At 46.0% G+C, this 144,179-nt stretch overlaps 1 protein-coding gene, 2 long non-coding RNA genes, 1 other non-coding gene and 1 pseudogene across 5 annotated transcripts in view; 3 read left to right on the forward strand and 2 right to left on the reverse strand.

The window, feature by feature from the left end:
* Window positions 1–4,006: 4,006 nt before the first annotated feature.
* On the reverse strand, window positions 4,007–4,137 carry LOC118010153. The gene has a single exon (XR_004679145.1). It is a non-coding gene; the product is annotated as a small nucleolar RNA SNORA63 (small nucleolar RNA).
* A 20,482-nt stretch (window positions 4,138–24,619) lies between these two features.
* Window positions 24,620–32,743, forward strand: LOC118009795 (annotated as a pseudogene).
* Window positions 32,744–56,838: 24,095 nt separating this feature from the next.
* On the reverse strand, window positions 56,839–59,196 carry LOC118009854. The gene is made up of 3 exons (XR_004679042.1): window positions 58,995–59,196; window positions 58,279–58,397; window positions 56,839–58,059 (listed from the first exon to the last, which is right to left on the reverse strand). It is a non-coding gene; the product is annotated as an uncharacterized LOC118009854 (long non-coding RNA).
* Window positions 59,197–59,423: 227 nt separating this feature from the next.
* PRAG1 (PEAK1 related, kinase-activating pseudokinase 1) lies at window positions 59,424–108,930 on the forward strand. Its single transcript, XM_035004116.1, is given in 7 exon segments — window positions 59,424–59,620; window positions 63,814–64,286; window positions 66,311–67,627; window positions 67,629–68,143; window positions 87,936–88,093; window positions 99,968–100,725; window positions 107,591–108,930. Coding segments are annotated over 6 exon segments (4,227 nt in total). The 5' UTR covers window positions 59,424–59,620; window positions 63,814–63,977; the 3' UTR covers window positions 108,761–108,930.
* A 28,881-nt stretch (window positions 108,931–137,811) lies between these two features.
* LOC118009855 overlaps window positions 137,812–144,179 on the forward strand; it is a 13,204-nt gene continuing 6,836 nt past the window's right edge. For both annotated transcript variants that reach the window (XR_004679043.1, XR_004679044.1), the window contains exons 1-2: window positions 137,812–137,950; window positions 140,902–140,984. This is a non-coding gene — a long non-coding RNA (uncharacterized LOC118009855). The remainder of the gene's footprint in view (window positions 137,951–140,901; window positions 140,985–144,179) is intronic.

The raw sequence follows: 144,179 nt of genomic DNA on the forward strand, positions 1-144,179 counted from the left end.
AGAGGGAACGCAAGCAGGGGGAGTGGGAGAGGGAGAGAAGCAGGCTTCCCGCTGAGCAAGGAGCCTGATGTGGGGCTCAACCCCAGGACCCTGGGATCAGGACCTGAGCCGAAGGCAGACACTTAACGACTGGGCCACCCAGGCGCCCCTGTCCCTTGGGTTTTAGGTGACCAGCTTTCAATCCTGTACCGTCCCAGATAACTGAATACCAGGTGTCACCAGAAAATGGACATTTTACACCTGGGTTATAAACCGTCATCAAGGGGCTTTCAGAGAGGTTGGCATAACCTCCAGCTACCTTGGCTGAGTGACGCCACGGTAACTCCACCTGGACCTTTGGGAAGCTCTCCCTGGAAACGGGTCTGCTGCACACATGATGTGATCCCCAGGCAGGGCAGAGTCCCGAGAGAGGGTGTAACACGGCTGCACTAGCGGCAGAGAGACTTTCAGAAGTACGAGTGGGAAGAGACCTTAGCAATCTGCTCCAACCCCCTCATTTCATAGATAAGGAGCTGCGGACCGCGGCAGGCAGGGTGCAGCCAGCAAGCTGTCCCAGGCTGCCGGCCAGTCGGCTGCGGCTCGGACTTCCCAGCCAGGCATTGAGCAGCCCGGGGCCAGCGCTCCTCCCGCCACACTCCTCCCCCCGGGGTGAGGGAGCCAGAAAGGTATGCTGGGGAGGCCTGGGCTTTGGAGCCAGGCGGGCCACACATGTCCCCTCCCCTCTCCCCCTCAACCGTTAAGGTTCGGGCGAGCCACCCCGCTTGAGCCCCAGTTTCCTCTATAAAATGGGCATGCGTAATAGTTCTCGTCTTTCAAGAAGGACCTAAGTGTTAAAATTAAATGATGTGAGTGAAGTGCCGCCATAGGTTCCGACAGAGTAAATGCCCCACAGTGTAGCTAGGATTTATTCCGTGGCAGTCATCCCCCGACCCACGGGGGATACGTCCCAAGACCCCCAGTGGATGCCTGAAACCAGGCATAATAAAAAAAACCCCTCTAGATACGATTTTTCCCCATACATACCCACCCAGGCAAAAGTTCAATTTATAAACTAGACACAGTAAGAAATTAGCAACAACAAATAAAATTGTACGACAAATTCTTGTACTGTACTCACCCCTCTTCTTGAGATGCCGGGAGGCGAAGATGCCGAGGTGAAGAGAGGAAGCGAAGGTGACGGACGTAGGCGTCGTGACGTAGGCGTCGTGACGTAACCTCCTGGCGTTATGACGCTGCAGCGTCAGAAGGAGGGGAATGTGCTTCTAGCCAGCCGTTGACTGCGGGTGGCTGAGACCGACCTGGAAAGCGAGGCCGGAGACCGCGGGCTGCAGGACTTGGGCCACCCGGCTTTCTGAGCATCATGGGCCTTATCCAGGGCAGGATTCCAAATGCACTGCGAGCCCAGCTTGTTGGATTGGGGCGCCTGACCCCCGCGATGGTAATTAGATGATTTCCGAAAAATCGACGAGAGCAGCGAAGAATAAAGCCCTCACACTACCAGGTTGGAAAAAGAGGGGCTAGGCCCCATCAGCTGGCTTGAGGGACCCGGGCATATTAGTGTGGTATGTGCCCTCCCCAAGCACGTGTCGAGGAAGATCCACAGAACTCCATTTCTTGGCTCTGGGGGGCACGCAAGGAATGCTGAATGGTTTAGCTGTCTCAGGACATAGTAACATAGGATCCACCCAGGCCAGTGGTCCTCCAACTAGCAGTACCTGGGAGCTTGTTAGATGCAGATTCTCCAGCCCCATCTTGAATCCAGTGAATCAGACAAGTCTGAGGATGGGCTCCTGCAAACTATTTACCAAACCTTCTAGGTGATTCTTAGACATACACAGTTTGAAGACCTCTGACCTCGGCCATTTATCCTGATTTCCTGATTAATAGCACTGTGGCTATCCATCTTAGCTGTACAGAAGTAGTCAGGTGCCAAGTCTGCAACTCAGATCAATTAAATCAGAATCTCTGGGATTGGACCCAGGCGCCAGCTTTTTAGAGACTCCTCCGGTAATTTCAGTGTGCAGCCAAGCTTGAGACCCACTGATTTGGAGCAAGAATTTTGAATGAAGCAGTAAGTCATTCATACCATTTGTGTGAATGTGATAGTGTGTGAGAGAATCAATTCAGAGTGCTAGGAGTCACCACCATTTCCTTTGCTCAGAGTTTTCGTGTTTGTTTTTCCCACCACTACTTCCTCAGTTGTTCACTGAGGGTTCCGTATCCCCAAGAGAAGTTCTGAGTACGCTTGATCCTCCTACCCATTCACCCACCTCTACTACCATCGAATTGTTCATGTTCCTGAATTCACTGACTAGTGTTAAGGAAGTGTTAAGGAAGATCCAGGAGGAGGCTCTATTTATTCTCTTGGAATCCGCTGTGAATTTCTAAATTAAAGACAATTAGGTTTCCATCATATATGTGTCTCTTCTCTGTCAGATTTCATCTACAGCCCTTGTTATGTTGATACATTTTATTCAGCTTTTGGTTCAGATCAGCACCAAAGTAGGCTAATAAAGCCCTATCTGGTTTATGTTTTGTTTGGCCTTATGAAACACCCAAGTGTTTCATCTGGTAGAAGACTTAACATTCGAGACAATAGTTGGTCCTCAGCACGGTTTCCTTAGCTGGGGGAGGGTGGACAGGAAAAGAGAATCAGTTATTTCCCCCAGTATTCTGTAGACTGGACTGCAAGAAAGTTGGTGAATAGACTCAGGGCCAACACCTTCAGGTTCTAATAGAAATACTGTTTAAAGATGGGGCAATAGGGGGCGCCTGGGTGGCTCAGTCGGTTAGGCGGCTGCCTTCGGCTCGGGTCATGGTCCCAGGGTCCTGGGATTGAGCCCTTCATCAGGCTCCCTGCTCAGTGGGAAGCCTGCTTCTCCCTCTCCCTCTGCCCCTCCCCACCCCTGCTTATGCTCTATCTCTCTCAAATAAATAAATAAAATCTTTTTTAAAAAAAATAAAAGAATAAAGATGGGACAATAGAATAGCATATCTAAGATGTCATCATAAATGCTAGCCTTACAGTTTTAGCTTCAGATCAATTATTTGGAAGTTTTGGAAATCTTCCAAGAAGCTCAATTTAGAAAGGTATATACTTTGTAGAGTTAACAATTTTTAATCTGCCGATAAAAATCAAATATTCCTTCTCAGAAGATTTCCTAGGGTACCAACTTCCACAAAGTCTCCAGGAGTTCTGAAACTCCCTAAATTCTATTTAGGGAGAAATGGATATTAAATATACTTGTCCATGTTTCTCTGCACAGGTTAGAATAACCAATCGCCCTGATGTCTCTGGAACTTTCCCATCTGAGCACTGAAAGTCCCATGTCCACTGTCCATCCTGAGCAAACTGGGACAGTTGGTCACACTACAGAGTACCCAGAGATGCTTGTTTACCATCTATCTCTTTAAAAATCCTCCCTTCTGTTTGACTCATGCACTGCTTCATTTCAAACCATCAACACTGTGCCTAGAACACACACACACACGCACGTACACACACGCGTGCCAAACGCCCCCAGTTCCTTCTTCATAATGCTACTGCAAATACATTCTTCTCTTTTTCTTGAATTTCTACTTCACATTTTTCCCACTGCCGTCACCACCCTATCTCTCCACAGGGATGATTCCAAAAACATCTTGTTCTTTTTAATCAAACTGCCAGAACAAATGTAGGGAAGAAAAGAAAGTGATTCCTGTGTTTCAGAGCTGAAACTAGATGAAAGGATACATCATTAAAGTTAAAGAGTGCCTTTTTATTCAATGAGATAAATCTTTTTTTTTTTTTTTAAGATTTTATTTATTTATTTGACAGAGAGAGACACAGCGAGAGAGGGAATACAAGCAGGGGGAGTGGGAGAGGGAGAAGCAGGCTTCCCGCTGAGCAGGGAGCCCGATGTGGGGCTCGATCCCAGGACCCTGGGATCACGACCCGAGCTGAAGGCAGACGCTCAACGACTGAGCCACCCAGGCGCCCCTCAAGTCAGTGTTTTACTTGGTAAACATGTCTGAGACCATGCATCCCTGGCTGCTAAGCACCATGGCGGACAGGGCTAGAAAGGTAACAGCTTTATTTTGAGCAGGGGGCAAAGACAAGGCAGCACTTTACAGCTACATTGTAACTAGATCCTGCATTCAATGAGATAAATCTTTACTGCTTATCCCTAAAGTGCCAGATACTGTGTTACACTGTCTTCCCAGTAAGACAAGCCCCTGATATCAAGCTAATACATGAGACAAATGTGTCCCCTTAGTTCAATAAGACTCACTGGCATCCTTGATGTCCTTCCTCGTTCCTTGATTTTCCACTAGAGTGGACACACACGGCTTTGGTTTTTGCCACCCTTTATCTCGGGCTGCTCATAGCAATGGACTGAATCCACTGCCAATTTGTTCTTTCTAATCTCAGTGCTGTTCCAGAATTATTATAATAAATCCAATTAATTTCTCAGAATGATTCCAAATTCTGTCCACACTGACACTCTTTCACACATCCATCATGTAGTGCAGGCCTTTGTCCTCTGTCTTGCTGAGATCAACAGCATTTGGTGGACTTGCAGCTAGTGTTCACTTTCCTACATTAAACTTTCCCAGTCTCATCAGGGTCATTTTCCCTCACCCTGTGGCCTTATGTAAGGAAACATATTTTCTCCTCTCTGAGGCTCCTCCTTTATCCTCTATCACTTCTTTAGCTTCTTTCCTCAATCATTATCCATCTCATATATTTTTTTCTGCCCTTTGCCTTCTCTTCAACATGCAAATATGCTTATATCACAATTACTCTTAAGAAGATTAAAAAAAGAGAGGGGATCTGATTCCACTGAAACTATGGAATTACCACACCTTTCCTGCTTTTCATTAACCCCCACCCTCCTCCCGCCCTCACCTTTCTCACCCATTGCTCCTGTCCATGTCAACCCCGTGCGGCCTGGGATTGGCTCAGACTACACTGAAATTTTCTCCAGGTGTCCCAACAAACAACTGGGAAAATGCGATGCCTCTTCTAGGCTCTCATCCAGCCCAGCCTCTTGGCCTCATTTGAGAGTTGTTAATGTTGACATCTCTCAAGTTCTAGATCCTGACTCTCCTTGTCCTTCTCTCCCTGGGCAAATCACTCCTGTTGCCTGTTTCTCCTCCATGCCTCCTGCCTCCTCCCAGTCTCAGTCTTGACCTCAATGGGTGCTATGGGCTGTAGCTCCAGCTCTGTTCTCTTGACTCCCATCTGCATCCCCCTCTCTAAACTCTCCCCTTCACTTTCTGTGCATGTTTCCAAACACGTAAAAGGCAGTTCCACGTGGAAAAAATCCCAAGATCCCAAGATCCTCAAACTCAATGTGCCAAAAATTAAGTTTGTTACTATCATGTCTAAAACCTGTCTCCTAGGCTTTTCTGTCTTGGTCCCGGCATCCACTCTACTAACTCAGACTCCTACCTTATTCTCTACTTTTTCTATTCCTAACTTCTAGGCATATTGCAAATAACATCATGTTACTTTTATTGTTGGAATTTCTCATTGCAAATGGCAGAATGTCAACTCAGATTAACCAAGAACAGGGGATGTACCCCAGGCCATAGAAAGGAGAGTTTCACGTGAATGCTACCAGACTTCTTTCTTCACCTCTCATCTGAGCTTTTGTTTGCTTTTCCCCCTTTATTCAGGCTCCTTCATGGGAGGGGGCCATGGTCACCGGCAGCTCTGAAGGCACATCCTGTTAACAAGAATAGGAAGAGGCACTTTATACATGCCAGGCACCATTTCTAGGCACTTCAGAGCCCGCAAGGCAAGAAGAAAGAGAAAAACTATTCTCCACTTCAAATTTAGAAAATCCATACACAAAGCCTAAAGTGGGCCAATGTAGGTTATGTCCCCACCACTGGAGTAATCACCAGGTCAAGGATCATGAAGTAGAGTAACTGGCCAGACGTGGACATCCGCCTACCTGTCAGCTTGGTGTTTCATGTGGGAAGGGTCTAATTAATGAGAGCAGGTAGAAAACATGCAGGGTTAGATTTGCGGGTAAGAAACTGAAATGCAGAAACTTGACCGTGCTTATGAAGGTCCACAGGGCTTTGCAAGATCTTACGAAAATTAAGGGACAACAAGGAACTGTATCTGAATAGGTGCCCCATCCACCAAGAAAAAAAAAAAATCCATACAGAAGAGAACCAAGACTTTCCTCAGAACACAGTTTTGGGAATACACTAAAACACAAATAAATGGGTCACCGAAGCTCCAAATTTTATGCCAATAGTTCCTAGCCTCTCGAGTATAGAATACCTTTTTAAAATTAAAAAACTTTCAAATGTATAAATAATAGTGATTATAATGATAAAATGCACAGTGATGTGACAAGATGGCACACCTTTGTACAACATTATTGTTCGGCCTGTAGGTGACAGGTCATCTTCTGCAGAGTCCAAGGGCCTGCGGAGTCTACAGTCATGAGCTCTCCTTTCTTGTAGAATTTTGGAAGGATTTCTGCCTGGAAAACTTTGGGAGAAGGTATTGAAATTGCCCACTGAAGCCATAAAAATCTCAGTAATGCACCTATGGGATGTCTGTTTTTAAGCAATTTAAATTCCAGTGTCCGTTTTCAAGGTAAATTCCGGTGTGCCTTTTCAAGGTAAATAGTTGCCAATTTCACCCACAGGTTAACTTGATGCTGGTCATTATCTGAGACTCCATAATGCCGCATACATGGGCTGGTATTTATTGTCATGCATCGTGTCCTCTATTTTTCATCTGTTTTTGCATCTATAGTTCTTCTGATTATTGACTTCTCATTCGTTAGAAGATTTGTAAACATAATGAAGCCTAAATGGAGCGCACATGAATATGAATTCATGGTATGTAAATTAAGCCTCTGGCTGTAACATTTGGGGGAGGTATTTCTCCTAGGAGTGAACACTGCCACCTGACAGGTGTGTTATGAGAGGCTGTTTTCATCTTCCATGGTCTAAGGTTTAAGATGTACCTGGAAAGGGGCGCCTGGGTGGCTCAGTCGTTAAGCGTCTGCCTTCGGCTCAGGTCATGATCCCAGGGTCCTGGGATCGAGCCCCACATCGGGCTCCCTGCTCAGTGGGAAGCCTGCTTCTCCCTCTCCCACTCCCCCTGCTTGTATTTCCTCTCTCGCTGTGTCTCTCTCTGTCAAATAAATAAATAAAATCTTTAAAAAAAAAAAAAAGATGTACCTGGAAACATTCTGGGGGGGGGTTACCCCACATCACTGTTGTGAAAAGCATTATTCCACACCTTGCTCAGTTGGATTTAAACATGAATGAAACAAATGTTTCCATGCTAAGCTATTTCATCTGTTATCTTTTCCTTTTGCCCTCAAAGGTGACCGAAAGAGCTTCCAGAATGGAATGCAGCCTTGTATGAAATCAAATTAATCTCTTATTTATAATTTATCACAGGATAATTGTCCTGAGTCTTATTAGGCTGCAAAGCTATTCTATTTATTTTGTAAAAAATATTTTTAAAGGAAAAGGAAAAGCCATTTGAAGTTTGACATTAAAAAGAGAAAGCTATACAGTGTGTTCTACATTTGAGATTCCACACACTGTCAATAATCTGGGTTTTTCCTATAAAGAAAGATGTGCATCCCTTTGCCTGATTTCTCCACTTTAGAGTTCACTTTTACCATCCCCAGGTCCCCTTGTTCAGTCAAATGTGTATGAAGTCTGAAGCTTTCTAAGAAATGCCCTGCCCCAGCCAGGATCAAAGGGAATGCTTCTGGAATGGGCTATCAGCAGTACGGCTCTCTTGGTTCACTTTTTTCACTCCGCATTTTTTTATCATCAGCCACGAATACCTTTCAGAAACAAAGCCACCTGCTCTCAGATACAAGGGAAACAATGCTGACTCTCTGTGTACCGGGGTGTATGGTTGTGTGGTGGGCTGGGGGACACTCAGTGTGTGTGGTGCTCTGAAGGGGGGATTTACACGTCTGACCTCTCTTCGGGCTATTGCAAAATGTTCAGCAAGCTGGAGTTAACCTCCCTGGAGGGCGTGAAGTTCCAAATGGCCACGTTAGGGCGTGACCACTCAGTCCGCTCTTCATGGGAAGGGTCAGAAGTCCTGCCTGAAGGCACTCATACTGAGAGGCATCTAGTTTAGCAGAGTGAGCCCTGGCCTGGGGGATCAGGAGACCCTTGCCTTTCTTAGCTGTCAAAATAGGGGCATGCAACAGTATCTCTGGGAGCCTCAGTTTTCTTCTGGGTAAAATGAAAAGTTTGGACTAAATCTGGGGTCTCCACATTGGGGGCACGGTAAACTCACTTCATTTTCTTTTTCTAATAGTGATGCAAGGATCTGACCCCACACCAGTTAAATTAAACCTCGGCGGGGGGTAGAACCTGGATGTGGGCATTTCCCCCCCCTGCCGCCCCCACCAAGCTCCCAGGTGAGTCTGGCTCGGGTGCAGCCAGGGTGCAGGACTGCTGGGCTTGCTGCTGTGACCTCAGGGCCCCTCCTTGGTCAGCTGAGTCTCCTCAGCGGTGCACCCTGCCCAGCCCACCCTTCCATGTGCAGAAGTCAGTAGGGCCACAGTTCCAACAGGATCTGCTGAAACTGTCAATGTAATTAACTGGAATACACAATCTAAGGAGTGAGGAGTTTGATGGAGGGGAGCGGAGGATCTGTTTTAAAGAGAATCATCATGGCTCCTAAGAAAACTGCAGGCCAGCAGCAAAGCCCCCTCTTGCCTCTCTCAGAAGCCTGCACGGCGAGCTCATTTGCCTGTTCCTACCCAGCTCTGACTTCTGTTTTGCCGCACAGTGCTGTGCTGCTGAGATAAACGAATTTAATCGAGAGCAAGCACTGCAGTTTGATCTTGCAATCATGTCACATAATTCCCTTTTCCAGGGCAGCGCCACACTTCTCTCTGCCCTGTTCTCTTGTCTCTCGGAGCCTTTTTTCCTCCTCTTACTCCTTCTTAACCTATCTATCCCCGCATCCCATCGTCCACAGATAGGCCCCACTGCCGTGTGCCCCCAAGCCCCTTGGCCAGGTCTTCCTCCGTAATGTCCCATTTCCCCCACTTCTTCCCACTCCCTTCTTTCCAGCCAATATTGCTGGGCCACCGGTGGCTGTGAGGATGTGAAAATCTGAGACACTGGCATGAATAATGAATTGGGAGAGCCAGACTGAAGTCAGTCAGAACTGAGAACAATATTTCAGAAACGCAGCCAAATGACTTAGCGAGAGGTCGTATCAAGTTACTGCAACCCCCAGAAGCCCCAGACACACTGTTAATTATGAGAATGCAGTTCTGAGTAAGTAAGGATCTGCAATCGTCCAAAAGCAGGCTACAGCTTCATACTCTGCTTTGGGGCTACAGCTGGGAGTTCTAGAAGGTGCCGAGATGCTTGCCCCACCTACTGCACTGGCCGGCCAGTGCAATGACTGGCTAGATGGCCAGCTTGCTCATTCCAAGAATATCACTGCCCCACCGGGCCGGACACAGCGGGACAGGGATGGTTAGAGCGGATGGAACTCCACATAGCAGCCAGGCCAGGAAGCTGGGGAGTGGGGGGAATCTAGATCTTGTTGCCAGAGGGGAGACCCCTTGGAGAGTTGTCTGCTGCTCTTCTCAGTCATTAGACGCCAGCCTAAGTCCCTGCCCTCAGCTCAGATGTGCTTGATCCCTTTCAGTTGGAATAGGATTCCCATTTAGTCGGAAACCTCCTCTGGGCCTCCTTTTACAAGCAAGACTTGGTGGATGGGTCTGCGAAGCCCATGGTCCAACCTGGGGACTTGCTCCAGCTGGCTGGTGAGCAAGAGGCCTGCAGGGCAATCCTAAGTGGCATTCTTGCTGTCCCTCACATCCCCTCCCGTCTGTCCCGCAAATGCAGCCAGACGTGTCACTGTAAAATATAAACCTGGCTATCCCACTCAGTTGCCAGAAACCCGTCAGTAGCCTGTCAGCTCCAGAATAGAAGCTAAATTCCTAATCATAGTGTTCAAGGCGTCTATGACTCGGCCCAAGCTCCCATCTCTAACTCCACCTTTCCAATCAGTGACTTGCCCCGGCAGCTCAGAGACTCTGGCTGCTTTGTTCTCTGTGTGCTCTTTGCTGCCCCTCTCCTGCATGCCTTGGCCCAGGCTGTGTCGTCTGCAGAAACTTCTCTGTCTGCTCTATGAACACCCATTTATCCTCCAAGACCCAGCTTAGGAGCCCCCTTTTCTTTCCAGAGCCCCCAAATTGGATGAACTCTCCTCCGCTTGGACTCCCATTGCACCTACTGTCCACTTGACATTGAAGGGTCTCTTTGTGAAACTAGAGTGGACCCTTTGGGGCAGGGACCTTGTCCTATTCACCCAGGAATGTTCCTAGCATCCAACACAATGCCTGGAATACAGCAGAAATTAATATTTGTCTAGAGAATCCTGACTAGAAAAGAGTTGGAATGTAGGTAACCTCCATGTTACCATGTTCCAGTCTGACAGGCATGGATATTCCCTAGGTCCTGCCTTGCACAGAGGTCCAGAGGTCTGTGCCGCGCTCCTCTTCCTCACCCCTCATGATGGCGAGCTCCCCAGCACATGCTTACAATCCCCTCTTCCCCAGCCTCATGAGCTGCAGCTGTGATCTCATGCTATCAGCTGCTCCCAAGTTCCCAGGCTCTTCTCATCTTTGTGGGGCCTTCACAGGCAGTGGAGACATGCCCTGGTGACTCACCTTGCCAGTGGTGAATTAAATCTTCCCAGCCAAAACTTACTTCATTTTCCCAATGTCTGAGTCATGGAGGAAACAGGTAGAGCAGGTAGGAATCTCTGTCTGCAAATCTGAATGGGAAAAAAAAAAAAAGTGTCTTGATTTTTTTCATAATTCAATTTAATTTCTATTTCAAGTCTCATTTTTTTTTCCGTTAGGGTGGCAGAGTCTGTTTTCTGTCCTTTCCCTTTTCCCTAGTGCAGCATCATAAGCACCTGGGGCTTATGCAGTGTCTGAGTGAGGGCGTACCTGGTCTTTATCCTCAGTGTCATCTGTTCATTCTGGTTCCCACTGGGAAGCCCCATCTCATCTAACATTACCACACGCCCGTGTGGTTGCTGAGGTGGCCTCATTGACATCCTCTGTGCTGCTCTTGGGGGCCAAAAAACCGTGTTGGGGCCAGGATGGGGCCCGGGGACTCTAGGCTGGCTGAGGCCACATCTGCCAAATTACACTCCATAGTCATTGCCAATTCCCTGGAACCTGAAAGAGATAGGACATGGGTCCGCTCTATTCTCAGATTCTATAACTTACGTGTGAAGGTTTTTTTGTTGGTTGGTTGGTTTTTGTTTTTGTTTGGTTTTAGGTTCCAGCATCCCTAGCATTTGACATGGGGACCAGGGCTCATGGCCTCCTTCCTCAGAGACCTACCAGCTCTGTGCTTTCATGACTCCCCTGGTCCAGCTGGTTCTCCTCTCAGTTTCCGACACCCTTTCACAACCAGTGTGTATGTGGGGGTAAACGGGGGCGCCTTCCTACTTCTCATCTGATATCTGTCTATTTACCTCTGTCTTGTTTCTGTTTCCTCAGAATTTCCTGAGGAAATTCATAGGCCACAGAGACTTTTTGTCCTCTGATCTTTCCTGTCACATCCCTTCCCTTGGTCAGTGATCACCCGCTGCAGTCTAATTACTGAATGAAGAGAAAGGGTAAGCTATTAGAGGGAACTGGTGGGGAAAGTATGTTAAGAATGTTAGCAAACACAAAAGTAGGGGTGCCGTGTGGCTCAGTCTGTTAAGGGTCCGACTCTTGATTTTGGCTCAGGTCATGAACTCAGGGTTGTGGGAACGAGCCCCGTGATGGGTATTTCACTCAGTGGGGAGTCTGCTGGAGATTCTCTCTCTCTCTCTCTCTGCCCCTCCCCCTGCCTGTGTTCTCTCTCTCTCTCAAATAAATAAACACATCTTAAAAAAAAAAAAAAGAATATTAGCAAACACGAATGTAACATTTTGCAATGAACCAGGCACTGCTCTAAGGACTGTACATACATTAGCTCATTAAATCACAGCAACCCAATGAGGCGGACACAATTTCGATTCCCATTTTACAGATGAGGAAACTGAGGTGAAGTAGTGTCAGATCGTAGGAGCCGGGGCTTGAACCCGGGCCGTCGGGCTCCAGAGTCTGTGCCCTTAACCGCTACAATGACAGGCTCTCACAGATCGGTGCCCTGCCACACATGTTATCCTTAGCGTGGAGTTGTCTTCCTTGAAGATGTGTAGAAGAAGAAAAGTTTTAAAATATTATGATAGAGGCTTCTCTCTCGATTGGAAGTGCTTACGCTGGGATTTAACAAATTTAGATTTTCATGAGAAATCTATCAGTCATCCAAGTGAATGTCAAAAAGAAAACGCTTAAAAGTCTTTAAAAGTAGAATCTCCCAATACCATTGATGCCATTCCCCTCATCTGCCTGGAGCTTTTGAGCAGTGGGGTAAGAGGGCTTGGCCTCTAAAAAGGTGTGCCAATTCCTTCTATTTCGCTCTGCATGCCTTTGACCATTCTATGTAAGAACTAACACCCTTTTTGAATGAAAAGGTACCCAAGAAAAAGCACGTGTGGGCTTCTAATTCCTCTAGGACAAACATCCTTAACATTTTGGGGGATCACAGGCCTTTTGGCAAGTAAGAAATACCTCCCCAGGAAAACCAAGTGCATATATCCAAATGCATATATAATTTAGGGTCCTGGGATCGGATCGAACCCCGCATTGGGTTCCCTGCTCAGTGGGGAGTCTGCTTCTTCCTCCCCCTCTGCCACTCCCCCTACTTGTTCTCTCTCTCTCTCAAATAAATAAATTTAAAAGAAAGAAAGAAAGAAAGAAAACTGTAGGGAAATTACTGAGTCTTTTACTGTGTGTGAATTTTTCCTAGAAGTGACGTTGCTTTACTCATTTCTGTACCTTCAACACCTACCAGAGAATAAAATAATTGATTTAGGCTCATCCTGCTCCCATCCAGCCCCCGTATCCATGATGTCTCTCTATGGTACCATAAGAGACAGAAAATCTTCCCCTCCCTTCAATACACCCCAGGTTCTCTGCAAATGTTGGTGCTAACAAGGACTTTGTTCCTTGTGCATTTGCCTCTGAGACACAAACCCTGACCACTTGCAGGGACAGATTAGAAGTGGCCATTTTGATTTTTGGACAATTTGGAGGCTACACATAAAACTCTACATGCCTCATGGGGGCCAGTTAGGGAAGGACTGAGGCTCTTGGCCTCTTTATCAGCCCATAGAGGACTCCTTCCCAGCCCATTACTGCAGGGTAGCCAATCCCCTGACTGGTTTTTCCCTCTTCAGAAGGGAATTCAACACATTAAGTTTTAAAATGCCTTCTCAAAAAAATAGTTAATGGGTTTTCCAGGGCCTCAAGAGTATCATGGAGGTGCAGTTAACTCTGCTTCTCAATCCCCTAATCAAGCAACAGAAAGAATGTTTGAGTCAAGGCCAAACATTATTTTTTCATTGAACGAAACACATAGATGACTCAAGATAAGCTCTGTGAGCAACTTAGAGCCCTCTGCAAAAAATTATTGTACCCTACAAGTGCAAACACTTACAGGATTATCATTTGTGATTAGTTGGAGTCATGCCACCAGGGTGATTATTAAGAATATGTTGGGCACACAAAGCAGACAGCTAAAAGATAGTGGGACATAAAAATAACAGTATTTTCTTCATTCTCATTTCCCATTTCCTTTCCTCTAGTGCTGGGGTGGCACAGTGTACCCTTTTCATTCCTTCCTATCAAACTTCCCTATTTCTTTGATGATTCTTTTTTCTTGTGACCTATTCTCAAGTTTTAATATCTTCACTGTGCCCATGGGTGCTTACACCATGAAAAAAGCTATCTTGTTTCTCTGAGCCTTTGTGATGAGTACCACCCGTAGCTCTTCTAGACATGTTCCTTGTCTTAAGTATGCTTATGATTATGTCAATTGCATGCAAGTAAAACGGTACCAATATATTCCATGTATTATGAAACACCACAAAATAAATTATAAAAGGATGAGATGAAATAATTATAAATAGAGCGCTAACATTTTATTCTCTCTCCTGATAGATTATCCATGTCCATATCCACACACAGATGTAGGGTATCAAAACAATTACACATAGAGCGAAGCCCTCCAAAAGATCTTAAATTGGCTGTCACTGCCTCAAATTATAACCTGTAATACTCCCTTAAACCTCTCCATTCATACAAGTGAATTCAGAAGAGACTCTGTGTTGTAAATTGAATGTTTGTGTCCCCCCAAATTCGTATGTTATAACTCTAACCCCCAGTGTGGCTATATTTGGAGATGGGGCCTCTAAGGAAGAGGTTAAGGTTGAGTTAAGGTGGTGGCTCTGATCCAACTGGATTAGATAGGTTTAGTGTCCTTACAAGAGGGAACACAAGAGAGATCATGATCTCTCTTTCTGTGTGTATGTGTGGTGTGTGTGCGTGTGTGTGTGTGTGCTCACACTGAAGAAAGACCATATGAGCACAAGCAAGATGGTAGCCACCTGCAAGCCCAAGAGAGCCCTCACCGGAAACCAACCCTGTCAGGCCTTGATCTGGGACTTTCAGCCTCCAGAGCTGTGAGAAAATAAATTTGTATTGTTTAAGCCACCCAGTCTGTGGTATTGTGTTATGGCAGCCCCAGCTGACTAAGACACTCTCGGAACACTCACCAGATTATTCCTGAACCCTGAACTCTATAAACACACACACACACACACACACACACAGAGTCATTCAACATAAAGTTAATACTTTCTTCAAAGCTGGTCATAAAGTTAGTATTAGGTAACAAATTTCAGTAGTGTCAGAAATATTTGGTGGTAGGAGAAACTCACACAACATCCCCCTAACTTGGGCAAGCGGGAAAAGCAGGGCCAGTGAAGGCCGCCTGCTGCAGCAGGAATATAGACCCTTCCTTTCCCCTCAGATAGGCACCGGCTTCCCCAGCATACTGAAGTGTAACTGCCCCCACGATCGTGCTTTTAGGATGTGCTGCAGAGAGGCAAGAATTGAAGTGTCTGTGAGAAGTAATTAGAAACTGAAGCTCAGCTCTTGAGAATTTTATAGCCTGCCGTTCCTTGACATAATTTTGAAGAGACAGCATAATCTTCTTTTCCACTGAACACAACAAAGATAGATGCTATTTTTGTTTATTTTTTAGAGATAAACCTCTTTCTAAATGCATTCAAGAGCAAGTTAGAAAGGAAAAAAAAAATCAATGGCGGGTGAAAGTTAATTAACAGGAGAAATACATAGAGGTAACTAAACACTGAATCTGGCTTTTGCTCTGGGGTAATGTATTAAACCCTGATTACTTTGAACTCCTGTTTTTAACAAATATGCAATGTGTAAGACATGAGACAAATCCTTGAGCCCAGCTGAAGGCAAGAATCTGAAAGGAAAACTTACAAGCAATCTAGGAACATCAGACAAATCAGAAACCACAGAGAGGACTGCTAAAATGTACTTGTTTCTTTCAGCCTTGAAGCTGGGCTGAAGGAAAAAAATATTTCTCCTGAGAATTCATAACGATAATCTAGTTTTCACGAGAATTTTCAGCCCAAAATCACAGTACTTCAAATCTACAGTTAATTTTATTTTTTTTTAAAGATTTTATTTATTTATTTGAGAGAGAGAATGAGATAGAGAGAGCATGAGAGGGGGGAGGGTCAGAGGGAGAAGCAGACTCCCCGCTGAGCAGGGAGCCCGATGCGGGACTCGATCCCGGGACTCCAGGATCATGACCTGAGCCAAAGGCAGTCGCTTAACCAACTGAGCCACCCAGGCGCCCTACAGTTAATTTTAAAGTAGGCTTTAGTTGGGAATGCCCAGGTAGAAGTAAATGCATATTCTTTTTGAAGGAACTTACCTTCAACCAAGGCCTCAAAAATTACTACAGGTAAAATTCTAGCGAACATAAGTCCATAGTTAATATAACAAGAAACACATAAATGAAAAGATCATGAATGACAGATTGTAAAATCAATCAAGAAGATTCAAAGACTCCAAAAGAATGTCTAAAAAAAAAAAAATAGAGCAATTTAAAGTCAAACCCAATATTCATAGTAGACACAGTTTAAGACTAATTTAGTGAAATGGAAAATAGTTTAGCAGAAATTACCCAGAATGCAGCACAGAAAGAAAGGAGGTGGAAAAAATTAAAAAGTCATTTAAGAACCTCATATTATAGAATGAGTTGTAGAATCATAAAATCACAGTTGGAATTTTGGAGGGACATAATAAAGAAAATGGAGATGAGGAATATTCAAATTGAAAATGGCTCGTAATTTTCTGTTACTGTTGAAAGATTCCAATACTCATACTAAAAAGATGAATACATGTGTATATACAATGGGATATTACTCAGCCATAAAAAAGAATGAGATCTTGCCATTTGCAACAACATGGATTAACCTAGAGGGTATTATGCTAAGTGAAATAAGTTGGTCCGAGAAAGACAACTACCATATGATATCACTCATCTGTGGAATTTAAGAAACAAAACAACAAAACAACAAAACAAAGGGGAAAAAAGAGAAACAAACAAAAAACAGTTTCTTAAATACAGAGAACAAACTGGTCATTGCCAGAGGTGAGGTTGGGGGAGGTGGTGAATAGATAAAGGGGATCAAGAGTACACTTACCTTGATGAGTAATGTATAGAATTGTCGAATCATTATATTGTACACCTGAAACTAATATAACACTGGATGTAAATTATACTTCAATAAAAAAAGAAAAGAAAAATTTAAAAAGAAAGACATTTTCAAAGAAAGTTAAGGTTTTAAAAATCTACAACTATAGCCATCATACTCAAACTGCAGAAGTGAAGTAATGAGATAATCTTAAAGCAGCCAGAAAGAAAAGCTGAGCAAAGAAGTATTCTCCAACAGCTACGTTGGCGAATGACTTCTCAACAGCAACAATGAAAATCAGAAGATGGTGGAATAATATTTTCAATATTCCCAAAAAAAGTTAACTCAAAAACTAAAATTTTATATCTACATACTATCAGTCAAATATGAGGATGGAATAAAGCTGTTTTGAGACAAATAAAACCTAATAGAGTTTCCAAGAAACAGACCTTTGCTACAACTTATAAATAAGCATTTTGTATAGAAAGAAACTAATCCCAGATAAGAGGTCTAGGATGAAAGAAAAAATGGTAAAGAAATTAGTAAAAATGTCCATATATGCAAACTTATAATGTGGGAAACAATCATAATAATATATTCTTTCAGAGTTAAAAAAAAAGACAGAACTAAAATACAACAATGGTATAGAAGTAAGGAGGAGTTGAAGTGCTTATAGATTGGATAGTTTGTGAGGATGGTAAAGATGCTGACTGATTTTAGACTTTAAGTTTACATTCATTTAAAAAATTCGCAAGGTAACCATTAAAGGAATACAATGCATATACTCAATTCTACTTCTAGGAATTTACAAGAATAGCAACAAATTGGAAACATTATAAATGGCTATCAATAGAGAATTGGTTAAAACAATTATGGAGAGTAAAATACTATGAATAAAATTCAGATAATTGAATGCTATGCAGCCATTTAAAAATGCAGTAGCTATGTATGTATTTCTTTGAAATAATCTCCAAGGTAAAAGCAAAAATGGTGTGTATCATGTGTACTATTTATTGTTTTTTTTAAAAAAAGAAGGGACAAGGGCGCCTGGGTGGCTCAGTTGGTTAAGCGACTGCCTTCGGCTCAGGTCATGATCCTGGAGTCCCGGGATCGAGTCCCGCATCGGGCTCCCTGCTCAGCAGGGAGTCTGCTTCTCCCTCTGACCCTCCCCCCTCTCATGCTCTCTATCTCATTCTCTCTCTCAAATAAATAAATAAATAAATAAAATCTTAAAAAAAAGAAAAGAAGGGACAAAAAAACATGTGCATACATTATGCTTGTATTTTCGTAGGCTAGCTCTGAAAGATGCCCCAGAAATTCACAACAGTAATTGCTTCTGGGTTAGCTTTAAAATTTTCTAGTGCATATACATTCAAAAGCAAGATTTCTTTTAAAGACTATAAAAGCAGGAGAAAAACTATATACAGAACCAAATACCCAGAGAAAGATGCATGTGCACGTGCGTGCAAAAGCGCACACACACACACACACAAATACAGCAAGGGACCCATGGCAAAATGTACCATCTTTAAACTGTGTACTTCACCTTTGTGGGAGTAAAACATCTAAAAAAGCACTCAGACTTTCCCTTTTCTCATATATAATAACGGAGCTCTCTAATCCTTGCATTTGCTGCAGAGTGTAGTATGAGCATTTCCTCCTTTACTCTTACATCCTGTTTGATTATACACTTCTTAAAGGCCTGATGGAAGTATGTTATTTCCTTTATAGTCCTTGAAATACTTTTGGTATAAGCTTTGTCTATAGTAGGTGCTTAATAAATCAATATGTGATATACTATGTATCATAGTTTATGGGTTTGAAGTTTTTATGCTACCCAATTGACCTGAATCACATTAATGAGTTTTTATAACCTACGAAACTCATTGGAATGTTAGATCAGTTTTGGATGATTTTAAAATTTGAAAGTCCCCTAGTTCCTTCCGCCATCTAGATTGCTTGCTAAATGTGACACAGTAGGAAAGACTTACTTCAGGCATTTAGGAAAGCAAAAACCACAATGCAAAATTGTCTTGCAAGCAGCCGTATTAACATGTTCTTAATGTCTTCATTCTGTGTGACCTAAAAACCAGCATGTGGAAGGCATTCCAAAATCACGTTTGCATATGGCACATTCTGAGACTTTGTCTGAATTGAGGAACTCTTGAGCTGGAGGTCAGATTTGAGGACTGGAAGGGGGTGGGTATAGTCCTGGGCGTGCAACTCAGGGTAAAGCATTAATCTCAGCTACCCAAGCTAACATTCACGGGGGTCTTCAGGAACTCCTGAGTTGTACAAATCCGTTGCTAGAGGTACACAGCTGTGTCCTTGCAGTAGACGAAGTTAAGTGGCTTTCTCTGTCCTGAAGTTATCTGGACAAAATCACTTTCTTACGCATTCATTTGCATTTTCACCAGAAAGAAATCATCGGCGAAGATAAGCACAAGAAGGTGTCTTTCGGGTATTTATCTATGCCGGAGTAATCATTTCTAAAGATTTTTAGGGTTTTGTTTTTGTTTTGGTTTTGGTCATGGGAGTGCTTCTTCAAATGAAAGCATAGAGGAGATTCCAGTGCGTAAAATAGATGAATTCAAAATGGGGGTGGGGACAGCCCAGAACCCAATTTCCAACTCCTAGATCTATGGACCCGAGTCAGCAGTGTTCCTCAAGCTGTATTTAGTATGTGTGAGAATCACCTGGGAGTGGATAAAACATGGGCTGATCAGAACATCTGGGAGTCGAAGGCTTAATGAGCACCCCAGGGAATTGTGTAGGCTGTGCCCCATCCCCCTGCCCCCCACAGTCATGCCTCGCAGTGCAGCTCAGCCGAGCCCAGCGTGAAAACCACCCTGCAAGAGGATCCAAAGTGACGCTCACTCTCTGACTCACTCCTAAAGCGATAGCCGTACAAGATTCTCCAGCACTTTGGTTGATTTTCCCATGATTTCCTAAGGCCCCCCCAAACCGGAGGCAGCAACTGCATTTTATCATGCCGGTAGAAAGAAGTCTAAGAACTTGTTTATTTTAAAGCAGCTATAGTGCTCTAAAAAAAGACTAAAATTCCATCGAATACCCGTTGCCCAAATTATCTCAATAGAAGGAAGGAGAGCAACGTCTAGATCCTATGGAACTGGTTAGGACAGCAGCTGAGACCCTAAAAAGAGCTGAATCAAGTTCCGAGCCCCATCGGGGAATTCCTTCGCAACATTTGACTTCAATGGATCGCCATGAATGCACAGCTGCCTGGCGACACAAATGTGCCACTCAGTGCTGAAACAAAGGGTCTTAGATTTAGAGACAGTGGTCTGTGGAGACCCTGCACTGGACTGGCTACTTTCTTGTCTAAGAAAATGGACATTGGGAAAACCTGTATGTCCAGAACAGGGGACTTGTGCGGGGCAGGAAATACCTTTCTGTCTCCATTTTGGAGGTAGTAAGGCATCACGTTTGATGCCCACCCTGCCTCTCTGATTAGACAGAGCAGAAGCAGCTTAACACAGTGTTGTTGTTGTTGTTTTTTAATGGTGCTTGATAATTCCAGGTGATTCTGTCTGGGCAGGAAAAAGCCTGGGGGTGCTAGTTAGGATTTGCAAGAGCCATTTTCCTTCAGAAGAAAGCATGAGTGCACTTAGGTAGGTCAACCGAAGTTGCAGGAGCTCAGTTTTACAAACATAACACCTGGGACTAAGTTTGGCCCCAAACACCACCAACCAAAAAAAAACCCCCCAAAAAACCACCCAAACTATGGTAAATTACAATTGGTATTTCTCTAGGACATGAAATTTTCAGAGAACCTGAGAACCCTTATGAAGAGATACTACATGACTTGCTCTTTTCTCACAAAGAATGTGGAAATTTTATTTTAAAGTCTGCAAAGCCTTAATAAAAAATAAATAAATAAAAATAAAGTCTGCAAAGCCCTTCAATTCTTGGAGGAAGCATCTGGATAAGCAAGATGATTATCAAGTATTAATCTAATTTTTAAGCGAGAATACTAGAACTTTAATATTAAAATGAGGGGAGCATGGGTGGCTCAGTCGGTTAAGTGTCTGACTCCTACTCAGGTCATGATCTCAGGGTCCTGGGATTGAGCCCGAGTCTGGAAGTCTGGGTCCACATTCATCAGGGAGTCTCCTCGCTCTCCTTTTCCCTCTGTGCCCCACCCCCCACTCCTGCTCTGTTTCTCTCTCCAATAAATAAATAAAAAATCTTTAAAAAAATATTAAGGGGCGCCTGGGTGGCTCAGTTGGTTAAGCGACTGCCTTCGGCTCAGGTCATGATCCTGGAGTCCCAGGATCGAGTCCCGCATCGGGTTCCCTGCTCAGCGGGGAGTCTGCTTCTCCCTCTGACCCTCCTCCCTCTCATGCTCTCTGTCTCTCATTCTCTCTTTCTCAAATAAATAAATAAAATCTTTAAAAAAATAATAATAAAATAAAAAAATATTAAAATGAGCATTAACCTTCAAAACAGTTACTCCAGAAGACTATAGCTGTATTTCAATGAAGTTGCCATTTCTCAAAATATTTCTGGACTCCTATTTTGTGAATTGTCTTTAAAGTCAGGATAGGGGCCACACAAGAAACACAATCTTATTACAATATTTTTTTAACCTTTTTAAATGTATACATCTTTGGAAATGTGAAAAAAAGACCATCAACTATTCTCTATCCTAAAGCCCATATCATTGATATATCACCCAAGAAAGTTTAAATTTGAACTTGAAATTTATTTTTTGTTGTTTATTTAATGCAATCAGGATTTTCTTTTCCTATTTTCCAACTGTGAATGCGTTTTCAAAATACATCACCAACACAGCATCCCCAGAATTTTTATTTCCCACTGAGAATCACTGCATTATATTTTAGAGAAAGCTTATTTCTAACCAAAGCTCAGCTTGATTATTCCCTTTACTCAACAGCTTGCCTCTGAATGAGGCTTTTTTCAAAAATCAAATCCATTTTGAAAGGAGAGAGTTTGCCACCCTAAAATTTCAGTTTGGATTCTTAGTTTCAGATGGATTCTTAGAGACCTTTCATATTGATATTCAGAAAAGGACAATATCTGTTTGGGTGCTCAAAATCTAATAGGTTAAGGAATTAATCTTAATAGTCATTATTGATTAGCTATGGTTTTTAAGCGTAGGGATAGTTTTATATTACAGGTCATTATAGGTGAAAAGCTACTATGAAGAGAGCCAGGCTGATCACTGGTTTATTAGGCATACAGTATATTAATCGTGAACCTTGAAAACCAGGCATTGAGAGACATTCGTGTGTGTGTAACATAAATCCATAAGCAAGAGCTAAATGTTACTATAGAAACAAGTGTGTGTGTATATGCTTTGAGCAGTGCGAAGGGGATGAGTCGGGAAAAAGATTCAAACTTACTTCAAAGACATTTTTTAAGCTGACCACTTCCAAATAAACAATGAGAAGAATGTGATCAAAGAGGGAAATTTTTAAACTACCTCTGCCATTAATGTGGCTTGGATATTTGCTTTTATTTACTAAAAGTCTGTGCCCTGTCTAAGTCATGTTTAAAATATCTGAAGTTTGAAAGGCACGGGTAATTATGGGATACAACTTTTTAGTGAAAGGAAAATCATAGATGTGATATTCACTTACAGAGGAGAAAGCGACCACATCCGTCTTCGTCTAAGAGAACCGGATGGGGGTGGTGACGTCACCGATGATGCTGGGGGTGGTTGTGGTGGTGGAAGTTTTGTTAGTGGGAGTGACCCTTCAACTCTTTCTCTTACCTTTCTCCCAACCGGTCCCACTGGAGCAAACAATGTGATCTCCAGAAGCTTCCTGTTATCTCAGAAGCAAACACACAGATAATGAGTTGCTTATGTTTTGAGAGGGTAGAAGAAAATGAGCCAAAGTGAGAGACCATGTATGTTGTGAGAAGTAATACTGTTAGTCCGTAGGGAACTCGGGATCAGGCCTTAACTTCCAGATACAGCGCTCCAGTCATATAAACTCAATGTGACATCAGGGGTGTCTTTAGGCTGGTTTTGCTCTGGTAAAGGTTACAAAAATGTTCATTTTGAGGTGCTACTCTGGGGGTTTCTTGCAAAATACGTGTTTGGGCAGCGCTAGCGTTAATATGAATGCTCCAGTAGTTAAACAGATAAAACAGGGGACATCGTGGCATTTGGTTCAAATCCCAGCTCTCTCACTCTCAGGTTGTGTGCAGTTAAATAAGCTAACCCCTCTGAGCCTCTATAAGCCATTTTTACTCATAACACGTATGACGCTAAATGTGGGTTTTCCGCACCAAGCAATTCTCCAACTTCCCAGACACCAAGTGAGCGTCCTACAATTCCATTCATTTCTGACACTAGCTACCCAGAGGCAGTGGCAAACCCCACAGATTAAGGGTTCAGTCCCACAGAGCTGCCCCCTGCTTTAGATGCAAGTACAGGTCCTGGGGGCCTCCCATACTTCTAACTGACTAGCTATAAATTGGGGATTTCCACACCCCCCTCCTTGGGTTCTGTAATTTGCTAGAGTGGCTCACAGAACTTCAGAAGTCACATTACTTGCCACTACTGTTTTGCTATGAAGAATACGACTCGGGAACAGCCAAATTGAAGAGATGCAGAGGGCAGGATATGTGAGTAAGAGGCCTGGAGCTTCTATGCCCTTTCCGGGTTCACCACCCTCCCAGCACTTTGAGGTGTTTGCCAACCAGGAGGCTCTCTGACTATCCCCCATCCCCCAAAACATAGTTTCAGGAATTTTTTTTTTTAAATTTTATTTATTTATTTAAGACACAGAGAGAGCATGAACAGGGGAAGAAGCAGGCTCCCCCGCTGAGCAAGGAGCCCAAGGAGTCCGATGCAGGACTCGATTCCCGCACCCTGGGATCATGACCCGAACCAAAGGCAGATGCTTAACTGACTGAGCCACCCAGGCACCGCCTAGCTTCAGGGTCTTTATGGAGGCTTCTTTACTTAGGCATGATTGATTAAAGCATAGCCCCTGGGGATTACCTCCATCTCCAGCTCCTCCCCTCCCCCGGAAGTCAAGGAGTATGGATGAAAGTTCCAACCCTCTGATCCTGTCTTGGTCTTTCTGGTGACCCACTCCCCTCCTGGAGCTATCTAGGGATCCCCTACCACCAGGCATCTCATTAGCATACAAAACACATTTCCTATCACTCCAGAGATCCCAACAGCTTAAAACTCTTGTGTCAGGAGTCAAGGACTAAGACCAAATGTTGTAACAAAAGATGCCCTTATCACCCCTCTGACTCAGGAAATTGCAAGAGTTTTAGAGTTCTGTGCCAGGAACTGAGGACAAAGACCAAATGTGTATTTCTCAGTATATCACAGCCTCAGTTTCTCCAGGTGTGAGTAGGGTGATGATTAATACCTCGCCTAGTAGTTAAGAGGATTCAATCTGTCACTTGTTAGCAAACACCTGGGACTGACAGGGTTCCCCTTTGGCGACAATTACCTTATTTTTCCCTGTTCAGCAAAGACACAGTAACCACTCCCTTTGTGCCGATCTCTGAGCTGGGCACCCTGAGGGACACCGAAAAAGGAGGAGACAGGTTGCAGGCCGCCAAACACCTCGACAGAGCTGTGTGGGCCCCTTAAAGGGATGATTCTTCGCCACAGGAGAAACTCAAGTTTGTAGAGTGGCTGGACATTTACTGTGAAAGTGTGTCAAGTAGCAGAGTGTCTCGAATGTCAGTGATTAGCTTACTTCCACTCAGAGTTTAGAGACCCACTTCATGTATTTGTTTAGAGATCAAGTCCTGTGATACCAAAAAAGGAAATTGAACATAGTTCTCCTTGTGTGCTAAATCCAGAATGCTGGTCAGAGCTAACATCTGCCTCGTCTTTTTAAATGAGCTGTTATACATACCTTAGGTTAAAAACAAAATAAAAAAGAGAGAAACCTCTCCCGGTACAGTGGCAGAAAAGTATTATTCAAATGAGATCAAATATTTTTAAAGCGCTTGATGAACGGTACGGTATTCTGTAAATGTTTGGTAAGCTTCCACCTACACATTTTACTACCTTTGTTACTGTAGCGTGAGTTATCATTGAACGTTTTAAGACTGTAAGAACATAAATCTTCCACCTGCACGGGGGATGTTTGAGAGAGAACAGGGACTGTGTGTGCCCATGAATACAGATACGCGAGGGGCTCTGTGGAGACTGCCATCATCTTAAAATATTTAATATATTGGTCTATTTTTTTAAAGATTTTATTTATTTATTTGACAGAGAGAGAGTGAGCACAAGCAGGAGGAGTGGAAGAGGGAGAAGCAGACTTCTTGCTGAGCAGGGAGCCCAACGCGGGACTTGATCCCAGGACCCTGGGATCATGACCTGAGCCGAAGGCAGATGCTTTACCGACAGAGCCACCCAGGCGCCCCTATATTGTTCTATTTTTAAATGCTTGTGTTTTCAAATTAAGTATGGAAGTTGTTTCTGATGAGCAATAGCATACCTTCCACGGCAGAAATTTTATAGGAAAGTGTTAAGAAGCTGATGAAAATGGAGTGTGACCTCTATGTCCCTGGCATCCCAAACTATGACCTTGAACTGAACTATGACCTTGAACTGAAAACAGATTACTCTTTGCACTCCCAAGATGTTAATGCATGAGCCCCTCCAGGTTTAGTTACCTGAATGCTGTCCCCACTCCCTGGCACCCACATACATCCTCGTCCCATGCCTCCCAGCTAGTGTGAGGCTTCTCAAGGTGCCAAAATGTACTTTCTCAGGAACAAGTTTTGGGTTTTGCTGATTTCTTGTTTCTTGGCCTGCAGTCCTTACTGCTGCTGCCCCTTGTAAGAGTGCAGCTCTGAGGGCGCCTGGGTGGCTCAGTCGGTTAAGCGACTGCCTTCGGCTCAGGTCATGATCCCGGGGTCCTGGGATCGAGCCCCACGTTGGGCTCCCTGCTCGGCGGGAAGCCTGCCTCTCCCTCTCCCACTCCCCCTGCTTGTGTTCCCTCTCTCGCTGTCAAATAAAAAAATAAAATCTTAAAAAAAAAAAAAAAAAGACTCACAGGTAAAAAAAAAAAGGGTTATTTTGCCCTCTTTATATTCTACAACCAAAATAATATCACATAAACCCTGTTGCAGTCTTATGATATTTCTCATTCTTCTATTTTTTCCCAAGTGTCTGGGGAGATCTGGATCCACCCTATTTTTTTTTTATTTGTCATGGAGTGGGCATCAACTAAGAGATTTACCCTCGCTTAGAATCTGCTTCAAAGGGGTGAACTATTTGGACCCTTTTTATAGCCTTGCCTGGGACAAAAACAATTGGTTTAATAATGACATTTATAATTTTATCATTTCATTTGAAATGGCTTCATATGCGGGCGCCTGGGTGGCTCAGTTGGTTAAGCGACTGCCTTCGGCTCAGGTCATGATCCTGGAGTCCCTGGATCGAGTCCCGCATCTGGCTCCCTGCTTAGCAGGGAGTCTGCTTCTCCCTCTGACCCTCCTCCCTCTCATGCTCTCTGTCTCTCATTCTCTCTTTCTCAAATAAATAAAATCTTAAAAAAAAAAAAAAAAAGACTGCAGCTCTGATAGAGCCTTCATGAAGCGCGCCATGGAAAAGGGGAGGAGCTACCCCGTGAAGATTGAATCCTTCTCTCAGTGACCTATGAGGATGTGGTGGGGGGCCAGAGCGCTGCCTGCAGGGGCCTTGCTCAGAAAAGCAATGAGGAGGGCTACAAAGAGAAGGGCCCGGAGACGGAAGAGTTCTGCTGGACAGCACCTCATCGAGGACAGCAGTGACGCTAAAAGTTGGGTCTTCCACCTGAAATTGAAGGGTGACTACACCACTTACCTGGCTGAGGTGGTCACGAGTGAGGACCAAAACCATATCATCAACCTTGCCCAGTCGGCCTACCAGGAAGCCATAGACATCAGCAAGGAAGTGGCTGCCCACCAACCCCACCTGCCTGGGCCTGGCCCTGAGGAGCTTTTTGGTCTTCTTCTGTGAGATCACCAACAGCCCAGAGGAGGCTGTCTCACTGGCCAACACCACCTTCGACGAGGCCATGGTTGACCTGCACACCCTCACCAAGGACTCCTACAAAGACTGCACCTTCATCATGCAGTGACTGCAAGACAGCCTGTTGCTGGGGATGGCCAACAACACCGGGGAATAGGGGGTGTGGCTCCTGAGGAACCCCAGAACAGAGCATCTCCTGCCACCTGCCCTGCCCTGCCCCCACCCCCGCAGAGAAGACTAGTATGGGGTGGGAGTTCCCACCACTGCTCTCTGCACCCTGTTCCCCTGAGACCCCCTCCTGTGAACCAGGTCACTGCTCACCCCCTTGACCCTCTCCTGCCCCTACTGCCTCTGGGTCTTAGGAATTGAGGAGAGTCCCACCCTTATGGCTGAGAACTGGACTATGAGTGTGTGTGTGTGTGCGCGTGTGTGTGTAAGACCAAGAATGAGAGGGAAAGTGTGCCTGCCATGTGTGACCATGTTTTCTCCCGATAAAATTCCCCTGTGACCAAAAAAAAAAAAAAAAAAAAAATGTAGAGCTCTTCTAGGCCAGTCATCTCTGTCATCTTAAGCATCTCTTTCTGCAGGCTACAGGAAGGCCATGGTTCTCCCTAATTCCCTATAGTACACCTACCCATGGTACATGGTACACTGGAGATCAGAAGACTTGGTCACAAGCTAAGTGAAATTCACAACTGCTTCTAGAACTGTATACTGTTGGCATTTTAGGCTCAGACCCAAAGTCTGCACCCTGGCTTAGGTTCCATAAGCCTTCCCACACCTCAGAGTCCAAGCCCAACCAGTTTCCAGAAAAAAAAGAACCTTACCTTGCCAGTCCAAAACTCACCCTTCCCCTCTGCCGGGAGGAGTGATCGTGGTTTCTTCTCTTTGGGGGAAATCCCACCCTTCTTCTAAGCAGGCATCTCCCGCCCCTCAGAGTGTGGGCACAGCAATCCCTGGAGCCATGGGACCTCTCCCAGTGGCTGGCACAGGTCACCTCAAATCATGGCTCTTACGGGTGATGACACAGACCAGGCTGCAAGATCCCTGCCCAGTCATCCCTTGTCTCACTCCTTCCTTCCAGCCCCAAGTGGACAGAAGTTCAAGTGAACTCGATTTTACTGACAAAGCTGGTTCTCGCTCCTAATTTTTTAAAAGCAAATGTGTGGACAACAAAGTCAACGACAGTAATACTCTGGAAAGTTTGGGGGGAAGCCATTTTCTATCTCTCCATAATAGAGTTCCGTTGTTACATCTCCTTGGCATTGCTAAGCACCTGGTAGCATCCCAAGCTGAAGCATCTACTCCGGGACTCCTTCCTTCTCTGGGTTCCAGTTTCCCTTTGCACAGAGGCAGTCATCTGGTCTGTCACTAATGTGCTGAAAGATCCTGCCAAAGAGTCCTCCTGCTACAGCGGAGGCTCCACCCCCAAAGAGGGGCAGAGTTTTGCACATCCAAAGAGCTAGCCCAGCGTCTTAGTAGGTAAATGTTAAGCTTGTCATCGTTCCTACTTTTTCACTCAATCACACAACGCCACCGGGGCGTTGCTCCTACCAAGTCCTCAAGCCGTTGTGGCAGTGGTAGAAAGAAGCCTTCCCCACTGGGGACAAGCCATGAGGTGGAGGGTCACCCTAGGAGTTAGGCAAGGTGACGTTGGAAAGCTTCACAAAACATTAATGTTCTCAAGAAAGCTAATCCATCGGTGAATTTGCTAATGCGAGCAAGTCCTCTTCCCCATCCCCAAAGATAAGAGCCACAAACAATGATTGCCTTTCCTTCCTTTACTGGCATAATTTTATACTCGCCATTTCATTAGCTGTTTAGATAATGTGGCCGGTGCAACAAATAAAGCCCATAAAACAATATAGTAGATCACTTGCAAGTGTAGAGCAACTTAATTGTTGTTTTCAGCACATCCAGAATGACAAAGGGGATTATCACTGAAGTTGTGTGGCTGGTATTTGTGTTAGACAAAAGCCAGTGGTTGACTTCGGTAGTTATTATTCTCCCCTGCCGTTTAAATTACTTTCTTACTAAGAGCGAAGGAGCAGTAAGAAAAACAACAAAAAACAAAAAACAAAGCAAAACAAAACAAAACAATTCTAACCTTATGTAAATGCAATTCTCCAAATAGATTATTTTTGCAGATTCTGGAACCACTGAGGGAGATAGGGTTCCACGAATCTAAAGAATCCTAGAATTTTAGAGACGTGGCCATAAATAGTACAATCCAGTTTCCTTGGTCTGTGCTTCTGCCTACGCCCTGGTTACGCAGGGATACACCAGGGGTCCTCCAAGGGAACCACAAGGTAAAGCCCCGCAGAGAGACACTGTTACAAGGCCTAACATAAGGGAGGCACTTGGAAAATATCTGTTGGATTAATACATCTCTGTGGTTTGTCAGTTTCACTGGTTGTTACATAATTTAAAACATTTTTATTTTATTTTATTCTTATTTCTTATTTTATTTTATCTTTTTAAGTAGGCTCCACACTTACTGTGGAGCCCAGTGAGGGGCTTGAACTCACAACCCTGAGGTCAAGACCTGAGCTAAGATTAAGAGTCGGCTGTTTAATAAAGATAAATCTCCCTTTTTTAAAAGATTTTGTTTATTTATTTGACAGAGAGACAGAGAGAGAGGACACGCGAGCACGGGGAGTGGGAGAGGGAGAGGCGGGCTTCCCGCCGAGCAGGGAGCCCGATGCGGGGCTCAATCCTAGGACCCCGGGATCATGACCCGAGCCGAAGGCAGACGCTTAACGGCTGAGCCAGCCAGGTGCCCCAAAGATAAATCTCCTAAAGAAAAATGTAAGTTTATAAAAATTCCAATAAAAATAACAGGATTCTTTTTTTGTAACTACACAAGTTGATTGTAACATTCATATGGAAGAATAAGAATAACCATAATGTGAAAAAGTAGAATCATACAGGATAACTAGACCTAGCAGATATTAAAATGTCACAAAAAGTAAAATATTGATACTGGCACCTGACTAGCTTACTCAATGAATAGAACAGATAAAAGGAAGTCCAGAAATAGACTCTGAATTAAATTTAGAAAGTACAATAAGAAAGCATGGTTTTTCCTTTAATCGTGTAGTATCCCTTGGGATGCCTGGGTGGCTCAGTCGTTAAGTGTCTGCCTTCGGCTCAGGTCATGATCCCAGGGTCCTGGGATCGAGCCCTGCATCGGGCTCTCTGCTCCGCGGGGAGCCTGCTTCTCCCTCTCCCACTCCCCCTGCTTGTGTTCCCTCTCTCGCTGTGTCTCTCTCTGTCAAATAAATAAATAAAATCTTTAAAAAAAAAAAAATATCGCGTAGTAACCCTTTGCCTTCTGAGTTAAAAAAACAAAACGAAGAGTACTTAAAAGGAATGAATTATGTGACTAGATTTTTTAAATTCTGTATGGAGAGGCACTTGGCTGGCTCCATCAGTAGAGCATGCAACTCGATTTCAGGCTCATGAGTTCAGGCCCCATACTGGGCATAGAGATTACTATTAAAGTATTAAAAAAAGTAAAAAGGGCGCCTGGGTGGCTCAATCATTAAGCATCTGCCTTCGGCTCAGGTCATGATCCCAAGGTTCTCCCTTTCTCCCTCTGCTTGTGTTCCCTCTCTCGCTGTGTTTCTCTCTGTCAAATAAATAAAATCTTTAAAAAAAATAAATAAATAAAAAGTAAATAAATCTCCATTTAGTGCATCATGACATAACAAACCACCTTAAAACTTAATGGTTCAAACAAGTATTAAAATTCTTCAGGTTGATAGGGCTCAGCTGGGTGGTTGTGTTCTACATGGACTTGGCTGGAGCTCTAGCCATTTGGAGGCTTCATTCAGCTGGAGCTGTAGACCTGAAGTGCTTTGGTTCTTTTGTTGTGGCCTCTTCACAGTGGTTGGGATTTCACATGGCAACTGGGTTCCAAGTGGATGAAAAAAGATCTTAAAATTTTGTCTCGGGTGCCTGGGTGGCTCAGTTGGTTAAGCGACTGCCTTCGGCTCAGGTCATGATCCTGGAGTCCCGCATCAGGCTCCCTGCTCAGCAGGGAGTCTGCTTCTCCTTCTGACCCTCCCCCCTCTCGTGTGCTCTCTCTCATTCTCTCTCTCAAATAAATAAATAAAATCTTTAAAAAAAAAAAAAAAGTCGGCTGTTTAACCGACTGAGCCACCCAGGCGCCCCAAACATTATTTTAATATTAAAATAAATCTGTGCTAAGCATGAACCTGAATGTATGCAAATTAAAAAAAAAAAAAGTCATCTGGGAGATCAGGGATCCCAGGGATGGGATGCAGAATGTAAATGCATGAAACGACTTCATCGAGGGGATGTGTGCTGGGGGGGGGGGGGGGTGGGGGGGGGTCCTGAGCTTAGTAACTTCCAAAATGAGCGGAGTCTCTAAGACCAAAGGCAAAAGAAACTGTGCATAAGCTTTGTGCTTAGTTGTTCACGTTGTTTTCCCCAGCGGTACAGATTAACAATAGTTCCTGCTGCACGTGTACACCAGGAATGAACAGATCAGTAAAAGGATAACGAGTGATGGGAATCAGCTTTCTCACTGTTGGAATGAGAGTTGACAGATAAGCAAAGGGAGAAGGCTAGAATGATCCATGTGTTAATGGATTCACATTGGATAACACTGTATGAGCTTACATTTAGCTGAATATGGGTATAGATGTATCTGTATGTACTTCGGATACAGATAGATGTGCAGATATTTATAGACGTGTATGTAGGAGTTAGTACACACACATCTCTTTCCTTGCTCTGTCAGCTGAGAGGAGGTTGACACAGAAGCCAGCACACCTAGAATCTTGGTCTCTTAGAGCATTCTCCAGTGAAAGGGACCAGGCAGGACTCCTTGGAGAAATGGCTGATTCTAGGAGCAGGGCAGGAAACACACATGGTGAGCCTGGAGTATCTTCAAGCGCCAGAAAGGTAAAAAAAAAAAAAGCTAGAGGAAAAAGAAACCCCAAAACAAAACCCCACAATGATAGGGGTAGGAACCACCTGAAAGAGCTCCTAATGAGAGCCAAAATGGGAACAATTTGAGCACCAAAATTAAGTAGACTTGGATTATAATCTAAAGGAAAAAATAAATAATCATAAGCCTATTGCTACTATAAATACATGACTAAATAAATAAATTGCAAAAAAGAGACAAATCTCAATAGTTCCAAGTAATTTCTGTACTCTGCCTTCCAGGAGGTGGAGCTTGACAGTCCACTTCTTAAATACGGGTTGTGCTTAGTAACTTCCTAACTTCCTTGCAGAGAGGACAGTATGCAAGGGAGGGGAGAAAAATAACTTTGAAGTGGAGAAAACTGATAAACACCACCTCAGCTAGGAGATCAAGGTCAACAGCAACAGTGATGTCATATTGATTAGTATGTTCTCTTGATATGATGTGATGGGAGGTGCCCTTTATCTGTGATCTTCTGCTAAAAACCCATAACCCCTGTCTAACCAAGAGGAAAACATCAGACAGACCCCGATTGAGGGAAGATCTGAGTCAAAATCATCCAAAGAAGATCTGAGGAACTGTTATAGCCAATGCGAGTCTAAGAAAATTTGACAACGGAATGTCATGTGATATCCTGGACAGATGCTGAAACAGAAAAGAATATTAGATAAAACTTAAGGAAATCTGAGTAAGCTAGGACTTTAGTTAATCATAATGTATCCATATTGGTTCATTAATTATAACAGATGAACTTCCTAATATAATGTAAGGTGCTCATAATAGGGGAAACTGGGTACAGAGTATATGGAAATTCTCTGTACCATAGCTTTAAGTGTTCTAATCTAAACTGTTCTGAAATAAAAAATACATATATATTTAAAAAATCTAGATAGGTCATGGGGTAAAGGGCCAAGATGACGAATCTTTAAAGAAATAGGTTGAAGGCAGGCTGAGTAAAGAATATTCCAGAATGTCAAGGTGTCCTTTGACTCCTTGCCGTTAGGGGTACTTTGGTAGCATGGTTTATGGTGTAAAACACTACCTTAAACTTTGGACTTTACCTAAGATAATGCCAAGGAAACTTCAAGGATTTACAATCTCCTTGTTTAAGGAGTGGAACAAAGATGAAGACTGGAGCGTCTCTAATGATTAACTAACATATTTACATTATCCATGTTGAAAAAAAAAGACTTCATTGACAAAGAATTGAATCAACCACTCATCGGTAAGACTTACTAAAATAGTTTGTTTTCATAATACATAAGGATGATAAAAAAAAGTTGATTTATTTTAGAAATATTTCTTTGTTCACTTTTAAAATCCTTTGGAAGTTTGTAGTGACTAATATTTATGCAAATAGTCCACTTGGCCTCATTTCAGCAATCTCCCTCTTTTTACCTTTTGCTCTTTGAAAAGCTCATATCCCGGGTAATTCTTAAGGATGAAAAATCTCATCAGTTTAGTTTATATTTAGTACTCGAAAGCCTTTCAAAATGTATTGCGTTTATTTCTCATTACGTAAGGCCCATAGTACCTGTTAAATTATAACTTGTGTTTTAATTTTGAGCAAATCATAACTGGTTCTTAATAAAATGGCTCCTCAAACTAAACACATGTTCTACTTTGTCCAATACCTTTTTAGACATTATAAGTGAACTTTTTTCCCTTTCTTCCTCCCTCCCTTCATTCCCTCCCTCATTTCCCTCCTTTCCTTCCTTCCTTCCTTCCTTCCCTCCTCCAAAATGTTTACTGAGCATCTACTCTGGCCAGGATTTGGGAAAACATTTTATTTTATTTACTTAATTTTTTAAAGATTTTATTTATTTCTTTGAGAGAGAGGGAGAGAGCACAAGCAGGGGGAGGGGTAGAGGGAGAGGGAGAAGCAGACTCCCCACTGAGCAGGGAGTCTGACATGGGGAACAAGGGGCTCGATCCCAGGATGCTGAGATCATGACATGAGTCGAAGTCAGACGCTTAACTGACTGAGCTGCCTAGGTGCCCTGGGGAAAACATTTTATTTTATTTATTTTTATTATTTTTTAGAGATTTTATTTATTTCTTTGAGAGAGAGAGCACGAGTGGTGGGGAGAGGAAGAGGGAGAGGGAGAAGCAGACTCCTCACTGAGTAGGGAGCCCGAAGTGGGGCTCGATCCCAGGACCCCAGGATCATGACTGAGCCGAAGGCAGGTGCTTAACTGACTGAGCCACCCAGACGCCCCTGGGGAAAACATTTTAAATAACATATGGTTGGTATCAAGGAGCTCACAGTCCAGTAAGAGAAGCAGATGATGGGTAGACAGACAATTAATCCTCATTAAATGAGTATTAGGCTAGAGGTGTGCAAAGGATGCTTATGAGGGCAACACAGGACAGAAGCCTATTCCTCAGGGTGGGGGAAGTCCTGTTACTGTTAACTCAGTTACTGTTGCTCAGGATCGGGAATGGGGGGGAAGCCATCCCTTCCCTCACCTGACACTTGGCTAAATCACTTTCAGGGGATTGCGTCCTTTGCCCTGAGGTACATCTGAAATCCGATCATTTCAATCAATTGACAAATGCATCAGATGTAATGGAATCAGCCAAACCTTCCCTCTTATCCTGTCCCGACTTTTCTTTGTAAAACCTCCTAGAAGTAAAAAACAACAACACAACAATAACAACAACAAGGTGTTTGTGATAAATCCTGGAAGGAACAGTGACATTCTTTCTGTCCTCTGGCCCTCCCCAAATTAAATACATAAAACATAAGGCATTTAGAAAAGTGATCACATTTTAAAGAAGATGTGGTATATATATGCAATGGAATATATGCAGCCATCAAAAGGAATGAGATCTTGCCATTGCAACGACGTGGATGGAACTGGAGGGTACTTTGTTGAGTGAAATAAGTCAAAAAGAGAAAGACATGTATCATGATCTCACTGATATGAGGAATTCTTAATCGCAGGAATCAAACAGGGTTGTTGGAGTGGGGGGTGGGGTGGGAGGGATGGGGTGGCTGGGTGATAGACATTGGGGAGGGTATGTGCTTTGGTGAGCGCTGTGAATTGTGTAAGACTGTTGAATCACAGACCTGTACCTCTGAAACAAATAATACATTATATGCTTAAAAGAAGAAGAAGGAGAAGAAGAAGAAGAAGAAGAAGAAGAAGAAGAAGAAGAAGAAGAAGAAGAAGAAGAAGAAGAAGGAGAAGGAGGAGGAGAAGAAAAAGAAGAAGAAGAAGGTAGCAGGAAGGGAAAAGTGAAGGGGGGGAATCGGAGGGGGAGATGAACCATGAGAGACTATGGACTCTGAGAAACAAACTGAGGGTTCAAGGTGGGAGAGTGGTGGGGGGACGGGTTAGCCCGGTGATGGGTATTAAAGAGGGCACGTACTGCATGGAGCACTGGGTGTTATACGCAAACAATGAATCATGGAACACTCCATCAAAAACTAATGATGTAATGTATGCTGATTAACATAACACAATAAAATAAAAAGTGGCAATGGAAAAAAAAAGTGATCACATTTAACTGCTTCGTGTATTAGTTAGCCAAATATTTGAGAGGGAAGCCAGATTTCTTTAAGGGTTTAAAAAGTTTGTGAAATAATTTTTTCAATATTCCTTTTAAAACGTTCTTCTCTGATAGCGTTGTGGCCTTTCTAAGCTGTGAGTGATTAGAAATGCCTGGTTTTTACATCAACCCAAAGTGATAAATAGTTATCAAGCCATAATCTGATAGTGCTGGTCTCATGACTGTCTTGGAGAAACAATGCCCCCATTGTAATGCCACAAGGGGCAAAATGGGAGACTGTCAGAAGGGTCTTAGTGTCATGGTTCTGCTCCAAAATGTGCTGAATATCATGCATCCGTGTCACACTGCCGTGTAAGGCCGTGCCCATGTTGCCACACAAAACCATATTATGTAGGCTTGACAAGAGCCACCAGCAAATCTGAACACGGACATGTGAGCTCTGAGACTCTGAATCAGCCCCCTCTTCCAAAGATCAAAGTTCAAAGTCGACTCTCTGAAGGTTTTCTTCAGGAGGCGTTTTATTAAAATTCTTGTCTGTTATTTAATTCAGCAAAGGGAAATCTCGAAGCGTGCGAACGCAAGAGGGAAAAAGTATTCACGCGTGAATCATACATGCCCCACTGGGCGCTGTCTCACGCCTAGATCAGATGCCACAGAAACTCTGCCCGCATGAATCTTGCTCCAAGATGTTTATGAAACAACCGGGCCGACATCTGAACTCTCTCTTCCGGAGCCAACGATTTCTGGAAAGAAAGACGCTGTTACTTACACAACGTGCTTAGTATATTCCCCGGCTTGGATAAACGGTGGTGTCGAGTCCGCGCGCAGTGTCGGTTTGTCAACAGTGGTTTCGCTAAGTAGGGAAGTCCCGAGGGCAGTTGGTTGATTCAGGGCTGATCTTGCCCCTCGTCTGGCCCAGAAAAAGGGAATTCGGCATCACGCAGGGTGAGCGCACCCCGCACGTGGCGGGAGACGCTGACCGCAGGTCGCCCACCATAAGGCACCGCCAGCGGAAGAAGACGCAGAGAGCAGGGCGAACTGAACAGAGGTCAGAAGGCCCTGGCTTCCAAAGTCAGAAGGCCCTCTCTCAGTCTCGGGGATGGCTTCCTTGATCTCGCCGAGCCAGCGTCCGCACCTGTAGCCGGGGGCTGCGGGGCGAGCCAGGCGCTCAATCGGAGGTAGGGCTCTCGGCAACACGTGACGCCGCGCATCCCTCTGTCCGGACTCTTCCCTGCCCTTCGGTATGGTTCCTCTTCACTTCCCTGGGAACAGCTGTTACTCATTCTTGAAGATCCTAATCAGATACCATGACTGCCAGGAAATATCCCTTGTGCCAGGATAACTAGCTCTTCCCATCCCCACCCCTCCTCCCCCAGTTCCTGTCAGGTCTTTACAGCAGGCACCACCCTCGGGGCGGATGGGCACCTCCTGAAGCTGCCTTATGGTGTCATTACTCGAGCGGTGCGTGACTGTCCTCCTAGTCACTGCCTGGACGTTTGTCCAGGAAACCAATCTAAAGAGCCGTGAGAATGGGGATGAGGAGGGGTGATGGGAAATTGCTGGGGAGGAGAATGAGTTGCAAGACTGAATGCAACACGCTCTGAGATCATCAGTGTGGATTCAGCACAAGAGGAAAAGGCCAAGGCAAATATAGTCAGTCTCGGAGTGGAACAGAAAAACCATAGAATGAAGACGGGGCTAACTCTGGTCTCTTGGAAGCAATGGAGGAATGAAAAAAAACAAAAAACAAAAAACAAAAAAACTCAACTGGTGTGCCTGAAATGTGTGTGTGTGTGTGTGTGTTTACATATGTGTGGAGACGTATCTCTGCATATGGCATAAACACTGTTTTGTAAAAGAGGGTAACAGACACCCTAGACACGTTTCCTTTGCTTTTGAGAGTAATTTTCTTGGCACACCATGACTTGTGCAAATTCAAAAGAGATGATCCCAGTAGAATCACTCACTTTGTTGCTCCCCAACCCAGATAATGTTCCAAGTTTTAAAGTAATTATTTTTGTCCTTCTCTCAAAGGTGGTTGGGCCATATTACTAATTCCCAAACTAATAAAAAATGAGATCCTTGAGAAGTCTGTCACTCATGATTTTGGCACTCATAATAGATCCAGAAGGATACTACACAGGAAGACTAACTTGTGCTCAAATATGGTAAGCTGGGTTACAGAGACCTAGCAAGATCGTCTGATGGCCCTCAAATCCTTTAAATCTAGTACAAGGAGACCAACTTCAAGATAAATGTGGAAGATAGGGCTTCCTGATCAAAGAGAACATGACCTGGTCAAATTACATGGGATATTACTGTCAGATTTCTCTGTATCATAGGTCAGCAAACGTTTTCTAGAATGAGCCAGATGGTAAATATTTTCAGGACCAAAGGCTGTCCTGACTCTTGCACAACTACTCAACTCTGCCACGGTAGCATGAAAGTAGCCATAGGACATGTGTAAACAAATGGGCACACGTTCATGCTCATGGCTGTATTTCAATAAAACTTTATTTACAAAAACAGGTGCAGGGTTTGCTGATTCCTATTAGAGCTGATGACACGGCTGAAATATAAAAAATATTTTTAACTCTTTGGCTTTTAAAATGCCTGTTATGCATTTTTTTAAGGTGCCGTAATATATAGTAGGTTAATGATTTTGTTCTGGATCAGACCCGGATTTGACTTTTTGCCCTGCCCCTAATTACCTGTGTGACACTAGGCATGTTACTTTACCTTCTAAGCCTTTATTTCCTTATCAATAATACCAGTTATGATATTATGATACTTATTTCATTGTTTGCTGTGAGGATTAAATCAAATAATATGTGTCAAGCCCCGAGTACCACTGCTCGATGATGGTACCTATCTCCTGCATTTACATTGTCCTGGAAAAGGCCACAGTCATCAGCAAGAAAACCCAGCGCTACCTTGCCTGCCTGCCTATGAACTATGAGGAGAGTTACACCCCACAGGGTGATTCTGACCATTATAAAGTTCAGCTCCTTAGAATTTCTACCCCTGACTGACTTTTTCAGGGTCTCACAAGCTTCAAGAGATAGATTCAGTAGCACCTTGGTTACCTAATAGTCACTTCGAAGGATAAAAATGCAGGTAATTGCTTTAAGCAGGTCTGCAGAGGAAGGGAAACAGACCTTCTTACATGTTTTTAAACCAATGTAATATTGTCATTCAGTTGTGCTTGCTCACGGTTTAGTTTTCCTCCTGGTAACAAGGGCTCCCTTGTCTTTGATTTTCCAATGATTAGCACATTGGCTAGCATGCACCAAGCACTTACTAAATGCTTTTTGAAGGAATATTGGCAACTGGAAAGAATGAGTTGAGGAACCAATAGAAGATAAAAGTACATGCCTGGGACTCTCGGGGTATTTCCTTGGGACCATGATTTCCCACCCTTATATCCAGACCCTTCCAGGGATAGGACTAGTCTCAAAACAAAGAATCATTTTCTCTAGTTTCTTTTCAGGGCTGGATAAAAGCCGATGTAGATCTCATTCTATACACTCAGTTGAGCAAGGAATGTAACAAGATTTTTCTATAACCCAACTAAAATTTTGTTTCATACCTTTACCAGTGGTAGGAGCTTTAACCCAGTCAACAGCAGTTGCCCTTTTGTGCCCAATCATCGTGTCTAGGGCATGGTGGAGTCTGGGATTCATCTGGCCCATCTGGGGAGGCATCCCGGAGAGGCCCGTCATTGTCCTGCCTGGCCCTGGTCATCAGGAACGCCGGTGTCCCATTCCTCCTTGCTACAGGGGCCGTTCTTCTAACACAGTGCTCTTTCTGCCGTGTTCCAGAATTGACTCTGTCCTCGGTGTTCTGTTGTTTTCCTTCCTCAAGGCAGTAGGGGCAGGAATGTCCTAGGTGATTTATGAAGGAAGGACAAGGGCAGGTATATAGAAATGTGCTGGAAGCAAACACACTAACAAAACTAGTTAATATTGCAAAAGTGCTCTGCCACATAGATCGTTCAAATTAAGATGAACTGGACAAGGGAAATACATGCCTGTGTGCAAATAGCTTGCCTGGCTCCCAGCTACAGGATTGGACCAAAGGGGAGAAGACATTGGTAAATAGATTGGGCTTGTATAGGAAACAAACAAAGCAACGGAACATGATGCATTTAGAACTGTCCATAAATATAAAGAGTTGTCTCAGTAGCCATTGGGTTCCTGGGCAGAAAATATTCAGCAGAGGCTCAGTGCTTGTTTAAGTGGATGCTAGATAAGAGATTTACGGCTTGGGGGAGGGTTGGAATAAATTGTCTTTAATATTTTCCCAGCTGTGCAAGTTTTGTGATTCTTTAGGAGTTTATGTGTATGTGCATGCATGTGTGTGTGTGCGTGTGTGTGTGTGTGTCTGCTTTTGGTTTGATGTTGTGGCTACAAGTCCCCTAAGAGCTGCGCTATTATCTTGTTGTGTGACCTCAGATAAGGTTCTTCACCAACCTGCTTGTTTCCTCACCAATAAAATTGGGATAACAATGCTTATTGTGTATTTGGACGATTACATTAGGTAAAACTCTTTGCAGGGTGATTGATGCATTTTGAATACTCGATAACAAGTAGATAAATCTTGATAGCAATGCTTAACTAGATGTAACTGTTCGGTCCCCCCAAAACTTTTGAACACTGTTATTTTCAGGGTTTCTAGAAGCAATACACTTCTTTGATAATGTGGGCCAATTTTGAGAGAAGTGCCACTTGGACTCAGATATTAATTATAATGATAATTGCAGCTAGGTTCCCAGAGCCCTTGCTCCTTCACGTTTCCATAAGGTAGGTAGAATTGTCACCCAGATAAGGAGACTGAGCCCACAGCTGATGATTGGCAGAGTTTTCATTTGAAGACAGATAATTGGCTTTGTCATCAGCCACTGCACTCCATCTGCTACTGACTTGCGGTGTATATTAGTCAAGGTTCTCCAGAGAACCAAGAGGATACATATATGTGTGTGTATATGTGTGTGACGGGTCAGGGGGAGAGAGAGATTTTAAGGAATTGGCTCATGTAATTGTGGAGGGGTGATAAATTCAGCATCTGCAGGGCCAGCTGGAAACCCAGGGGAAAGTTGCAGTTCAAGTCCAAAGGCAGTTGGCTGGCAGAATTTCTTCTTGTTCCTGAGGTCAAGGTTTTGCTCTCTTCAGGCCTTCAACTGACTGGACAAGGCCCACCCACGTTATGGAAGTAACCCACTTTATTTGAAGTTCACAGATTTAAATGTTAATCTCATCCCAAAAATATTTTCACAGAAACATCCAGAATAATGTTTGACCAAATATCTGGGCAACCCATGGCCCAGCCAAGTTGACACATAAAATTAACCACCATGTTGTGGTTCTCCACAAAAATCCACTCTAGTTCCTCCCTAGCTCTCCATGTCCAGGCAATCAGGTAACACAGCAAGTGAGTTCATTCTGAAAAGAATTTTTGAGATTCTAAGATAAAAAGTGATATATAATTACTCAAGTTTCCTACTTCCTTCTCCAACCCCTACCCCCTTTTCTCTGCTTCCCTGCCCCACTTCTTCTGGAAAAAAAAAGGAGGTTGGAGAGAGAGAGAAGTTTCAACAGGGATAGTTTTGCAACCCGATACCACAGCATGTTGCAACACTATGATGCTTGAGGCAAATGTATCTAAAAGACAAATTCCATTTTAAGTGCATACACTCCATAATAATTCAGCACTTAACATATCTTGGTACTTTGATGTCTTTATGGGTGCTTTTCTCCTTGCTTCTCAGGTTTGCACTTTCTAATATGTAGCAGAGTTTGAAGAATTAAAGTTGAGTCCCTAGTTTTCTCTGGGTGAAGTTGCAAACCTGTTCACATATGATTATTCACATCATAGCTTTGTTGTGACAGGGACTAGGGGATCTGCAGCCACCACCTTCTCAGTCCCTTTGGCCAGCAGTATGTTTGCCTGTTCAGATATAGAGAAGAAGCCATGTTCTGCTCTCCCCGTGGAGTCGTGGGCCTGGAGTGACAAGTCCAGAAAGAGGGCTCCCTATTGGAACGTCTGGGACAGGTTCCCATGGCCAGCCTGCCATGGTTCTGATCATATTTCAGAATGCATGCTTCTGCTGAAAAGGCAAAAGATGATTTCTTAATATCACATCAGACTAAAAGGACAGTTGCTAATTGCTATATGAGTAAGTTATGGTAAGTTACTAATAAACAATATTGACTTAACTTGCAAAAAAAAAAAACCCTTTTGAAATCAATTTTTATTCAAAACCATGAAAACGTGCAAATAAATCAAATATCCATCCACTAGCGAATGGATAAACAAATTGCAGTATATCCATGTAATGGAATACTGCTGAGAAGTGAAAAAAGAACAAATCGCTACTACGTGGGGCAACATGGATAAATCTCAAAAGCCTTATACTAAGTGAAAGGAGCCAGGTACAAAATACTACACAAGGTATGATTCTCCTAATATGATATTCTGGAAAAGGCAAAACTCTAGGGACAGAAATCAGAAGAGCGACTGCCAGGGGCCAGAAATGGTAGGAAGGGGCTGACCCCAAAGGGGCATGAATGACCTTTTTGGGGTGATGAAACCATTCTATATCTTGATTGTAGCGGTGGTCACAGGACTGTGTATGTCAACATTCGTGGAATTGCAACGCCTCAAAAGCATGAATTTACTATATATAAATTATGCCTCAATAAATGTGACGTCGAAGAAAAAGATGTAGGATGATGCAAACATCTGGAGAGAGCCAAAGACAAGGATTCCCAGCAAATACAGAGTGGCAATTGTGAAAGAATGGCAATTGCTAAGCTCTCATGCTCTCCCAGAACTCGGGGCGGCGGTGGGGGGCACTGAAGGAAGAAGGAGGAGGAAGGGAGCAGCGAGGGCCAACCCTATTCTCCACCCAGTTCTAAATGCTTCTGCCAAGATTTGCCAGTGCATTGGTTTATTTATCAAACACTCTCACTATCTCTTTGAAGGTGGAAAACATCAAGTCGGTGTTAACCTTCTCAGTGCACGAAGAGACTGTAGGCATGATCCCCCCAGGAAGATGAGCCTCCTTCCCGCTCTGGCTTCATAAGGGCACTAAAAGGACACTTAGCCCAGTGAGTTTGGTTTCCCCCTTTCTGTGTCTGGACTGCAGCTCAGGAAGGTATAGCAGGGAGGCAAAAAAAAAAAAAAAAAAAAAAGACCTGTTTTTCATTTGCCTTGAAGGGCTACAAAAGCGGGGTGGGTGGGGTGCCAGCTAAGTTAGCAAAGGGGCTTCAGGGACAGGGATGTGTCACTTTAAGTGCCAGCCAAAGTTGCAATTGGATGAAAAAGCAGGCACTGTTAGCAGAAACAGTATGATTAAATCCCAGTCGCTGTCAGACAGTGAGGGGAAGTAAAATCAGAGGCTTGATAGCGGTGGGAAGAGGGTGTTGGAGGAAAGATAGGAGCGGCTAGGTCTTTAGAGGTGGAAGGGAACGCCTCCCACTGATTGAGCAGTGGCTCCAGCCACTGAGCAACCTCTGAAATATAAAGATTTCCTTTCCTGGTGCCAAGCATAGCCCTCATTTGCTGGGGTTTTGTTTCTGTTTTCTTCTCCGCAAAATGGGGTCTTCCCACAGGGGGAATGTGTCTAAATCCTTTGTTCCTGCTGCGGTGCATTGGGATTGCAGTCTGCACCTTGCTCTGAGGTCCTCGGAACAATACAAGATCACCAAGACTCCTGGTGACTCAGATCGCTGCCTTTCTAAGCTGTGTGCTCTTTTCTTCCCCCAGATGAGACCATTCACCTGGGCAAGTCAGGCGGTGATGCACGTGAGAGCACGGTGGCCGGCACTGAGGGAGAGTTGGGAAGACTCTCTCAGAACCATCGACAGAAGATTACTTTTTACAAAGGGAATCCATTAGAGCCAATAAGAGCGCTACGGTTATCAGTAAGTCTAACTTCTAAGGAACAATCTGCCTGTCCTGTCTCTCTCTCCTCTGGTGTTTCCCTATAACTTAGTTCTTCACTGATGTCTTTTGACCCCTGCCCGTTCCCTTCCAAGTAGAGAGATATAAGGTGAAAAGAATATATATTCTTCACAATGTCTGGAACTTACTTTCTGTATTCACACTGTGCTCGGTGCTTTCCGTGTATTATTTCATTGATTATTAAAAACAGCCCTGTGAGCACTCCCATTTTTCAAACAAGGATATAGAGACCTAGAGAAATTAATGAACTTGCGGAAGGGCACTCAGCTATTTAGAGGGTAGAGCTGAGAGTCAAGTCCACACCAGTGCCAAAGCCAGAGATCCCCCCCTCCCCACCTCCAAGCAAAGGCTGCTGTATCCTTGTAAAGCCAAGCCATTCCTTTCAGAAGGAATGGACATCTCTAAACATTGCCTTCTATCTTTCAAAAATATGCAGGATATATGACTGGGGCTGGCTGAGATTCAAATACTAGCTCCACAACTTAATGGCTGTGTGAACCTGTGTAAATTGCTTGCTTTCCCCAATGCTGTCAACTGTAAAATTGGAATGATGATGCTTATCTTATAGAATTATTTTAGAGAATGAATGTGATAGTATGTATGAAAATAACTCAACAAATGATACTTTTTCTCCAAAGAATAATCCCCCCAAAGTTTAATTATTTGCTACTCTTACCCATGGCAAATTGACATGGAAAGAAGGCGGGACACATTTAAAGCAACTGATCTGTGTTTTTCAAACTTTTAGAGGTTTTAGGATGCCTAAAATCTGGTGAATGTATTGAGTGGTATATTGGATGTGAAGGAGGGAACAGAATTAGTATTGCCTACTGCATAACCACCATGTTCTCAAGAAAGACCTACTCCAAGGAAGATATCACGGCTGATATTGGACAAACCTTCCCATACACCCCCCTTTCCAAATCCAGCCCTTGCATGAAATCTTGATTCATCTATACATCTGAAGTTGCAATCTTGTTTGTTTATAGGTGCTATATCCCATGAAAGACATAAGTGAACTGAAAACCATAATAGACTCAAAGAAACTTGGAGTTAGAGTAATTTGTATATAGCATTAGGGAACACCTACTTTTTAGTTCCATACAATGCAGGAATCTCTTCCATAATATCTTGATTAATTATCTGAACTCAAGTCCTTACATCCTACCCATGTGGGGAGCTTGCTGTCGGTGTCTGTAAACTTACTGAGCCTCCCTATGGTTTACCCTCACTAGTCCTAGCTTTCAAATAAACAAAGGCCCACTTCCATATTACCTTCTGTCATGTACAGATGAAATGTAATCCTGATGCTCCCTCTTTGCATCAAATTCTCTTTTCTGGGGGTTACAGCTTCCAGACTTTTACTGTTTCTTATCAACAGTGTCCAGACTCTTGGTTCTGCTAGGCCTTAGCTCTGCCCAGTACCCCATCGCCCACCGTTGCAATGGGGCTAAGATTGTCTTGACTTTTTGGCAGCCCACCACTTTGTGGCTGGCTTAACACCGAGCCTGTAATATGAGAGACTGCACAAGGAAAAGGTGGGGCCCCCGGCTCAGAAAAGTGATGAGAACCAGGTGTCGTGGACTTGACCAAGGCAGAGAACCAGGCTCTTCTCAGCACCCTGAATGTCGGCCCTGCTGTATGTGGCAGGACAAGCCTATGAAACTGATACACTGTATAAAATCCAGAAGACCAGTGGATTAACTTAGAATGAGTGATAACTGCTTCCGGATCCAGAAATGACTTGGATTCAACACAATTTGTTTTTCCCTCTTTCACACAAAGATATCATGGAATTCTTTGTCAAATGCCTCAGTGAAGTCTGTAGATGCTCTATAGACTGCATGGTCTTCACCTACCAGCACGATAATCCACTGAATTCCTTTTCTGTTTCTTTATATAGAAATAATGAGCTTCTGCCTTTCTCTCAGGTATCCTGTTTGCATAGACAGCAAGAGAACGATCCTGGTGGAGAACAAACTTGGAAAGAGGACAGACTTGGACTAAATATTTTCTTGACAAAGATTGGCAAGGAAACCATCAAAGACTCTTAGACACATATATGGCTCTTCTTCTTTGCCAAGCTCACTCTTACAGGTGAAGAGGGATGTGAAATGAGTGTAAATCAAGGTTTCTGACCTTTGGGCTGTGACTGCCAAGGCAAGGGCAAGAAAGAAACTTGTAAAATGGTTAAGAACAAAGGAAGGAGGCATTGGAAGTGATGAAAGGGGACCAACGTAAATGGTACCGGAGGTCACAGTAGATTGTGCTAAGAGCCAAAGGACATGGTGGAGGTGTGGGGGGCAATGACCCCAAGATGAACTTTGCAAGATGAATGGAATTTAGATGGGCTGGCAGGGTGAGAAAAGAGCTTTATAGATAGAACTGATTAAAATAAAAAATACAGAATGAAAAACTCATCAGTAGGGTGAATGCATCTATCACTGAGGACAGATTTAAGGAGGCACGTTGACGGTGAACTAGGGTACGGAAGCTGAGGGGAAGACCCAGAGAGATTTGAGGGAATCAGTGGGGTGAGAGAGTATGAACTGCTTCCCTGGAGCCCAAAGGGGGAGTCGAATTACCCTTTGGAGGTAGAAACTGACAACATTTGGAGGAAGTACAATAAGTATTACTTTGCAAAGTAGTTGGAAACCTTATAGAACTTGTTAAAATTAAAAGGTACAGACTAAATATATATATTATATATATATATATATATTTCAAACGTGTAAATACGACCTCGCAGTTTATACACAGTCAATAGGTTGTTAAGAGAAACTAGGGATGTGTCAGTATCCTGATCTGGTGTTAGCATCACAAAGGGCAACAGTATCTTTTCTTTTCTGAAGTCCATGAGATTACTCTCTAATGATAAAACCCAACGCAGCCAGTCTTGACTTAGGTCTTAGACTGGGGAATCCCATGACACACAGATGACATTTCTGAATACAAATGTTTTCTAACGGCCTCATCCCCTAGATAGGGTCATTTGCTGCTTACAAAGGGTCTGGTTTTCTTTGAAATAACAAGAACTGGCCTTATATTCTCTCTTCATGGTCTTGGGAAGCCATTGCACTTTCTGGTCTGTACATTTCTAGATACTCCTCTTGAAAGGTCTTGGATGATGGAATTTGGGATAAGTGTTGAGAAGATCTTTCTGCTTTACTGTAACATTGGTTAAAAATAAGTGTACTATTAATATGCTGTTTTCATAGATGATTTATTTTTGTATGGAGTGTCACCTTAGAGTATCTCAATTTTAGTTACTTTCTCCTTCTACACCACAGAGAGCCCAGGAGCTGTTGCTACATAATACTAATAAGAAGTTCCAAAGTCACTCCTGAGTCCCTATTCCACAAAAAAAAAAAAAAGCAAATTCTGCTTTTTAATTTTTTTAAAGTTTATTTATTTATATATTTATTTATTTAATCTCTACACCCAATGTGAGACTCGAACTCACAACTCTGAGATCAAGAGTCCTATCCGCTACCGACCAAGCCAGCGAGCGCCCCAGATTCTTCTTTTTTAAACATTCGTTTTATCAAATTAAGGTGTTTTGGGTTTTTTTGTGTGTGTGTGTGAGCAGGAGATACACGTTTCTTACTAATATCTTATTTTTGAAATATTTAAATGCCATGAGAACCACAAAGCACAATTTTTATCACGCTTCCTTTCTTCTAATAGAGAAACAAAATAAACACCTTGGAGGCTTTGATGTTATGCTTAAAGGACAACACATTTACATTTTTCACAAAAGTGTAAACAGGAAAACAGTGTGCCTGGCAGGGGAGGGTGGCTGTAGTAGACACGGGCACGAAGAACAGCATCTTCAGTCACTGTGGCTAAGGGAATAAGGAAATGCCAAAAAGGCCTTTGGGAGAAGTGTATTTGCCCTACGCCTGGAGCAGCCAAAAGAAGGTTTGTTGCAAGCAATGGAAGGGCGAGGAATTGCCTAGCCTCCAGAAGCTAATGTCAACTTGGTGATTGAACTTGCTGTCTACCCTGGGGGTAGACATGTGTGCTGTCTTCAATTTCTTTTTTTTTTTTAAGATTTTTTATTTATTTATTTGACAGAGAGAGACACAGCAAGAGAGGGAACACAAGCAGGGGGAATGGGGGAGGGAGAAGCAGGCTCCCCGCAGAGCAGGGAGCCCGATGAGGGACTCGATCCCGGGACTCCAGGATCATGACCTGAGCCGAAGGCAGTCGCTTAACCAACTGAGCCACCCAGGCACCCTGCTTTCTTCAATTTCTTAACCTCTAGGCTCAGAATAAGAGCAGGGAAGAGGTTAAGGGAATGAGGTTCAGCAGAGACCTCCAGCTTGGCTGCTTTGGGAGCTGCAAGTTTATTGGAGCTAATGACTCAGAATGGTTTTGAACTCTCTGCGGGGTTCATGTCTCCACGGCTTGCCCTGCATTTGGCACAGATACCCAAGCATTGGCTGGAATAACCATGATGATAATACGGTGGAGGAGTCCGTTTCTTTCCTAGTGATTGCCCTTAGGATGAGATGGAGACAAAACCCTCAATTGGTGATCACTCTCATGTGGATTTTAATGGTTCTATAAATGATTAAATTGGACATATTCCAAAGTGGAAAAGTCATAAATAAAATTTAAGATTTTTTTCCTTTCTTTTCTTTTATCCTTTCTTTCTCTCTGCCTCTCTTTTTTTCCCTCTTGCCTCTCCTTGCTTACCTTACCTTACCCTTCCTCCTCCTCCTTCTTCTTCTTTTTTGTTACACTGTTAAGGAAATACCATGGGGATCTCTCATAATATTGAGCTTTATTAAGGAAAGACCTGGAATAAAAAGGCTTGGATTGTAGTCTAAGTGTTCCACCACCTACTAGGTGTATATTCTGGGTGACTACATAGTCTTTTTGAATCCCAGTTTTCTCATCTGTAAACTAGAATTCCTAGGCAGGAACAGGATTCAGCTCTCCTGACTCTCAGCCCAGTGCTCTGTGAGTTTACCCCAGGATCCTACTGGTGCTTTCCTACTTGCCTCCATAATCCTCCTCCAGGTGTCTTTCCTGCAGACCCCTTAACCTCCGTCCTTTGCTTTGTCTGCATTCCCTGTGATGCCAGAGGGAACAGCTCACACGCCACAAAAAGGCCTGGAACTTAGTTCTTCCAAATCCATACCGATAAATATCCTGATCCTGCAAGAGTATGACATTAAACCACAACAGAACAGATACCCTTACCCACATCCTGCTTCCGCGTCCCGCTTCACCCTTGCGACCTCAGCCACAATATCAATCATAGGGAAGACCTCGTTAACTCCCTGGGCAGTGGAGTTCCCCTGCTCTGTGACCTTACAGAGTATTGTTCCTTCCAACACCTGTCACAATCGGCCACCAAAAATGCACGCTCTTTACACCTGAAACTAATATAATTATTATATGGTAATGATACTGCAATAAGAAAAATTGTAAAGAAGGGAATATAATTAAAAAGAACGCAGAGTCCTGTTTGGCTGTGTCATTGCCCAAACCCCTATGCCCCCCACTCCCCACTATACTCTCCAGTTCAGAAAGTCCAGAAACCTATCTGTTTAGCTCATCACTGTGTCATCAGGGCCTTGCTTAGAGCCTGGCACAGGGGATGACCTCAGTAAGAATGTTCTGAATGAGTGAGTGAATGGATTTAACTTTCTGATGCATGCTCTAACAACACCCACCACTTATGGAGTGTAGTACATTCCAGGTCCTGTAGATTAATTGTTCAGTTCCCCCCCAAATTCATATATTGAAACCTAACCCGCAAGGGGATGGTATTAGGCGGTGGGGTCTTTGGGAGGTGATTAGGTCATGAGAGTGGAACCCTCCTGAATGGGATTATTGTCCTTATAAAGTAGACCCCAGAGGATTTCTTCACTCCTTCCACCATATGAGAACACAGCAAAAAGACAGCCTTCTGTGAATCAGGAAGGGGGCTCTCACCAGACGTTGAAGCTGTCTTGATCTTAGACTTCCCAGCCTCCAGAACTGTGAGAAATAAATGTTTGTTGTTTATGGCACTTTGTTATACTAGACCAAGTGTACTCAGACATCAGGTTCTGAGCTAGGCATTTGACATAGCTTGCTTAATTCTCCAAACAACCTCTTGAGGAAGGTACCACTTACTGTGTTTACAGACAAGGAAATTGAGGCTAGGGAAAGCACCGAGAGGAAACACCCAATCCTGCTTCCAGAGTCAGCAAAGGCTTTCCAAAGGTGGCAACGATAATGCTTATGATAATTTAATTCCTTCCAAGTCTGGCTGAAACCAAATTTAAGTGGCTACCTTCTCTGGCAAGATAGCATCTCAATAGGGAGAGATAGATAGATAGATAGACAATAGATAGATAGATAGGTATCTCATGTATATGATCACACAATTGATATTTATCAAGGAAGCCTCTATTAACTGTAGGAAATATCAGTTAATATGAGACATAACCATTTGGTATAGATCTGGGCTAAGCTGGTTAACTATGGAAGGTATGGGGTTTTTTTCCTTTTGCTCCCCCACCCCCACCTGCCACCACACTCAGGATAACCCCTTGGAGATCAGGAACTGTCCCCTTCTGGCTTTCTCAAGATACTGATGCCAATCAGTATCAGTCAAGCAGAGGTCTGGCTGTATTACAGCCCAAAAGATGTGGATCTCTGTATTATCTCCTCTGTCATACAATAACATTGTAATGCCTGTTCTTTCATTGAATTACAAACAAAGCAACACTATGGCCAGTTTTGAAAAGTCACATTTATTTTCTTTCTGGACACTGGCTCTGTGGGATCATGCAAGGGAATGCTGCGGTCATCCCCACTAGGACTCAGTCAGCTGAGTTGGAAGAGATTGTGTGTTTGTGGTTTTCTTTTTCTTTTCTTTTCTTTCAAGAAAAGAGATTAGTGAATGCATGTCTGTTTGAAAGCAAATTCCTTTTGGAGCAAAACACCAGAAACGTGCCCTGGTGATGAGTCCTCATCTTGTGAGCCTTGACCTACGGATGAGAATATTAGATAATAAAAGGTTTCTTTTGAGAAGAATCAGAGGTAAAAACTCTACAATTCCCTCATCTCACAAATGCACATTTTTCTTTTTCCCTTTTATGCTCTCGTGCTACATCTTTTTGGAAGCTGTTTTCTCATTCAAACAACTCCTACTGGGCCAGCAAGTCTGGAAGAGCTGCAGGTGTCCCCTGGCCACTGCTTAAAAAGCCTACTTGTTAATCAGCCCCATCACGTGTCTTTTGACCCCTTTCCTGCCCCTCTCTCCACATGTCTCTCCCTGCCAGCCACCACTGCCACTTCTAAAAGGGGAAAAAATACTGAACAGTCAGTCAAAAGAGCTATTATCCTAAAGCCTCCTTAACAAAGCGTGGGGCTTTCCAGTAAATTAGTTGAAGGTTTTGCTCCCCTCCCCCTTTCTAGATATGGTGGTCCCCTCCCCCCATTCATTGGTCACTGACAAAGCTTGGTGACTCTGCTACCTTCTGTGACCACTGGACTTTCCACCAAGCATCCCTGCCGGAGCCTCTCTAGCACCCTCTCGATAGGTCAGAACCAGTTAGGGATGTAAATCCACAAGCAGATCAGCCTGACTCCACACAAAGTACAGCAAGGGCAATATTGTGGGCAATGTTGTCTGGGAGTTTAAACAAATAAATAAACCACTTTTCCCCCCCTCCAGTCTTCTATACTTGATTATTGACTGTCTGACCATGCAAGTCCTCCCCACATGAGAATGCTAATTCTAGGACATTCTGACTTGGGGAGAAGTAATTTGCTAGTAAGGGCCAATGTTTGGAGAAGGCTCTGGGGGTGGACAGATAGGTTCTAGACAATCTATGTCAATTACATAGTGTGGGCCTGAAATTGAAGGAAGCTGGCATGAATCTACAGGTCCTAGAAAGGAAGGTTTATTTGCTTCCCCCATGTCACCCTACCCCACCCAGCACAGAAACCAGGTACCATCTGTCCCTTCACTCAGGTCATGCTCTCAGAAACATGAAAGGAGGAAGCGGGTAAAAGTATTTTTGGTTTCACCATGTGGTGGACCAGGGAGAGAAGTAAGATGTCCCCAGAGTCACTTGTGCTGTATCAAAATGGGGGATTTTACTCCTAGAAAGGGCCAAAGCTGGTTATTAGCAAAATGCTCTAAGTGTCCAAAAGATTGTCTTTCAATCCTTTTGTGGTATATTTCCTATGGGAACCATAAGGAAAAAAGAAGGGAAAGAGAAAAGACCACCTCACTTTAAGGGTGAATAAGCAAACAGTTTGCTTTTCAACAGGCTTATAAAACTTTACGACAGATGGCAAAAGATGTGTTCTTTTTTAGATAAAAAAAATAGGAAGGTGTCTTTTCTTCTACCATTGAACATTCCTCGGGAAAACTTGATTCAGAACATTGGCTTACCTTTGTAAGTAAAAACCCCTTAGATACAGTCCATATAATGACATTCACATGGCTGGGTTTTGGCAAATGATGACTAGGTCTCGGAGGTAATGTTACACAGAAGCCTTCCGGTAGAAGTCAACAAAAACAACGCAGGGGTCAAGACAGTCAGAAGCCTACTGACCTAGCAAAATGCAAAACCGAAGCTGCCTTGGGGGAGACAAGGGGAGAAGGATGTTCAGCGGTGGGATGGTTGAACGGTAAAGCATGTGATGTTTTCTCATCCATGATTTATCAGGCGGCAAATAGGCCTGGAGTTTCTGTGACTTTATAGAATTATGGATCGATGTGTTTCCTACAGGAGTTTAAAAACTGATGGTCTTTTGAATGACTAAGGCTCATTGACTTGGAGATAACATGAGATTTGGGGCACCTGGGTGACTCAGTCAGTTGGGTATCTGACCCTTGATCTCAGTTCAGGTCTTGATCTCGGGCTTGTAAATTCGAGCCCCGTGTTGGGCTCCATGCTGGGTGTGGGAGCCTACTTAAAAAAAAAAAAGAAAGAAAAAGAAAACATGAGACTTCTCAGACCTGTTTCATCTTTCAGACATAGGCAGTTCACTTACAGAAATAGAGGTGTTTCTCTCAATCTCTCTCTCAATTATATGAAATATGCACAACATAAAATATGCCATTTTTACTTTTTAAAATGTACAGTTCTATGGCATTAAGTACATTGACATTGCTATCTAACTATCATCACCATCTGTCTCCAGAACTTTCTCGTCTTCCCAAAAGAAACTGCACCCATTAAGCAGTGATTCCCCACTCACGCTCCTCCCACCCCCAGCAACCACCATTCTGTTTGCTCTCTCCATGAACTTGACTACTCTAGGGACCTCACATAAAATGGTATCATACAGCAATTTTCCTTTTGTGACTGGCTTATCCCACTTGGCGTAACGTCCTCAAGGTTCATCCATGGTGTAGCAGGTGTCCATTCCCATCGTTTTTAAGGTTGAATCATATTCCATTCTTTCTCTTTTCATAAACAACTTCATTGAGGTATAATTTACATCCCATAAAGTTTGACCCTTTTAAGTGTACAGTTCAACAATTTTAGTCAATTTTTCAAGTTGTGCAATCATGATTCACAATCCAGTTGTAGAACACTTTCATCATCGGAGTAAGATCCCCCATGCCACTGACACTTAGTTTCCGCTCCCAGACCCCCTTCCCACTCCCTGCCCCAGGCAGCCGCACATCAACTTTCTGTCTCTATCAAGTTATTTCTCCTGGATATTTCCTATAAATGGAGTCACACGTGGGCGCCTGGGTGGCTCAGTTGGTTAAGCAACTGCCTTTGGCTCAGGTCATGATCCCAGGGTCCTGGGACCGAGCCCCGCATCGGGCTCCCTGCTCGGCGGGAAGGCTGCTTCTCTCTCTCCTACTCCCTCTGCTTGTGTTCCCTCTCTCGCTGTGTCCCTCTCTCTGTCAATTAAATAAATAAATAAAATCTTGAAAAATAAAATAAATAAATAAATAAATGGAATCACACATTAGGTAATCTTCTGTGCCTGGCTTCTCTCGGTTAGCATAACCTTCTTGAGGTTCATCCGTGTTGTCACGGGTATCAGGGTTTTATTGTTTTATAACTGAATAGTATTTCACTGTATGGACAGACCATGTGCTTATTCATTCACCAGTTGATGGGCATTTGGGTTGTTTGGACTCTTTAGCTCTTACGAATAATGCTGTGTGAACATTTGTGTGCCAGTTTTTGTGTGTACCTAGTTTCATTTCTCTTAGGTAGATGTCTAGGAGGGGAATTGCTGGGCCATAAGACAAAGTTCTGGTTAACTTTTTAGGAAACTGTTAAACTGTTTTCCGAAGTGGCTGTACCATTAAGAGGTTTTCTTTAGGGTAACGAAGCAGATCTTTCAAATGGGTTTGTTTTTTCTTTGTGACTCTTCCTAAAGTCAAATATTCTGCTTCTTTCCAACCCTGGCTCCAGCTCAGTCAGAAAGCCAAGCAGTGGGAGTCATGAATTAATTCCTCAAATAGTTCTTATCTTCACACCCTTAACTCACAGTGAGTCCACATTAAAATGAAACAACCTTGAAAGCTCAGAAGAACAAGGTTATGAAATGGCTCAGAAGACCCTGGGCAAGTCATGTCAGTCATTGAGGACCTCAACGTCTCCATTTGTCCCTGAAGGATTAGACCTGGATGATCTGTCCTGTCCATTAACGACATCTCTGAAATGTATGTGCGCCCAGAACAATCCTTTGGTGGGCTTTGAGGTACATCTTAATTCATACTGTCTGGGTGCGGAGGTAAGGAGTTTCTCAACTATGCAAATGCTAGCACAGGTAAGGAACCAGGAATTCTAACCATGAGGCCTGAAACCAGAGAAAGAGGGAGCTAACAATGAAAGAATGACCATTGTCTTCCTAGGGCAGGTTGAACAAAGGGACATGCTGACCTTATTACAGAAAACTGGCCTTATATTCTTAGCGGACATTAATTAACATGTCTCCTGTATGTCATGCTCTTTGGAGCTGATTTCTGAAAAATCTTTATCTTCCATCTAGAAGCAATAGTGTATATCACTCATTGGCACATTTTCATTTTAGTAACCGTATTATTTTCCTAGGGCTGCTGTAACAAAGTACCAAAAACTGGGTGGCTTAAGACAACAGAAATGTATTGTCTCAAGGTTCTGGAAGCTAGAAGTCTGAGATCAAGGTGGAGGCAAGAGCCAGGCTCTCTCTGATAGCTCTGGTGTAAAACCTTCTCTTGTCTCTTCTAGCTTCTGGTGTATGCTGGCAATTCTTGGCCTTGTTGGGCTTCTAGAAGCATCAATTTAGTCACATGGCCTCTTCTCCCATTGTGTTTTCAAACAGCCTTCCTTTTTTGGGTGTCTGTCTCTTTCCTCCTTTTTATAAGGACACCAGTCACATTGGGTTAGGGACCACCCTAATGACCTTATTTTAACTTGATTACCTCTTTATAGACCCTACTTCCAAATAAGGTCACATTCTGAGAAACTGGGGTTAGGACGTCCATCTATTTTTCGGGGGGAGTGGGAGAACACAATTCAACCTATAACAGTAACATTTTTTTAAAAAAATGAGGTTTGCAATAAGGTATCTATCACCAAATGCATATCTAACTGTGTTTATGCTATAAAAGGAAAAGAAGAAAGTGTTTTCCTTCTTTAATGCTTGACATCTGAGCTCTGTGGCACTTGGGCACAAAGGAAGATCATAACAGTCTTGAACCCTTGGCTCTCAGTCCCATGTGGTTTGAGATTCTGACATCCAGCAGTTATTTAAATAATAGCTTTCAGTTTGGGGGAAAAATCTATTCAGTGCTTGGAATATGATACTGTAAATTATTAAGAATGTCTTATCCATGGAGAATTGCCTAGGATTAAAGTCGGGGGGAGGATGGGACATTGGAAAAGGTTTTTTTAAGAAGCTTGGACACAAGGATGTGATGCCATAATCACAGGACAGGGGTTAACCGATAAGATTACTTGAATTTCCACAGCTCAGAGAAGAAAGAGATAAGTTGGGTTGGCAACCAAAAGAGCTGATTATCACTTAGGGAGAAAGAAGGAGGGGAGTGGGGCTGTGTATGCTTGCCAGACCAACCTTTGGCTGGCTCGCTGAGAAGACCAGCCTCCAGCAGCAGAGAGAACTCAGATGAGCTCCTCACAGCAAATTTTCAGAAGACCTTTTTCCTTCCCTTCTTCCCTGTCCAATCCCCTCTGGGGTGGTTTTGGGCACCTGCCCATGGCTTCCAGAGATTCCATCCTATCTCATCTGTGGCCCGCCCTCCTCCCCCTGTTAAATGCCCTTTTCTGGACTGACAGCCCTACAGAGGAGCCCACCTTTCCCGTCCCATTTTCCTCCCCCCTGATTTCCTTCTTCCATGGGGTCCATTGGAACTTCCTGCCATTGTACACAGAGTAACTAAGAGTTTAAGCTGGTCTCAGACACTCTCCACCTCACACAATGCACTGCAGCCTGAATTCCCTTCACGTCACCTGCTCCCTAGCTCTTCTCCCTCGTCACACGGCTCTGGGTTTCAGAAAGTCTCACAGAGAGGGGCCACGCTCCTTTTCTCCATGGCCTCTTCTAGATGACCGTGTTTGCCAATGCTTCACCTCTTCATATCATCTCTTCTCCAACGTCCTTCATTTTTTCTCTGGCTCCACATGCCACGGCTGGCAGGGTACCTTCCTTCCCCGGTTGGCTGCCACGCACAGCAGACTCAAGAGACCACAGAGTGAAGGGCGCTGACTTCCTTAGTTGTACTAGCGAAACCATTAGTTTACAAGTCTCTGGAGGCTGAAATTCTGCTGGTTATCTTTGATTCCTTCCCCTCCCCCATAGCAGCACCTACCTGGGAATTTCTGTGAGCCTCATATGAGAAAAGGCATGCAAACCCTTTAGCACACGGGGCCTGATACAGAGCGAGGGCTCCGCAATGTAAGCTATTATTGGTAAATATCTTATTGCCCTCAGTGAATTCCTAAGTAGCCAGTCCCCAGATCTCCCTCTTCATGTCTTTCCAAACCATCCATCCCACATCCCTGTTTTCCATTCCCACTGCCGCCTCCTTTATCACAGCCCCCTTACCTCCCATCTGGACCATAGATAGAAACTCCACGCCAGTCTCCTTGTCTCCGACCTCCTCTCCCACTTCCTAATCTATCTGGGATAGAAGATCCAGGTAGGGCTGATGAAAAACTAACTTCGATGACGTCATTCAGTTGCTCAGAAAAGTCAATGCTCCCCTGTGGGTAGGTTCCCTCCTTCCTGCCAGTCCCACACTGCAGTTTCAGCCTTGTCTCCTATAGCCACGCTCCAGCCAGACCAGATGGGAAATCTCTGCAAAGTCTCCCGCCTCTCCCACGACCATTCCTTTGTGGATACCATTCTCTCAGTCTGGAAAGTCCCCATTGTCCACAAATCGAAATCCTTCTCATCCTCTTAAGCCCCCTGGCTCCATGAAACCACTTTTTGGGTTTCTGGCTTTTCCTTTTTTGAGCCCCCACTGCCCCTGCATCATCTCCGGCTCACTATTTTCCCCGTAGGACCTCATCCAGTGCTTCATAAGTAGAAGGCGCTCAATAAATGTTTGTTGACTAAAACTGAACCCCTTTCTCCCTTTAAGGGGAGAGACACCTCTCTGTTGTTTGGGGTCTATTCTCCGACCGGAGAGAGATCAGGCATGGGATTACTTTGGCCCAATCTTCCCACTGTCCAACCCCTCCAATACCCCATCTAGCCTCTTCTCAGCATATTTTAATGTGGACACTTCCTCATTCTGCCTTTTTGCCTTTCTAATTTCAGACAACTCTAGCTTACCTACCCCCAAAGCACTACCTGTCCCGGCCTTTGTCCTAATTCCCCCCAATTTCACTGCTCTCTTAAACAGACTGGTGCTCATGGACTAAAACCCTGAAGCGACTCGCTCTTCTACAAGGTCTGATCTGTATCAGGGAACCCGAGCCCCGCAGTTAAAAGTGTCATGAAATGGACTGATAAGTAGCTAGAAGCAGAACGCTGTGTATACACAAATGACGTTGCATTGCAGGATGCAGTTTGGGAGTTCGAGCAAGAATTGTTTATTAAAATGCATAAGCTTACCGCAGCTTTACTGAGGAGATAACATACTTAACAGTCACTGGTGGAGCACTGCATAAGAGAATGGGTATTTTATGTGGATCTAAGTGGGTCTTTTGAAGTATTTTTTGATTCTTTTCATTAGGCAAGATGAAGCCATCTTTAAGGCCATGTCGCTGGCATAAAAAGATGCACATGACATGTCAGCAACTACAGTATACGCATTTATTTTGTGTGAGCACAGCAAAACACTTGGGAACATGGTTTATTTCGCAGAAAGACTAAATTAACCCTTCAATTGCCGTCCCATGCCACATAACTGCCAATCTTGTCACACTGCTGCCTTTGCTTCTGATCATTACTTCTTCAGCCTGTCTGTGTCTTAAGGATACATTAAGTAAAGAGAGGAAGATCAAGTGGGAACAAGAAAGCCTTCTATATGCTCAATCCTGTGAGGTGGGTGTCCCCATCCAGGCCTTACAGAGGAAGAACAGTCGCGTCTAGCCTGAATCATGGGAACCAGGAACTTCTCGAATCCCAGGCGTGCGCCATCTCCCACTGTAACTAAACCACACTCACATCCTTATGCCATTTTTGTATTTCTCCAGTGCAGACCACTTTGTACCTATCTGCTTATCAACACCCTCCTCCCCACCGGGTCTTAGTAAAGAAAGGCCTGGCCCCTTCTGTTTTGTTGGATGCTGATGGAGGCTAGCAAGAGTTTTCCTTCCATGTTTGTTCATGTGGTTTCCTCCCACTTTGAGAAGAAAGAAAAATAGGGCTGGACTGCCAGGACTCGGAGAGGGCCGCACAGCAGACTGGGATTGTCCACCAGTGGAGCAGTGCGGTTGTTGCTTCTTCTTTTTTTTTTTTTTTGGTTGTTGCTTCTGATCCCAGTGTTGCCACTGTTCAGCTGATGGGCCCTGGCAAATTATGTGGTCCTCTGCATGTCAGCTTTCTTCCCTATAAAATGGGCATGATGTCCCTCTCATGGGGTGGCTTGGCACAGGGTAGGCACTTAACCAGTGTTAGCCCCCCTCCCCCAAATTCTATTCATAGTAAGGAGAAATCCAGACATTGGAGCATGAGGAAGTATTCCTTATATCCCTCTACCTTTCCCCTTTTCTCACACCCAAGCCAAACCTCAAAAACAGGTCTTCTCCCTGTCTCCCCTCCACCTACCTCCTCATCCCCTCAGTCCCGCTGTCACTGCCAGAGCTCATGGAAAGCACAGGAATCTCAAGGGAAACCAATCTTCCTCCTCTCAGCTGGGCGGACACTCAGGGGCTCATCCCTGTGGACTGAAAGGCAGAGGACCTAATCGGAGTTACCTCTCTGGGGAGCAGGAGGGGCAGAGAGGAGGTGTTTTTCCAGGGTCTTCTTCCCATTCCCTTTCACTACATTGCCCCCACCCAGGGAGGCTCAAGGTGGTGACTCTGGCGCTCGCTAACTCTCTGAGGAAACACCCAGGTCAAGGTGCGAGCCTGTCATAAGGCAGCCGGAGGAAGGGAGGGGACTGACTAGGTAGTATGCTGTCATACTCTCCGTGACAAGAGTTTTTAGCCCAGGGACTATCTCGAACTCAGTCTATCTCTGTGAGTGAGATAGGGGAAACTGTAAACCCAGGTGTAAATTGGCCCGCGGAGGACCGGGATGTCGGTCCGGGCGAGGTGGAGGACCAGCTCTCTCCAGTCCAACCCTTCATTCTACATCCAGAAAACTAAAGTTCCTGGGGGTGAAGCAATGTGCCTGACGCTCCGTCCCAGGACTGAGCGGGACCTGGAATCCGCCGTCGGGATTCCCAGTCCGGCTCCCTCGCGCCCCACGCTCCTCCCCCGCCACCGTAATGGACAATATCGGTGCCCACGCAGCTTGGGCGACCCGGCTCGGCTCCCGACCTCACTATTCCACTCCCGACCTCTCGCTTTCTCGTTCCCGCGCCGCAGCTCTCGGGCTTTAACCGCCCCGGGGTCTCGCAGAGCCGGCTGGACGAAGGGAGGCAGGACACCTACGATACCTCCACAGACACTGTGGTCAGAGGAAGGCTGCGAACGCCGATCGCCGCCTCGGGGGCGGGCGCAGGTGCGGGCTCGGCTCGCGGGTCGGAAGGCGCCCAGTCCCGGGCCAGGGGCGGGGCCTCCCCGCCGAGAGAGGCCGGGCGGGTGGGCGAGGGAGGGGCGGGGCGGGGCGGGGCGAGGTTGGAGCGCTCGGGGCGGGAGAGCAGCAGCCCGCCGGCGGGGAGCCCGAGGCACGCGGGCCTGGGCGGGGGCGCGCGGGGGGGCGCGGGCGGCGGCGGGGGCTGCGGAGGTGCGGCGGGGGCCTGGGCGCGCGGCGTAACCGGAGGCGGAGGGGGCGGAGCCGCGCTCGCAGCTGCCACCCGGCCTCCCGGCCCCGGCAGAGGACACCCGCCCGCCGCCGGGCACGCACCGCGCGCACTCACTCTCCAAACAATGCTCCGAGGCGCCCGGCGGGGCGGCTGGCGGCTCGGCGACCGCCGGCGAGGCCGGGGGAGCGCGGCCCCGAGGTGAGCCAGCGCGACGCGTTCTCCAAACCCAGGCTCTTTTTGTCTTGGCGAACGTGGCCGCGGAGGGGAGCTCCGGCCGAGCGCCGCGGCCGCCGAGAGGGCGACCCCCCTGTCGGCGTCCCCCGGGGTGACAGGCGGCCGCTGGCGGAGGGTGGGGCGTCCGGACCGCGTGCGCCCGGGGTTGTGCTCCAGGTTGGAGGCGCTGAGCCTGGAGCACGCGGGAGCCGGAGGGGTGTTTTCGATTCATTTGAGAATCGCGCTTTTTTAAAACGGGGGAAACTTTCCTTCGAGTTCGGGGAGGGGAAACCGACTGTTCAGCTGGGCTTGCTGGGCTTGCTGGGCTTGCTGTTCTGTTTGGGGCAAGAGACTGAAGCGCTTTGCGAGTTGCTAATGGGGAAGACTTCGTTTCTGCGGCGGGAGTCCTGTCAAAGGAGCAGAGAGGGAGAGGCCGCCGGGGCTGCGAGGACCGGGATCCCGGGGGCGAGATGGTTTGGGGCCCCAGGGTAGCCGCCTCCTGTGTTGCCCCGAGTTAGATGGCAGCCTCTGAGCCCCCAGAGGGCACAAGATGATGCCTTTCTCCCGAGCCCCGGCTGAGCCCTCTGAAAGGCGTACTGTGGGCACGTTCTTAACCTTTGCTTGTGCTGCTCGTGTCCCCAGCCGGACACACACACACACACACACACGCACACACGCACTCAGAAAATAGAACCTCTCCACCTCTCCACTTTCAGGTCCTGTAAATGGGAATGGAGGCAGGGCCGGCTAAATGTGTTTATTTTTCTCAGGTAGAGCTCAGCCAGCGAGGGCATGGCTTTGCAGAGCTGTAAAGGGAAGCCCAAAGGTCTACGGGCCAGGAGTTTTGCAATGAGATCAGGGCAGAGTCAGGTTCCATGGACCTTATTGATCACTGGCCTAAACAATGGTAGCAGCCTTTTTCCCTTTTTCAGAGGGAAATTTGACAGGAAGCCCTGGGGAATTCTGCAGCTACTTTGTTATCAGGGGATCCTGTGGAATTCGGCTATCCTCCTTACTGGTTTAGGCTGTAGGAGGTCTAACCCATGAAAATCACATTCCTACTGCTGAGATTAGATTACATTGCATTGGAGAAGGAAAAAATAAAATAAAAAGTTGGGCGAATATCATGATACCCTCTGGGTGTGTGTGTGTTGGGCGGGTGTTGGGGAGGTGTGTTAAGGTTGTCACTTTGTTCTTTCTGCCTGGGCAACCCCTACCAGTCGAGTATTGAAATCCAGACATTTTCCATATGTACTTTTCTTTTTCAGTGTTGCATTAATTTAATTGTTCTATATATATACGTGTATATATATATATATATACACACGTATATATATATATAACAATGCATACATATATATTTATTTATTAGATGAGTCTTTTCTGGAATTCCGTCCCTTCAGGGTAAGGCATTAACAACCTTTGATGCAAGTGTAAGGGGCATTTTGAGCCAAAAGGTTTAGTTTTATGGATCTGGCCACCATTCTTCAGATTCTTTTTAAATGGGATGGGAGTGTGTCTGACAACTTCAGTCTTGCAAATTGTAGCCACAAATCTAGTGCAGAAGTTTGCAGAGGCAAAGCTATTTTTCATGACTTGGATCAGAAAGAATGCTGGGACCTTTTTCTAATCTTACACTGCTGCCTCCCACTGAAATGGGGGAATTTGCATAATTCTGGGGGCTGCCTCCCCTCTGAGGTAAGGGATGTGGGCTGGAAGGTACCATTCCCAGGCTGTGGAGAGTTGGCACTGGTAGGCAAAGTACTGTTGCTGTTTGTGTGTGCCACTTGAGTTTTTCACCATCTCTCACTGAAAACAAATAGGAGATAATTCCAGGCATAGAGCTCTCTAGACAGAACTGGAAAAGCATCTTTTCTGGCTTGATGTGGTGGTAAATTTCTGTTTGCTGTGACTGAGAAACCAGTTTTAACAGGATGCAGTGAGTCAATGATGGTGGAAGGCTAGCGCTTCATTCTGTTCTCTTATTCAAAGCCTTCCCCTAAAAACCTTTGCCTCTCTGAGCCGTCGTGTGGAGAGCTGTGCCCGCGTCAGAGAATTTCAGAGCTGGGCATGGGAGCAGAGAGCGTGCGTAAGCTGGGGAAGGTTCTGAAGGAGGCTTCCCATACCTCAGTCATCCAGAGCCGACCCAAAGTCCCAGGGCTGTTGTGGGCCATCGGGGACAAAGAATGGGGTGCTCTGGAACCAGGCAGACATGACAAGTTTGTGCTCTCGGTTGCCTGTTGGGGGAGGCAATGAAGGGTGGGTGGCCACCCCAGACTGCCTCTTTGTGTGCCTGTGGTAGCCGTGAGGAAGTGGTTGGACACCCACCTCCACAGAGAGCTCAGCCTTATAAGGAGCTGCAGGAACGTGAAAGGCCCACACAGAACGGGTTTCTGAGTTTTCTTTCCCTGTCCCATCAAGGGGGCTCGGGAGCCTTTGCCTGCAGTAAAGGGGAGCCTCTCTTTCCCTGTGGTCAGGAAGCCAACAGCTCTCTATGAAAGGACCAACTCCCCACTTTGGGGCAGGGATATGGACCCCTGCTCTCTGAATACCAGTGTGCTTCTTCCACTCCCCCTCCCCCCAAAATTTAGCAGCAGAGCCTAAAGCTCTCCCTGGCTCAAGACTGTGGGAGGAAGAAAAATCCTTGCTATCCTCCTCTGCTTGTTGAAGCTTAGTGACCTCTTCTGGGGAGCTTGGTGAGGCATGAACCTGCTACTTGGGTGTATTTAGGGGAGGAGAAGAACCTAACCCACAATCATCTTAAAGAGAGGGATGCATAAGCCCCTACCGACAGTTGCGGAAAGACAAACACTTGTCTTTTTCTCAGAGTGTTTATTTAGCTTCAGGATGCGGTGGCTTCACGGTGAACTTTGGAGGGAGAGGAGGTAAATTTAGCTCCGGTGCTTGTGAATAAGCATGCCTGTCTGTGAGTGTGGGACGCTGGAAAGAGAGCACTCTCCACAAAGATGCTGGAGTGGGCTCCTGGCTCACTCCACCCGGTTAGCCCTGATGATAGTTTAGAGGGCATCTGCCCCAAAGCAAGTTCTCACTGGAGGAGAGTGGGGAGCAAACCCCAGGGCAAAGCTCCCTTTTTGATGAGAATCTGATCGCCTGACGTTTGTAGAGCTGATTTTCTCATGGACATTTTCCTTATGAGGAGGTCAGTTCATTTAAACGAGGAAAGAAGGACGACGAGCAGCAAACAGGTGATGGGCAGCCACTCTGTAGAATGAATGACGTGATGAGTTGAGGGGCTGCCAGCAGTTGACCTTGCCTTCTACAACCACCCAACTCCCTGTGTCTGCTGGACAGGTCGTAGTTATGTCATTGCCGTTGTTTCTCCATCTCTAAAATGGGGATAACAGCTACCTGCCAGGGTGTTATTCAGGCTAATTGGTTCATATCTGCAACCCTTTGAGTTCATCTTCAACAGGTGAATTTACTAGGTTCTCTGGGCAAACTCTCTGCTCCCTATTGGACTGTCAGAGACAACTCTTGCAATAAGCAGACTGCCTTACCCCCAGGGCTATCGTAGGGGAAAAGAATTGTGTGATAATCTCTTCCTTCTGTTATATTTTACTCGGCCACCCTTAGACCAGAGGGCTGTGGTAATAAGGCATTTCTCTTTCTGTTTCCCTCCTTGGCCTACAGCCCTGGCTCTGTTGACCTCACTGAGCACCGGGTTGAGTAACGTCTATGAAGTAAGGGGAGGAGGGCGGATTCTCAAGATGCTGGACCTCCTGACACGGTTCCCCTGAGGGGCAGGCTGGCCCCACACCTCTCCCCTTTCTCATCCACCGAGTGTCCCCCTGGCCAGAAGTATGGCTTCCAGCACTGGGCTCAGGGCCCAGGCCTACCTGCCCCCTCACACAGTCCTTGGTGAAAAGCTCTGGCTTGTCCTCTGGAAACCACCATTTTTATCTGCTGTACTACGTTGTGGTTCTTGTCCCAAGCTCTAGATCCCTTCAGCCCTGGGGACTGAAATGCCCGCTCTGCTCGGTACTCCCGTCACAGAGTTGTGTTTAGTTTTCACAGCTTCTGATAAGGCCGCACCACCAGAGAGTGACTAAGAGCCTTATGACAAATAGGTGAGGGCCTCCGAATACATGGAATGCTAATCTCTACCTTTTTCTTCTCCTTCTTTCCCCCTTCCCCCACCTACTACTCCCCCTTGGAAGACTCAGCCTCTCGCTGGTAGTGCGGCCATCCTCAGGTCGGGCAGCTCTCTGACAGGCCCAGTGTTCTGCTATCTCGGGAAGCCGCCCTGCGACCCGCATCTGCCTCCCAGGAGACCACGCCAGAGAGCCGAGCGCAAGATGAGCCAGCGCGCCGTGGGCTCAAGATGCACCGGACCGTCCGACTGAGCCCCGAGAGCCCGAAGATGTCTGCGTGCGGTGACTTTGTGGAACACATCTGGAAGCCCGGGTCCTGCAAGAACTGCTTCTGCTTGAGGAGTGACCACCAGCTGGCGCCCGGCCACCTGCCCCCTCCGCCTCGCCTGCCCCCCAGGCCCGACAACTGCCGCCTGGAAGATGAAGGCGTGAACGGCTTGCCCTACTCCAAGCCCACCATCGCCGTGAAGCCCACCATGATGAGCCCCGACACCTCCGATGTGTGGACAGAGGCGAACCTGAGTGCCGACGTCTCGCAGGTGAGGCTGACTAACCACGGTGGTATTTTTACAGGGGCTGCTCTTGTTGTAACACTGGGTGGCTGGCCAGCAGCCAGGGAGGGCTGTTAGAGCATGGCTCCCGCGGGACGGCCTCCCATCAGCCTGCCCCACGACTGCTCCTTCCTGACTCCTGCCCTCCTTTCCTATCCGCCCTCCCTTCCATCTGTCCCTTTAGGCTGAGAACCATCAGTCCAGTCCCTCCAGTGGCATCGGAGATTGTCTTAATTATATATCTGGAGGCACGCAAAAATGCAGCTTTTTTTTTTTTTAAAGGTTTTTAAAGTTTTTTCATCAATCGTTTAAAATGCATACACGAGTAGCAATGATTGCATAACAAATGCTCTGTGTCCACAGCCCGTTACCATGAGTGTCCACAGATCAACGCACGACCCCGTCTTGCTTCCTCTCTGCCCCCAGCCCCACCCTTCCCTCCCTGTGATTTTAAAGCAAACCCCAGATGTCGTGTCATTTCCATCCATGTCTTTAAAAAAATAAAGTCTTCCTAAAAAAGAGAACCACAATGTCATGATCCCACTTAACGTGTTAGCAATAATTTCTTCATATCCAGTTCCCAGCCGGGGTTCATGTTTCCAGTTGTGAAGCTTGGATTTTAGCAGCTTTGAACTGGGATCACCAGAGACAGTTATATCCCTAGAGATTAGACCGTTCTGCTCATCTCCCACAGGTCCCCCTTACAAAGGTATAATTATTTAGAGGGCACGTAGAGCCTGCTGCCTCTAGACAGGGTCTAGGAAGCTGGAAGTCTAGGACATCTAAGAACTGCTTGGGACTTGTTTGACCCTTTTGCCTATTCTAGTTTTCCTAAACCATCATGATGAGTGGATCAGGAAGGCTGTTTGAGCCTATGTGAAATCAGAGGTCAGTTTTAAATTAGAGGAGGCTTAACTGAGGAGAGACATTTCCTGTGGTTCTGCTTAGCTCCATGTTCCTCCAGAACCGCTCCATTGGTCATAAGCTGGTTACACCCATTCACCAGGCTGTGCTCAGTACCTTCGGTCTTTATAGATGTAAGCTAGGGACTCCCTCAGCTCAGAATCATCTTGGAAAGGAGGCGAATGCCGGCCCAACTTTGAGGCTGCTTCTAAAAGTTTTGGGGTAGGGGGAGACTTTAGAAGGGAAGGACAAGGGGACCATGACTTCAGTGATGGGAATGACCAGTCCACATCTTAAGATTTTACTCATTTTAGAGAGAGAGAGAGAGAGAGTGTGTGCACGAGTGGGGGAAGGGGCAGAGGGAGAAAGAGAATCTCCAGTAGACTCTGTACTTAGCATAGAGCCCGATATGGGGCTTGATCTCAAGAAATCAAGAGTTGGATGCTTAACCAACTGAGCCACCCAGGCATCCCATGACCAACCCATATCTTTGTCTCGGGGCTCAACTAGTCCAGCCACTTCTGCAGGCTCCGGCTGAAGTCACTGCCTGTAACTTGGAGAGGGAGCAGCTCTTTGGCATGGCCCAGGGAGCAGCAAGGTCGCTGGGGACCCAGCTCAGAAACCACCCCTCACTCTCCTGCCCCAGCACCCACCCGAGCTGTTTTAAAAAGCCCCATGACCTTGGTTTCTTCAGGATTATACTGTGACACGGTTATCAAGACAACTAACAAACATAAAACAAAAATGCAACCAAACTCAACACTCTGTTTTCGAAGCTCTTAGGAGAATTTATCTCGTCGGGCCATTTTGAGGGAGAAGGCAGAATGTTCTTTTTGAGAGGTTTGTTGTTTTTTCTCCCCGCCCCCCACCTCACAGACTTAAGCCAGCCAGACCCCGGGTGGGAAACGCAGCTCAGTGTATGGGAAGACCCCTGGCTCCGGGGGGGTGGGGGAGGTCCCCAGCAATGAAGAGAGTCCGTGGGGAGATCAGGGCTCCCTCCCTGCAGCATGGAAGACCGTTGACAATGTCGTGGCACTCTCCTCTCACGGTTTCTCTCTTTTTTCTCTGACAAGGTCTAATGTAAGTCTTTTAACCTTGGGGCTGTGTAGGTCATCTGGAGACGAGCCCCCGGCAAGCTCCCCCTCCCGAAGCAGGACGACGTGCCGCTAGTTTACCTGGGCAGCTTCCGTGGTGCCCAGAAGCCGGCCGGGCCCTCTGCCTCCACAGATGGCCTCGCTCGCTGCCCCCCGGCCTATGCCGTGGTGGGCCTGCACAGCCTAGAGGCCCGGGGGCAGCGGACCACTGCCTTCCACCCAGTGAGTTTCTCCAGTGAGAAGGTTGGGCGAGAAGATAAACCCATGTTTCCCTACCAAGAGCTGACCTCCGCTCAGGAGAGCTTCCGCCAGAAGGTAGCTGCCTTTGCTGGCATGACGTCTGGCTGTCACAAGGGCCCCGGGCCCTGCCCCTCTCCACAGCCCCTGCGGGAGTCCCTGCCCTCGGAGGACGACAGCGATCAGAGGTGCTCACCTTCGGGGGACAGCGAAGGGGGAGAGTATTGCTCCATCCTGGACTGTTGCCCCGGGAACCCCGTTGCCACGGCCACCTCACAGGCTGAGAGTTCTCGGGGCGGACCTGGCAGAGGGGACCGCTCACCACTGTGCTGGGAGCAGGGCGTGTGTGGGGGCCCCCCTGAGGAGGAGAAGCAGGTTCTGAGCTTCCCGAGGGAGTGCTGTAGCCAGGGCCCAGCCGAGAACCCGCCCCGCCTGGGTCCCAAGAAGCTGTCCCTTACCTCAGAGGCCGCCAGTTCTTCGGATGGCCTCTCCTGTGGGAGTGCCAGCAGTGGGGCCAGCAGCCCCTTCACCCCCCATCTTGAGAGTGATTACTGCTCCCTCGTGAAGGAGACTGTGCCAGGGAAGGAGCAGGACTCAGGCTGCCACGTGCTGACCTCTACCAGGTGCCTTGGACTGACGGGGGAGCCCCAGCCTCCAGCCCACCCCAGGGAGGCGGTACAGCCTGAACCCATCTATGCTGAGAGCACCAAGAGGAAGAAGGCGGTTCCAGCACCTTCCAAGCCACAGGCCGCAGCGGAACAGGCAGCAGCTGCTCGGGGCCAGGGCCAGGTACGGACAGCTAATGCCTGGGCTCAGAAAGCAGCATCTGGCTGGGGCCGGGACAGGGAAGGCCCAGATATGGCTCCCCAGGTGGCAGCCACCATCACAGTCATGGCAGCCCATCCAGAAGAGGACCACCGGACAATCTACCTGAGCAGCCCCGACTCCGCCGTGGGGGTCCAGTGGCCACGCGGGCCTGTGAGCCAGGACTCTGAGGCAGGTGAAGAGGAGACTGCAGCTGGGCAGGGGCTGAGCTCCAGAGAAAGCCACCGTCCCGACGCGAGTGAGAACACGCCCAAGGGGAAGCCTGCCATTCCCCCCCAAGCTGTCCAAGAGTAGCCCCGGAGGGTCCCCAGTGTCCCCCTCTGCCTCCCCACTGTCTGACCTCAGCGAGGGGAGCTCCGCTGGTGGTACGGGGCCCCAGACTTCCTCCAGGGGCCCCACTGACTCTGCTTCTTCCTGCCGGGCCAGTGGCGTCGCCGCCGGTGACTCTGTCCGGTGCCACCCCCCAGCTGCCACCGCCTCAGCCTTGGACCAGAGGAGGCCCCGGTACCAGACGGGGGCCTGGAGCCGTCAGTGCCGGATAGAGGAAGAGGAGGAGGTGGAACAGGAGTTGTTGAGTCAAAGCTGGGGAAGAGAGATGGAAAACGGCACCGCAGACCCCTCCAACTCCTCCGCGTGGCACTGTCTCCGCCCCACAGACGGCGGCTCCGGGCAAAGCAGCAAAGTGGGCACCGGGATGAGCAAATCGGCCTCTTTTGCCTTTGAGTTCCCCAAGGACAGGAGTGGGATTGAGGTATTCTCACCTCCGCCGCCGCCTCCGAAGTCGCGGTGAGTATGATGGTCTGTGTGTAACTCGGGGCCCTTCCAGAAACCTCTGCTGTTGCCCTTTACCGAAAGCCCTCAGGCCCAAGCCCTGAGTCCTGCGCGCTGGGCACCAGCGTCCGCCCAAAGGCCCTTGTGCCTTTATGTAAGTTCTGGGTTGTTCGTGTTCATGCTCAGCAAACAAGCCCCCAGGCGGTGCCCTGCCCGGGATTGGCTTTTTGAAATGACTCTTTCCAAGAAGCACTGCCAAGCTGTTCCTCTCTCCTGGTGCTCAGAGTTGTCGAAGCTGGTACTCTTTTCCTCCCCGTCTCTCTGAAGTCTCCCTAGCAGGCTTTTTTGGGGAAACGCTGAGATTCACCATTTATTTAGACACGCAAAAGAAGGCCAGGGAAGGTTGTCCTGTGGCATTTGGAGAGGCAAGGAGACGGGGAGGCCCACGGGCACTGTCAAATGTGTGCTCCAGAAACAGTTAGGCCTTGGAGCCAAGAGCAGGGTAGTAGGAGGCTCTGCACGTGGTTAGTAACCTTCAGACGTGGATTTTTACCGGGGTTGGGGGGGGGAAGAAGGAGTTCGTTTTAGCATATGCTGAAATCAACAGCTTTCTCCACTGCTTCACTGCTGTCTCCTGCCAGTTTAAAGTACCTTCCAAAGGCCCAAGAAAAATAAGTGCGTTTTTAAAGGTATTGCGTTGTGCATGGAATTTAAATTGGGGGGGGGGGGGCGGAATTTCCCTCTCATTCCAGCAAGATGGATTCCTATCAGGGAAAGGAGAAACCTGCTGTGTGTTTTGTTTGTTTTTGGTTTTTAAGTGACAGCCTTTCCAACAGACTTTTTCTAGTTGTGTCGTTTCCAGTGATTCTGTTTCAGCTCCCGTGCCTCCGGGCTGTTGCCGGAAGCAGGGAGCTGACCACAGAGACATGCAGCTGTGACACTTGACTTTGAACATCAAGGCGTCTCAGGCTGTGATGCTCTCTAACGTGGGCTTTTTCTGTGACCACTGCTTTGTTCTGGTATCGCACTGGCCACCTGCCATGCGGCGTAGACATCCTCCAGATCCTCAGGTGATTTGCAGACTCCTTTTGGCTACAGTTTTAACTTCCCGAGTGAATGAGGGATCCAGCAGCTAAGAATAGCTCCCATTTATATGGCGCTCACTGTGGGCCCCTTGTGGATCTAAGGGATTTAGACCTGTTAACTCCTTTGATCCTCAGAACAGCCCCAGGAGGTAGGAATTACCATTCCCAATTTACAGAAGACAAAACAGAGATAGGAGGAGCTGAAGTCACCTGCCAAGGTCACACCGTTGTGTCTGGCCGGCGCTGCTCCTAAACACATAGGGCACTTCAGCAGGTGGTGTAGGAAGTGAACAAGGCATGAGAGTAAAACATGGGCATTGGCTCTGTCTGCCTCAGGCCTGGGTAGGTTAGTGGAAGTATGGGCTTTGAACTTGACCAGAAAATCAAGTTCATACTGCATCTGTCTTATCTATGGGCTGAGTGATCTTGAGCAAAGCCACTTACCGTGACCGAGCCTCCCTAAAACCGCATGGGAATAACAATGCTTTTATAACACCCTGTTGTTGAAAGACTCAAGTGAGAGGAACAGACTCCAGTAGAGGGGTTCATTATAATGCAGGCAAGGGCCCCCTGGAGCTATTGTTTGTACAGGGACACTCGCACCCTATGGGAACCTCCTGGCCCACTCCTAGGCCTACCACCTGAACACCACCTAGTTCCTTAGGGAAGAAACTAAACCTTTCTCATGGGAGAATTAAGGGCTTGGAGGAACCCCAGTCACCACAGCAACCTGACTCAGGTAGGGTTTGCATTAGCGTCTGGGTTGAGATCAGAGTTTTTTGGCCTGGTTTGTTATGATAAAACCATTGGATTATATATGTAGCTCAAACCAGGTGGGAATCTCAGAGGTTCTGGGTTCCAACTCTTAAAAACAAACAAACAAACAAAAACCAAGCAAACCAAAAAAGTTCTTATTTTCAGGACTTTTGGGGAAAAAAATCTGGGAAATAAAATTAGCTTAAGGGAACCCAGAAAAGAGCAAAGAGCACCTGGCACTATTTAAAATAAAACAAACTCATATATATTTTCATTTGGGGAAGATGTTTTAAGCATTATTGACATCTCTTGAATCATCACATCTGCCTCGTGAGGAGATGAGGGCGGGCTTGGGACCATAAGTTGACTTTTAATTCTGGAACTCAGTACTTACTGAATCCCTCTGAGGAAGGTGCCAGAAACCCACAGCCTTCGAATCTAGCAGGTCAGGGTGATGGCAAATTGGACTGTTCGTGGGAACACAGCCCACAGTTGATCCAGGACCAACAGCAGTACCACACTGGTAACTATGGCAGGCTGATGTCAATTTTCCAAGACGGAAAATGTTAGCAGGTCTTTGAATGACATTGAAGATTAACTCAGTTTCTTTGCACGGCCCATCTGTGTGTCCTATTTCGAAGAATCAGCCTCACCCGCAAACAAAACTAGCGACTCTCCTGACGCGTGTTAAGTACACTCAACGCTCTGGAGAAAGGGGTTGTTTCATGCAGGACGGTGTTACTTTTCACTTACACGCACTTAGATCCTTCTGCTTTCTTGGGCTATTATGGAAGAACGAAGAATCACTTTCTGGTTTGCCTAATGGTCCTGCTTTACAAAACTGACTGTGGCGCGGAGTTTTAAAAAAAAAAAAACGATGTTGAGAATGACGTGACTTTCCTATGGTGTTGTTTTGGATGTTTGGCAGTACCTTCTCTGTCTGAGATGCTGTCCTCTGTAAGCTCCCATTAGGGGTCTGGAGAAGATTCTTGCTGTAATGCCATGAAGGACAGAGGCTCTCAATGCCCATGTCATACCCTTCAGAGGTATTTAAGCGCACTCAGTGTACCTCCTAGCAGATGAGGCACGGTCTGGGGCCACCACGGATCCACCTACACGTTCGGGCTCACCAGCTTAGACTGACGGACCTCACCGAGTCTCTGGGTCAATTTAGTGCCCCAACTTAGGGCAGAGTTCGGAGGTGAGGGTTGACAAGTCCTGCTGGCTAGGAGGCTAAAACCTACGGGGAAACAAGCGTGGACTTCTTAGTTTCAATGTCACATTCAAGACTTAAAGGCAGTTTCTTGAGAGTGGCAGTGCCTGGGGACATAATTAAGATGCAGAAGAATCAAATTTATTTCTGCCTTTTATTTCTTCGCAGATGCAAACCTGGTTTTAAAAGACTTCGGCTTTTGAGTGACAAGGTCAGTTGAGGGAGACTCCTCTGATTAGTGCGGACAGGAATTTCACAGAAAAACCCCAAATTAGGATGAGAGGCCTGAACTCAGAGGAGGAGCGAGAGCATGGCAGGTGAACAAGAACTAAGACCGGTTTATATGGTTTCAGAGGCCAAAGGTCTGGCCCCAGGTGAGGCTAACCAAGAGAAGAGTTTCCCCAAGAAAGTGAGAGAGGTTTACTTTTGAAGTCGTCACTCATGCTCATCGTAATTTTAACCCACTACTTAGTTACATTCTCCTGATCCTCTGCGGGGATTCTGGGGAGCAGAGACCGAGTCTATCTTTGGGCTCTTGCTCGTTCTTGATTCCCCGCTCACCTTCCCCCGTCACTTCTCGGCAGACAGGTGCTGACAGGGTCACAGATGGAGCTGTTCTGTCCACAGAAGTGGCCACTGGGCCATTGGAATCAAGATCAAAATGACTTCATTCTGTGGTCTCTTGGTAACATGGTCTCTCAGCATGAGCCCCAAGGATGGGAGTAGAATGATAGAGATTGCTATTTATCTCCAGACTCCATATCCGATCTGAGTTAAGCTCCGGATGCTTTATTCTTGAGGCATTTTCTGCTACAGTGGATTCTGGTAGAATGGTAACAATTTACTAGGAAATCCTATAGTCTTGATGTGTAATGGGGCTTTTTTGTGTGGCATTTTGAAAATCACAGTTTGTATTAGAAAGCACTCTGTGTGCTTTGAGAATCTTCTCTATGTTTAGCCTCTTTGACAAAGCTGAAATAAGTTGGCTGGTGGTCGGATCGATCCAGGGAAGACTGAATCCTGGGGATACTTCAGGGAGAGAGATTGCTCCCGCATGTACACACAGAGTTTGGCAAACAGAACGAAGCACGTCAGCAACGCACGTTTATATTCTGCTCCCTGCCAGGGGCAAATTAATAGTTGGCCTCTTCCCCTGAGTTTGTGGGTAGAACCTGAAAACACTGGACATCGAATGATGCTGTCTGGACCAGGGAGAATCAAAATTGATTTCTGTATTTCCAGTCTGTAATTAAAAAAAGAAAAATCACTGAGTTGAACAGTAGTCTATTTCAAATATGTTGGAACTTCTCTCCGTTTTGGAGCATGCATCCACGGCTAAGGGTAGGGATTCGGTTTTCTTTCTGTAATTCATCAGGTGTCTCCTAAGTGCCTACCTTCCATTATGCTCTGTATAAGGTGCTACAACGTCAGTGACTGGGTTCTGCCCCTTAAGGTCCCTGAGGGTTGAGTGGGTATAAATTAAATCAGCAGATGTGTCGTATGACCACCATGGGCTCTCGCCCTGTTTTGATTCCCTTTGATTAGATTGGTTATCATAGCAACTGGATTCTCAGCACATTCTCATTCTGTTGGGTAACACAGAGGTAAGTTCAGCTCAGTGTCCAGGAGGAATGCAAGAATAGTCCTTCCTTGAAGTGTCTTGTGACCTGATTCAAGGCCAAGGTTAGTATAGGTATATAGATAACCATTTATTTTTAGAAAGGCAGGATGGGGTGGGGAGGCAGATGCTCCTTGAAGGTCAAGAGCACGCTTAGCCATCTGTAATAACACAGTATCCTGTTTGGTGCCTGGTACATAATAGATGCTCAAGAAATACTTGTTGAATTGTAGGCAGAGACCATGCTCGTCTTATCTCACTTTCTCCAAAAGCACTATGCTTCGCACATCAGGAAATGTTGAGAAAGGAACAAGTAGCTTTAAATTCTTGTATCCAAGTATCTTTCTGAAACCCAGGTTTCTGGATTGCCCCAGTGCTCTGTTTTGGCAGTTAACACAGTATGTCTTGCACCCTGTTAAATTGGATCCATATTTGTATCTCCTCAAGAAATTGTAAATTCTTAGGAGAACAGGAACCGTGTTTCATGTATTTTTCTTTGACTTTCCCGTGGGATATCTTAGCATAGTACCTGGGACACAGTAGGTATTCAGTAAAGGATTATTGAACTAGGGGGGGACAAAAGGCCAGAGAGAACTACAGATCTTGACCTGATTTTTCACTGGACATCCCATTATAATTCTGTGCCTAGCCTTGCTCAATAGAACATTATCACCTTGAGTAAAAGAAGCTGAAGTTAATAATTATTAATGTTTCAGGATGGGCAAACACCCTGATAGGCACAATGTATCCTTTCATGGATTAATTTCTCTCCAATGATTATACATTTCAGTTTTGCAACTGGGCTCATACTCTGCTCTTTTTTTTTTTCCCCCAAGCTGAGCAGGTGTGTGGAGCCAGCCCTCTCTTGCCACAAGAATGTTCCTTTCAGGTAGTCATCACCTAAGGACCTTTCTCCCCACCAGTGAGTCTCAAGGAATTCTAGGTGTGGTTTCACTTCTCTTGGGAAGAGCTTTGCATGCTTTCTGAGGTGGGTTGGAAAACACAAGTGTGGGCCATATGCTCGAGCCCCCATTGTCGATCAAAGGGACTTTTTCCTAAAATGGCCAGCCTACTTTTTGGGTGTAGAACTCACCAGTTGGTGAGAAATTATCTATGTGTGGTGTGAGTCGTTTGTTACTGTGTTAGGACCGTCCATGTGCTCACGAAAGGACTTCCTTTTATCAGGAAGGAAGTTGATAGACCAACTGCAGAGAACACCCGGCGGCCCTTTCTGCAGCTGATAACCTTCAGAGTTTAAGATGGGTCTTCATCCCCTGTACTAGAATTGCTCAGTTTCTTTATATCGACTCTTGGGCACATCCCTAAAACTGTCAGTCGTTAAAGGGTGTTTATGCTATTTCCGTACAAGTTGGTAGAACTCCCAGCTTCAATGAGCTTTTGTCTAATGCCTTGGGTGGCTTATTCTCTGTGCTTCTCTAACGGGCTGACTCACGGAAGCAACTGTTCTTCACTGGGGGAGGGGAAGGGGAACTTCCAGATTGAAGACAGCTTTAAGAAATCCTTCCCTTTTTACTCATCTTACTGTCCAGGACCTATCACTGTCAGATGATTCCCTGACTTGCTGGTAGTTTGGTTTTTGGCCACTTCGTGCTCATTCATGCTTGTGCTATGAAAACTTATCTGAAGTCTAAAACCTAGGCAAATAATGGGCAGTGTTACCATGTATGTTCCTGGGTTGTAGAACACCCTTCAGAATGGCTCCTGCTCTTCAGAGAGCTCCATATAGCAGTCAAAATGAATGCAAAAATACACCGCCACTGGATAAACACAAGAATAGTTGGGATAACTTGATATATTAGTAAGTAATATGACCTTGAAGGTCAGGAAAAAAGGGAGGAAGTCTTTGGAATTTTAAAGCTAGTCATAGTGGGGATGTCACTTAAAATCATGCTTATTGATATGTATAGTTCAAAAGGAAGATTTTGTGACAACATATTCTTGAACCATGAGGGCAATTCGGTTGCATTCTCCACACCAGTTCCAATCAATGGGAGTAGCAGCCTGAAGCTCCACATGGAAAACAGGGAGACCATGTGCCTTCCCTGCAGGAAAGTTCACCACGATCAATTAATACTGTCTGCAGGTCAGTACTGCAGGTCATTCGAAACCATCAATCTAGGTTTCGAATCTAAAATTTACCGTCTATAATGCAAAATCGTTGATCGTCAGTAACTATTCCCTATACTAATCCAAGGGTTTTATTTTTTGTTGTTGTTGTTTATTTATTTGTTCGTTTTTTTAAGATTTTATTTATTTATTTGAGAGAGAGCATGAGTGGGGAGGAGAGGGAGAAGCAGATTCTTCGCTGAGCAGGGAGCCCGATGCGGGACTCGATCCCGGGACTCCAGGATCATGACCTGAGCTGAAGGCAAAAGCTCAGTCGACTGAGCCACCCAGGCGCCCCATTCAAGGATTTTATACCTGTGAGAGGATCTGTGTTCTGTCCAGCCCAGGCCATCCTAAGCAAACGTTGGCAGACTGTGGTCCTCTCTTTGATTATAACCTCAAAGTTCAGATTGTAAGGCCAAAGGTTTTGTTTTCTCTTAATGAGTGATTGTGAATATCCCATGAATTGTAACCTTTTTGGAGATCTGTATTTGAGTAAGTAAGAGTTAACCGTTACATCTGTTACCCATTAAATGATGTATGTTCACTTAGCCTTACCCTCTTTGGTTTGTAGCACTGGCTTTCTATGCTTCCCGATGGCAGAGACAGGGAGTGGGGGCAGGAAGTATGTCTCATCTTTTAGAGGGATAGTTTGAAAATGAAAATTCCATATTATAAATATATAAATATTATAATATAAATTTATCATATAAATTTAATATAAATATAAATATGTTTTCATAATACATAGTACATATTATTTTTCTGCATCTTCTGGACTGGTGATGAGCTAGGTTGTTTGTTTCAGAGATGTTCAACTTGGGGACAGAGCGTGTCTCCCCAGGAGCAAGTACAAGAAAGCCAGGACAAGAATACTCACTGATCTGTCACATTTACTTTGTGACCTCCCTTCAGATCTCTCAAAATGCCTTCTATATCTTCATGTCCTCTCTAAAACTTGAAACAGAAATTGTCTCTACCAATGAATCCTAAATCCAGCCCCTTGATCCTACTTCTTATCCTACTTTCAATGCTTGTCCGTGCCTCTTCTGAAAGCAGAGAAACATAATGAAAGAGACTCTTGTTAGAGTTCAGAGTCTGAAGTTTTCTTGGTCTTAACAGTCGTTTAATCGCTAAATATTGAGGATTCGGTGTAGGTGGAGCTAATATGAGCTACTGAGTAAGATTCAGTGTAAGAATACATTATGCCCCTGCAATCTCCATTCCTCAGTGTTTGCCTCGGAGAAACACTTGGGTCAATAAGGGAACGCATACGATGAAGATCATCACAACATTGTTCACAGTAGAGGGTAGTTGGTGCAATCACGGGTATTCGTGTCTAGGAAAACAGAAAAGTAAAATGTCATGAGTATGAAATGAAATACTTAATAGCAGTCAGACATTATGGACTGGATATATATACAGAAACATGGGTGAACCTTAAACTAGCTTTGAGTGAACTAAGAAACAGAACACGATCTGTAACACGATGTAATGCTGTAAATTGAAAACACATAAAGTGCCAGCATTTTTTAAAAGATAAATCCAAGGATATATATCCAAGGAAATACAGTGAGTACCCGCAAGTGGGAAATCGGGAAATGGAGAGTTAGTGTAGAGATGGGGATGAAGGGAAAAGCTAAAACAATGCAGATCAGTGTGAAGGTGTATCATTAATCGAGGCAGAAGGTGATTTCACCTCTCTGCACTTGAAGTAAATAAGAACATAAAGAAAGACCGAATCATGGAGAAAGAGGACTTACTTGCAAGAAATAAGAATGGCAACTAAGAATATCAAGAAAGATGGTGAATGTTTGAAATAGCTGCTTTGGAGAGTGGGAGGTCAAGTGCAAGGATTGCCAGGGAGCCCCAAGGGCTAGCTGAAGGCCGGAATCATGTATTAATTGTGGCCCCAGGCTGCATGGTTATGCACTTTCCTAGAGAAGCAGTAGGCTGCCTGGTGCAGGAGTGAAGATAGAAAATGTTTGAACTTACCTAGTATGATATTGTGATTTGTAATAAATAAACCTTTGGTCTCCATCCCTGTTTCTGGCACAGAGCTCCTAAAACCCGGGGAGTTTGCTAAGTGATGAATTTCCTAGGAGCCATAAAGGCGTGTTTTATTATGTTAATGAGGTGACTTTTGAACCCACCTAAGGATGGGGGCTGGTTGCCAGGAAATCAGCCCTGTGATTAGCAGGTTGGAACTTTCAGCCCCACACCCCAGCCTCTGGGGGAGGAGTGAGGGGCTGGAGGTTGAATCAGTCTTCTGTGGCCAAGCTTTAATCAGCTGTGCCTCTGTAATGAAGCGTCCATAAAACCCCCAAAGGATGGCGTTTGGAGAGCTAAGAGGTTGGTGAACCTGTGGAGACGTGTGTGGAGTGGTGTGGTGCGCCTGCCAAGGTCATGGAGGTTCCGTGCCCTTTCCCCACACCTTGCCCTGTGGCATCTCTTCCATCTCGCTGCTCCTGGGTTATATTCTGTAAGTGAAATGTTTCTGTGAGTTCTGTGAGCTGCTCTAGCAAATGAATCGGACCCAAGGAAGAGGTCATTGGAACCTTCGATCTGATGCTGTCTCCGGGTCCTTAGTGTCAGAATTGAGTTGTATGGTAGGACACCCAGCTGGTGAGAATTAGTGGTGTAGGGACCCCCCCGCCCCCTGCCCACCGCCACGCTGGAATTGGGTGACCAGAACCCTTACCCAGGTTGGGGGAGGTTTCAGCCAGGACTAAAGGAGATGGGAGAGAACAGCTAACAGAGGGCTGAAGAAGTGACCTGGGAGTGGGAAAGAAACCTCATCCTTTCTGGGCAACAGACTGGGCCAGAGAGGGGAGTAGAGAAGATCATCTAGTGGCTTTGTTACCAATAGCCTGACTCTCCCAAGCCAGGAGGGTAGGAACAACATCTAATATAAATACACACAGATTTCTTAAGCCAATAGTTGGGCTCAGAAACTGGGTCAACAAAGTGGACTTGGAGCATTTGCTGAATCAAGAGAAAGAGGGAAAGATAATTCTGAAAGCGTTGTTGCCAAAACCAGTAGTCTAGAAACAGAAAGATTCTGGTCAGGCACAGATTGTATTGGTGGATGGGTTCCAAGAGGGATAGGTCAGGAGTAGAAGAGCAGTAATTCCCAAGTTGGTGAGTAAGAATTTGCTACTGCTTTGGTTTACTCAATCACCAGAGCCCTCCGTTGGGGGTGGAGAGGTGGTGTGAAGGGGGTAGGAATCATGGGAGGTTCTTTTTTGCAGAGGAGAGGCAAGCTAATACCGTAAAAGGGTTCTTCTGTTTCTTAATTTGTGTATAATGGAGCTAATCAATCTGGTCAGCTGTGGAGTATGGCAGCCCTGAGCCTGGGGCTACACTACAAATTAGCAATGTCTTGAATCCTAGATCACACTGAGGTCTGGTTGATGGACAGATCAGTGCTTCCTAGTTACTTTAGAATAATGCGTATCTTCAAAGCATCATCCTGATGACTTTCTTCTTTGATCTCTTTATTTTTTTATTAAAGATTGTATTTATTTATTAGAGCGAGAGAAAGTGCACGTGCACGTGAGAGAGCACAAATGGGGAGGGGCAAAGGGAGGGGGGAGGGAGAAGCAGACTCCCTGCTGAGCGCAGAGCCCAAGTCCGGGGCTCCATGCCAGGACCCCAAGATCCTGACCTGAGCTGAAGTCAAACACCCAACTGGCTGAACCACCCAGGCGCCCCCTTTGAGTCTCCATCCAGTATCATAAGAAAAGTAGAAATATCAGAGTGAAATCTGTAACCCATGTGCTCTTTTCTGCTTCTATCCAGGTAGCAGAATTAGTTTATTGGAGGCTGCTGAAGTCCTCCCTCTGTCTCTGTCTGTCCGTCCGTCCGTCCGTCCATCCATCCATCCATCCATCCATCTTTCTGTATAAGTAACACTTTTCTGTGCACCTGGTGGTGTTTCCGGCACGTAGCAAACATTAACTCATTGCATCTTGCCCACAGCCCCATGAGATAAGTGTGATTGTTATCGGCATTAGGAGAAATGGGCTGGATGGGCAGCTGAAGCACAGATCGCTGAAGTGCCTTTTATCAGGCACCCGGCCAGAGACCAGTGGAGCCAGGACCCAAGCCAGGCAGCAGAGCTCCCGGGTTCATGGTCTTAACCACCCCATCAAGAAGCCTTCCTAGAGGACTCAGAAATCCGTCTGGGAAGTTCTGGAAATGCTTGCACGGCTGTTCTTCCCAGAGGCTCCTGCAGGTCCTCCCACACTGTGCTGGGCTGGAGGCGGGCCGGCAGTCAGGGTACCCCTCTGTGGATTGCAGCTGCTTGGTCGTCCGTTTGTTCCTCATCTCCTTTCCATCTTCTCTTCCTTTCTACCTGCATGTGAACACCTGTAAGAGCTTCCTCCTTGACTTTCCAGGCCAGGACTCGGGGCCTCTTTACCTCTATTGGAGATAAAGTGTAGTACGTTGGTGATGGGGTCTCCCTTACCTGCTCCCTGACCCTTCTGGCCTGTCATCAGCCTCAGCTCAAAGCTCCCCAGGCCAGGTACCTCCAAACCTCTGCCTGCCTTCCTCCGGCACCAGGCAGCCCAGAACTTCTCTAGGAATGTACACAAAAGAGTACTATGCTGCGTGGGGCCACAGATTAAGGAACTTTAATTTTCTGAGACCTGAAAGGTGATCTTTAAAAAACATTCATAATCTCTCAGTGCCAAAGTAGATCTGTATATAGTCAGGGCAAATGCCTTCAGATTTCCATTTGACCAATTCAAGCACTTATCCTTCCCTAAAAGTAACGACCAACCTAAATGTTTGCGTGTGCACGTCCCTGTCTTTAAAAATAAGTATGGCTTTATTCCTATTTTTAAGTGGTTTCCACTGAATGCAAAGTGCATTCATTGTCAGGTTGAACCAAAGGGTTTTTCAGCTTGTAGAGCTATGGAAGTTACTAGCGCATTAACTGCAAATGCAAATTAATAGGCCTGAACCGTGGGGAACATTGAGGTCATCTGACCGAAAATGAAACTGATTTCCTATCTTTATACATGCTAAGAAATCAGGGGGGAAATATGCCCTCAGAGTAGACTGGACTTATTAGCCCTTTCAGGTGACACTAAGATACTTGGAAAATAACTCCCTTAGCATTTTCATCAAAGAGAATCAAAGATAAAAACAATAAAAACCTTTCAGCATAGTTATCTGCCTTTCTCATCCCATCTCTTGAAAAAAAATTTTTAACTACAAGATTTGTAGAAATTCAGGATATTTTGGAACTGCTGTATTTTGTAAATATGAAAAAGGCTCAGCTATTGAATCCAGCTTTTTTGAGGGGTGTTTGCTCAGTGTTCCTGCCTTTTGCAAGTTTTGCTGGACAAGTGTAATTCTTTACCAAAAGGAAACATTTATGCTCCCAGATGCCACCGAGTTATTGAAACAGAGGCAGATAAACTTAGTCAAGAAGTATTTAGTAATTACTGTGTGTTCCAGTATATTCTGAGTGTGACACAGCTCCTCAGTTTATAATTTGGGCGTGGTAACAAGCCTATTTCACATGAAACAATTAGAATAATCTAACCAAGATTATAACCTAATGCCCAGTGATGTGAATCAGACTCAATTCAGTATGCGTTCCAGAGAAGACGGATCAGTCAGAAAAGACTGCAATGGTTTGGGAGGGATTTGTAGGTAAGTGATATTGACCCTGGGTTTTGAGGGTGTAAAGGTTTGAAAGGGAGAGACAGTTGTTTCTTCAGAGCTAGGATGGGGAGGGGACAGTAGTGCAGAGTGCTTTGCGGACAATGAGAGATTAGCCCAATTGGAGCAAAGGATTTATGAGCAGAAGTAGTAGTATAAAAACAAAATGGTGATAATTTTTCTTCCCAAATGAGAAGTCTAGCTATATGTTGTAATATATAAACAGTGGGGGAAAATGTTTGAAATTGAGATTGGCAAAGAATATTTCAGTCACCACGGAGAACCCAAGATCCAGTATGGTGGCTGAGGTTAAGAATATTTACAAGAGGGCGCCTGGGTGGCTCAGACAGTTAAGCGTCTGCCTTCGGCTCAGGTCATGATCCCAGCGTCCTGGGATCGAGTCCCGCATCGGGCTCCCTGCTCCTTGGGAGCCTGCTTCTCCCTCTGCTTCTCTCTCTCTCTGTCTCTCATGAATAAATAAATAAAATCTTTAAAAAAAAAAAAAAGAATACTTACAAGAGCTCTGCATAGGGCTCATCAGGGTCAACCATCATTATGAGAGCAATGTTTTAGAAAGATTTGGAGTCAGGATGCTCAACCCCCAAGGCTGCAAATCTATCCTGAAGGTATAGATTGAACCCTCCATATACTTTTTTAGGGGAGCTTGACAAGTATTTATCTTCTGGGTCGTAGGTTTGTTGGAGCAAGGATGGCATCATCTCTATGCACTCTTGTATCCCCAACACCTAACACGGTGCTCACCACAGAGCAGGCAGTCAAAATTTATTTCTTAAAAAACCTGGGAATGCTCTTCAGGACAGACAGGATGGGGGACACACTGCAGGTAATAGAGGCATAAGATAAGTAAAAAGTGAGGTGCTTTTATTCACCCAGCAAGCTCAGTGTTTCAACTTGAATCACTGAATGATTTTGACCTTAGGATGTGGCTACCTAGTAGAGAATGAGTGGGGTGCGGCTGACTGTGTTTCAGAGTGTATTTGAATTGCTGCTAACACTGGAGCCCAACAAGACAATCGGAGATTGAAAGCTGCAGGTCAGAGGCAGAGCCGTCCCTATTTTCCTGTGCTTTGGGAGGAAGTGCATTTTATAGAAAAGTCAGAGAGGAACTTAGGGGAAAGGAGAGCTCTGAGCAGTGAATTCACAGCTGGCTGACAAGGCACTCCGTCACCGTCGCCGAAGCTGGCCCTCCTCCTCAGGGCTGCTCCATGGGACCCCACAGTCACTGGCCCAGCCCGTCCCCAGGCTCTGGGGGGCCCTGCCAATGAGGATGGCGTGACGGGCCACGTCTAGGATGGTAAGGGGTTCTCCTTCTTTGATTTAGGCATGACTTGACTTATTTGCATCTGGAACTGGTCTGTTTTCACTTCTTCTTGGCAACTGAAAAAGTGGGTGTCGCATCTTCTAACCTGTGTGTGCTTTCCGAGCTAGCTCGGAGGTCTTCTCCGAGTCATCACCAAACTCAGCAGTGAATTTGATCAATGCGAAGGCTTGGTGTGCAGCTGTGCTGGGGTCTAGAGTCCCGAGACTGAATTTCCGCACTAGCGTTCTTTGGGTTTTCATAAGCTTCTGCTCCGGAGGCAAATGGCTCTCAGCCGAATGCGTGTGAACCAAACAAAAGTCAGGGCAGTGAGAAAGAACCCTGGCCTCCGTCACACTTTACAAACTGTGCCGTCTGATGAGGATCCTGGCGGCCATGGGAAGCTTGAGATGCAGTCCTGCTGGGGCAGGGCATCCGTTAAGAATTTCGGACATTCTAAAAGCTTGGGATATTTTTAGATGAGGCTTGTTCCTATGAATGAGGAAGTCTGGCAGATGGCTCTTCCGCCTGGATTTTTTTTTTTTTTTTTTTTCCCAGCTTTCTACCAATACAGTACGGAGAAAACTCTGGCAGGGCTTCTTTCTCTAAGGACAATGGGGGGAAAAGCCATTCTGAAATCACCGGGCGGCAGCTGCAGGGCTCAGTCTCTAAGGACCCCGGGCCTCTGGCCGCGTATTTCATCCTACTCTCCTGTGACTCTGGCTAATCAACGGGAGGCAGGGAAGGAAGTCTGAGTAAGAACAAGTCGTTTATCACGCTGTGTGAGCAAAGACATCTGTGCAGACCATGCTCTCCGTGCAGCTGATAAGAATGTTATTCACCACCTAGAGAGGAAAGACCGGAGTATGTGGTTTCAGCCCGTTGAAGTCGCTTCCTTAAATGACGTGACATCAGATTGCATCTTCTAGATGGTTGGCACCAGTTTTATGAACAGCAGATCAAACTATCATTAATGAGGGGCAAGCGCCTTTAGAAGCAATCAGTAGAGTCTTGCTGTGCATCGTTGGGTGCCCTTGGATTGTCATCTGGCCTTAGGTCTGATAGAACAATCCAGTAGGGCTCAGAAAAGTCACCTTTCTCCGGGGATTCTTAAGAAATCCATTGCATGCATAGATGGAACACACGAGAGCAACCTGATTGTCAGTCTCTGCTCTGATGATAAGCTTCCCCTTTCATTATGAAATCTGAGGTGGTTTTGCTCATTCCCTACTTAAAATGGCAATTCTCTAAGAGTGCAGATTACACGGGCTTCCAAGAAAGATTTTTTTTTTTTAAAGATTTTATTTATTTATTTGACAGAGACAGAGATAGCGAGAGCAGGAACACAAGCAGCGGGAGTGGGAGAGGGAGAAGCAGGCTTCCCCCCGAGGAGGGAGCCTGATGTGGGACTCGATCCCAGGACCCTGGGATCATGACCTGAGCCGAAGGCAGACACTTAACGACTGAGCCACCCAGGCGCCCCCCAAGAAAGATTTTTGATGCAATTCATATAAAAGAGTCATCACTCCCAAGATTTCGCTATTATGAGCAAGGGTTACTCCTTTCTTCCCCATTTACACCAGAGAATTCCAACTGCTTACTGGGCTTTTGTTACCTGGTGGGAGCCTGGGCTTCTTGAGCCCTTTTAGTAGAGAAAGAGTAATATTCCCAGAGCCATGAAAACATGAAAATTCCCCCTGTGCTTAAATACTGAGATTTACCAAGGTCTACTTTTGGAGGCTTCCTACTTCCCTACACATACACACATGTGCAAGCTGCTGAAGATTTATGCTGCAACCCCAAGAATAAGCTAATTTTGTCTGCATTCACTTGGTGAGTTCAAAACTGTGACTTCTCCCTCATAGTGACTAGATTCGGAAGAACTAATTTCTGAAGTCTCAGAAGAGTGGTTAGGTCTGAGAAATAACTTTTTCCGTCTATAAGGCTCTTCTGTGGTTATTACTAACCTTCACTGAATCTGCCTGTCCCACGGTGCGGCCTGGTGGAAATATCCTGCTGGGTCATCCTTTCTGTCCCTCGCCTTTCAGAGGCTCTGTAGCAGGTCAAGAAGAGTGGCCATCCCTGGGCTCTTGCAGGCCCTAGTGACTTTCTGTCCTTCTAGAAATGTTCGTTTTCGATTTATCAAATATTTCGAGCCTACAGTGAAGTTCAAAGAATAATTTAACTGTCATGTGTCCTCCAAAGATTTTCCAAGTATTATTAACCTTTTGCCATTTTAGATTTTGAAAAATAAAACATTACAGGTCCAGTGGAAGATCACTTCGTATTTAGTTTCTGTTTCCTTTTCCCATTGTTACCCAGAGTATTCAGTATCTTGAAGATGATGAGTATTATTTCCATTTTACTACATATATATGATAAACAAAAAAATTATAGCATCGTTATGTATTTTTAAAAGATATTTAAACGGCATCACAGTGTACTTGAGACCTTTTCCAAGTTACTTTTTTTTTTTTTTTGAAATTGAAGTATAGTTGGCATACAATATTATATTAGTTTCAGGTGCACAACATACTGATTCGACAATTATGTACATTATGAAATGCTCACCATGATGTGTAGTTACCATCTGTCACCATACAGAGTTATTATAATACGATTGACTGTATCCCGTATGCTGTACTTTTCATCCCCGTGATTTATTTATTTATTTGATAACTGGAAGTTTGTACCTCTTAATCCTCTTCACGCATTTCAGCTCTCCCCCCACTTTCTTGCCCTCCGGCAACCACTAGTTTATTCCTTGTTTTTATGTGTCTCTTTTTCTGTTTTTTGTTTCTTTGCTCTTTTTGTTTTTTAGATTCCACATGTAAGTGGGATCATTGGGTATTTTTGTCTTTCTCTGTCTGACGAATTTCACTTAGCCTGATGCCCTCTAGGTGCATCCATGTTGTTACAAATGGCAAGTTCTCATTCTTTTTTTATGACAGAGTAATATTTCATTGTATATATGTACCACCTCTTCTTTATCTGTTCATCTATCAGTGGACACTTTGGTTGCTTCCATATCTTGGCCATTGTAAATAAGGCTGCAGTAAACATAGGGGTGCATATATCTTTTCAAATTAGTGTTTTTTGTTTTTTGTTTTTCAAGTAAATACCCAGAAGTAAAATTACTGGATCATATGGTATTTCTATTTTTAATTTTTTGAGGACCCTCCATACTGTTTTCCACAGTGGCTGCACTAGTTGGCATTCCCATCAACAGTGCAAGAGGGTTCCTTTTTCTCCACATCCTCGCTAACATTTGTTATTTCATATCTTTTTGATATTAGCTATTCTGACTGGTGTGAGGTGATTATCTCATTGCGGTTTTGATTTGCAGCAAGCTACTTTTAACATCAACATTTAAGAGTCATTTCAGTATTAGTATATTAAAATCAAGTTCATTTATTTTTGAATTCTATATCATATTCCATTATAATACTATACCATAATGTATCCATTATTTTATTGATGGACACTGGACTGTTTATGATTCTGTTTTTGCTGTTAGTAACACCATGAAGAGCCTTGTCCATGTATGAGAGTTTCTTTAGATCTGCACTGAATAGTACGGTAGCCAGTAGCTTAAAATGTGGCTAGTCTAAATTACATTGTGCTGTCAGTACAAAATACACACCAGACTTGGAAGACTTAGAATGAAAAAAAAAAGTAAAATATCTCATTAATGATTTTATACTCATTGCCTATTACGATGACACTATTTTTATATATTTTATTAAAAGATATTATTAAAATAATTTCACCTATAATTTGGCTACTAAAATGTTTAAAATTATATATATTACTTGCACTATAATTTTGTTGGACAAGGCTGGTCTAGATCAGGGATCAGTAATCTACCATCTACAGTGTGGTCATCTGTGTTTGTAAATAAAGTTTTATTGGAAAGCATGTCCATTCATTTGCGTAGAGTCTACGACTGGTTTCCTGCTCCAACAGCAGAATTGAGTAGTCGTAACAGAGACCATATGATCCATAAGCCTAAAATAGCACCCATCTGGCCCCTTAAGGAAATGTTTGTTGACCACCGATTCTAGAGCAATGATTTTTAGCCTTTTTTTAACAATGACCCACAATAAGAAATATATTTACTATCATGATCTGACAAGCACACACCTGAAGCAAGTGTCACAAAACAATGTTTCAAAAATCCTTACTATAATATTTCATGTTTTCTGGCCCCATAGCAGCATATTTTGTTAAAATAAACTGCTGGTAAACTGCCATGACTCACTAAATTGACTTAGCCATTCATTCACTACTAGTGATTTGAATAACATTGCTCAAGGAATATATCCAAGGTGTGTGTGTGTGTGTGTGTGTGTGTATTCACACATACACTTATTTACGTGTTTTTTAGCTTTATCTGTTTATATACATTTCATTCAGTGTTTCTCTAGGTTTATGGAATGGGGAGCTTTGTCCACTCAGCAACTCTGGTGCTGGAACTTGTCCCTTGGCAGTTTTCTGGACCTGAGGAGCAAGAGACTCCAGAGGCCACTTTGGAGGGGGCTGGGTCATTGCATTGCCACAGAGCTGGCTTCTCTCCTAGACTGAGGAGTTGTCATTACTCACAACTGCATATCTAGGCTTTATCTGCAAAAGCCATGGTTGATGGATCTGATGAGAATAAAAATATTTTACAAAACTTTCTATGATTTTATTTTGCCAGAGGGTAAAATAAAGATAACTGACTACCACAGCACTTCCTAAGGATCTGATATTTCCCAGAGCCCTACAGTGACATTAAAATGTAAGAAATGGTATTAGAACCTTGCCATCACCATCACAACTTATATTTGACAGCTGTAAAATATTTTTCAATGTGGTTCTAAGAATTGGGGGTGAGGAGAAGGATGTGTTCCTAAAGAGTATTTCATGGTAGCTAACAAACTTTCTCTAAACTTTTCTGGTAATCAGCACCGGATCCCCCGGACTGCAAAGACCAATGCAGGGCCTGGCAATGTTGTACACAAAGAACAATCGATAAATTCTTGACTGTAAGGTCATGTGCATTAAATAAGGCGGTTCTGATGCCAAATCAATACTGCATTGTCTATTTCCTACAGCAGATATTGAGATATAGATCTGCTCTAGTGGGAACAGGAATGTCATCAGGAAATATCAGTTCAGACAAATCTGGGTTACCACCAGCAGGGAGAGAGCTAGATGGATTGTGGTCTGCCTCATTTTGTGGTGAAAATGTCAGGTCAGAGTGAATATTCATGTAGTCCTTGGAGAAAGGGAAGGAGAAATCAATAAGCTAACCGCTCTACCTGATAATGGCAGTGTTTTCTCCAAGGCAAGTTATTTTTCTCTTGAACTTGGTATTCCGGTCCTTGATATATTGGTAATGATGTCTTAGAGATGCAACGAAAGATTTCATAGAAAGCCTAAGGGCAGATTCTGTACTTAAGGAAGAAGGGTTATGTTAACAGGTTTCTGAGCATTGCACTAGAAGTCTGGTTAAATTGATATAAAGTTTTCCTTAATTCCAAGGAACAACCTAGAACCTTTGAAGCTCTGTCAAGAGAATGCCAGGCAAAAAGAAATCCCACCTTTTTAGTCCTAATTTGCAATTCACTTGCCCTGTGATCTTGCGAAAGCTACCCAATCTCTGTATATCTCTATACATTGACTCTTATGATAATGTTCGTGTTTTTCTTCATAGAGATGTTATACAGTAGGTGACGTAAATGTTATGGCCAACAGGATCAGCATATGAAGGCATATTTCCTCCCAAACCATGATTTGGCATTTGTCTAAATTTTGTAGACTCACTCCTCCTAACCACACTTGAGAAATCTCCTACCGTTCACGTGCATAAGGTTTCAAAAGAGTGCCCGTTCTCTCTTCCCAAAATCATGTTTTCAAAACTTGCTGGTACTGTTCAGGCTCCGGGAGCATAGTAGGTTCATGACCCATCACCTGGTTTTTTAAGAGAAACCAAATTAATTGCTTTTACTGTTTGTTCTTACATTTTCCAGGCACCTTTTAAAGATGAACAAGAGCAGCTCTGATTTGGAGAAAGTGAGCCAGGGCTCTGCAGAGAGCCTCAGCCCTCCCTGCAGGGGTGTCCCCGTCAGCTTCACCACGGGTTCCACAGACAGCCTGGCCTCGGACTCCAGGACCTGCAGCGATGGAGGTAACAGATTTCACCTTGACGGGGAGGCTTAGATTCTCCCGGGTCTGGAAGGCCAGCCCTGGGCTCACTGCCACGATTGGGAATGGCTGAGCTGGACCTACCGTCTTGGTCCTGCTTTGCCCATGAGGTAGACTCCACCCAGGAACAGTTGGCATTAATCCCCTGTTGGATACATGATGAGGCGCCTCATTCTGCGCCCTTTCCACTGACACACAGTGCGTCCCCTGATTCCTGGGGTGATGAGCCATTTATGTATAGGTCTGTTCTCCATTTCTGTCCTCGGGATTGGTTCTCAGGGGCTTAGGTACTGCCAACCACAAGTTTTCACCCTCTATGTTTCTCTCTCGTGCGCGCCCTCCGCCATCTTGTTCGCCCCTTCATGTGTATGAGTGCACACCCATGTGCATACACGCACACACACACACACACCTGGACACAGCAGGTGCTTATATAAATGTTTGTTGAATTAAAGCATGGAGGCTTCGTGAGGCTACCATTCGTCCCACTCCCTGGAGAAAGCTCTAAGGTATACTATGTGGGTATGTCCTGATTGGGCACATTCCTGAGAAGGAACTCTTGTGTTTCTGTAGTTGTGATAGGTAGTATTAAAACCTCTCACCGTTTCAACATTCTTTGTGCGCGCGTGTGTCTTCTGCATTTCTCTTAAACTCGTTTTAACATGTTAGTTTTCGACATGTGCTAACATGACGACCTTTTCTCACTCCTATGGAAATATTTCTTCCCAGCAGGCAATTTTGGAGTCGAGGCTTCCATTGTAAAATCACGATCACCAACATATTTCTATAGGAAAGATGAGTACTGCTAAGTCTAGAGTGTATGTTGTGTCAGTCTGCGGTGTGTTCTTATGGGAAACTTCTGATAGCTCAGACTTCAAAACAGGAAATCTCTTAGTCTTGATTGGGGTGGGATGTAGCAAAAGAGGGCTTGCTTTCTCTGCAGATTTTCCTGGGCTTCCATTTTTTTTCCTTTTCCCATCAAATTGTGCAAAAATTCTGTGAGGTGGGTTATTCCACAGAGGTGGGCTGGGCTCGTAGACTGTTGGACCCTGTGCCCTGATGTGCTCTCTCGGGGACTGTGACCAATTCTGAGGGAGCAGTGTAGAGTGGAGCCCCACTGGCCACCAGCCAGCTCATGTTGATGAGAACTCTACCTAACTGTCTGTGCACTGGGCTAGTCAGAACCGGCAAATCATGTTTGCTCTCAGGACTCTTCAGGTCTAGCTAGGAAGACGAGCCTAAAACACGTGACACACAGGTGGCTGGTCTAAGCTAGGAGATTGGGCTTCCCAGAACATGGATGTTTATCAAGCCTTCCAGAAGAAAGAGGAATCAATGAGGGCTGAGGAAGGGTTCAGGGAAGGCGTTTGGAAAAGATGGCACTTCAACTCATGTCTCAAGTGTGGTTACAATTGAGGAGGTAGAGGGAGGAAAGGGCTCTGCAGGTTACGGAAACAACAGAGGAGGCGCCAAGGCACAGGGTTAGCAGGGCATGCTGGGAAAAGGGCAGGACCACCTGACACACTTCAGTGGAAGCAGGCAAGGGGAAAATGGGACCAGAGGTTGGTGGGAAGGTAGAGGCTGGATTGTACAAAACTCTCAAAACCGATGTGCAGAAGTGGGAAATAATGGAGCCACTAGGGATTTAGGAGTACGATGGTGACACCTAACTCAGACATTTTCTAATTAAAATGAATATATTTTCATGGTTCTGCCTTTATCATGAGCCAGTTATTCAATGGGAATGCACTTCAAAATTTGAATTCCTAGATCAACAAAAAGTGTATACCTTGTTACTAGACTTTGGGTCCTTAGAGTGAACAATTTCTACCTGCTGTTCCTGCTTATGGCTCTGTACCCCAGACCATGCTTTCTTTCTCCACCCTCCCTTTGTCACATCTATTAGACATTAGTCTGGAGACTATCTAGAACCACACTGGTCATGAAATGTGAGGAACCCTTCAGTCCGCTTCTCTTCATTAACCAAGGCGGCTTGCTTTCGATCTGTTCCTAAACAGTTACCTTTCAATCCCATGAATTCTTGCTCACTTTTACCTCATAAAAATAATGTTGAAGTATTTATCCATCACACCTTTTGTGACTATTTGTATCTAGTACTGAAGCTGAGACAGTGGATCTGAATAAGAGAGGTAGAGTTAGTTCAAGCTAAAGTTCCTGGAGACCAGAATGTAGTGTCTACTTCTCTAATATTAAATGTAAAGATATCATTAGACTATTTGTTTGGTCAGGAAGAAGTCACTAATGAAAAGAGATGCCTTTTGTGGACTCTTTCTATCTGCAGTAAAGGCTGACCTGAGTGAGTTGAGGACAAAGTCATTCCAGTGTCATAATAGTAGTTTGTGTAAATTTCTTGGAAGCTTATCACGGTTAGTGGTTAAAGTTAGTTTTCTACTATTTGGGTTTTGTGGCCAAAAGAAAAAAAAATTTTCACATTTTATAAGGAAAGGGGCGCCTGGGTGGCGCAGTCCATTAGGCGTCCAGCTCTTGGTTTCGGCTCCAGTCCTGATCTCAGGGTCCTGAGGGGGAGCCCCACGTCAGGCTCGGCGCTCAGTGCAGAGTCTGCTAAAGTTTCTCTCTCCCTCTTCCTCTCCCCCTCTCCCCCATGGACGTGTGCACCCTCGTTCTCTTTCTCTCTCTCAAATAAATAACTAAATCTTTAAAAAAAAATTTATAAGAAAAACAAACATAATTGAAATGTATAACTTTGTTGCATTTTAAAAACCAGTGTGTCTAAACTTCATGTTTACAAAGTATCATTTTTATATCAATATTAACTTCACTTCTTTATGCTTGTGTTGCATGTCATACCCCTCAAAGCACATCTGTTATCCCATTTGTCCATGTGGGCAATTCAATTGAACAGTGAGTCAACTCAGTGGAAGGGAAAATCCATGTAAGCAGTTGTTTGGTTTATGCTTGGTTTGGGAGGGACAGACTGCATGTGTCAGGGCAGATCCATGAATGCTGCCAAGAGGTGATCTGTAGTGAATAGCTGTGAGGCACAGTGGTCAGCTAAATGACCCCCACAGATGGGCAGCAGAAGACTCTCATGCTTTAAATGGTTCCTTTTATTTTTTTTTTAAGATTTTATTTATTTATTTGACAGAGAGACAGCGAGATAGGGAATACAAGCAGGGGGAGCGGGAGAGGGAGAAGCAGGCTTCCCGCCAAGCAGGGAGCCTGATGCGGGGCTTGATCCCAGGGCCCTGGGATCATGACCCGAGCCGAAGGCAGATGCTTAAGGACTGAGCCACCCAGGCGCCCCTAAATGGTTCCTTTTAAATAGGTGAGCCTAATGTCACATGAAGATCATTTTCCTCTTTGATTTAGGATAACGTTAAAATTCAGTGCCACAGTTTAACATAAATCCTGGATGCCAGGTTCCCACAGTACAGGAGATTAGAAAGAGCTCTGTCGAACTGAAGCTGTTGGCACCAGCAATAGATAAGAGGTCTGGCCACACAGTGAATGTAGGTATGAATTCACATGAAGGTATGTACCAGGTCAGTGTTCGTATTTTTATGGTTAGCAGACCAGAGATATGGCCAAGTTAATTAAATATCTTGATAGTAGTCAGCTTCTTTTCCTAATTATGCCAAGAGGATTTTTTTTTAATATTTTAGTTATTTGAGAGAGAGAGAGAACGTGCACAGGAGAGAGCACTAGTGGGGGAGGGGCAGAGGGAGAGGGAGAAGCAGACTCTCTGCTGAGCAGACAGCCCGATGCCATGCGATGCGGGGCTCCATCCCAGGACCCTGAGATCATGACCTGAGCTGAAGGCAGCTGCTTAACCCACTGAGCCACCCAGGTGCCCTCCCCACAAGAGGATTCTTAAAATATATACATTAGTTCAGTCATTGACTTGATAGGTATTTGTTGAATCCAAACCTTGTGCTGGGTACAATTTTAGATGTTGAACATACAGCAATGACAAGAAAAATGCCCAGTTCCTTCTTTCACATTCCAGTGGGGAGAGATGGAGAAGGAGAAAGATACAAAGGGCTAAAGTAGCCAGTGCGTCAGATGGCAGTAAGTGCTATGGGAAGAAATCAAGCCAGGAAGTGGGCGGGGGGGGGGTGTGGATCTGTCAAGAGAGACGGTAAGTCCACAAAGATCAGAGGTCAGTCAGGAGTGACAGCCTAACCTTCACTGAGCATTTGCTCCCCTACTCAGGCTGTTACCTGAGACTCTGTAAGAAGAAAAGGTGGCCCTTAAAAAGGCATCTAAAACTCCCTAGCTGAAAATAGTGTGTTCTGACTATCGAACAGGCTGTCAGAGCACTTGATCCTAAACTGGCAGGGCTGGTCTAATATATTCCATTTGGTGTTTTGCGGTTAGGCCCGCCTCATCCCCTGCCCCGATGGAGACAGACTGAGTCATGGGTTCTGTTCTGGGAGATGGATTAGTGAAGGATGAAGGAGCTATCCCAAAGGAAAAGATACTCATTTTTCAGAATGTCTGTGGCCTGAGCCCTTACAATATCACAAAAGTGAAGCTTTACCTTAGTTTAAACTATTCCCTTTAAGCTGAATTTTAAAATATATATTACTACTTCAGTAAAGTCAGTACATGTCTCTGGTAACAATTCACATGATGGGGAAAGATGTGAAATGAAAAGACAAACTCATCAGATACCCTCTAAACAAGCTCCTGCCTTTGACACATTTTGAGCATATTTTTCTATATCTTCTCAGAAATTTTTATCCGTATTTATTTTTTTTTATTTTTTTAAAGATTTTATTTATTTATTTCACAGAGAGAGAGAGAGAGAGTGAGCACAAGCAGGGGCAGTGGCAGGCAGAGGGAGAGGGAGAAGCAGGCTCCCCACTGAGTGGAGAGCCCGACGTGGGGCTGGATCCCAGGACCCTGGGATCATGACCTGATCTGTGGGCAGATGCTTAACCAACTGGGCCACCCAGGCACCCCTTTTATCCATATTTAAATGTCATAAACCTCAGTTCGACACATTTTTATGCTTAATATATCTTGAAGTCTTTCAAATCAGAACCTCTGAATTGATCTCATTTTTGTTAATGCTGTTTATTTTGTCATTGTGCGAAGTGGTTAAACCCCTCTCTTAACAATGCATGGTTAGGTGATTTTCATTACCAGTCTCCAGTAAGATCCCGTGACACACTTGAAGATAATTTGGTGAACATATCTGTAAGATAAATTCTTAGGAGTGGAATTGATATGTCAAAACATACACATTTTAAATAGACATTCCCAAATTATACTGTAAAATGTCAATTTACGCTTCCATCAACAGCATGAGAAAGTGCTTTGAACTAACTGTTAATTTGGAAGAAAACCCCTAAATGATCCTGTGTTCTTACAGGACATGGAGAGTGCAGGATTCCGCAGCCACACTGGGGTGGTGGGCATGGAATGTTTGCCATGAGCCAGTCTCCAAACTGAGACAGGGCTTCTCCTCTTTTGCATGTAAATTGCGTTCACATCTCGATTATTGTTTCTTGGGATGATTAAGTGTTCCGGGGAGACTCCTCACAAATGCCACATTTTCCTGCCAGTTGTAAAATGTTAATAATATGCTTCCATTTTCAGACCATGTTTACCTTCTTGAGAAAGGAAGGGTTCTTTTTGAAGGGATACTTGCCTGCTTTTTTTTAAAAAAAAAACACTTCGAGTTGAGCCTTTCTGATTGTGTGACCAAACAAGAATTTGCACAGTTTTTCCTTGGAGGAAAAAGCTACACGTGAGGCTAGACCATCCCCTCCGCCACCCACTTCACTGGGTCTCACGGGCTGGGAAGAGGGGGTTTGGCAGAAACCTGCCAGAGTGCCATTGGCAAGGTGCCCACATAGATGGCTTTCTTTGAATGAGGCCACAGGCTGTAGGAGAGGTTTGATCCATCTGCTTTGTTCCCTATGCCTTGCATTTAGTAGGTGCTCAGGAAACATTAACTAAAGGAATGGATAAATCTATACAGCCATTTCCAGCTCTACAGTCTATATCCTCATTAAAAAAAAGAAAATGATCCATGGAACACTCCCAAGTTTTTCAAATAAAAAAAAATCCAGTTTGCTTTACCTTACCTGCAGCTGGAGAATAGCCAGACCCAAAAGCTGCGAATTTGGAGCTTGGGTACTCCTGGCCCTGACTCTGCCTTTGGCCTCCACTTCTGTTCTGGTCAGAAGGCAGAGCTGTGTGCCAAGGGAGCCAGACGGGCTCATTCACAGAGCTCAAAACTGGACTGACCACTTCCTCCTTAAGCCTACCTCTCTCATCTTGGCCGAAGAGAACAATGAAGGTACCTATTAAAACCCCACAAGAAGAGAGGACTCTATGATAAAGAAAACATCACAGTACTACGTCTGAACTTCTGGCCTGCATTTTTGCCTTGGCTTTAAGCTGCTTATCCCAACCACTGAAATCCTGATTTCTTCTCTGCTTTCTAAATATAATGGCACCAGGGCGCCTGGGTGGCTCAGTTGGTTAAGCGACTGCCTTCGGCTCAGGTCATGATCCTGGAGTCCCAGGATCGAGTCCTGCATTGGGCTTGCTGGTCGGCGGGGAGTCTGCTTCTCCTTCTGGCCCTCCCCCCTCTCATGCTCTCTCTCTCTCTCATTCTCTCTCTCTCAAATGAATAAAATCTTAAAACAAAGAAAATTTAAAAAATAAATAAATAAATATAATGGCACCAAGCTAGTATACCTTCCCCTTGGTCTTTTTAAGATCCCACCCAGTGCCCCATATGTGATATGTAGCTTTTCCACCAGAAACACTTTCTCTTCCCTGAAACGGACACACTAAAGAGATGCAGAGGTGTTCTACTCTGTAGTTGGCTACTGGCTTTATATGCCAAACTGGAAATTGGAAGAAAAACTTAGGAACAGGGGTTTGGAGCTCTCTGGACCAATTAGTGTGAGAAGTCATTTAAAAACCTACTGATGATGTAACTATGATGGAGGCAAACTTCCCAGAAAACTATTTTCCATTCTCACCTTTTTTTTACACTCTTAGCTGTAAGCCAGAATTTGGAAACGGGGTGATCTAACACCAACATAAAACCAGGATATATTTGAATTCTTCTCATTGCTGTTGAATCTGAGTCCCGAGAAGACGGGCTGTTGGCCAGAGTTTTTTCAGGACTTTTTTTTTAGGCATATTTTCCTGAACCAGTGGTTTGCCTGTGATTTCTGCAACTATTTTAGGTGTCAAGGCATATTTGTCCCCTCTCCTTTCTGGCTGTTCTAAATGCAGAGTGTGGTAGTTCTTGCAAATACAGTTGACCCTGGCAAAACATAGGGGTTGCAACACCAACACCCCCCACACAGTCAAAAATCCACATATAATTTTTGACTCCCCAGAAACGTTAACTACTAATAGCGTACTGTTGACCAGAAGCCTGATAACATTAAGAGTCAACTAACACATACCTTTTATGTTGTAGGTATTATATACTGCATTCTTACAATAAAATAAGCTAGAGAAAGGAAAATCATAAGAGAAAATACATTTACAGTACTGTACTGTATTTATTTATTTTTATTTATTTATTTATTTATTTATTTATTTATTTTTTAAAGATTTTATTTATTTATTTGAGACAGAGAGAATGAGAGAGAGAGAGCACATGAGAGGGGGGAGGGTCAGAGGCAGAAGCAGGCTCTCTGCCGAGCAGGGAGCCTGATGCGGGACTCGATCCCGGGACTCCAGGATCATGACCTGAGCCGAAGGCAGTCGCTTAACCAACTGAGCCACCCAGGCGCCCTGTACTGTATTTATTTTTTAAAAAATACATATGAGTGGACCCATTCATTCTGACCCCATGTTGTTCAAGGGTCAACTGTAATAAGAATCTAGCTGCTCTGTTGCCTACAGCCACACTCATGAGGAGGTTCCCCCATGAAAGAGTGAAGAAACTGGCGGAATCAGAGTGGGTCCTCAGGGGTGCACTCCGGTCCCAAGCAAATAGGTACTGCTTGTTTCATGGTGGAGGAAGCACAGTTTCATCGAGAAGGGCCACACATTGCCATCTCTTTCGGAGTAGCCCCGGGAATGCTACCAGCTGAGCTGTTATGTGGTCCTGAGGTGCCCAGGGGCTCTCAGGGTGAAGTATGGTCTTCTCACTAGCCGTGGTTCCAAATCTGGAGAAAAACTTTAAGAAACTGTAAGGAAAGAAATTAAGAAATTGGAAGAAAGAGAGAGAGAAAGAAAGAGAAAGGAAGGAAGAAAGAAAGAGAAAGAGAAAGCAAGAAAAAGGAAGGAGGGAAGAAAGAAAGAGAAAGAAAAAGGAAGAAAGGAAGGAAGAAACCTTAAGAAGGATGCCTCAGGTTGGAAGGTGGTTGTGCCTGTTACAGAATTAGGCATTTTTTTTTTTTACCTCAAAATCACCATCTGTGTACATAATACCCAATTATGTGGGTAAGGTGCACATTTCGGGTGAGCCTCATTCCCTGGATGAGGTTTGGGGAGCTACAGCCCTGCCCTGCTGGGGACAAGTGTGGTCAGGGAGCACTCGGAGGCAGTGCTGTCCTCTGATTAGGACATGCTTTGTTGAGTGACAGACCCATAGCATCTCAGAAACAAAGAAAAATGAACCATTTTCCACCGAATACCCAGTACTCCTTGCCAGATTTACCTATAGATCTGATCAAAGCCGCTAACACACTTCCCACAGGAGAGCAAGGAAACACCCGGAGGGTAAGGGAGAAAATCACTTCCTTCCAACTGCCTGAACACACAAGCTATTTTTGGTGTGAAAGCAGAACCTTTTGATTCTCCGGGGTAATCTAGGGAATAAGAAGTGTTACAGGATTTTTTTTTTTTTTTTTTAAGATTCCTGCTGTCCTTACAGATTGAAAAGTTAAGGAAACTAGAGGTAGAGGAACCGTGGAAGGAAGAGAGCCTTCTGTCTAGAGGTATTTTATTTCGGGGGCAGCTTTGAGACAAAATGCATGTTGGGAGGGGTTGAAAATGGAGTGAGTGGTCAAAATTATAGACTATTCCTGCTGGAAGGGACCTTCACCATGATGCCATCCGGTCAGTTTTTAAAGGAGGGAACTCAGCCGGGTGAGGGCAACGGCAAGCTCGGGGCTGGTCCTGCTGTCCGCACTCAGACCACCGTCGACGCAGAAAAGGCCGTCATGGGGGTGTCACCGTGACGGAGAGCAAGGAAGGCAAACCCCTAAGGATGGGGAACTAGCACAAGGCTTAAAGCAGCGGCTAGCCCAGAAGCTGATTTGCCAGACACACCCCAGCCAGTGGGCCTGGGGACCAGAAGGATCCTCACTGTAGGCCGGCTGTCCCTGTCACTGGAGACACTGCTTAAAGCATTGACCAGAGACTCTGATCACACTCCCCTGTCCCCCCCCCCCCTTCTGTCTGTTGATAACAAATGGAGAATCAGACCCTTTGACACATTCCGCCGTGCCGAATGCAGAAAGGCCAGGAGATGGACCTGTTTCCCCCTGGCTGCCCTCTTGCTCATCACCTGGGTACTTGGTGGCTGAGGCTTAGTGTCCTTTGAGAGCCCCAGGTATAAGGGGTCTTGCTCTTCCGTTTTTCAGCCCAGGAGCTGGTGAGGGATGCTCCCCCTGCTCTCTCAGCCTCTGCTAGGGGGAGGCACAGAGAGGAAGTGAATGTACAGCCCTAGACTTCAGCTGCCCCCATTGCTGACTATACACTTGAGAGGAGAAAAGGTTCCTCCTGGAGAGTGTGGGATGGGGTACCCATGGACCCCAGGGTTCCAGAACCTACTGAGATCAGCTGCGATCAGGATCTCCCGTCTTCTGGCTGCCTGGCTCTCGCTTGCCGCCCTTCTGACTGGGAGGGGAGAATACACGGGTGTGTAGAGTTGGCTGGCCTGACCGTGCCACTGCGGCTTGGTTTATAATCAGCCTGGCTTCCTGGAAGGGTATAAATCACTCATTCAGCCTTGCTGGCAGGCGCCCCACCTGTCATTAGCAACGCAGGGTGAGGTGGGAAGGAAAACTGTGATCTTGTGAAGCCACTGGGCAGCAAGAGTGCTTGCCTAGTGCAGATGTGGGAACGTGAGGAGCACTGTGCTTTCTCCGGGGTCTGGGAAGAGAGAGAGTAGAGCCAGGGAAGGTGTTGGTGTGGGGCCCGACTGCCTCCCTGTGCCGCGCAGGCTTCTCCCTGCACGAGCCTGTTGGCCCCCGGCTCGTGCGTTCATCAAGCTGCATGCATCTACCATACTGTGCTGTGAGCTTTGCGTCTGGGGTTGTCCTGGACAGGAGGCCTCTGCTGTCAGCTCCCTGACTCTGCTCTCATCAGTGAAGCTGAGGCACAGACATCCGTGCCCGCTCTGCCCAGGGCAAGGGGAGCCCTGATGACGTGCGCATGCCCCTTGCTCCCCGAGAGGGACCCTCCTCCCTATGGGGTATCCCAAGTAAGGAGACCCAGCGTTGATCCGAGGGGCCTGGTACCCATGCTTGTTCCTCGGGGGCCCCTTCTGTCCCCACTTTGGTTAAAGAAAGCAGAGGGGGCCTCAGTGTGGGCAGAGAAAGTTGTTAACTCTGCGGGAGCAGCCCTAGAAAGATCCTGTGCATTGACACAGAACTCACAGTTTGCTTCCTTGGGGGTCTTTCGCAGCGTGCCTGGGGCCCATGTTCGCTGTAGCGCTTGCCTTCCGGTCATTCTGCTGAGGTGGGGAGAGGTGTAGAGAGACACCGCATGCCCCGCCCTTCGGATGCCACAGCTTGGGGAACTCCGTGAGGGGCGCATGTCCCCGTGCCTCTGTCCTTGAATGTAAGACCCATATTTCTCTGACTTTTTAACCTTCGGGATACTGGGAGGCATTTTACGACCTATGAGTACTTCAGTTATTGCCCTCAAAGCTACTATCAAAAGCGTGGGGACATCCTCCAGTCAGTCCTGAGAGTGAAGGAAATGAGGACTATTTCAGTTTGCCCTTTCCCGGGCCCAGTGGCTCTGCCTTTCTTCCTGCCTGTTTTTACCTGAACTCCTGTTTCATTGTGAAATCTCCATTTTCTATGCTGATATAAAGCGTGAAGTCCAGTCTTCATCCTGTCTAGACTGGCCCTCCAGCTCACCGTCTGTGATGCTTCTGAACATCCCCATGCTCTGGGGGTGGGGAAGGGGGCTGAGGCCGTGATGGAGTCTCCCCCAGCCTGCCCCCCATCAAGGTCAGCATCCATGTGCCCCACTCTGGGAACTGGGGGTCTAGGAAACACTCGCTTTCCCTAGAGATCTGTTTCTTCGTCTATAAAGTCACGTACCTCCGCCTTCTAAGATATTTCTGGGTCTGCCCTGCCCCCCAAGGCACCAGGGTGCTTGTCAAAACTCATAGCAGTACACACTGAAAAGGGGGAATTTTGCTGTAGGTAAATTGTATCCTCTGTTAACCTGACTTTCAAAAAGTCCATTCAAAGCACAGGTTTGCCATTGTTGTTGCAGGCATTGCTTGCAAAATGTTGGAAACAACCTAAGTGCCCATCACGAGAGGATCGGTTAAATACATTATACTTGCATGGATGATATGGGATCGCTGTTAAAGAGAATTGGATAGATCTGTACGTCTGATGTGAGATATCTTCTTCGTGTAAATGTGTGCTATGCATTTGTTTGGGTTGTTTGGTAAATCTCCAGAAGGATCCCTGGAAATTACCAGCTGCAGTTTCCTCCGATGAGGGGGACAGGGTGCTAAGGGACACGGGAGGAGGAAGACTTCATTGGCACTGTATACCTTTCTTGCATTGTGGATTTTGTTCGTTGTGCGTCTGTTGTCTCTAGAAAATGGATACAAATAAAATGAAGTGCTTTGACCTCGGGGCCCCGGAACCGATTGGCATTGGCCGCTAGCCTGATTGTTGCTATTTCTCAATTTCAGGCCCTCCATCTGAGCCAGCGCACTCACCCACCAGCAGTGGGAAGAAGCTCTTTGCTCCTGTTCCATTCCCTTCGGGCTCCACTGAGGATGTGTCCCCCAGCGGCTCCCTACAGCCCCCGCCTCTCCCCCAGAAGAAGTTAGTGAGCCGGGCAGCCTCTTCACCCGACGGCTTCTTCTGGACCCAGGGCTCCTCCAAGCCAAGAACAGCAAGTCCCAAGCTGAACCTCAGCCACTCAGAAACCAACGTCTGTGCCCACGAAGAGCCCCACTTCAGCTACTCCTCGAGCCCCGGGAGCCGCCATCATCATACCTTCTCCTCTTCTGAACCCCTGGAGAAAACTTTCAAAGGCAACGGCCACTGGGTGCCAGTGCCAGGGCTGGCGGGCAGCAAGAGCGGGTGCGGGAGCCCCAGCCTCCAGTGCAAAGGGGTCCCCTCGGCCTCGTCCTCCCAGCTGAGCGTGTCCAGCCAGGCATCCACCAGCAGCACCCAACTCCAGCTCCACAGCCTGCTGAGCAGCATCAGCAGCAAGGAGGGCACCTATGCCAAGCTCGGGGGGCTCTATGCCCAGTCCCTGGTCCGCCTCACGGCCAAATGCGAGGACCTCTTCATGGGCGGCCAGAAAAAGGAGCTGCACTTCAACGAGAATAACTGGTCACTCTTCAAACTGACCTGTAACAAGCCCTGCTGTGACTCGGGGGATGCCATCTATTACTGCGCCACCTGCTCCGAGGACCCCGGCAGCACCTACGCTGTGAAAGTAGGTACCTCCCCGCCCTCCCCCCACACCCTGCTTCCATTCTGCACTGCAGCCAGCTGGCCCCAGCTGTGACCGGGCTGTAGGCACAGGCTTGAAGCCTGAGCTTCCTGCTAACACTTAGTGCTCACCGATTTCTCCCTCAGCCCGGCCTGGGACACAGTGTGGTGAGATTTGTAGTGTGAATGTGACATTCGTCCTCTGCATTCAGGAATGAACCTGTGTCATCTAGTTGGAAAACAAGTTGACTTAAATTTAAGGCAGCAGAGAGTTCACTCATTTATTCATCACACTTTTACGGAGGGCCTACTGCATGCCAGGTATTTTGTAAAGATCTGAGTCGATAGAGGTGAACATAAGGTTCCTATGGAGCTTATAATCTAGGAAGGGAGATAGCCAATGAAGATACAGTTCTGCACATGTTAGAGCTGGAGAGAGCTAGGCCTAAGCATCATCTTGAGCAATGAGAGTAATGGCATCGATTAAGCATTTGCTATGCAACAGGCCTCTCGGGTGTATTCACTCCATGACCTCACGGTGTCACAGTGCAGATAGGTTTTACAGATGGGGAATCAGAAGCGCAAAATGATTAAGTAATCTGCCCACAGCCAGCTGGTGGCTGAGATGGCTGCGAATGCTGCTTTGTTTTGCCTGCAACACTTCTGCTGCCATCCTGTCAGTTAAGAAAAAGGAAGTTCCAAGAAGTTAAGTGACTAGCCCAAGGTAACACAGCTCCTGAATCTTTGCCACCAGATCAGGGCTGTTGCTACCCCCCCCCCCCCCCCCCGCCCCATATTGCTCTCTCAAGACGTGGCTCTCAGCAAGCTGGCCAAGCTGTCTGCACCCATCCGGCCACTCTGGTCTCCAACACACACTCTGGTCCTTCCAGGCGGCCCCTTCTCTCATCTTCTTTGGCATCCCTTGAATACCTGGTGGTTCTGTAGCTCTTCTATAAATGCAAGCTTTTGTGGTGAGCAAGGAAGGAAATGCTGAGCTCTTTTCTTCTATCACCTGTCCCCAGATATTCTTTCATTTCCAGTTAGAAAGAAATGCAAATAGTGAACTAACATGAAATGGTCTGGGGAGGAAGGGTAGCTTCCTGCTTACCAGTGGAGGTTTTTTTTTTTTTAATATTACGATTATTGGCCAAGGAAAATGGCAGTGACTTTTACTTTGAGCTTTTTCTCTGAAGAACTTGGTGACACAACCATAAAAGATAGATGGGTAACCCCTGATTTATATGTTCAGGGGCTATATATAGTTATTTGCTGCCTTCCTAGGAAAAAACAGAGTGGTGGGGGCTGTACGGCTACAAGGAGGGTCCAGCCGATGATCCAGAAATCAAGGCCCCCAAAGACGAGGCGGGAATGGCTAAGATGGCAGGGGCTAGATGGAGGCAAACGCCAACGTCCTGTGGGAGAGTCTGTGCATTTCTTGAATCTCATCATCTCTATCTAAACCCAGCAGCTACATTCTTTTTTTTTTTTAGATTTATTTATTTATTTGACAGAGAGACAGAGAGAGAGGGAACACAAGCAGGGGGAGTGGGAGAGGGAGAAGCAGGCTTCCTGCTGAGCAGAGAGCCTGACGTGGCTCATGACCTGAGCTGAAGGCAGATGCTTAACCAACTGAGCCACCCAGGCGCCCCATGGTTTTTATATTTCTAAGTGCTTGTCGTGGGCAGCTCGGATCTAGGACCTCCTATAATAATGCAGAGTTAGCCACGTTCTCTGCAGAACAAAGCAGAACATCCAGCTTTCCCAGAGGAGGTAAAAAAACAAGCGTCCCTCCTCATTTCATTAGAAATGTGAACCAGAAGGAGACAGGAAGATAGGCCCTGGCCCTCTAAGGAAAACAGTCCCCGGGTGTCCTATTTGACTTTGCCGGAGACTTGGCAGCTCAAGGACTCTCTCTGTCACGTACGGAAAGGAAATTCGGAGAAGAGCTTCAAATATTCAGAGTCTAGAGAACAAGGGTATCAATCTGCAAGCGCGCCTGGCCTGGTAATTGTGGGGCGGGGGCTTTCGGAGCATCCTTTCCCACGTGCAGCTGGTCCACTTCATTAGCGCTGCAGTCTAGACGGAATACAGTCAATCTGGAAGCCGAGGGACGGAGCGGTCCCCCCTCCCGCGCCGCCGCCCTGTCGCGGGCCTCGCTTCGTCTGTGCCTGGGAAGCAGGAGCCTTGCTGGCGAGTCCCCATTAGCCAAAGCAGGCTCGCACCTGCTCCCACTAAACACCGGGCCCTCCTGTTTATGGGCCCAACGCCCTGCAGCCGCCAGGAGATTAAAGCCAGCTCTTAAAGCCCTGCTCCGGGCATACGTGGTAGGGGAAAAAGAAGAAAAGTCATCAGCTGTGTGTGCGTTTTCAGAGCTGCTGTATTCCTCAGCCGCCTCCAACCCCAGTCGGGTAATTAGGGACCTGTGTTAAGCCAGCTGGGCCTTCTTTATTTAACAAACGTGACTTCACCCAGATTTTTAACCACTAATGAGGCTGTGGCTCCGAAGTTTAAAGTGAGACTTGGCTCAGCAAAACGTTTGAAAGTTGAGCTGAACCAAAGGTTTGTGTGGTCTTGCACCAAAACCCGAGCACAAACTCCCTGAAAATGAGGTAGAGGGGGTGAGGGTGGAGAAGAAGCCTCCCCGCCCCTGCGCCCCTTCCTCTACCCACCCCCACCATGCAGCACCCTAAAAACGATCTCAGGGGGAGCCCGCCCACGCCCCCCCCAGCTTTGCTGACTCTCAGATGCAGGGCACGAGGAAGCTGCGACTGCTAGCAGAGGACCGGCTCACTGATTTTGAAATGCATCCAGCCCAGTTGCCATTTACTCTGCTCCTTCATTTACATGTCTGTGCAAACTGTCAGTGGTGTTTGCTGGGCCCAGGTTTTTGATAGCCTTGAGAAAAGGGATCCTTGGAAACACTTCCCAGGCCCTGGCCAGCTGTACCGTCCAGGTTGGTACAATAACCTGCAAGCCGGCTCTGCATGGCCTCACCACAGGGCTCCAGCCAGACCTGCAGAACAATCACCATAGCAATCTTGTCCAGTGAGTGCTCACCGTGGGCTGGTCACTGGGCTGAGAGCCACGCCTGCCTTGTGTCATGGACTGCTCACGGTGGCCCCAGGGGGAGAAGGCACCTATCACTGCCCCGATTGCAGAGGAGAAACCACACTGAGACACGTCAGGTCGATCCTCATTCTTTGTGGACTCTGTATTTTGGAATTCCCTCACTAAAATTTATTTGTAACCCCAAATCATTTTCTGTGGTCGCTGCCCACACAGAGTAGGGGGAGATTTGAGTCACCCGAGGTACGAATTCCCAGCCCAGGTGCGACAAGGCAAGTCTCTGGCTTCCTTTCTCAGCACTCATCTGTGAACAAGTGTCCTTGTTGTGGTCTCTTGATTGCCTCGTTCTTCCCACGTTTGTGTTTGTGTTGATGATTTCACCGTTGAAAATGACCAGGCTGAGCGCTCCCTGGTATTCCTGAGTGCCAGAAGGTTGCAATGTGCTTCTGGGCGGGTGTTAGGTAAGCTTCATTCGGGCCTGAGTTACAATGCCGTCGGCCGTGAGTTCTGGGTTAGCGAATCAACAATATCTGCTGCTAAGGCGTCTTTAAACAGAAACACCCACAAAACGAGGTTCTGTACTGGCCCCTTTGGTAAAAATGTTGTGACCAGACGCTTGTAAGAACTCTGTCTTCTATTTCCCTTCGGAGCAGTGGGTCAGTTTTCACTCATAACGTGTTCGTGGCTGCTTAATAGAACATAACTACTGCAAATCACAAGAATCGATTGCAACTTGCCAGTGTTTGCAGAGTTCGGAGTTAAGCCAAGGTCTTTTTCACTCCCAAGCGCATACTTTTGGCCCCCGGAACACATCTCACTGGTACAGTCTTGGACAAATAATTTAACCCCTCGGAGCCTCTGTTTCCTCTTCTGTAGCAGCCTGTACTTGCTCCTTCCTCATCGGGTTATCTGAGATGCACCGAGACACTGTGAAAAATGCTTGGTAGGCACAGTGCCTCACATGCAAGTTAGGCAGGTGTCTGTGGTGGCCGAGCAGCTCTCACGGGAGGAGAGTGACCTCGACCTCAGCAGCGCTTTGCCCACATCGCCCCAGATGGCATGGCAGACAGGTCTGTACACAGTGGCTGGGATCGAGATGCAAGACCACTTTTCGAGGACTGCAAAGTCCCTTTCGTGTTTTTTTTTTAAGATTTTATTTATTTATTCATGAGAGAGAGAGAGAGGCAGAGCGAGAAGCAGGCTCCCAAGGAGCAGGGAGCCCGATGTGGGACTCGATCCCAGGACCCTGGGATTATGACCTGAGCCGAAGGCAGACGCTTAACCAACTGAGCCACCCAGGCGCCCATCTTTTTTTTTTTTTTAAGATTTTTAAAATTTATTTGAGAGAGAGAGAGAAAAGGTGCAGGTGCCCCTCCCTTCCTTTAATAGCGTTTCAGAAGACTGCCATTTAAAAACCAAATACAGGGGCGCCTGGGTGGTTCAGTTGGTTAAGCGTCTGCCTTCAGCTCAGGTCATGATCCCAGGGTCCTGGGATCGAGCCCCGCATCAGGCTCCTGGCTCAGCGGGGAGCCTGCTTCTCCCTCTGCCTCTCCCCCTGCTCATGTTCTCTCTCTCTCTGTATCTCTGTGTCTCAAATGAATAAATAAAATCTTTAAAAAAAATTAAAAAAACGAATACAGTTGGGTGGACTAGAACGAGGAGTCTGCAACAGTGCCCCTCAGATATGTGTTCCAGAGTCATTTCTGTTAGTGTAATAGGGAGCAGCGTCTGGGAGAAAATGTGCTGCCATTTTATTTCTGTTTTACTTCTGTAACAGAGAGATGACTACATTGATGTGTTACCTCCTTCCTTGCCCCCTTCCCCATGATCGTTTTTAAAAGTTTCCTCAGAGGCTGGACTCTCTTATGCTGAGAAGGCTTGTATGGCGGCAATCTAAATAAATCTCCGTGAAAAGATGCTTGCGACAGAACTCCTGAAAACGTCGCCTGTTAGCAGGTGGCGCCTCACAAACGCTGCTGTGACCCGTCGTGTGTGGCAACGCAGCAGTCCGAAGGCTTATTCCAGGTTGTCTGCAGGATGATATGTTACAGAGGCGAGGGGCCCTTCTCTGCAGGATTGCACACCGACCCTTACCTTTCTGTAAAGCGCAGCCGAGGCTGCACTGTATCCTTTGGAGAGAGGAGACCACAGACCATCTTCTGTCCCTTTCATGTAATTACAGGGAAACTGAGGCCTGACCGAGGGCCATTATGTCTGGTGCAAGACTCTCCAGTTGTGGCAGCCAGAGGAGGGTTAGCGTTGCTCGAGATGCTTGGGGGCGGGGGGGCGGAGGGGGGCTGGCACTATCCTTAGTACAAGACGATGTTGGAGAGGCAGGAAGGAAGTGGTCGTGGGGATTCCCCAGAGGAGTTTGAGATCCCTGCTTGTTTATTCTTACCTTCAGTTTCGAGGGTGCCTTGGGCTCTTTGGCATCCCTAACCCTGGAGACCTTTCTGTTGGCTTTCGGCTCTGTGACTCACCCTCGGAGGCTATTGCACGTGGCTTCCCTCTAGCAGTGCCAATGAAATTGGCTGGCCCTGCAGGCCATGGCATCTAGAAACTGGGGCAGCCTGAGGGAACTTGGCCACGTCCTCGAGGGGCCTGCCTCTGTCTCTCAGATTCCCTAAGAAGGGAGCACCCCCGCGGTCAGCCATCTCCACTGTCAGGTAGCTGCCTTCGAGTGCAAGGGATGGGGAGTCAGGCTGACAGCCTGTGTAAACTCCTGTCTGGCTTCCTGAGAATTTGTCCAGTACACACAGTGGGCAGACGGATGTCTTCCTACTGATACCCAGGTGCCACCCTGCATGTCGTTCTGCAGGAACCCCACTCCTGCTGGGTTATGTAGTAATTTTATGTTTAACTTTTTAAAAAAAGATTCATTTAATAATTTTAGAGAGTGAGCAAGCGGCGGGGAGAGGTAGGGGGAGGGTGGGCAGAGGGAGAGAAAGAATTGCAAGCAGACTCCCTGCTGAGCATGGAGCCCAACCTGGGGCTCGATCCCAGGACGCTGAGATCACGTCCTGAGCTGAAATCGAGAGTCAGCCGCTTAACCAATTGAGCCACCCAGGCACTCCCTATGTTTAACTTTTAAAAAAATTGCCAAACTGTGTTCCAAAGTGATGGCACCATTTTCCACTCCACCAGCAATGTATGAGGGTTCCCATTTCTCTACATTCTTCCAGACACTTGTTATTGTCTGTCATTCTTATTATAGATGTCCTAGTGGGCGTCAACTAGAACCTCACTGTGGTTTTGATTTGCATCTCCCTAATGGCTACTGATATTGAGCATCTCTTCAGGTGCCTATGGCCATTTATATATGTCTTTGGTAAAATGCCTATTAATATCTTTTGCTCACTTTTGATTGGGTAGCTCATCACCTAATTATTGAGTTGTAAGAGTTTTCTGTTCAATTTTATTAAAAAAATCATTTATCAGCTATGTACTTTGTGTTTTCTCCAGCCTATGACTTGTCTTTTCCTTTTCTTAATGGTATCTTTAGAAGCACAAAAGCAGAATTTTGACCATTATCTGCTTTTTTCTTCTGCGGACCGTGCTTCTGGTATGGTATCTGGCAACTCTTTGCCCAACCCAGAGTCTCAAAGATTCCTGTGTTTTCTTGGAAAATGTGCTTTTTTGGCTCATACACCGAAGTCAGTGTGATCCATTTTGAGGTAATTTGTGTGTACGGTGTAAGGGTTTCAGTTCACCTTGTTGCAAATGGATACCCAAATGTGCCAACACCGTTTGTTGAACAGGATGATGGAGTCCCCTCTTGACCTGACTTTGCCTTTTCCCCACAGATCTGCAAAACCCCTGAGCCCAAGACAGCCTCCTACTGCAGCCCTTCTGTGCCCGTGCATTTCAACATCCAGCAGGACTGTGGCCACTTTGTTGCCTCGGTGCCCTCCAGCATGCTCACCTCCCCGGACGCACCCAAGGACCCTCTGCCTGCACTGCCCTCACACCCCCCTGCCCAGGAACAGGACTGCGTGGTGGTCATCACCCCGGAGGTGCCCCACCAGACCGCCTCTGACTTTGTGCGGGACTCAGCCACCAGCCATCAGTCCGAACCGGAGGCTTACGAGCGGCGCGTGTGCTTCCTGCTTCTGCAGCTCTGCAACGGGCTAGAGCATCTGAAGGAGCACGGCATCATCCACCGGGACCTGTGCCTGGAGAACCTGCTGCTGGTGCATTGCTCCCCGCAGGCCTCCCCTGGCCCCGCCCCTGCCACCCCCACGCCCCCTGTCTCCTCTGCCACCTCCAGTGCCCCCGCCCCTGCCGCATCCCCTTCCCCCGCTGCTGCTCCCCCCGCCAGTGTCACTCCCAGCCCCTCAGCTGTCCCCGCCTGCCAGGAAGGGCCCAGGGAGAAGTACCTGCCCCGGCTCATCATCAGCAACTTCCTGAAGGCCAAGCAGAAGCCAGGCGGCACCGCCAACCTGCAGCAGAAAAAGAGCCAGGCCCGGCTGGCACCCGAGATCGTGTCTGCCTCCCAGTACCGCAAGTTCGATGAATTCCAAACGGGCATCCTCATTTACGAGCTGCTCCACCAGCCCAACCCCTTCGAGGTGCGCGCGCAGCTGCGGGAACGGGACTACCGGCAGGAAGACCTGCCCCCGCTGCCCGCCCTGTCCCTGTACTCGCCAGGCCTGCAGCAGCTCGCGCACCTGCTGCTGGAGGCCGACCCCATCAAGCGCATCCGCATCGGCGAGGCCAAGCGGGTGCTGCAGTGCCTGCTGTGGGGGCCGCGGCGGGAGCTGGTGGAGCCGCCGGGCACGGCGGAGGAGGTGCTGTGCGGCACACTGCGCAACTGGATCGACGTGAAGCGCGCCCTGATGATGATGAAGTTTGCCGAGAGGGCGGTGGACCGCAGGCGCGGGGTGGAGCTGGAGGACTGGCTGTGCTGCCAGTATCTGGCGTCCGCGGAGCCGGGGGCCCTCTTACAGTCGCTGAAGCTCCTGCAGCTTCTGTGAGCGCAGCCCCGGGCCCCGCCCTGGAGCGCCCGCTTCCCTGCCTGACCCCAGACCCCCCCCCGCCCCCCGCGCCCAACCTTGCCCTGGACACGCCCGCCTCCCCCTGGGAAATGGTACAAACGACTGTCGTATTTGGATGTAATATATATAAAAAATATCTAAATATGAAAGACTGCGGCTGTCATTGCCCACTCTGGCCTCCCCTCGTCCCCAGGTCCCCCCAGTTTCCTCCTTCAATCATGTCCACTTCTGGCTCGGCCCCAGGGCCTGGGGACAGTTCTGCTAACAGAGCGAAGCCTGCATTCTGGCTTCGCTGCCTCCTCATGGGATCACTTCACCATCTGGTCAAATGGCTATTTAAAAAAAAAAAAAAAAAAACCTGAATTTAAAAAAAAGGGGGGGGGGGGCTTGAGTCATTAGCAAAAATCTTTTATCGCCAAGTGCCCGGGTGTGTTAATATCTTGGTGGGTTAAATTGCATCTAAGCTTCTGAGCCGTGGCTTCCAGACCACTTGAGGGGTCCGTATCTCACACTTCTGAGATAGAGCAGCAGGCCCCTCAGCCCCGGGCGTGTGGCCACCACTTAACCTTCTCTGCTCCCCTTCCCACCCAGCAGCCCCTTAGAAAGAACCCGGACCCAACTGTGAGCCCAGCAGAGGTTCCGTTTCCAGTGTGCTAAAGCTGGTTGCCGTTTGTATGGGTCAGAGTCCTGGCCGAAGCGGAATCCACCCCAGATGGTTCAAATGAAGAAAATTTAACCGGGCCACTTAGAAAGGCGTGGGCAGGGTTAAGAGCAAATAGGAAAGATGATGAGGCAAAAGCATGGAGCTGAGGTGGAAGAACTAGCTATATTCACCCTCCATCTCCCACCTGTCATCCCCAGGCCAAGCCCAAGAGGGGCCGGGGGATGGAGTCCGCAGGAATGGCCTCCTCCTTGGGGCAGGGAATGGGGAAAGATGGGGTGGGCTGGGGCGGGGTGGGGGGGGCAGGGGGGGCGGGCAGCATGCTGCCTCTTGCCTGGACTGTGCTAGAGAACAGCAGTACCAGAATAAAACAGAGGTGTTCCCGCTCCCAGACCAGTAGTTTCCCTGCTGTCCTAAGCTCCTTCCTGTTTCCATTTGTAAAACACGTATTCAACACGCTTACTGGCACCTACTACCTACCGCGGTCAGTATTTGTCACTATGCCTTTAAAGCACGTGGAGAGACTTAGGAAGCATCGGATCTTTTCTCTACAAACTAGACACACAAAATGTTACTAATTACTCATTTGAAGGGAGACAGCCCCAAGACCCTCGGATTTCTACCTAAATGGTAATCTTCCACCTTGCGAGCTAATTAATTTCTAAAACCTTGTTAATAACTATGGACAATTGTAAAATCAATGCAAAGATCTTAACGGATGTCCTAGAAATCTGGGAATGTGGGTAGCAACCGGGACAGGGAAATCTCGCGGGTCCCCTTCTGCATATTAATTTCACTCCTTTCGGACTACAGGTAAATACGCCCCCATTTCCCTGCGACAGCTGTGAAGAGAGCGCCTGCCTTGTCAATTGCTGCTTGAGCACCGAGGAAAGAACTGAAAAAGCCAGCTTCCAACTATTTGGACAAGAGAAAAGAGCCTTCGAACATGGAAATCATAATTCTTCATAGGACCTGTCTGTTTCGGGGCGATATTTTGTCAGTGGTTTATTCCTGGGAATTTTCCGGGCACACCCTCTGCCCCCGATTTGCTGTCCTTTGCTTTCTGGTCTTTTCTCACTTCAAGTAAATAAGCAAACAATGGGGAAGGAGGAAATAAACATTCTGCCAAGGGAATGCAGTGCCACTTGGAAACGCATGTCTCGAAGCACATTTTAAATCTCTGAATGAATGACACCTTTTATATATGCCACCCACTTCAGGGGGAAAAAAAATAATTGAGATTGTAGAAAAGGTTTTAAAACCAAAATGATTCCAAAAGTAAAGGTGAGAAGAAATGATCGCAAAATAGTCCAATTGAGAAGAATGATAACAAACACCAAACTTACTTCTGAGTTGTCCACCAATGTAGAAAAAGCAGAAAACAGGGGCTTGCAGAATTCTTTGTGGAATTTCAGGGGACAGTTCAGTTCGTCGTGAGGAACAGGCCTTTTCCCAGTGTGTGCTTCTGAAGGGAATTTGTCAAGGATTTCCTTGTTTAAAGACACTGGATAATGTCCCCAATAGCAGTGTTTGTTTTTTGGTGGTTGTTTTTTTTTAAAGACATTTTCCTAGATAGGGCAATTTCTTATATTCACTATTGGTGAAATCCAAGTGGGTAACATTCAAGCCTATTTCCATCGAGGTGATTATACAGGATACTTGCCACCCATTCATCTCCATGGGTTGTTGGCCTTTTCCATAAATGGTAAATCATGTGAATACATATTTTCGGTTGGGCAAATAGCTTTAGCCACTCTAAATTCAGGGGCTCAATATAATTGGGTGGTTTTTGGGTTTTTTTGTGGGTTTTTTTTTTTTTTTTTGCCTCAAAATACACCTGCAATGCACATCTTTATCTCCCAGAAAGTTCAAGCACTAAGTAGATAACATCCAGAAACATTATTTTGTTCCACAGGCTGAGGTTCAGAACAAGCAGGGACTTTGGTATAATGCCGGGCTCCTAACCTTTGGCTATTCAATACTCCTGGCATCTGTGGACTCATCGTCTCCTTTTTGCTTGGCTTGAGACCCAACTACTGGTATTTAAATCTCCAAATTTTTTTTTTCTCTCCAGCTCTGAGTCAGGTCGCCCCCATATCCTTTTCACATTTGTAATCTTTGTTGTTAACGGGGCCTTTCCCGTTTTCATGCCAAGATGTGGAATCTTTTTTCTTCTCCTCAGTTCTTTCCTGTAGGCGTTATGAAGCCGTACTTCTGAATTGTTATATCCTTACCAGCAGCAAGATATGCACTTCAGAGGATTATTTATTTATCATAACACATGGCTCAGATCTAAAAAGACAGGGCTCCGGGGAGCTGTAGTTACCAGTCTGTGTAACACTTCCTGGTTTTCAAGAGCTCGGGGCTGGAGAAAATTCTTTTGTGATACATACTTGCACACAAACAATTATAACTCTTTTGAAGAGGGAAGACACATGTTACTTTAATGACTTCTCTGAAATCCATTCTTTAAATATACAGCTAATAAATGAGGCAGGCCTTTCCCACCCTGCTGACTGTCTATAAATCTTTGAAGATCTCAGCATAAGCTTATTAATCTCATTAAAAGTAGTAAATTTGTCACGTAAAATCTGCTTGGCATATTTAATAGAGGGCGATGTGAATTGAATTGATTCATTAGAAACCAAAATTTAACCCGACTGATGTCATTGCTAAAAATAGAAGACAAGAATAAAATGATTGGGGCAAGTTCCATGGGGTGAATATCTTAACAAATTACTCTTCTCTTTTCCAGTGCTAATTAATGCGCGTTAAGGGACAGCCAAGGAGACCTACTCCAGACTAAAGATGTTCTGGAAGGACCTGCACTCTGGAAGGTTATTTAGGAGGTAGCCAGATGGGTTCCAGAGCCTCAGGAAAGGAGTCCAAATTGACCCCAAAATGATGTCATTTATTTAGAGAGAACTGGGGTCCAGCCAGAACTTCCATGATCCATTTGGAACCTTCCTGAGTCCTGGATGCTCAGTCTTCTCTGATCCGTATCTTTCCTCCCAGAGCTTGATGACACCTGTTCCAGCTTTCTGGAGTAGGGAAGGCAAAGTCAAGCTTACTCAGGAGCTTTCGGCAGGCCAACAAACTAGCTTGGTACTGAATTATACCAGTGGGAATTTGAACATACAGTTTTATCATACGTTATAAAGTGCTGGGTTCAAATCTTTATAGATCCTTTACCAGAAGTGAGTATAGCTATTTCAAAAACAAACAAAAAACAACAAAAACCACTGTCCTGAATACTGGATGTGCTTAGACCATGAAAACATTTATGTTCCATATTAGGACTTCTTAAAGGTTATTCTTCAGACTTCTGACTTACTGCCTTATCAGGGATAATTAGGCATGAAAACAGATTGACAGAACGAAGCATGGAGATGTAAGGAGGGAAGAGAAGACAGGAAATGAGAAAGCAAGGTTCAGAGACAAACCACCTGCTTTACTACTTTCCTGGAACGATCCCCGATAATTTCCCACAACCCCAGAAGGGGATTCATGAGCCTTAGCCTGCTCAAGCTGCTACAAAAAAGTACCATAGACTGGTGGCTTATAAACAACAGAAATTTATTTGTCACAGTTCTGGAAGCTGGGAAGATCAAGATCAAGGTGCCAATAGATCTGATCTGGTGAGGATCCACTTCCCAGTCATAGATGGCCATATTCTTGCTGTGTCCTCGCTTGGTGGAAAGGGCAAATGAGTTCACAGGGGTCTCTTTTTTAAGGGCACTAATCCCACTGATGGGGAGGTTTTCACCCTCATGACCTAAGCACCTCCCAAAGGCCCCACCACCTAATCCATCACCTTGAGAATTAGATTTCAATGTATGAATTTTGGGGGAATGAACCTTCAGTCTAGGGTATCACTCTTAGCAGCCCTTTCCTGGAATTATCCAGACATGATCTATTCTATTCTATTCCTAAAGATCTCCAGGGATGTGGAGGCTCTATAGAACTCTAGGTGGTATAGAGTTCAGTTTCAGTTTGTAACAGATTCCTTAAGAAGTCAGAAAGACTTTAAGAACTGTACCTTTTATTTATGTCCTTTCTTTACTGACCATTCCCATCACCATGATGATGGAGACAATTTTCTATTTTCCTAAAGAAGTAACAGAGGTTTCCTCTCCCCTACCCCTCCCTTTTACTGGCTTCATTTCTTTTGAGTACCTAAAACATCACAGGCACTAAAATCCAAACTACTCAAAAAAATATACTCAGAGAAATATCCCTCCCCCAAACCCAGTCCCCTTCTCCCATCCTTTTCCCTGGCTTCCGCCTATCAGCTGTAGTAACCAAACGCACTGATTTCTTCTTTATCTTTCTTGTGTTTCTTTTGCACAAATGAATAGATATAAGACTATTTCTTCTTTCTTACACAAATGTTGGTATACCAGAGAGAAGAGCACTTAGCTTTTCTCTCTTAGCAGTGTGTCAACAAAAACTTTCATCTTTTTAAAAAAATTTATTAATTTATTTTAGAGGGTGGGGGCAGGGGCAGAGGGAGTTGGAGAGAGATATGGCGAATCCTCAAGCAGACTCCACACTGAGCATGGAGCCCAATATAGGGCTCCATCCCAGGACTCTGAGATCATGACCTGAGCCGAAATCAAGAGCCGGTGGCTTCACCAACTGAGCCACCCAGGCACCCCTCAACAAAAATTTTCTTAAAGCAAGGAGGTGACTTGATCGATCTCTTGCTTGACTCAGAGAGTTAACACAGTTTTACCACACCCCGAGGTGGTAAAAGCGTCATTTGCACTGCTTGGAGAGCATTAATTCGCCAACCTTTTAATGATCCCTTACTGGTATTGCCCCTTGTCTTAGGACAACCCATTTTATTTTCCTTGGGAGATACGGACTACTTTTCCTCCCAGATGGAAACCCTGAGACTTGTCCCAAACTGCAGTCGGCTTATGCCTCTGTGGAGTGACTCTGCTAGTCCTTGCCCTTGGAACCTAACGCTTCTTTGATAACTCTGCGTTGATCCCTTAGGCCAAACCCAACCTAGAGACGATGGCCAGGTCTTTGAGGAAAATACTTCTGGGATAATCTCCCAGAAAGTGTTTAAAAAAGAAAGAGATAATGTGACTCTCCGAGGCTTGGCTTTTCGGGGACTCCAGTGTGGTCCTCCCTTTCCCTGACTTCAGAGCGCTGCAATGTAAGCAACAAGGATTCCACTCATAGAAATCGGCTCTGGAACTTGGAGTTAACTCTTACACAAAAGAAGCCTGATGCTGTTGGTCTTGGCAGAGGCCAACATGAGTCATGCACTGTTTCAAGTACCTGATTAAATATGGGTAGAATGAAGGAACTTGCTGGGCGTTTTGTCCCGTGGAAAGGTTTCTTGGGACGTCAAGGGTTGGGGGAGGGGCGTGGGGGTGTGGAAGGCACCCAAGGGTGCAGAGCAGAGAGGGCCTTCCTCGGTCAGTGCCGACTGCACCCTGCAGCTGGGTTTGGCAGCCTCCTCCAGCCATGAATCACACGTTTGATAGCAGGCCCCCTGGCTCATCACCCGACAGCCCCCTTTGTTTTAACTCTGAAAAGGCAACGGCCTACTGGAGAAGGCACTGGAATGAAGAAGACTAAGGGCCTTGTTACATGGGGACTGCAGCTCTGGTAGGATAACCATTTCTAAACAACACCCAGCCCACGAATGTTCCTGAAAAGGACTTTTACGAGGGCGCATGCAAGCCTCCAGGATCAGGTTGCCAGGCGGCTGGGATTATCACCTTCCAGGGGACAAGCTTTGTAAGGTCTGGAATGCCTCCTTGGTGGTACCTCTAAAGTTACCTTGAAGGGAAAGAAACGATGTAGGAGAGAGACACTTGATATTCCTGGAGTGATGTTATTAAGAGCATGCCACAAGCCCTGAGAACCCTATGGCTTGGCTCTGCTGTGTGTCTGTAAATGGACACCACGTTGTTTAGCAAACAAAAATTGGCGTGTAATTCAGGTGCTTTGTCTAGTTTTGACTCTCTACCCCTGAGGTCTGAGCACCAAGAAAGGAAAGCCTTAATGGGCAAACTTTTTTTTTTTTTGTAGTTTCAGGTGTAGAATTTAGTGATTAATCACTCAAATATAACACCCAATGCTCATCACAACAAGTACCCTCCTTAATACCCATCCCCCATCCAGTCCCTCTCCCCTCCCCAGGCCACCTCCCCTCCAGCAATCCTCAATTTGTTCTCTATCCTTAAGAGTCTGTTTTCTGGTTTGCCTCTCTTTTTTTCCCCCATGTTCATCTGTTTTGTTTCTTAGATTCCACATATGCGTGAAATCATATGGTATTTGTGTTTTGCTACCTGACTTATTTCACTTAGCATAATACTCTCTAACTCCATCCACGTCATTGCAAATGGCAAGATTTCCTTCTTTTTTATGGCTGAGTAATATTCCATTATACACACACAAATATATATATATATATATATATATATATATATATATATATATGTATACCGCATCTTCTTTATCCATTCGTCAGTCAATGGACGTTTGGGCTCTTTCCATAATTTGGCTATTGTTGATAATGCTGCTGTAAACATCCAGGTGCATGTATCCCTTCAAATCAGTGTTTTTGTATCCCTGGGGTAAATACATAGTGGTGCAATTGCTGGATCATAGGGTAGTTCTATTTTTAACTTTTTGAAGACCCTCCATACTGTTTTCCAGAGTGGCTGCACCAGTTTGCATTCCCACCAACAGTCCTCGCCAACACCTGTTGTTTCCTGTGTTGTTGATTTTAGCCCTTCTGATAGGTGTGAGGTGATGTCTCATTGTAGTTTTGATTTGCATTTCTGGGATGATGAATGATGTTGAGCACTTTTCATGTGTCTGTTAGCCATCTGGATGTGTTCTTTGGAAAAATGTCTATTTGTGTCTTCTGCCCATTTCTTAACTGGATTATTTGATTTTTGGGTATTGAGTTTTATAAGTTCTCTATATGTTTTGGATACTAACCCTTTATCGGATATGTCATTTGAAAATATCTTTTCCCATTCCATTGGTTGCCTTTTAGTTTTGTTGACTGTTTCCTTCACTGTGCGGAAGGGTTTTATCTTGATGAAGCCCCAATAGTTTATTTTTGTTTCTGTTTCCCTCGCCTCGGGGAGACCTTTCCAGTAAGAAGCTGCTATGGTTGATGTCAGAGGTTTCTGCCTGTGTTCTCCTTTAGGATTTTGATGGTTTCCTGTCTCACCTTTAGGTCTTTCATCCATTTTGCATCTATTTTTGCGTGTGGTGTAAGAAAGTGGTCCAGTTTGATTCTTTTGCATGTTACCGTCCAGTTTTCCCAACAACATTTGTTGAAGAGGCTTTTTTCCATTGGATATTCTTTCCTGCTTTCTTGAAGATTAGTTGACCATATGGTTGTGGGTTCGTTTCTAGGTTTTCCATTCTGTTCCATTGATCTATGTGTCTATTTTTGTGCCGGTACCATACTGTTTTGATCATTACAGCTCTGTAATATAACTTGAAGTCTGGAATTGTGATGCCTTCAGCTTTGCTTTTCTTTTTCAAGATTGCTTTGGCTACTTGGTGTCTTTTGTGGTTCTAAACAAATTTTAAGATTGTTTGTTCTAGCTCTGAAAATTGCTGGTGGCATTTTGATAGGGATTGCATTAAATTTGTAGATTGCTTTGGGTAGTATAGACATTTTAACAATATTTGTTCTTCTAATCCATGAACATGGAATGTTTTTCCATTTCTTTGTGTCATCTTCGATTTCTTTCATCAGTGTTTTATAGTTTTCAGAGTACAGGTCCTTTACTTCTTTGGTTAGGTATATTCCTAAGTATCTTATGGTTTTTGGTGCAATTGTAAATGGAATCGATTCCTTGATTTCTGTTTCTGCTGCTTCAATATGGATATATAGAAATGCAACAGATTTCTGTATGTTGATTTTGTATCCTGTGAATTTACTGAATTCTTGTATCAGTTCCAGCAATTTCGTGGTGGAGTCTGTTGGAGTAAATAGAGTATACTAGAGTGTACTAGAGTACAGAGTATCATGTCATCTGCAAAGAGTGAAAGTTTGACTTCTTTCTTGCCAATTTGGATGTCTTTTATTTGTTTCCGTTGTCTGATTGCTGTGGCTAGGACTTCCAGTACTGTGTTAAATAATAGTGCTGAGAGTGACATTCCTGTCTTGTTCCTGACCGTAGAGGAAAAGCTCTCAGTTTTTCCCTATTGGGGATGATATTAGCTGTGGATCTTTCATATATGGCCTTTATGATGTTGAGGTAGTTTCCCTCGATCCCTACTTTGTTGAAGGTTTTCATCAAGAATGGAGGTTGTACTTTGTTAAATACTTTTTTTTTTCATTGATTGAGAGGATCATATGGTTCTTATCCTTTCTTTTATTAATGTGATGTATCACGTTGATTGATTTGTGAATATTGAAGAACACTTGCAGCTCAGGAATAAATCCCACTTGATCGTGGTGAATGATTCTTTTAATGTGCTATTGGATTTGGTTTGTTAGCATTTTGTTGAGAATTTTTGCATCCATGTTCATCAGGGATATCGGCCTGTAGTTCTCTTTTTTAAGTGGAGTCTTTGTCTGGTTTTGGAATCAGGGTAATGCTGGGCTCATAGAATGAGTTTGGAAGTTTTCTTTCCATTTATATTTTTGAATAGTTTGAGAAGAATAGATATTAACATTTCTTTAAATGTTTGGTAGAATTCCCCTGGGAAGCCATCTGGCCCTGGACTTTTGTTTGTAGGGAGATTTTTTTTTTTTTAAGATTTTATTTATTTATTCATGAGAGACAGAGAGAGAGACAGAGGCAGAGGGAGAAGCAGGCTCCCCGTGGAGCAGGGAGCCCGATGCGGGACTCGATCCCAGGACCCTGGGATCATGACCTGAGCCGAAGGCAGACGCTTAACCGACTGAGCCACCCAGGCGTCCCATTTGTAGGGAGATTTTTGATTACTGATTCAATTTCTTTGCTGGTTATTGGTCTGTTCAAGTTTTCTATTTCTTCCTGTTTTAGTTTTGGTAGGTTATGTGTTTCTAGGAATTTATCCATTTCTTCCAGATTGTCCAGTTTGTTGGCATATAGTTTTTCACAATATTCTCTTATAATTGTTTGTATTTCTGTGGTGTTTGTTGTTATTTCTCCTCTCTCATTTGTGATTTTATTTATTTGGGTCCTTTCTCTTTTCTTTTTGGTAAGTCTGGTGATGGGGTTTATCAATTTCATTAATTTTTTTCAAAGAACCAGCTTCTGTTTTCATTGATCTGTTCTACTGTTGTTGTTTTTTTAATTTCTATATCATTTATTTCTGCTCTAATCTTTATTATTTCCCCTTTTCAGCTGTCTTTAGGCTTCATTTGTTGTTCTTTTTCTAACTCCTTTAGGTGTAAGGTTGGGTTGTGTATTTGAGATTTTTCTTGCTTCCTGAGCTAGGCCTCTGTTGCTATATGCTCCCCTCTTAGGACTGCTTTTGCTGCATCCCAAAGGTTTTAGACCATTGTGTTTTCATTTTCATTTATTTACTTGTATTTTTTAATTTCTTCTTTAATTTCCTGGTTGACCCATTCATTTTTTGTAGGATGTTCCTTAACCTCCATGTATTTGTGGCCTTTCGAAATTTTTTCTTGTGGTCGACTTTTAAGTTTCACAGCATTGTGGTCAGAAAAGATGCGTGGTGTGATCTCAGTCTTTTTGTACTTGTTGAGGCCTGATTTGTGACCTAGTGTGTGATCTATTCTGGAGAATGTTTCATGTGCACTTGAAAAGAATGTATATTCTGCTCCTTTAGGGTGGAATGTTCTGAATGTATCTGTTAAGTCCTGGTCCCATGTGTCATTCAAAGCCATTGCTTCCTTGTGTATTTTCTGCTTAGAAGATCTGTCCATTGATGTGAGTGGGGTGTTAAAGTATCCTACTATTATTGCACTACTATTGATTAGTTCCTTTAAGTTTGTTATTAATTGTTTTATATATTTGGGTGCTCCCAAGTAGGGGGCATAAATATTTACAATTGTTAGATCTTCTTGTTGGACAGTCCCCTTTATAACAATACAGTACCCTTTATTTCTTGTTACAGTCTTTGGTTTAAAATCTAGTTTGATACAAGAATTGCTATTCTGGCTTTCTTTTGACATAATGGGCAAACTTTCTTTTATATACTCCCTGGTTTGGCATCTAATGAAAATATCAGAAAACAACAAATGGCATAATAATAGTCTTTTTGTTTGCCTGACTTCTCTGTTCCAAAGGACTTAAAGTCCTGGTATTTGAAATAGTACTTTACATTCTTACAACATTTCTCTGATATATGTAGGAATCCAGAGAGGTGACCAATATTTTAAGAGAATATTGAGGTCTGGAAAGATGAATTAATAGATGAAGTGTAAACCCAGGACTAGCGTCTAGGCTGCATGCCTTCCATTCTCCACCAAGTACCACTCTACCATGTGTGTGGTCAGGTGTCCCCTGGGGACCCATCAATATCCTGGCTGTCCTTCAGTGTTCAACTCAAGTCTTACCCTGCCCATGAAAGTTAGTGTCCCTTTCTCCTCTGTGCTCACTCACTTCTAGGTCATTCTCGACCCAGTACTCTTGACCCACAACTGATCAGTTTTGGGGAGGTGAGTACTGTATATTTATCTTGTTATAATAAGAGTGGCAGTGTAGTGTATTCTTCCTCACTAAGTAGACTATGAGCCCCCTGAGGGCAGTGACCATGTCTGAAACCACTTTGTTTCCCCATTCCTTATCCCCTTATGTTGTATACATTAGATCCTTAATAACTGTGTCAATAACATTTATGATGATGCATGGTTTACAATTGATGACTCTGATCACCACTTTGGAAAGATGGCGCCTCACAAATCACACAGGGCCCTACAGTTGGTAAAGCACTTTAACACAGCTTACCTTACACCACCCCTCCAGGGTCATAAATATCCCCAAGCACAGAGCATGACCATGAGCTTCAGAGAGACTAAGTGATTTGCCAGAGAGTCCTTATAACTGGTGAGTGACGGGACTCAGGCTGGAACCAGCTCATCTGTCTTCAAGCCCAGCGATCTCCCCCCCACAACACAGCCACCCCATGGTTTCTGAAGGACTGTGCTCTTGCCTTTGCACTGGGACCCCCACAGTCTCTGTCTTCCACATCGAAGCTGCTCTGTTTGTCCTATGTTGGGCAGCTTCCCCTGCAATAATGACTGCGTAGTGCTCCGTTATTAATTTCAAAAGTTAAATTCAAAGGAACATTTTATATGTTTTAGGCATGTCATGCAAACACCATCCATCTCTCTGAAATGTGTGGTGATGAGGTGGGTAGTGACAGATGCACACAAGTTTTATTAGAACCATTTTCCACTGAATTACCCTAGATGCACTCCCAGAGTAACGATGCCTCCTGCAGAACCCCCCACCCCCACCCCAAGGGAGCACATTCTCTCTTGGACCCTCTGCTCTTCCCCAGGCCACTGGCTCTGCCAAACCGCCGGCTCCCAGTTCACAGAAGCTTCATGGGGCCTGTCAGTTGGGCACACGGGGGATGTCCAAAGTGACTGCCCAGTTGAGCCCCTCCCAGGCCCTGCACCAGGCCCTGCTTCTGGGCCCCCAGGCAGCATGCCTGCATTGAAATAGCTGTGACTCCGTGGTCACCTTCCTGAGCTGTCTCCCTCCCTCAGCCTTGTCAGCCTGGTGCCCAACCTCAAGCAGGACAGCTGGACAAAGGAAGTAGTACAAATTTTTTGTTTGGTTGGTTGGTTTGGTTTTTTGTTTTTTGTTTTGTTTTGTTTTCCAGACCATTATAAGACACCAAATTTCATTTTCTGCACCAAACTGAGGCTACACGGGCAGAAAAGGAGCAAGAATCTTCAAATTTCCCAAGCTGCTGATTTTTCACTCTGTACTGTGAGTTTGTTTGTTTGTTTGTTTGTTTTGTCTTAAGGCTAAGTCTGAATATGAGTATGATACCAGCTGGGTGGGACATCTCTGGTTTGTAATGAGGCTGTCCCAACATTCCCAGCAATTGAACCTCTTCAATGGGGCTCTGGATAGTGGGGCTCAGTGCTAAAAGGCATAGTGAACACACTGTGATCTTAGGTCTCTGTGCAGCACATTTACTAAGTGACTTGCAATAGAGAACTCCCTACACCAGAAGTCGCTGTACATGGGACTCCTTCTATGAGAAGCACATTTTCCTTTAATGGTTAGGCAAAAATTAGGATGAAATTTCATGAGAACCACCTAAATCCCTAAGTGGACATAAGTTTACGAATCACTGAAATGTTTGTCAGTGATTTTACAGGAATGTTGTTGAGAGAAAAATTTTGTTATATAGGGCCCTGCACTCTAGGTTTCCCCAGATTTGGATGAGCTTTAAGACACACTCTTAGTTCTCGGCAATGGCCTGAGGGTGCCTTGTTTTTGAGCTGCTTCTCAGTGTTCTGTTTTTATGACAGGAATTCAGTTTTCCAAAATAATGTACCTTTATCCTGGGATAAAGGGATCCACAAACCTCATGAACCTATCCCAGGGCCCCTGACAGTTACCCCAGGTGGAGTTCAGACCTCTGTCTGGTTTCTCTCCATTCCGGGTCAGAAGGGTCTGTGAAAGTGAGCTAAATCCTCAGCAGATTATTTCATCAGCCCTAATAAAGGCATGTCAGGACGCTGCCAAGAAGAATCTGGTTTCAGAAGCAACTTTCCTTTTAAAGTGCCAGGGTAATCGCTTCCACCCAAACTCATGAGGATCGCATTGCAGGAAGCAAAAATATGCTAGCAGGACATCTTAGCAGACAAACATCTTCCCTCCCCCACCCCCGCCTCCAAACAAATAGCTCTGGGGTTGGGGAGGGGGAGTGATGTCTACATCGAAGCTGCATGTCACTCAGTGGGCCTCCCAGATGGGGAAGTATTTACTTTGGCTGCGAACAACTATATTCCTTGCATCCTGAGCCAGGGGCTGACTGCAATGGACTCTTTCTGGTGGCAGCAGCATGGATTTGCATGGGCCATGCCTTTCTCCCGGCTCCCATCATCCAGAAAGGTTGGAGGAAGTTAAGACACTACGAGCGTCTTGACAAGGACTGAAGATCTTCAAAGTGTGCAGAGGCTGCTGGGTGTGCCATTAAGTTCATAAAACCTCTTTTAAAGCTCCTGAGTTGGTGCTATTCAGTTCTTGGTAAAACCTGGGATCTTGAGAGATGCTAAAATTAGATTTTTTTTTAAAAGATTTTATTTATTTATTTGAGAGAGAGAGAATGAGAGACAGCACATGAGAGGGGGGAGGGTCAGAGGGAGAAGCAGACTCCCCGCCGAGCAGGGAGCCCGATGCGGGACTCGATCCCGGGACTCCAGGATCATGACCTGAGCCGAAGGCAGTCGCTTAACCAACTGAGCCACCCGGGCGCCCTAAAATTAGATTTTTTTTAACAATACATAAGATGTAGAAATATATAAATCTTCCTATTTAACTCATTCTTGCATCCATGGACATCTTCAGGAAATTTGTTTGCACTCAGAAGTCAATGAAACATGTGACGTGCCACAATCCTGGGGTGAGAAGTTTCTCTGTTAATCACTGAGCTGTAATGTGATCACTGTTTGATGTCTGGAGCCCTAAGCAATTTCCTTAATCATTGACTGATTGATAGACATTTGTAGCACTGTTCACTTACTAAGAGCTATGAAAATCTTAGGTTTCCCTAAGTCACTTTTACACCCAGGTAAGACTTACTAACTCTCATTTGTGAACCGCCTGTCCAGCAACCTTATATAAGGAACAGGGTGGCCCTATGGGAAAAAACTGGAGATCAAAGGCATGCCCACATCCTGTGACTTTTATACATGAGATTGATCGAAGCAAGGAAAAGACTGTTGGCTTAAGATAGTGATAGTCAGGAAACAATGGCCAAAATAAGTCAGTACTGAGTCAGGGCTTGAAAGAAGTGATGGTCATTTTCTTAGAGTCCTAACCACTGGAACTCGGACAAGCCTCACAAAATTGTATAGCACTTGTGTTAGGAACCTGGGCTGGATCACCTGACGGAGGAACCAAGCGGCACCCGGAGATCTTGGAGGACAGGAGGTTTATTTAATGCCGGCAGACTCAGAGGAGAGTGATCTCCAAAGGTCTGAGCCCAGAGCACAAACCAAGGGGACAATTTACACACTTCTACTTCCGCATACTTGGCACTTTGGGCGCGTGCGCGAAGCGGGGCCAGGAGAAGGACCCGGACTGGTGCGCGTGGGAAACGGAGCCGGGAGAAGAACCCGGAAGAGCCCAGGGGCAAGGACTGGGACTCTCTCACTGGCTCCATCGGCCATCTTAGGACACAGATTTTCCTTATCATTCCCCCCTTTGATGCGCCTTTAAACACCTAGTTTAGAGGGCATCATTTTTATCTTTTAAGGGGCAATAGTGAGTAAGGAGTACTGGAGCCTGATTTTAGCAATTTGAGTAGTGATAAACCTAGTAAGGGCATTAAGAATATAAGGACCAAATGCTACTATGAGGAGGAGCATTAGGAGGGGTCGATGAGGGGGCGGAACCAAGGGAACCATTGTGAGAGGGTATCCCACCAAGTTGTCCACTGGAGTGATTCCCACGGGCGATGTACTTGTTCCTGTAATTGGGTCAGAGTTTCTTGGACCACCCTCAGCTCATTAGCATAGAAACAACATTCCTCCTGTAAGAAGAGGCAGAGCCCCCCCTTGCTTGGCCGTAAGTCGAGCCCGCACCTGCTTTGGAGGACCACTGAGGCCAGTGAATCGAGTTGGCGCTATAAGGCCAGGGCCGACTGAGTGAGGGTGGAAAAATCCACCGTGAGTTGTTAACCCCTGGTACTGAACCTGAGACCTCCCGGGGAGGATTGAAAGATCAGGTAAGAGACTGACGAGTGTGCATGATTGATTGTGTGGGGTGATGCAGATGTATACACCTTGATCACAAGCCAGTAAATTGTTGTTAGGACACAGACCTGACTGTGGCCCGTGATGGGAGAGGAAGAGTTGCCATATAGAGGTACCAGAGCCAGAAAGGGATAATCTGAGGTTCCCGGTGCCGAGGTGGGAGGTGACACGGTAGATTGGTTAAGGATGACACCTAGGTATTGGACGGGACCGGGATTTATACAGATCCAGCAGTCAGACGCTAGGGATGGATTTGAGTGGTTAAGCGCTTGGTGGGAGGCGTTAATCATACCTAACAGTTGCGCTATAGATGCTTGCTATGTGTGAATGGGGAACCCAGGGATGTGCCAGGGCGAGTTATTTTCTGTCTGACTCTGGGGGTTGACTATAAGGCTTGGAGTGACCATAGACTTAATCATAAATTTGGCCATGGGGTCGGTTCCCATAGGGTGATATTGGCCCAACAGGAGAATGATTCCTGTAGCCCATGATGAGGCATTGGGTTCTAAGACTGAAAGGGTGAGTGGTATACAGTGATTGTTAGAGCAAGAGGATGGGGTGGCATTGTGTGACAAGGAAATCCAGATGTCACTGTGCTATTTGAGGTGCCACCATCTGGTGGACCATCGTTCCATTCCTGGCCAAGTCGCCACCCATAACTCACATCCCCAGGCTTGCAAGCAGAACTGAGGGCAGGTGTTTGGCTGTTGAGGTGTAGGACCCCCACAGATGTAGATATCTATCAGCCAGTTACCTGAGTGAGGGCCATGGTAGGAACACCATCTATGAGGTGCCCAGGAGGTATCAAGAAGCTGGCATCCATCAAAATGGAGGTTAAACTTTTGTATGTGCCCATCCCAGGTGGAAGAAGTCAGTGGGGGTGCTGGTGCAGGATTGAGGGGGATAAGCTGGAAACTCCATTTGCCAGTAACAGTGATATGAGAGTTTGCCCCTCTTGCCTGGCCGGACAAGCTAGAGGCAGTGCGGAGGAACCACACATCAGGTAGCAGAAGACCAGGACTGACTGGGGCCAGGAAAACCATGGTGAAATGCCCTCCGGAGTACACAGAAGAGGGCCAGTAAAAGTGGGGTCTATGACCTTAGGTAGAGGAAGCCATCATGGCTAACCCGTCAGCAGATGAAACCTGTGGACAAGTGAATGCAGTAATACACCCTAGGGACACCCAATAAGCAATGACAATAGTAAGCCTCTGGGAGAAAGTCCTGTCAGGAGGGGCAACAGTGTAGAGTCTGACTCCCAAGATGAGGGAAATCACACCAGTGAGAGCCAGGGACCACGGTGGTGAGCAGGTGTCCATCAGTCGGTAGGGTCTCATCGAAGGTGAAGCCGGAATGGGTTCGTGAGGTCTGGCTGGACTCTCCCCTGGCACGGCTCCTTGTCCGAATGATGAGCTTTCTTCACTCTGGAGTGGTGGACCCACAGGGTGACACCTGAGACCTTGAGGCAGTAGGGGCCGTTAGAACAACAGTGTGAGGCCCTGTCCACTGTGGTTTGAGGGGGTCTTTTTTTCAATCTTTGACTCAAACTGAGTCTGCTGTCTGGAAAGAGTGTACCTGAGACCCTAAGGAGATCGGGGCCCTCTCAATGGTGTACTTTTGTAATTTATTTAGGATGGCCCCCCGGAGTCTGAAGCTGCTCCTTTATCCCTTTATCTCCAACCTGATGCAAGTTTCCTGGAAGGCTTCCCAAGCATGGGGGAGGCCGTCCATATATTAATTCAAATGGGGGGAAACCTGATGTCCTGGGCATGCAGCAAGCATGCAGGAGAGCTAGGGGTAGCAGATCTGGCCATGGGAGGTTAGTCTCCTGACAAAACTTTGCTAAGGTTCCCTTGAGGGTGTGATTCATTCACTCTACTTTCCCTGAACTTCGGGGCTGGTAAGCATTGTGGAGTCTCCAGGTGATGTTGAGAGATCTGGTCAAGACCTGTACAATGTCTGTCACAAATGCGGGTCCGTTGTCACTATGGATTGTTAATGGCAGGCCGAACTGGGGCATGATCTCCCACAAGAGGACTTTACCTACTTCCCAGCTTTGCTCCGTCCTGGTTGGGAAGGCTTCAACCCACCCAGAGTATGTGCATACTGTTACTAGGAGAGATCTGAACCCCCTGCTCAGCTGCACATCTGTGAAGTCTACCTCTAGATCTTCAAAGGGGGTTGCTCCCATCCTCTGGACACCTGGCGGGGGCTGTGGTGCAGACTGAGCATTATTTTTAGCACATGTTATGCATCGTTCACTCCGTGCTCGGCACAGTGCTGGCAGCTGACTGATGTAGTGGTGCTTCTTGAGAAGGGCTCTAATGCAGTTTTCCCAGATGAGTGAGTCAGTGATGTTCCTTGACTAGATGCCCTCCATTTGCTGTTGGAACGAAGATGCACCCATCTGGCATCATCCACCATCCCTTTCCAGTCAGGGTGGCTCCCTCAGCCATGGCCCATTCCTTTTCCTTTTTAGTGTAACTGGGCGGAGGGACTTCTTCTGGGGGTGTCGGGGCCGCGGTGAGGGAAGGGGCTCTGTCCATGTCCTCACTGGCTGCGGTCTTGGCTGCCTCATCTGCCAGATGATTTCCCCACGCTATGGGGTCGTCTCCTTTCTGATGTCCCTTACAGTGCAGGATTGCTACTTCCTTTGGACGCCAGACGGCTTCAAGGAGTCTCAGTATCTCCTCTTTGTTCTTGATAGCTTTTCCTGCTGTAGTTAGGAGGCCCCTTTCCTTGTAGATGGCTCCATGTATAAGTTCAGTAGCAAAGGCATACTGAGAGTCAGTGTAGATGTTGACTCGCTTGCCTTCACCGAGGGTGAGGGCTCGGACTAAGGCATATAATTCAGCCCGTTGAGCTGACCATCCAGCTGGTAATGCCTCAGCTTCTAGGACTTCAGTGGTTGTGGTTACTGCATAACCTGCCTTCCGGGCACCCTCTTGTAGGTAACTGCTGCCATCGCTGAACAGAGTGAGCTCTGGATTCTTTATGGCTTGATCCCGCAGATCTGGACAGCTCGTGTAGACGTCATCGGTCACCTCAGAGCAGTCATGGTCTGGTTCCCCCTCTTCTGTGGGGAGAAGTGTTGCTGGATTTAATGTCCTTACTGTTTCGAGGGTGACCCACAGGTTTTCGCAGAGGAGCCCTTGGTATTGTGCTAGCCGAGAGTTGGAAAGGAAGCGATGTCCCTGTGCGTTCATGAGGGACACAACTGCATGAGGAACACTGATGTTAAGTTTTTGCCCCAGGATAAGTTTGTCCACCTCCTTGATGAGTAGGACTGTGGCTGCCAGCACCCTCAGGCATGGTGGCCATCCCGCTGCCATGGGGTCCAGCTTCTTTGACAGGTAAGCAACTGGCCGTTGCCAGGGTCCAACAGTCTGGGTGAGTACCCCGAGTGCTATTTTTTTCTTTTCACACACAAGGAGTTTGAAGGGTTTTTCTACATCTGGTAGGCCCAGGGCTGGAGCCTGCCCCAGGGTGGTCTTTATCTCTGTGAAAGCGGCTTCTGCTTCCTCAGTCCAGATAGGGGATTCTTGATCTGGTCCTCCTAAGAGATCATAAAGGGGTCTTGCTATTGCCGAGAACCCTGGGATCCAGGTGTGGCAGAATCCTGCAGCCTCCAGGAATTCTCATAGGCCCCTTTTCATCTGGATTAGTGGCAGGGAGATGATGACCCTTTTCCTCTCTGGTTCTGGTTCTCTCTTCCCTTGGGTGAGGAGGAAACCAAGGTATTGGACCTATTGTTGGCAGATTTGTGCCTTCTTCCATGAGGCTTGGTATCTTCAGTCTGACAGGAGCTGTAGGAGGGCCTTGGTGCCTTTTGTGCAGTCTTGTGTGTCACTGGTGAGGAGGAAGTCATCCACATACCAGAGGAGGGTGCATCATGTGGCTTCGCTTGGGAAGCTGGTGAGGTCCATGGCCAGTGCTTCCCCAAAGAGGGTTGGTGAGTTTTTAAACCCCTGCGGGAGGCACGTCCAAGTCAATTGCACCTGGCACCCTGTATCAGGTTCAGACCATTCAAACGCAAAGAGTGGCTGGCTCTGGTGAGCTAAGCAGAGGCAGAAGAAGGCATCCTTCAAATCTAGGCAAGTGAACCATCTGGCCGACCCTGGGATTTGGCCGAGGAGGGTGTATGGATTCAGGACCACTGGGTGTAGAAAGATGCTCACCTTGTTGATGGCCCACAGGTCTTGAACTGGTTGGTATCCCCCTCTTGGCTTCTTGACTGGCAGCAGTGGGGTATTCCAGGCTGACTGGCACTCGACCACAATACCTGCTTCTTTGAGTTTGGTCAGATGTTCTTGGATGCCGATCTTAGCTTCTTCTGGAAGAGGGTATTGCCTTTGCCTCTGAGGTTGGGCTCCTGGGATCAGTTCAATAATGATAGGGGCCCAATTCCAGGCTAGTCCAGGTGGGTTGTTTTCAGCCCATACTGAAGGGAAGGTGGGTCTGAACTCTGGCGGGCTGCTTGGTTGGGCCTGGGCACAGAATAGCCTCCATTTTTCTTCCCTTGGCATGGTAATTGCTAGTATTAGAGACCCCATCTCCTCTTGCCTTGGGTTCAGTTGGAGGTTAGTGTGTCTGGTGGGCTCAAAGATTATCTGAGCCCCAAGCTTAGACAGTACGTCTTGGCCCAGGAGAGGGATGGGGCAATCAGGCAGATAAAGGAATTCATGTCGGACCTTGTGGTCCCTGAGTTTGCACTGGCAAGCCTGGCAAAAGGGCTGTTGTATAACCCGCATCCCGGTGGCCCCGAGGATGGTCGCAGTCCTTTGCTGAAAGGTGTCACTGGGGAGGTAACAACAGAGTGCTCTGCCCCAGTATCAACCATAAAAGTCACTGATTGGCCCCCTACCTTCATTTTGGCCATGGGCTCATGGGGGCCAAGGAGCAAAGAGCCCAGTCCCCCTCAGTCTGAGTCCATTCCCGCAAGGCCTATGATGTCCTCCTCTCGTGGTTCTTCCTTCTAGTGGCTAGGCCTTTGAGCCTTTCCCCAGCTGGGACATTTGTTTTTCCAATGCCCTTTTTCTTTACAGTCGGCACATTGATCCCTTGCCAAGGGGGTTTTGGACTTCCCACCTTTTGGTGGTTGGGGTCTCCCCATCTTTGTGTTGTCCTTTTCTTTCAGGGCAGCAGCGAGGAGGCTGACTTTCTTTTTCATCTTTTTGTGGGCTTCCTGTTCGGCTGCTACCTCCCTGTTCATGTAGACCTTATTGGCAATCTCTATTAGTTGGGTGATGTTCATCCCAGCAAAACCCTCTAGTTTCTGAAGGTTTTTTCTGATGTCTGGGGCAACCTGAGCCATGGAGGAGGTGTTTACCATCTGTTGGCTTTCCTGTGCCTCGGGGTCAAATGGAGTGTATATCCTGTAGGCTTCACATAGTCTTTCGTAGTAGTCCCCGGGGGACTTCCCTGGTTGTTGAGTGACTGAGGATACCTTAGTCATGTTCATGGGTTTCTTAGCTCCTGCCTGGATTCCCCAGAGGAGGGCCTCTTGGTACCTGCGGATGTGGGCCTGTCTCTCAGTTTTGGTGAAGTCCCATGCTGGGCGCTCTTCGGGTGCAGCCGTATTAGCCCAGGCAGCAGGGTTGATGACTCCCACTGGTGCGTGCTCTTCCAGGTACTGCCGTGCACCTTTCATTATTCTCCTCCTTTGCTCTGTGTTAAACAGGGTGTGGAGTAACTGTTGGCAGTCTTCCCAGGTTGGCCGATGAGTCTGGAAGAGGGTTTCTATGAAGTCTACCATAGCCTGTGGTTTCTCAGAGTAGGATGGGGTGTTATGTTTCCAGTTGAGGAAGTCGGTGGTGGAGAAGGGCTGATAATACATCATGGAATGGCTGGGTTGCACCATCCCATCTTCATCATGGCTCTCGGGTTCCTGCGTCTCTCGTACTGGCATTTGGAGGGCGCTTGCGCCCGGCCTGGGGCACAGCCTGGCTGCTAGTCCTGGAGAAAGTGGATCTTTTGGGCCTGGGGGTGCCGGTGGATCCTCTGGGCCTGGTGGCACTGGTGAAACCTTTGGCGGTGGAGTGTCTGGAGCTGAAGGGACAGGTGTAGGCGGTCTTGGGGGTACGCATGGTGGGGGCAGGGCCGGTTCATCCTTGGGATCTCTGGCTAGGATTTGAGGAGACTGGAGCTTTTGCTGATTTTCTTTAGGTCGCTTGGATGAGGTGATTAAGACCCTGGCCTGTCCCTGCCCATTGCAAGCGAATCGCACCCAGGGTGGAAGGGTCTGAGCAATTCCTAGCCAGGAGCCAGTGTATGGAAACTGGTCAGGGTGTCCTGGTTCTCCTGTTAAGACTCGCCATACTCGACGAATCATTGGGACAGCCAGTGTCCCTTCTGAAGGCCACCCAACATCAAAGGTGGGCCATTCCAATTCACATAGGGTTCTCAACTAGCCGGGGTTCATCCTGACTCTATAGTCTCCTGAAAACCCCTTCTTGAAATTTTTGATCATGGTCTCTAGAACCATAGGTTTACTCTGCCCTGACCCCACTGTGATGTCCCCATGTGCAGTGGTGCAGAGATAGACAAAGGGGGGGTGCCTCCTGAGATGAGGAGACCAATCAGATGCCCGTCTGGCCGTGTCCTGAAGGAGCGTAGGTGAGGCTTAGCTATAGCAGTCTCAACGTTGTGACTTATGATTGGAAACTATTCCAATGCCGCCATAGGCTGTATGCCATGCACCATGGGATTGCAGACAGGCCCCCTCAGACTCTGTAGGCTTCTGGGGACCTTAAGGGTGCCCGCCCGGGGAGTCACAGAATCAGTCCGCTTGAGCAAGCCAGGTCAGACTGCATATTCACTCACACATTCACACTCCAGAAGTTATTACATTCCCTTCCTGGGAATCCCTACCTGTGAGACCTCTAAGAAATCTCTGGGAGGTGATCAGGCTCCTCTTCCACCCCAAGAGGGGTGGGCCTTTCTGGGTCCTGGGGCCCCAGGCCTTACCGGAATCCAACATCGGGACCAGGTCCTCACCTGCCAAGTCTCCTCGAGTCTGGCAGGAACAGCGGAGCAGGGCCAGCCCAAGGCGAGCAGGGTGGGAGACTGCCGAAAATCAGGCAGGGCGCACCTTCTCCGTTAGGATCCCTCATTCCGTCCCCGCCCTGCCGTTGCCCCAAACTGGTGGCAACAATGGGCCAGCGTGGTTGGGTTTCCCGGTCAGGGAACCAAATGTTACGGAACCTGGACTGGATGCCCGATGGAAGAACCAAGCGGCACCTGGAGATCTCGGAGGATAGGAGGTTTATTTAACGCTGGCGGGCTCAGAGGAGAGTGGTCTCCAAAAGTTTGAGCCCCGAGCACAAACAAAGGGGGCCATTTATACACTTCTGCTTCTGCATACTTGGCACTTTTGGCACATGCATGAAGTGGGGCAGGGAGAAGAACCCAAATTGGTGCTTGAGGGAAGCAGAGCAGGGAGAAGAACCCAGAAGAGCCCCGGGGCAAGGACTGGGACTCTCTCCCTGGCTCGGTCAGCCACCCTAGGACACAGATTTTCCTTATCACTTGAAGTTTACACACACACCTCTCAAACATATCTTCTTTCTTTTTTTAAGATTTCATTTATTCATTGGAGAGAGACAGAGAGAGAGAGAGAGAGAGAGCATGAGCGGGGGCGGGGGAGGGAGGCAGAGGGACAAGCAAACTCCTCACTGAGCTGGGAGACCGGATGTAGGGCTTGATCCCAGGACCTGGAGATCATGACCTGAGCCAAAGGCAGACGCTTAACTATCTGAGCCACCCAGGTGCCCCTCAAACATATCTTAATATTTTCTGGGTGACATCTCACCAATTCTTGTTCAGATTCTTAAAAAAAAAAAATAAAAGACTATTCTCTATGTCTTTTATATCCTTCAAAACGTGATCCTCTGCATCCCTGGGAACTTGCTAAAACTGCCAAATCTCAGGTCCCACCCAGGGTTTAGTGAATCAGAATCTGCCTTTTAACAAGATCCCCAGGTGAGGTGTGTGCATATTCAAGTGTAGGAAGTGCTGTGTCTCTAGATGGCCAGCCTTTAAGCCTAACAATCATCATATAAATGCCTTCCTTTTAAAAAACTTTACTGAGATATGATTCACATGCCATACAATCACCCATTTATAGTTTGCAATTCAATGGTTCTTAGTTGATTCAGAGTTTTACACCCATCGCCACAATTTATTTTATTTTATTTTATTTTTTTATTATTTTATTATTTTATTTTATTTTTCATCTTATTATTTATTTTATTTTATTATTTTATTTTATTTTATTTCTTTACCACAATCGATTTTAGAACATTTGTATTACTCCCAAAGAACACCCCCCCATGTTAGCTACCATGACCCAAGCTCCCATCTACCCCAGGCCTGCGCGACTCCTAATCTGCTTTCAGTCTTCATAGTTTTGCCTATTCTGGATTTCCCATAAATGTGACCATACAATATAAGCTCTTTTGTGACTGTCTTCTTTCACTCAGCATAATATTTTTGGGTTTTATCCATGCTGTCACATGTATCAGTACTTCATTTCTTTTTATTGCAAATAATATTCCATTGTGTGGCTATACCACACTTGATTTGTCTGGGGGCATTGCGGATGGATGTTTGGATTGTTTCCACTCTTTGGCCATCAGGAATAAAGCTTTCCGTGGACATCATGTACAAGTGTTTGTGTGAACAGATGTCTTCATCTCTTTGGGGTATATACCTAGGGGCGGAATTGCTGGGTCATACTTTGTGTTATTAAGTGTTTTCACGTTGTGATTCAGAAAGTACAAGTTCTGCTGTTCCCATGTAAAAGATGAGGAAACGGAAGTCCAAGACCTTGTCTTGCTTGTGGAGGGGGACGTTTTGTTGAATTCTGTCTTGTGACTTTCAGGTCAGTGGGCTGGTAAATGGTCTAATTAAAGAAGAGTAGGTTAATTGGTTTTTCCAAGCTCACCCAAAAGATTCAATTTCATAAAGAAAATTGTGATCTTGAATTTATAATTTTACTTCTCCAAGTCCTAGATAGTGACTGGGAGACTAAGATAGTGTCTCTAGCTTTTAGACTGTACTCAGATTTTTTTTTTTTTTTTAAGATTTTATGTATTTGGCAGAGAGAGAGAGCACAAGCAGGGGGAGCAGCAGAGGGAGAGGGAGAAGCAGGCTCCCCACTGAGCAGGGAGCCCGATGCATGGCTCGATCCCAGGACCCTGGGATTATGTCCTGAGCTGAAGGCAGACGCTTAACCGACTGAGCCACCCAAGTGCCCCGTACTCAGATTTTTAAAAATACAGTGCTTTATAACTTTTAAAGGAATTGATCAATGAATGAAAACATTGATTAGAAATTGAAGGCAGTCTAAAGGGGAGACATTTTTAAAGCTAATGATGCAAAACCCAAGTCCAAGACAGGTTCTCTATCCCCAACTTTTCCTTCACTATTATGTTAAGTAACCTGCATTGTTCCCTCTGCTTCCACCAGGCATTATGAATTTATGTCCTGAGGAGTTGCTTGTCTGTACTTAAACAACAGCTTGATGCATTTATTTATGATTTATTTGTTAGGTTTCTGTAGTACCTTTCCACTTAAGAGCCCGTGGCACAGGTCATGTAATCTCTAGGATGTTATTTTTATCATAAACATTTCTAAGTATCCTTATGTTGACTAGACAATCAACAGGCATCGTTCCCAGGATAGCTAAAGAGAAGAGGCAATAAAGAAATTACTAGAGTGACATAAATATGAACTATAAACATAAAAATGAACTATCATGGAGATGTGAGCTAAGATACAAGGGGGCTACGGAGGAGGAAAAGCTAATTTTGCCTTCTGAGGTGAGGGATGGGAGGAACTGGAAAAGATCCCAAAGGAAGACATACAGAGGTGAATTTTGAAGGATAATTAAAACAATGTGAGATAGACAAGGGTGAAAAGGACATATTTTTTTTTAAAGATTTATTTATTAGAGAGAGAATGAGAGAGAGAGAGAGCACATGAGAGGGGGGAGGGTCAGAGGGAGAAGCAGGCTCCCCGCCGAGCAGGGAGCCCGATGCGGGACTTGATCCCGGGACTCCAGGATCATGACCGGAGCCGAAGGCAGTCACTTAACCAACTGAGCCACCCAGGCGCCCAGGACATATTTTTTAACAGCTATTTTGTATATTTATTTGATATACAATTAAGCTGTGCATACTTAAATTTCAGATTTAGTAATTTTTAAAAATATTTTATTTATTTATTTATTTATTTATTTATTTATTTATTTATTTATTTAGAGAGCAACACAAGCAGAGGGAAAGGGAGAGAATCACAAGCAGACTCTGCACTGAGGAGGGAGCCTGATGCAGGGCTCAATCCCACGACCCTGAGATCATGACCTGAGCCGAAATCAAGAGTCAGATGTTCAACCAACTGGGCATCCCCAGATTGGTAAGTTTTGACATGTATATACACCCATGAAATCATGCCACCATCAAGATAGTGAACATAATCATCACTCCCAAAAGTTTCCTTGTGGCCCATGTAATCCTTCCCTCCTGCCTTGCCCCACCCAGCCCACACTCAAAGTAGCCGTTTATAGGCTTATTCTCACTCTACATTAACTTGCATTTTGCTAGAATTGTGTATACATAGAATCATAAAACGTGTACCCTTTTCATTCAGCATTAATCGTTTTGAGACTAACCCATGTTGTTATGTGTATCAGTAGTTCATTCCTTTTTATTGTTGAACAGCTTTCTAGTGTATGGATTTACCGCATGGTGTTCATCACCTTTTGATGAATATTTGAGTTTGCTTCTAGTTTTATCAAATTGCTGCTGAGAACACACTATGTACAAGTCTTTGTTTCTTTTCTCTTGGGTAAATACCTAGTTGTGGAATGACTGCATCATAGGGCACATGTTCGTTTAACATTTTAGAACCTGCCAGTTTTCCAGAGTGGGTATACCATTCTATATACTCACCTGCAATGTATGAGAGGTCCAGTTCCTCCACATGACTTGGCCTGGCCAGCCTTTTTAAAATTAAAATTAAAATTAAAATGTTGTTTTGTGGTGGGAGGGAGCATTTCTGATGATTCTCTTGGGAGGGAATCGGCGAAGCAATATGAACATTTTAAATCTCTTGCTTCACATGGGAAATTGTTTTGCATAAAATTCTTCATTCATTTACCCTCCTAACAAAGACTTCATCTTATTGGCCTTCACTTTTTTTTTGAGAGAGAGAGTGAGCAGGGGGAGGGGCAGAGGGAGAGAGAGAGAACTCCAGGCAGCCTCTGTCCATGCTGAGCACAGAGGCCGATTAGGGGCTTGATCTCACAACTCTGAGATCATGACCTGAACTGAAATCAAGAGCCAGATACCTAAACCGACTGAGCCACCCAGGCACCCTGGCCTTCACATTTTAAAATCCTTCCTCATCTCCCTGAGAATTCCTGTACTGAAAGTCCCCATATACCATCCTTCCTGGGACATGTGTCTAAAGGGTCTTTGAGGGGTTCCTAATATTATCATCAGCGTTCCTTATAGCCTGATTAAAACTGTAGCTTTTATTCTTCTGTCTCTCAAGCACCGCCTCATTATTAGTAACACTTACAAATATGTTTGTCTTGTTATAATCAGTCCATCTAAAATCTTTTGGGGAACAATTTAGCCCAGGGTTTATATTAGAAGAAAATCTGTAATGTCTTCCAGTTTTGAGGCTCTCCCGATGCTATTTGCCTTAAAAAAACAAATGACTGCTGCTTCTGTCTGTTCATCAATGAACGTGTCTGCCTTTCGCAGACATTAGGGAACTTTATCGTTAATACAACCCCAGTACCTTGTCTTGACCTTTAGCTTGAGAATTCAGGGATTTCTCTTGCCAGCCAAGTTTTAACCCACTATGCATCTTCATAAGGACAGTCTGGCAGTGTTATGAGGTTTATATCCTTAGACAAATGGCTCATCCCAGCCTAAAAAGGGAGTAGACGCGACAGTTCTTTTTAACCACTAGCAGTCCCAGCTGAAGGCTGTGTGCAAGGGATGAGGTCTTCCTGGCTCACAGGGGGACCCTAACCGGAGGGACACTGATTAGAATTAGAATTAGAATTAGAATCAGAATCTGCCCCTTTGCTGTGGCTCGAGCCCTCTGGTCGCTGGTCCTGGGGTGACATCTGAGTCGTAGGTGTTCTGAGGGCCTTGTCCTGGGCAAATGGGCTGGATACAGCCATTCTTTAAACTTATGGCTAAAGTTATTTAATATCAGAATAATTAAGATCCTCTATAGCCACTATTGCAATTAAGGGCCCTAAAGAAGAGTCTCGATCCTGTTCTCTCTCACCACCATTCCTCTCCAGATGGCTGAATGGCATACTGTAGGAGAGACTGCCTCAAATGCTGATGTTAGTTTCTCCTGACAAGTCCCCCTACACGGGACAGTGGCTTTTTCTTCTCTCCTCTTCTCACATGATCTTTCTCTCTCACCCTCTTTGGCTTGCTCCTGATTTCCACTTTCCATTCGTGGGGAAACATTTCTACCTGTTAAAATACTGCCCTGGACGTTCCCCAACCCATAGGAATTTGCCAGCTGACCCATCCGCCCTGTCTAGGGGGCCAGGCCTCGGGGCATGCAGCGCATTTTTTTCGGAATCTGCCCACCTTCCCAGGCAGCGCTGCAGACCTGAAATCCTAACCCAGCCGTGAAAACGGCCCCGGAGCTTCTCCACCACACCTCTTCCTTTCTGGTCATCTGTCAGGTCAACGCAGCTCCCACTTTGGCATAACCAAACTCTAGTGGTTTTTTACTATAACGCCAGCACCATCTAAGTGCTTATGTTCCTTCTGTCTCCTTTTGCGTGATGGCAGATGTCACCAGCTCCATTTAAATAAAGAAGGAAACAGGAGGACGTCAAAGTCACTGCATCATCTGGTTACGCAAGGACTCAGGAGCCGAGTGAGGCCTACATTTTCAGCTTTCTTTCAACATTTCATCGGAGTCAGTAGACCTATTATGTCCTTCGAACCAATCTAACCTTTTCCATTTCCCCTCAGAGGGCTCTGTTTTCATACCTATACTGAGATTCTGCACATGGACTCATGGAGATGGGGAAGAATCCCCCCAGATCCACCCCTCTCCCTGGGCCCCACTTTGCCTTCCTGGTGCTCCCCCCAGCCTGGCTGAAGGGGAGGGTCCCTCAGCAGCCTCTTTTACCACACAGGTGCCTGTGACCAAGAACATGTCCCACTGTTCCACAAGTGACCCCAACTGTGGAACAGAACCCCCAAGGCACTGCTCCAGTGAGCTCCCCATCCTCTGCACAGGTCTCCCTCGGGGGGAAAGTGTCTGAGAAGGTGGGACTGGCCAAATTCACAGCAAGATTGCCGACTCTCAGGGAGAGGGTTAGAGGGGAGGCAGGAAGCGGCAGTGGTCATGAACTCTGTCCCGAGTGGAGTGCCCTTGCAGAGGGGGCTGAGATCAGGGCTGACTGCTGAGGTCAGCCTGATGGAATGCTTCTAGGTGACACACCCTCCCTTGTCAAGGGTATGAGTCAGAGGGTATGAGAGCCGCCCTGCCTAGCTGGGAGCAAAACGGCACCCAGAAGCAAGGAAAGGAGGAAAGCCGGGCTGCACCTCCCCCAGGACAGCCGCAGGTCAGTCACTTCCCCTGCTCCGGGGTGCAGGGCGCGACTCTACGGACGGTTCACTCATTGAGTCTGCGCCGTCTCTCTTTCCAGCCAGTCACAACTTGCGTTTGCACCTTGGATGAGTTTGGTCTTTGGGGCTTCTTGGGAGCGGGTAGGGGGAAGCCACTTGTCTCCAGCAGCAACTTCTGTGAGGAAGGGAGAGTCTGCTCAGTGGAGGTCAAGGTCAGGGGGTGCCTTGCTCCTGGCACATGGTAAGCAATTGGCAAATATGGTCTCACTGAGCTGAGGAATGGGAGGTCAGCACTTGCTCCCCTTTCCACAGGTCTCTCCCTCTTATCCCTGCAGTCACATTTTCTCAACGGGATGGACTGCAACTCAAAACAATTCACGGACTCAGAAATGGCACTGATGAGCTCAGCACTTTCACAGATGAGCTCCGGCAGCTGGGGGCTGACTACAGTGGCCTAATTGTGGGACACGGCCTATGACTTAAGAAAAAAGGAGTGTTGAAAAGGAAACCACAGGCCCAAAATGGCATCACTGAGGCCAAATCACCAAACCAGGACTTAACATCTAACCGATCTGCAATTTCAACCTCCCCCAGAAATGTAGTCTTAACTGGTGAGTTAGGACATTTCTGATCAGCACCAGTGAGGTGATCTGTCACAGGGGCCCTCTCCACCCCCCAACGGAAGATGAGGTCCTCCTCCTAATAGGACCCTCTGCCCTTCCCTCTAAGGAAAGGAGACCTCACCTGGAATAGTCCTTTATTTTCTTTAGCTAGTAACTTTCTTGCTCCACCTCCTTCCTAGAAAAACCTTCCATTTTATACAACTCCTCAGAGCTCCCCTCTACTTGCTAGATGGGATATTGCCTATAGATAAATCGTTTTTACATAGAGCAAATTAGACCTTCAGTTACTCGGTTGAATTTTTGTTCTTCCACGGTGGTTTCCCCAGAGGTGCCACAGGCCTTACTGAGATGGGACCAACACCCGGGCTTGGTGAGGCTGAGGGGCCCAGAGCCCGGAGCCGGGGCAGGTAGGCTGCTTGGAGCACGGAGCGTGGGTCCCCAGGTTCTGAGGGGCTCTACAAGCCACTGCTGTGAGCAGGGCAGGCCTGAAGGACTTGCCCGAGATGGGAAAAGAAGCCCTGGGGCAGGTGGGGAGGCCAGTTGGCTTTGCTGGCCCTGGACGTTCACAGAGTCCCTCCCCCTCCTGGGAGGGGCCAGTTGCATAGTCAGGAAGGGGTGGAGAGCCTTGAACCGGACCTCAGCCACCGGGAGCCATGGGGGTTAGGTGAAGGGGCCCCAGCTGCCCCAGCCAGGTAGATGTAGGTTCTCAGAGTGAGGCCCCACCAAGGGCCTCACTCCCAGGAGGGAGGGCATTGACTTCTTCCTTAAAATGTTCTCCGCCCACTCTTCTCATTTGCTTCCTCCCACATGGAGATATCCTACTGTCCTAGATTGGCAGGGAGTTTTGCTTCCGACACTCAGTCCTGCATCCTTTCCACAAGGACAATCTCACCTATTACCCCTCTTCTCTGTTATCATCCTCCCTCTTCCATCATTCAGTCTCTCACATCACCACCAGACTGAGCGGGCACTGCGCACCAAACCCTTTTGCAGGCCTGGGGACACAAAGTCCCAGCCTGCCAGGGGCTCCCACTGGCATTAGGGGAAAAGCCCCGGTGCCATCACAAGGACCCCCGGTCAATTCTGTGACCGTGGCAAGAGGGAAGGATAGCAGAATAAACAGTGTGCCATCAGGGAGACGGGGCGGGGAGGCCTCTCTGCCAAGAGTCAGGACCTGAAAGGTCGAGCCTGGGTTCCCCAAAGACAGGTGGCCCTCATTCCGGGAAGAAAGGAGGAATGCACCGGGCCTGGGCTTCGAGGAGCACGTTGACATGGAGAAGGAGCGCAGCTGAGGGGCCCTGGGTTTGCTGAGGGCACAGGGCTCAAGGTGAGCAGGGACGGGGCTGGTGCCTGGACCTGCTGACCCTCCATCAGTCATGAAAGGCTCATCCCGACCCTGAACTTGGGGAAGCCTGGCACACTTTCCTCTCAGCCCCCTCCTGCCTCCTCCTCTGGGATAAGTAATTAATGGTCCCTCGCTCCTAGATCCAGCCTCACGGGCACCAATCCTGCCGGTCCTTGCTTGACTCTTGAGCACTTCCTGCCTTGCCATTTTGCCTGGGGCAGGAAGGGAAACCGGGGTCGAGATCTGCACGTCGGGAATGAGAAAGCAACCCTATCAGGAATCCTAGCAAACAAGTGAAACAAAAGCAGGAAGGACGTTTTAAAGGAAAATCCTCACACAGGAAGTAGGGAGACAAAAATTTAAAAAGAGAAAGGGAAAAGCAAACAAACTTAGGTCACCTGTGAAAACCACTAAGTTAGCCAATGAAATACAGGATGTGACAAAATGGATCAGAAAAAGCTAGGGAAATAATCATAGCTAACACTTAAATAGCAGTCACAGTCTAGGCCCTTTTCTAAGCGCAGAACGTATTAACTCATTTAAGCCTCACGGAAACCCTATGCATTGAGTACTTTTATTATCCCCACTTTACAGATGGGGAGACTGAGGCACAGAGAAGCAAGGGAAGTAAAGAAGTGAAGAATGGCTGTATGCAGTGGATAGGAATTAGTGGCCTGCGTGTGTTATGACAGAAGTTCACAAAGAATAAGTTTCCTTGAGGGGGTTGGGAGAATTCTTGCCTCATTGCTCTTCCCGCTCTCACCAGAAGGGGTTGCATTATATGGAGAGTGATGCCAGCTCAAGTCCAAGTTTGGAACTCAGACATGGCCTGGGTAAATAGAAGTGTTTTTTACATGAAAGTCAAAATGAGTCCTGGGAAAGAAAAACTTACACATACATAAAACTGGTCCTAAGAGAGAAGAGGGCGGGCAGACCTCCTTCTTCTAAGACTAGAGATTGAGTGAATGGCTGTGTTTAGCTTCTAGATCTATCTCCTGCTGCAGCCCTGTGAACTCATTCAGGCCTGAATCTCATTCCGAACAGATTATCAGTGGAGTAATGGTAAGTAAATATAGAGCTGTTTCACAAAACACTTGGGTGTGTATCTTCTGGACCAGTTCATAGGTGTATAGCACTAAAAGGAAGTTAAGGATTCTTTCCCACTTTTCCAAGGAACATTCTACAACTCAGAAACCCCCCAACCAACCCCTCAGCCCTGAGGTTTCGATCTCTCAGTGCCTTGTGTGTGGGGTTCAGGGTGTCTGGGGGAAAGGGAACAGGCGAGCAATGGCTCCCACAGGAGGGCAGAGACCAGCAGCCAGCAGCCTGGTGGTGCCCAGCAGGAGTGGGGCTTAGCCCCAGGGCACACAGCATGGTGTCCACAAGAGGCAGCAAGTCCCCACCAGAACCCTGGTACCGAAAAAAGGTGCTGTGGTATCTGGAAGCAGCGATCAGGCCTGGTAGTTACTGAAGCATGCAGCAAAGCTATATCCATGCAGAAGAAGTATAAACAAGAGAAATAATCTTATTCACAAACCCCAAAGAATCCTTGGGAAAAATCTGTGGCAAGAGCAATAAATACAAGTGATTACTGTACATGCGACCTTAAAAAAAAAAAAATTCAAGTAGCCTTATGGAGAAGTATTTGAGTTGCTTTCATTTCAACTTAGACTTTAGGCAGAGTCTGTGTTTTAAAAGAAAAACGTGCTCACAAATAATTTTTCTGAGACGAGAAAAGATATTTTAAGTCATAACAATATCAACCCAAAGGAGAGTTAGTGTTTAAAAAATTAGTTTCTTAGAAATTCATGTTCATTTTTGTTTCCTTAAAGCTTTGCTAATTACTGACGAATCTTTTCTATTTTCTATTGTTTGGATAATGTTAGTGTTTCCGTGGACAAAATCCAAGACTCGAGAGTACAAAAAGAAAGCTCATAGCATTTAGGTCAAGATTTGCGGCTCACCTCTCCCCTCCCTACCTCCCCCTCTCCCCCCGCACACCCCTGGTTTTGATTCATTGTGGTCTTGGAGGCATGACCTTATCTATTAATCTCAGTGACATTCTGGGTTGAAAGGGCAATACTCTGAATGGCAAATAGTAAGATGAAAGTATTGAATCTCTTTAGTCCATCTGGATCCCAGAGCACTTAATTTTCAAGGGTAGATAGTATATGCAACTAACCCTCAGGGTGATCACTCCAGTTATAGCTAATGCAACAAATACTATTCAACTTTAACAAAGTAAGAATTTTATACGCTCTGGCTTGTTCTTAATTCTTCCCTAAGGGCCTATTTGGTTTAGCATCAAATATAAGATTAAGAGACTCTAAATTTTAGCTGAACAGCCACTCAAGGGATTTAGATGATCCCTTTACACAACAGAGACTTAGTGTGTGGCTGACATCTCCCATTCTGGGAGCATAGGCTTCTACATACGTTACACCTCAATTTCCTAATGTTGGTTGTTTATTTGAAAGCAAAATGAAGAATACTATTACTCCACCCTCAAAAAATCAGCTCTATTAGTTGTGGAAAATTTGGGGTAAAACAAATCTGTTATTTTCTTCTTAAAGATTTTATTTATTTATTTATCAGAGAGAGAGAGAGAGAGAGAATGAGCAGAAGGCAGAGGGAGAAGCAGACTCCCCGCCGAGCAGGGAGCCCGATGCGGGGCTGGATCCCAGGACGCCAGGATCATGACCTGAGCCGAAGGCAGACGTTTAACCGACTGAGCCACCCTGGCGTCCCAAATCTCTGTCAATTTATACCGAATAAAGCAAAAGAAGAGAATGAAGTTTATACTGACTATATAATCACATAAAAATATGTGTGTGTATCTACATCTGTGTGTATTTGCAAAAATCTTAAATCTGCATGGCAGAAATGAAATGGGGAATTAATAGCGCGACAGGAATTCAGACTTTGGTCTTCCAAGGCTGAATCTGGCACTCCTTGCATTACTCTGAGCTGTAACCCAAACGGGGATAGAAATTTGCAGGCCAGAGGAGAAAAAAATATGCAGGGTAGTGGCTCTCAGTCCCACCAGCTGGCTAATAAATAAATATTTTTGCATAAGTAGTGAACCATAATATGGGCTTTTCTTGTGTATTTAGACTTAGGATTGTTGAAATAATTTTAAAGAGATAGCAAGGATAGAGAAACAGGGAAGGCGAAAGATAAAAGATAAAAGGAATGAAAAGAAATCTCCCCCCCTCTTTTCTCTCTCTCTCTCTTTAGAACAGCTTTTCTCCAAAGACATTACAGAACCATATAAAGAGCTACAAAATTCCAAAAAGCCTCACTGTGAAGTTACAAACCGGAGGAGAGCTTTGGAAATGGGGTTGGGAATGGAGGAATGGAACAGGGAAGGTTCAGGAAGGCAGAGGAGCACCAGTTGGCCAGACCTGGCTCAGCTGTAAATGTTTTCAGGCCACTGTGCCCCAGCAGAGCAGAGTCACTCTGCTAGATTATTTGCAGGTGAGAAGAAATATATTTTAATATCTGACTCTATTGTCTTTGCGGCGTAAGTGCAAATATTTGTATGCATAAACACATTTGAATGACGGCAGTTGATGGTGACATTTTCTAGAATTAATTATTTCTATGTTCATAACGCTTGAGAGCCTATCAAACTGCTGAGTAGAAGGAGAGCACTGGGGTTGTATGCAGCTCCTTCATTCACAGAGGAGCCAACGGGTTTGGGTATCACATATGGTCTGCATACGCCCCGCTTATGTAAGGTTATATTTTTAAATGTGACGGTGTGACTAAGCCTTCAAAAGCTATTTAGACTGCCTTGGATGTCTTCGATTCTCCAAAGTCATGCATTTGCTGCAAATGGAAGTCAAGTAGTAACCTTTGCTGCACCTTCATTTCCTCACACAGGTGCCAGTTCTTCCGCTCAGCGGACCTCTTGCCCTGGCAAGAAATGCTAATGATATGGTGACGGCAACCAAATAAAAGATTAGGTGCTGCTAGGGAAAGACTATTACTCATAACTTGGTCTACATCCTGTCAATTATCCTGCCCTGATGAATAGTATGTGACGGGAAACTGGGAAGTGATAAAAGACCTCCCAACCCCATCTCCTTGAAGGGAAGGTGGAGCGTTGAGTGATTGCCTACTAGGCACCATGCCCCACACACACCACAGAGCAGGGGCTGGGCTCATCCATCACCGAGACCACTGCAGACGGCATCTGTGCTGTTAGAAAGTATAGGTATAAAAGGGTTTGACGTTCAGGTCTAAGTAGGTAAG

The sequence above is a fragment of the Mirounga leonina genome, unplaced genomic scaffold, assembly GCF_011800145.1.
Source record: "Mirounga leonina isolate KUSES-001 unplaced genomic scaffold, KU_Mleo_1.0 Mir_128, whole genome shotgun sequence".
NCBI lineage: Eukaryota > Metazoa > Chordata > Mammalia > Carnivora > Phocidae > Mirounga > Mirounga leonina.